General features: G+C 49.7%; 5 protein-coding genes across 6 annotated transcripts; 2 read left to right on the top strand and 3 right to left on the bottom strand.

The window, feature by feature from the left end:
* The first annotated feature begins 961 nt into the window (after positions 1-961).
* LOC141050781 (beta-2-microglobulin-like) lies at positions 962-14,456 on the top strand. Its single transcript, XM_073547430.1, has 4 exons — positions 962-1,120; positions 12,662-12,937; positions 13,287-13,309; positions 13,527-14,456. Exons 1-3 carry the CDS (start codon positions 1,051-1,053, stop codon positions 13,295-13,297), a joined length of 357 nt encoding a protein of 118 aa, XP_073403531.1. The 5' UTR covers positions 962-1,050; the 3' UTR covers positions 13,298-13,309; positions 13,527-14,456.
* Positions 1,196-8,386, top strand: LOC141050631 (uncharacterized). Its single transcript, XM_073547219.1, has 2 exons — positions 1,196-1,283; positions 1,625-8,386. Exons 1-2 carry the CDS (start codon positions 1,196-1,198, stop codon positions 4,162-4,164), a joined length of 2,628 nt encoding a protein of 875 aa, XP_073403320.1. The 3' UTR covers positions 4,165-8,386.
* A 9,723-nt stretch (positions 14,457-24,179) lies between the features above and the next one.
* TNFRSF12A (TNF receptor superfamily member 12A) lies at positions 24,180-70,898 on the bottom strand. The gene is made up of 5 exons (XM_073547429.1): positions 70,425-70,898; positions 38,806-38,907; positions 30,664-30,798; positions 24,727-24,781; positions 24,180-24,580 (listed from the first exon to the last, which is right to left on the bottom strand). Exons 1-4 carry the CDS (start codon positions 70,894-70,896, stop codon positions 24,729-24,731), a joined length of 762 nt encoding a protein of 253 aa, XP_073403530.1. The 5' UTR covers positions 70,897-70,898; the 3' UTR covers positions 24,180-24,580; positions 24,727-24,728.
* Positions 70,899-88,244: 17,346 nt separating this feature from the next.
* LOC141050779 (uncharacterized) lies at positions 88,245-92,142 on the bottom strand. Its single transcript, XM_073547428.1, has 2 exons — positions 90,669-92,142; positions 88,245-89,922 (listed from the first exon to the last, which is right to left on the bottom strand). The coding sequence occupies exon 2, from the start codon at positions 89,876-89,878 to the stop codon at positions 88,946-88,948; it is 933 nt and encodes a 310-aa protein (XP_073403529.1). The 5' UTR covers positions 89,879-89,922; positions 90,669-92,142; the 3' UTR covers positions 88,245-88,945.
* A 150-nt stretch (positions 92,143-92,292) lies between these two features.
* LOC141050778 (serine/threonine-protein kinase NLK2) lies at positions 92,293-142,029 on the bottom strand. 2 transcript variants are annotated; one of them, XM_073547427.1, is made up of 11 exons: positions 141,631-142,029; positions 113,571-113,700; positions 113,115-113,170; positions 110,731-110,837; positions 110,563-110,648; positions 110,006-110,215; positions 104,593-104,694; positions 104,358-104,444; positions 104,050-104,248; positions 103,885-103,978; positions 92,293-93,474 (listed from the first exon to the last, which is right to left on the bottom strand). In XM_073547427.1, the coding sequence occupies exons 1-11, from the start codon at positions 141,852-141,854 to the stop codon at positions 93,069-93,071; spliced, it is 1,701 nt and encodes a 566-aa protein (XP_073403528.1). In that variant the 5' UTR covers positions 141,855-142,029; the 3' UTR covers positions 92,293-93,068. The 2 variants fall into 2 exon arrangements, with proteins under 2 accessions (XP_073403528.1, XP_073403527.1); XM_073547426.1 differs by lacking the exon at positions 92,293-93,474 and adding an exon at positions 100,302-101,660 and having other exon boundaries at positions 141,631-142,022.
* Between the last annotated feature and the right edge of the window lie 2,150 nt (positions 142,030-144,179).

Here is a 144,179-nt window from a genome sequence, read left to right as displayed (position 1 = left end):
TCGCCCCTATATACAGTATCTGCTGCAGGCCCCTATATACAGTATCCACCCGGCACCCCTCGCCCCTATATACAGTATCCACCCGGCACCCCTCGCCCCTATATACAGTATCCACCCGGCACCCCTCGCCCCTATATACAGTATCCACCCGGCACCCCTCGCCCCTATATACAGTATCCACCCGGCACCCCTCGCCCCTATATACAGTATCCACCCGGCACCCTCGCCCCTATATACAGTATCTGCTGCAGGCCCCTATATACAGTATCCACCCGGCACCCCTCGCCCCTATATACAGTATCCACCCGGCACCCCTCGCCCCTATATACAGTATCCACCCGGCACCCCTCGCCCCTATATACAGTATCCACCCGGCACCCTTGCCCTTACTCACTGGGCCGGGGATTTCCATGGCGGCCATCATTACCCAGTGACTCATGAGGCATCAGAGGTGAAAGTGAAAGGAAGATGCTGCCTGCATCCCAATAACAACCAACTCCGCGGCACTGACAGTAGGGCCCAGGCCGGCACTGGTTATGGGGGCCATATAAACGGATCCTGAGACTCCAGAGCGTCAGCCGCGACTTTACGTAAATCGGGGGATTCTCATCGACCGCTAATTTCTGCTGTTACTGATAAATGTGCGGAGATTTAGGGGATTTTTTTGGTTGTTTTTTTTACTAATAGACAAAAAAAAATACATAACTGAGGAGCCGCTTTACATAAAAAATAACTATGAACATGCCTTTGCTATTTTATATAGATACATACATAGGAGAGGCATAATCTCCACTCATTTCCAAGACATTCTTGCACCAGTCGCAGTATAAACGCAGCGACAATCCGCGCAGTGTGTACACAGCAGAGCACGATGTGGTCGGCGCTCAATGGCCCGCGCATGCGCACTGCACCCTTCTGTACGCCTGGAGAGGCTCCTTCTCCTGACAACAGGTGACGCGGCAGGAGTCTAGTAATGTGATTGGCTGATGGCGCGGGCTTTATAATGAGCGTAGCTCTCAGCCCGAGCACAGAAGCGAAATAACCGCAGCGATGAGGAGCGCAGTGAGTGTGAGCGGGGCCCTGCTGGCCCTGTGCCTGACCCTGGCCGCGGCGGAGATCAGTGAGTACTAGGCGCTGCCACTGCTCAGCATGTGGAGGGGTCACTACTGACGGGCGACATTGTGCGGAGTGTGAGATGTCGCTTAGAAGTGTCGCTGACACTGAGCTGCTACATCTCTTATATATCGAGTTATATGGGGGGTTTACTGCATTGTTCCTTTGGGGTAAAGGTGGGGGGGGCAGTCGCGATATAAGAAGTCACTGATCCTCCCTGCGACAGACTGCGACATTCTCACCAGAGAGCAAAGAATAGGGAGATAACAGCACAGGAGGCCGAGCACCCCCCCATCATCCCGGGAGCACCCCCCCATCATCCCGGGAGCCCCCCCCCCCATCATCCCGGGAGCCCCCCCCCCCATCATCCCGGGAGCACCCCCCCATCATCCCGGGAGCACCCCCCCATCATCCCGGGAGCCCCCCCCCCCCATCATCCCGGGAGCCCCCCCCCCCATCATCCCGGGAGCACCCCCCCATCATCCCGGGAGCCCCCCCCCCATCATCCCAGGAGCCCCCCCCCCCACCGTCCCCGGGAGCCCCCCCCCATCATCCCGGGAGCACCCCCACCGTCCCCGGGAGCCCCCCCCCATCATCCCGGGAGCACCCCCACCGTCCCCGGGAGCCCCCCCCCCATCATCCCGGGAGCACCCCCATCATCCCGGGAGCACCCCCCCATCATCCCGGGAGCACCCCCACCGTCCCCGGGAGCACCCCACCTTCCCCACCGTCCCCGGGAGCACCCCGACCATCATCCCGGGAGCACCCCCACCGTCCCCGGGAGCACCCCACCTTCCCCACCGTCCCCGGGAGCACCCCGACCATCATCCCGGGAGCACCCCCACCGTCCCCGGGAGCACCCCACCTTCCCCACCGTCCCCGGGAGCACCCCGACCATCATCCCGGGAGCACCCCCACCGTCCCCGGGAGCACCCCACCTTCCCCACCGTCCCCGGGAGCACCCCGACCATCATCCCGGGAGCCCCCCACCTTCCCCACCGTCCCCGGGAGCACCCCGACCATCATCCCGGGAGCACCCCCACCGTCCCCGGGAGCACCCCACCTTCCCCACCGTCCCCGGGAGCACCCCGACCATCATCCCGGGAGCATCCCCACCGTCCCCGGGAGCTCCCCCCCACCGTCCCCGGGAGCTCCCCCCCATCATCCCCACCGTCCCCGGGAGCTCCCCCCCATCATCCCCACCGTCCCCGGGAGCACCCCCACCATCATCCCCACCGTCCCCGGGAGCTCCCCCCATCATCCCCACCGTCCCCGGGAGCACCCCCCATCATCCCCACCGTACCCGGGAGCACCCCCACACCGTCCCCGGGAGCCCCCCCCGCCGTCCCCGGGAGCTCCCCCCCATCATCCCCACCGTCCCCGGGAGCACCCCCACCATCATCCCCACCGTCCCCGGGAGCACCCCCACCATCATCCCCACCGTCCCCGGGAGCACCCCCCATCATCCCCACCGTCCCCGGGAGCCCCCCCCGCCGTCCCCGGGAGCTCCCCCACACCGACCCCGGGAGCACCCCCACACCGTCCCCGGGAGCCCCCCCCCGCCGTCCCCGGGAGCACCCCCACACCGTCCCCGGGAGCCCCCCCCCACCATCCCCGGGAGCTCCCCTCACCGTCCCCGGAGCACCTCCACCGTCCCCCGGGAGCACCCCCATCATTCTCCATCATCCCCGGGAGCACCCCCATCATTCTCCATCATCCGGGAGCACCCCCATCATCCCCGGGAGCACCCCCATCATTCTCCATCATCCGGGAGCACCCCCACCATCCTCCACCATCCCCGGGAGCACCCCGACCATCATCCCGGGAGCACCCCCACCGTCCCCGGGAGCACCCCACCTTCCCCACCGTCCCCGGGAGCACCCCGACCATCATCCCGGGAGCACCCCCACCGTCCCCGGGAGCACCCCACCTTCCCCACCGTCCCCGGGAGCACCCCGACCATCATCCCGGGAGCACCCCCACCGTCCCCGGGAGCACCCCACCTTCCCCACCGTCCCCGGGAGCACCCCGACCATCATCCCGGGAGCACCCCCACCGTCCCCGGGAGCACCCCACCTTCCCCACCGTCCCCGGGAGCACCCCGACCATCATCCCGGGAGCACCCCCACCGTCCCCGGGAGCACCCCACCTTCCCCACCGTCCCCGGGAGCACCCCGACCATCATCCCGGGAGCCCCCCACCTTCCCCACCGTCCCCGGGAGCACCCCGACCATCATCCCGGGAGCACCCCCACCGTCCCCGGGAGCACCCCACCTTCCCCACCGTCCCCGGGAGCACCCCGACCATCATCCCGGGAGCATCCCCACCGTCCCCGGGAGCACCCCACCTTCCCCACCGTCCCCGGGAGCACCCCGACCATCATCCCGGGAGCATCCCCACCGTCCCCGGGAGCTCCCCCCCACCATCCCCGGGAGCTCCCCCCCATCATCCCCACCGTCCCCGGGAGCTCCCCCCCATCATCCCCACCGTCCCCGGGAGCACCCCCACCATCATCCCCACCGTCCCCGGGAGCTCCCCCCATCATCCCCACCGTCCCCGGGAGCACCCCCCATCATCCCCACCGTACCCGGGAGCACCCCCACACCGTCCCCGGGAGCCCCCCCCGCCGTCCCCGGGAGCTCCCCCCCATCATCCCCACCGTCCCCGGGAGCACCCCCACCATCATCCCCACCGTCCCCGGGAGCACCCCCCACCGTCCCCGGGAGCACCCCCCCACCGTCCCCGGGAGCCCCCCCCGCCGTCCCCGGGAGCTCCCCCACACCGACCCCGGGAGCACCCCCACACCGTCCCCGGGAGCACCCCCACACCGTCCCCGGGAGCACCCCCCCACCATCCCCGGGAGCTCCCCTCACCGTCCCCGGAGCACCTCCACCGTCCCCCGGGAGCACCCCCATCATTCTCCATCATCCCCGGGAGCACCCCCATCATTCTCCATCATCCGGGAGCACCCCCACCATCCTCCACCATCCCCGGGAGATCCCCCACCTTCCTGGGAGTAGTCCCAGCAGCTACTTTCACTTTCATGTATGAGGGAAAATCCAGAGCTGATCCCCAGAGATGGCTGATACCAGGGAGCAACAGAGGCAGCAGCACCGTGGGCTCCTCCTGTGTCCTGTAGATCTATCTGTATCATTGTCTCCAGTCCTGATGTTGCTGTTGTTGTTATCATTATTTTGTTCACATTTTATCCATTTGTTATTCCACAAGTATTTGGTTCTCTGCTGATTTTGCTACTCTTCCCCCCCCCCTACACAGAATGAAGAGATCTGTCATTGTTATCATAGGTCACTTCACCTGGGAGAGACGGAATCTAAGATAAAATCCAGAAAATCACATTGTAGGATTGTTACATAATTTACATTTTATTACATGAAATGCAGCTCTGGTAAAAATGAAGAGCCCAAAAAGAAGGGCTCGCTTCTGGCTTTACTAGCAGAGGGATACAGAGAGCGTTATGTTGCCTCCATCCATAAAATTTCTACGACGGCAGTCCATTACAACGAGGTCAAGCAGCAGACACTGGGGACAACAAAGCTACAGACCGTCAGAGGGTGAAAACTACTCTCCACTGACCGGGATGACCGTCATCATTCGAATATCACTCAGCAACCGCAGGATGACATCAAGTGACCTACAAAAGGAATGGCAAATGGCAGCTGGGGTGAAGTGCACAGCAAGAACAGTTCATAACAGGCTCCTAGAGGCAGGGCTCAAGTCATGTAAAGCTAGAAAAAAGCCTTTCATCAATGAGAAGCAAAGGAGAGCCAGGCTGAAGTTTGCCAAAGACCATAAGGATTGGACCATAGAGGACTGGAGTAAGGTAATCTTCTCTGAGGAGTCTAATTTTCAGCTTTGCCCAACACCTGGTCGTCTAATGGTTAGACGGAGACCTGGAGAGGCGTACAAGCCACAGTGTCCTGCACCCACTGTGACATTTGGTGGAGGATCGGTGATGATTGGGTGAGGCATCTCACTTTCTGAAAATAAATACAAAATTTAGTTCTTGGAGACCAAAATCAGACAAACCGAAAACTTTGCAGTGGTCTCTTAACTTTTGCCAGAGCTGTTTATATGGTGCTGCAATGTAGGAACATGCAAGCTCCACTAGATGGCAATGGAGTGGAAGGTGGGCTGCACCTAGGCAATGCAGACCTGTCGTGCAGCAGCGAGGCCACCACCAGATGGCAGCAGAATAGTCAAACAAGCCGGGTCAGGTAACAATCTGTAGCGCAGTACCAAAAGGAATAAATTAAACTCAGTCAGAGACAACTCAAAAAGATCAGTTACCGTCAGGAGCAGATAAGCCAAAGACAAGAGATGGACCCGGACTTGCTTCTAAGTCAAAACCAGGGAGTCAGCACACTAAAGGGAAACACAGAGTTGGGACGGGGAGAAGGGGACACGGGTCAAGTCAGGAATAACAGCAGGACAAGTCAGTCATCCACTCACGCCATAGGCAGCACTATAACTGACATCACCTGCAGGAAACAGCGGCGATAAATAGCAAACCTGAACCCAGACTGAGGCTGAGACAGGTCTGACATGACCAGACCGGGAAAATGGGAAAACAGGACTCAAAACCCGGGTCTGGATCCTGACACTGTAAGTATTTGATCACCGACCAACCAGCAAGAATTCTGGCTCTCACAGACCTGTTAATTTTTCCGTAAGACGCCTCCTACTCCGCACTAATTACTTGGATTGTCTGATCTCGCTATCTGCATAAAAGACACCTGTCCACAATCAATCACACCCCAACCTCTCCACCATGGCCAACACCAAAGAGCTGACTAATGACACCAGGGACAAAATTGTTCAAGGCTGGGATGCGCTACAGGACAATAGGCAGCAGCTTGTTGAAAAGGTAACAACTAGTGGCACAATTATTAGAAAATGGAAGAAACATAAGATGACTGTCAATCTTTCCTCGGTCTGGGGCTCCATGCAGGATCTCACCTCAAGGGGGTAAGGATGATTCCGAGAGGTCAGAAATCAGCTCAGAACTTCACAGGAGGACCTGGTCAATGGCCTGAAGAGAGTTAATACCACAGTCACAAACATTAACGTTAGTAACACACTACGCTGTCATGGATTACAATCCTGCAGGGTCAGCAAGGTCCCCATGCTCACACCACCACATGTCCAGACCAGTCTGAAGTTCACCAATGACCATATGGATGATCTGGAGGAGGCATGGGAGGTCAGAGGAGACCAAAATAGAACTTTTTGGTATCAACTCCACTCACTGTGTTTGGAGGAAGAAGGAGTACAACCCCAAGAATACCATCCCAACCATGAAGCATGGTGGGGGGAAACATTATACTTTGGAGTTGCTTTTCTGCAAAGGGGCAGGATGACTGCACTATATTGCAGAGAGGGTGGATGGGGGTCATGTATTGTGAGATTTTTTTCCAATAACCTCCTTCCGTAAAAGCACTGAAGATGGGTCGTGGCAGTGCCTTCCTTGACAATGACCCAAAACACACAGCCAGGGCATCTAAGGAGTGGCTTCATAAGAAGCATTGCACGGTCCTGGAGTGGCCTAGCCAGTCTCCAGACATGAACCCACTAGAAAATCTTTGGAGGGAGCTGAAACTCCATGTTGCCCAGCGACCGCCCCAAAAACTGGAAGATCTGTATGGAGGAGGGGGCCAAAATCCCTGCTGCAGTGTGTGCAAACCTGGTCAAGAACCACAGGAAACGCCCGACCTCTGTGACTGCAAACAAAGGTTTCTGCACCAAATGTTAAGTGCTGTTCTATTCTATCAAATACTTAGTTCATGCAATAAAATGCAAATTATGTAACAATCCTACAATGTGATTATCTGGATTTTATTCTTAGATTCCGTCTCTCACAGATAAAGTGACCTACGATAACAATTACAGCCCTCTCCATTCTGTGTAGGGGGAAAATTAACAAAATCGGTAGAGGATCAAATACTTATTTCACCACTGTAGAGGAAGGAGCAGGGTCCTAAGCAGCACAGAGGATGTCAGCAGAGGAGGGGGCTGATCACATAGGGGGGTCACAGATACATAGAGGAAGGTGCAGGGTCCTCAGCAGCACAGAGGATGTCAGCAGAGGAGGGGGCTGATCACATAGGGGGGTCACAGATACATAGAGGAAGGTGCAGGGTCCTCAGCAGCACAGAGGATGTCAGCAGAGGAGGACGCTGATCACATAGGGGGGTCACAGATACATAGAGGAAGGTGCAGAGTCCTCAGCAGCACAGAGGATGTCAGCAGAGGAGGGGGCTGATCACATAGGGGGGTCACAGATACATAGAGGAAGGAGCAGGGTCCTAAGCAGCACAGAGGATGTCAGCAGAGGAGGGGGCTGATCACATAGGGGGGTCACAGATACATAGAGGAAGGTGCAGGATCCTCAGCAGCACAGAGGATGTCAGCAGAGGAGGGCGCTGATCACATAGGGGATCACAGATACATAGAGGAAGGAGCAGGGTCCTCAGCAGCACAGAGGATGTCAGCAGAGGAGGGCGCTGATCACATAGGGGGGTCACAGATACATAGAGGAAGGTGCAGAGTCCTCAGCAGCACAGAGGATGTCAGCAGAGGAGGGGGCTGATCACATAGGGGGGTCACAGATACATAGAGGAAGGAGCAGGGTCCTAAGCAGCACAGAGGATGTCAGCAGAGGAGGGGGCTGATCACATAGGGGGGTCACAGATACATAGAGGAAGGAGCAGGGTCCTCAGCAGCACAGAGGATGTCAGCAGAGGAGGGCGCTGATCACATAGGGGGGTCACAGATACATAGAGGAAGGTGCAGAGTCCTCAGCAGCACAGAGGATGTCAGCAGAGGAGGGGGCTGATCACATAGGGGGGTCACAGATACATAGAGGAAGGAGCAGGGTCCTAAGCAGCACAGAGGATGTCAGCAGAGGAGGGGGCTGATCACATAGGGGGGTCACAGATACATAGAGGAAGGTGCAGGATCCTCAGCAGCACAGAGGATGTCAGCAGAGGAGGGCGCTGATTACATAGGGGATCACAGATACATAGAGGAAGGTGCAGGGTCCTCAGCAGCACAGAGGATGTCAGCAGAGGAGGGGGCTGATCACATAGGGGGGTCACAGATACATAGAGGAAGGTGCAGAGTCCTCAGCAGCACAGAGGATGTCAGCAGAGGAGGGGGCTGATCACATAGGGGGGTCACAGATACATAGAGGAAGGAGCAGGGTCCTAAGCAGCACAGAGGATGTCAGCAGAGGAGGGGGCTGATCACATAGGGGGGTCACAGATACATAGAGGAAGGAGCAGGGTCCTCAGCAGCACAGAGGATGTCAGCAGAGGAGGGCGCTGATCACATAGGGGGGTCACAGATACATAGAGGAAGGTGCAGAGTCCTCAGCAGCACAGAGGATGTCAGCAGAGGAGGGGGCTGATCACATAGGGGGGTCACAGATACATAGAGGAAGGAGCAGGGTCCTAAGCAGCACAGAGGATGTCAGCAGAGGAGGGCGCTGATCACATAGGGGGGTCACAGATACATAGAGGAAGGTGCAGGATCCTCAGCAGCACAGAGGATGTCAGCAGAGGAGGGCGCTGATTACATAGGGGATCACAGATACATAGAGGAAGGTGCAGGGTCCTCAGCAGCACAGAGGATGTCAGCAGAGGAGGGGGCTGATCACATAGGGGGGTCACAGATACATAGAGGAAGGTGCAGGGTCCTCAGCAGCACAGAGGATGTCAGCAGAGGAGGGGGCTGATCACATAGGGGGGGTCACAGATACATAGAGGAAGGAGCAGGGTCCTCAGCAGCACAGAGGATGTCAGCAGAGGAGGGCGCTGATCACATAGGGGGGTCACAGATACATAGAGGAAGGTGCAGGATCCTCAGCAGCACAGAGGATGTCAGCAGAGGAGGGCGCTGATCACATAGGGGGGTCACAGATACATAGAGGAAGGAGCAGGGTCCTCAGCAGCACAGAGGATGTCAGCAGAGGAGGGGGCTGATCACATAGGGGGGTCACAGATACATAGAGGAAGGAGCAGGGTCCTCAGCAGCACAGAGGATGTCAGCAGAGGAGGGCGCTGATCACATAGGGGGGTCACAGATACATAGAGGAAGGTGCAGGATCCTCAGCAGCACAGAGGATGTCAGCAGAGGAGGGCGCTGATCACATAGGGGGGTCACAGATACATAGAGGAAGGAGCAGGGTCCTCAGCAGCACAGAGGATGTCAGCAGAGGAGGGCGCTGATCACATAGGGGGGTCACAGATACATAGAGGAAGGAGCAGGGTCCTCAGCAGCACAGAGGATGTCAGCAGAGGAGGGGGCTGATCACATAGGGGGGTCACAGATACATAGAGGAAGGTGCAGGATCCTCAGCAGCACAGAGGATGTCAGCAGAGGAGGGCGCTGATCACATAGGGGGGTCACAGATGCATAGAGGAAGGTGCAGGGTCCTCAGCAGCACAGAGGATGTCAGCAGAGGAGGGCGCTGATCACATAGGGGGGGTCACAGATACATAGAGGAAGGAGCAGGGTCCTCAGCAGCACAGAGGATGTCAGCATAGGAGGGCGCTGATCACATAGGGGGTCACAGATACATAGAGGAAGGTGCAGGGTCCTCAGCAGCACAGAGGATGTCAGCAGGGGAGGGGGCTGATCACATAGGGGGGTCACAGATACATAGAGGAAGGAGCAGGGTCCTCAGCAGCACAGAGGATGTCAGCTGAGAAGGGGGCTGATCACATAGGGTGGGTCACAGATACATAGAGGAAGGAGCAGGGTCCTCAGCAGCACAGAGGATGTCAGCAGAGGAGGGCGCTGATCACATAGGGAGGTCACAGATACATAGAGGAAGGAGCAGGGTCCTCAGCAGCACAGAGGATGTCAGCTGAGAAGGGGGCTGATCACATAGGGGGGTCACAGATACATAGAGGAAGGAGCAGGGTCCTCAGCAGCACAGAGGATGTCAGCAGAGGAGGGCGCTGATCACATAGGGAGGTCACAGATACATAGAGGAAGGTGCAGGGTCCTCAGCAGCACAGAGGATGTCAGCAGAGGAGGGGGCTGATCACATAGGGGGGTCACAGATACATAGAGGAAGGAGCAGAGTCCTCAGCAGCACAGAGGATGTCAGCAGAGGAGGGGGCTGATCACATAGGGGGGTCACAGATACATAGAGGAAGGTGCAGGGTCCTCAGCAGCACAGAGGATGTCAGCAGAGGAGGACGCTGATCACATAGGGGGGTCACAGATACATAGAGGAAGGAGAAGGGTCCTCAGCAGCACAGAGGATGTCAGCAGAGGAGGGGGCTGATCACATAGGGGGGTCACAGATACATAGAGGAAGGTGCAGGGTCCTCAGCAGCACAGAGGATGTCAGCAGAGGAGGGTGCTGATCACATAGGGGGTTCACAGATACATAGAGGAAGGTGCAGAGTCCTCAGCAGCACAGAGGATGTCAGCAGAGGAGGGGGCTGATCACATAGGGGGGTCACAGATACATAGAGGAAGGAGAAGGGTCCTCAGCAGCACAGAGGATGTCAGCAGAGGAGGACGCTGATCACATAGGGGGGTCACAGATACATAGAGGAAGGAGAAGGGTCCTCAGCAGCACAGAGGATGTCAGCAGAGGAGGGGGCTGATCACATAGGGGGGTCACAGATACATAGAGGAAGGAGAAGGGTCCTCAGCAGCACAGAGGATGTCAGCAGAGGAGGGGGCTGATCACATAGGGGGGTCACAGATACATAGAGGAAGGTGCGGGGTCCTCAGCAGCACAGAGGATGTCAGCAGAGGAGGGGGCTGATCACATAGGGGGGTCACAGATACATAGAGGAAGGAGAAGGGTCCTCAGCAGCACAGAGGATGTCAGCAGAGGAGGGGGCTGATCACATAGGGGGGTCACAGATACATAGAGGAAGGAGAAGGGTCCTCAGCAGCACAGAGGATGTCAGCAGAGGAGGGGGCTGATCACATAGGGGGGTCACAGATACATAGAGGAAGGAGCAGGGTCCTCAGCAGCACAGAGGATGTCAGCAGAGGAGGGGGCTGATCACATAGGGGGGTCACAGATACATAGAGGAAGGTGCGGGGTCCTCAGCAGCACAGAGGATGTCAGCAGAGGAGGGGGCTGATCACATAGGGGGTCACATATACATAGAGGAAGGAGCAGGGTCCTCAGCAGCACAGAGGATGTCAGCAGAGGAGGGGGCTGATCACATAGGGGGGTCACAGATACATAGAGAAAGGAGCAGGGTCCTCAGCAGCACAGAGGATGTCAGCAGAGGAGGGGGCTGATCACATAGGGGGGTCACAGATACATAGAGGAAGGAGCAGGGTCCTCAGCAGCACAGAGGATGTCAGCAGAGGAGGGGGCTGATCACATAGGGGGGTCACAGATACATAGAGAAAGGAGCAGGGTCCTCAGCAGCACAGAGGATGTCAGCAGAGGAGGGGGCTGATCACATAGGGGGGGTCACAGATACATAGAGGAAGGTGCAGAGTCCTCAGCAGCACAGAGGATGTCAGCAGAGGAGGACGCTGATCACATAGGGGGGTCACAGATACATAGAGGAAGGAGAAGGGTCCTCAGCAGCACAGAGGATGTCAGCAGAGGAGGGCGCTGATCACATAGGGGGTCACAGATACATAGAGGAAGGAGCAGGGTCCTCAGCAGCACAGAGGATGTCAGCAGAGGAGGGGGCTGATCACATAGGGAGGTCACAGATACATAGAGGAAGGTGCAGAGTCCTCAGCAGCACAGAGGATGTCAGCAGAGGAGGGGGCTGATCACATAGGGGGGGTCACAGATACATAGAGGAAGGAGCAGGGTCCTCAGCAGCACAGAGGATGTCAGCAGAGGAGGGGGCTGATCACATAGGGAGGTCACAGATACATAGAGGAAGGTGCAGAGTCCTCAGCAGCACAGAGGATGTCAGCAGAGGAGGGGGCTGATCACATAGGGGGGGTCACAGATACATAGAGGAAGGAGCAGGGTCCTCAGCAGCACAGAGGATGTCAGCAGAGGAGGATGCTGATCACATAGGGGGGTCACAGATACATAGAGGAAGGTGCAGGGTCCTCAGCAGCACAGAGGATGTCAGCAGAGGAGGGGGCTGATCACATAGGGGGGTCACAGATACATAGAGGAAGGTGCAGGGTCCTCAGCAGCACAGAGGATGTCAGCAGAGGAGGGGGCTGATCACATAGGGGGTCACAGATACATAGAGGAAGGTGCAGGGTCCTCAGCAGCACAGAGGATGTCAGCAGAGGAGGGGGCTGATCACATAGGGGGGTCACAGATACATAGAGGAAGGTGCAGGGTCCTCAGCAGCACAGAGGATGTCAGCAGAGGAGGGGGCTGATCACATAGGGGGGTCACAGATACATAGAGGAAGGTGCAGGGTCCTCAGCAGCACAGAGGATGTCAGCAGAGGAGGACGCTGATCACATAGGGAGGTCACAGATACATAGAGCAGCGAGTGATATTTTCGGGGGGCTGCGGACCCCTGCACTGTCTCTTTTCTCACGCCCCTGTGTTTCTCCGCAGAGTCCCCCACAGTGAACATCTACAGTCAGACCCCAGTGGAGTTCGGGAATAAGAACACTCTGATCTGTCATGCCAGCGGATTCCACCCCCCGCGTATCGATATGTTGCTGAAGAAGAACGGGGTGCCGATTGAGGGCTGCAAACAGTCTGACCTGACCTTCGGCCGAGACTGGACGTACGTCATCACCACGCACGCCGAGTTCACCCCCGGGAAAGAAGACAACTGGGAGTGCGAGGTCAAGCACGACGAGGGGAAAGCTCAGACCTACCGGCTCGGTACGTCTCCGTACGTCTCCGTCCCCATGATAACACTGCCTGCACTGACTTATTTCCCCACAATGTCCCCATGATAACACTGCCTGCACTGACTTATTTCCCCACAATGTCCCCATGATAACACTGCCTGCACTGACTTATTTCCCCACAATGTCCCCATGATAACACTGCCTGCACTGACTTATTTCCCCACAATGTCCCCATGATAACACTGCCTGCACTGACTTATTTCCCCACAATGTCCCCATGATAACACTGCCTGCTCTCGGGTGAATGTTTTGTTTGTCGTTCTTGTACAGAGATGAGCGCCAGGAGCCGATCACTGACTATTTTGTATTTTCTTTTTCAGAAATTTTCTGATTTGTTTAAAAGGTGAGTGAAGATTTTATCATTTGCACCCAAAATAAAAAATAAAAAAATTTGATTGTTAGAAAAATGTCCGCCAGCATCCAAGGGCAGAGTCCTGAACTGTAGAGACTCCTGTCTGTCACCTGCGGCAGCGGGGATCCCCAGTATTGTGCTCGGGGTTCCCCTTTGTCTCCTGAGCTCACTGATGATCACTTTGTTTCCTCTCTCCTTTTATTTGCAGCTTGGAGGTGAAGTGTTGTCTTCTGTCTTCCTCTGTCCGCGCCTCCCCACCCTCTGCCAATCAGCTGATTACACCTGCTCCATGAGATGCAGCTATCAATGGGTTAATCCTGGCCTCCCTGCGCTTCGGCCTTTCGCCTGAAAGTTTTAAAGAAGTTTTCTTTTTATTGTTATATTTAATCCCCGGCCGCAGTCATGTGACCTCTCCCCCCCGCTGATCCTCGCAGAGCCCGATGTAGCAGAGCCGAGTCTGTCATTTTTGCCTTTGCTCCGGTGTTTGGAGCCTTTTTTTTAGTCCGTTTCCTCTTTTGCTTTGTGGATTTTGTTCTCTAGCCGTCCGCGGCCTTTTGTAAATGGCGACTCTCGCGCTTGTTTTCGCTGCCTGCGATGTCCTGACGGGTCGCGTCGCTGTTTGTTCTAAAATTTTGCTAAAAAAATTAAAGAATTAATTTGATTTTGTGCTTAAAAAGTATTTTTTTAGTCCGTTTTCTTTTTTAATTTGTTGCTATTTGCAACAAATTAAAAAAGAAAACGGACTAAAAAAATACCGCACAAATGATGCAACCGGCCCGTGTGCTTTCTGTGTGGCTTTACATGGGACTGCAGGCCCTGTCCTCTCTCGGTGTCGTGTGATAAGTTTCTGATTTCTTCTCTTTTATACGATCTCTGAATCATAAGATCAGATTTTCCTGTTCTCTCCTCTGTTTGCACCGGGGCAGGAAAGTGTTACTGAGCGGCCCTGCACTGTGTGTGCGGAGGGTCAGCGCCTCCCGGAGGACACTGCTGGGATCACACATGATGGGATCCAACCGAGAGAGAAACCGCGCAAAGAATGGCGCGCAGCGGCCGATCCCTGTGGTGTGGGCGGGGCCAGTGTCTCCGGTGCATGCAGACATTTTATACTAATAAAGTTTTCTCATGACCCCCGTCACTCGTCTGGTTTCTTTGTTACCTTGTGTCATTACCCGCATGTCAGGACTCGGCCGCCCAGGGTGACGCTGTGAACGCCCCGGCCGCTCGTCTCCGGAGATGACCATTTCTGTGTGTTTATAGTCTGATGCCTGTAATTTATACCCTTGTGGGCGGCGGCCGGTCCCTGATGAGCTTCGTTGCTCTCCAGTCACCGCCGGATCTGCGCCGCTCTCCAGTCACCGCCGGATCTGCGCCGCTCTCCAGTCACCGCCAGAGCTGCCCCCCTCTCCAGTCACTTCCGGAGCTGCCCCCCTCTCCAGTCACTTCCGGAGCTGCGCCCCTCTCCAGTCACCTCCAGAGCTGCGCTCACAGTTCTGCTCGTGCTGAGGTGGATGCCTCTTTCTGCTCACATGCCCAGAGGTGGATGATGGGAGGGTATCGGGCCATAGAAATGTCCATAAAAATCCATTGTGATGAAAATCGCCTCATCAGGGACTGGGGGGCACAAAATCTGAGGGGGAGGTTGCAGAATCACACCGGACTGGAGAGGGCGCTGACACCCCGACAAGGCCCGAGGCAGGGATGCCCTCCACTGAGATCCGTGGAGCCTTGTCACATGGCTTGGAATAAGAAGCCAAGCCCGTCTATGTACTGACACAGGTTTCGGGGTGTTTTCCCCTCATCAGTGCAAAGCAGGAGGTCTGATTGGCTGAGTGAGAGGCTTCTGACAGGCGGTCTAAGGGGCGACGTCTCTCCTTCTGGTCTCATAGGTTTTTCATACAGCCAAATCGGACCTCTTGCTTTGCACTGAGGAGGAGTAAAGGGTCGAGATTCATAATTTTAGCATAGGTGGCACTAGAGGTTTTGTCTTTTATGAAGAGACACTTTGCATGGCCTGTTAGTCGCCCTACACCATGTTGTCACCCTCCATGAGGAGAGGTTTTGCCTTCTACCTGCGGAGGATTCTGGGAGCTGCTGTTTCTCATTTCAGGTTTCCATCTCTGGATTCTCAGTGTTGATGACTTTTTTGTATCTTTTGTCATCCTTCCCAGTCAGGGGTGAGTGTTCCTGTGCTGACATCTAGTGGCCAAGGGGAAAAATATAGAATATATTTGCAGAATATAAAATCACTAGCCCCATCTGGTGGAAGAATGGTGGTATGACATTAAGCTTTTAGTTTCTTGTTCTTGGGTTGGCAAAAATGGAAAATAATCAGCAGTAATAATCTCATCTGCTTTGTAGAAATCACAGTCAGAAGCGATAAATTACTGGACACACCAGATGCAGACAGGGGGCGCTACTTTTCGGCCTGGCTGCCATTTCCACTGCGTTTTTTTAAAGGGATTTACTGACTCCAGGAAAGTGAATCCAAAACAGAGTCACATAAAATAAAGTCAGATGAGGCCGGGCCCAGCACCTCCTTCCCGCTTCTGTGTACAGATCACATCACCGCTGCCGCCAATCACTAAGCGGCTTGTGCCATCTATATCAGAGCCACAGAGTTAAGTGATTGACTGCAGCGGTGATGTGAGCCGTCCACAGGACTGGTGGAGCCAGTGCTGGACCTGGGGAGGGTAGGGAAAGCTTTATCTTACTTGACAGCGTTTGGTGGGCACGGGACTATGGGATGGTGGATATGTATGATGGGTATATGGGCACGGGACTATGGGATGGAGGATGTGTATGATGGGTATATGGGCACGGGACTATGGGATGGAGGATATGTGATGGGTATATGGGCCCTCGACTGGGATGGAGGATATGTATGATGGGTATATGGGCACGGGACTATGGGATGGAGGATGTGTGATGGGTATATGGGCCCTCGACTGGGATGGAGGATATGTATGATGGGTATATGGGCACGGGACTATGGGATGGAGGATGTGTGATGGGTATATGGGCCCTCGACTGGGATGGAGGATATGTATGATGGGTATATGGGCATGGGACTATGGGATGGAGGATGTGTGATGGGTATATGGGCATGGGACTATGGGATGGAGGATGTGTGATGGGTATATGGGCACTCGACTATGGGATGGAGGATGTGTGATGGGTATATGGGCACTCGACTATGGGATGGCGGATATGTATGATGGGTATATGGGCACGGGACTATGGGATGGAGGATATGTATGACGGGTATTTGGGCACGGGACTATGGGATGGAGGATGTGTATGATGGGTATATGGGCATGGGACTATGGGATGGAGGATATGTGATGGGTATATGGGCCCTCGACTATGGGATGGCGGATATGTATGATGGGTATATGGGCACGGGACTATGGGATGGAGGATATGTATGACGGGTATATGGGCACGGGACTATGGGATGGAGGATGTGTATGATGGGTATATGGGCACGGGACTATGGGATGGAGGATATGTGATGGGTATATGGGCCCTCGACTGGGATGGAGGATATGTATGATGGGTATATGGGCATGGGACTATGGGATGGAGGATGTGTGATGGGTATATGGGCCCTCGACTGGGATGGAGGATATGTATGATGGGTATATGGGCATGGGACTATGGGATGGAGGATATGTATGATGGGTATATGGGCATGGGACTATGGGATGGAGGATGTGTGATGGGTATATGGGCACGGGACTATGGGATGGAGGATGTGTGATGGGTATATGGGCATGGGACTATGGGATGGAGGATGTGTGATGGGTATATGGGAACTCGACTATGGGATGGAGGATATGTATGATGGGTATATGGGCACGGGACTATGGGATGGAGGATATGTATGATGGGTATATGGGCATGGGACTATGGGATGGAGGATGTGTGATGGGTATATGGGCACGGGACTATGGGATGGAGGATGTGTGATGGGTATATGGGCATGGGACTATGGGATGGAGGATGTGTGATGGGTATATGGGCACTCGACTATGGGATGGCGGATATGTATGATGGGTATATGGGCACGGGACTATGGGATGGAGGATATGTATGACGGGTATATGGGCACGGGACTATGGGATGGAGGATGTGTATGATGGGTATATGGGCATGGGACTATGGGATGGAGGATATGTGATGGGTATATGGGCACGGGACTATGGGATGGAGGATATGTATAATGGGTATGTGGGCACAGGACTATGGGATGGAGGATATGTGTGATGGGTATATGGGCACGGGCCTATGGGATGGAGGATATGTATGATGGGTATATGGGCACGGGACTATGGGATGGAGGATATGTATGATGGGTATATGGGCACGGGACTATGGGATGGAGGATATGTATAATGGGTATATGGGCACGGGACTATGGGATGGAGGATATGTATGACGGGTATATGGGCACGGGACTATGGGATGGAGGATATGTATGACGGGTATATGGGCATGGGACTATGGGATGGAGGATATGTGATGGGTATATGGGCCCTCGACTATGGGATGGCGGATATGTATGATGGGTATATGGGCACGGGACTATGGGATGGAGGATGTGTGATGGGCATATGGGCACTCGACTATGGGATGGCGGATATGTATGATGGGTATATGGGCACGGGACTATGGGATGGAGGATATGTATGACGGGTATATGGGCACGGGACTATGGGATGGAGGATGTGTATGATGGGTATATGGGCACGGGACTATGGGATGGAGGATATGTATGATGGGTATATGGGCACGGGACTATGGGATGGAGGATGTGTATGATGGGTATATGGGCACGGGACTATGGGATGGAGGATATGTGATGGGTATATGGGCCCTCGACTGGGATGGAGGATATGTATGATGGGTATATGGGCATGGGACTATGGGATGGAGGATGTGTGATGGGTATATGGGCCCTTGACTGGGATGGAGGATATGTATGATGGGTATATGGGCATGGGACTATGGGATGGAGGATATGTATAATGGGTATATGGGCATGGGACTATGGGATGGAGGATATGTGTGATGGGTATATGGGCACGGGCCTATGGGATGGAGGATGTACAGTCATGGCCAAAAGTATTGACACCCCTGCAATTCTGTCAGATAATACTCAGTTTCTTCCTGAAAATGATTGCAAACACAAATTCTTTGTTATTATCTTCATTTAATTTGTCTTAAATGGAAAAAACACAAAAAGAATTGTCCTAAAGCCAAATTGGATATAATTCCACACCAAACAAAAAAGAGGGTGGACAAAAGTATTGGCACTGTTAGAAAAATCCTGTGATGCTTCTCTAATTTGTGTAATTAGCAGCACCTGTAACTTACCTGTGGCACCTAACAGGTGTTGGCAATAACTAAATCACACTTGCAGCCAGCTGACATGGATTAAAGTTGACTCCACCTCTGTCCTGTGTCCTTGTGTGTACCACATTGAGCATGGAGAAAAGAAAGAAGACCAAAGAACTGTCTGAGGACTTGAGAAACCAAATTGTGAGGAAGCATGAGCAATCTCAAGGCTACAAGTCCATCTCCAAAGACCTGAATGTTCCTGTGTCTACCGTGCACAGTGTCATCAAGAAGTGTAAAGCCCATGGCACTGTGGCTAACCTCCCTAGATGTGGACGGAAAAGAAAAATTGACAAGAGATTTCAACACAAGATTGTGCGGATGTTGGATAAAGAACCTCGACTAACATCCAAACAAGTTCAAGCTGCCCTGCAGTTCGAGGGTACAACAGTGTCAACCCGTACTATCCGTCGGCATCTGAATGAAAAGGGACTGTATGGTAGGAGACCCAGGAAGACCCCACTTCTTACCCCGAGACATAAAAAAGCCAGGCTGGAGTTTGCCAAAACTTACCTGAGAAAGCCTAAAACGTTTTGGAAGAATGTTCTTTGGTCAGATGAGACAAAAGTAGAGCTTTTAGGGCAAAAGCATCAACATAGAGTTTACAGGAGAAAAAAAGAGGCATTCAAAGAAAAGTACATGGTCCCTACAGTCAAACATGGCGGAGGTTCCCTGATGTTTTGGGGTTGCTTTGCTGCCTCTGGCACTGGACTGCTTGACCGTGTGCATGGCATTATGAAGTCTGAAGAATACGAACAAATTTTGCAGCATAATGTAGGGCCCAGTGTGAGAAAGCTGGATCTTCCTCAGAGGTCATGGGTCTTCCAGCAGGACAATGACCCAAAACACACTTCAAAAAGCACTAGAAAATGGTTTGAGAGAAAGCACTGGAGACTTCTAAGGTGGCCAGCAATGAGTCCAGACCTGAATCCCATAGAACACCTGTGGAGAGATCTAAAAATGGCAGTTTGGAGAAGGCACCCTTCAAATATCAGGGACCTGGAGCAATTTGCCAAAGAAGAATGGTCTAAAATTCCAGCAGAGCATTGTAAGAAACTCATTGATGGTTACCGGAAGCGGCTGGTCGCAGTTATTTTGGCTAAAGGTTGTGCAACCAAGTATTAGGCTGAGGGTGCCAATACTTTTGTCCGGCCCATTTTTGGAGTTTTGTGTGAAATGATCAATGTTTTCCTTTTTGCTTCATTCTCTTTTGTGTTTTTTCATTTAAGACAAATTAAATGAAGATAACAATACCAAAGAATTTGTGTTTGCAATCATCTTCAGGAAGAAACTGAGTATTATCTGACAGAATTGCAGGGGTGTCAATACTTTTGGCCATGACTGTATGATGGGTATATGGGCACTGGACTATGGGATGGAGGATAATTATAATTTGTTATGACTAATCACAGTTAGTTACTATGCCCGGGCAGCGCCGGGCTCTTCAGCTAGTTATATATATTATTATTGTGCCGCCTTATTGGGAAACATAACCAGCGCCCTCTACAGCTCAGGGCACGTAGAGCAGGCGATGCCACTTTACTGCACTGCTGCGACTCATTCCACAGGATGGCAGGCAGAAAATAATGGCGGCCATACAGAATATTCACACTTTGGTCATTTTCACCTAGGGGTGTACTCACTTTTGTTGCCAGCGGTTTAGCCATTAATGGCTGTGTCGAGTTATGTAGAGGCAGCACATTTACCCTGTTACACAGGCCGAGCAATGAGCACTGTACATTGGATCACAGTCAGATCCTCGGTGCGCTCCCAGGAAAAGAGAGGACATTTACAAAAATGGCAGGGGTGTACTCACTTTTGTGACTTATCGGATGTCCATTATCCTGGGTCCATGCAGAAATATACATCTCTTGTCCTGTTATACATATTTATATATACAGTTGTGTGAAAAATTGTTTGCCCCTTCCTGATTTTATTCTTTTGAATGTTTGCGGAATCCTGCGCCCTGCACGCCCTCAAAAATCCTTATCTCCAGTGTGCGCGCTTATAATATGCTCTCCCCACTTCCTCCCGGCACAGTCTTCGCTAGGAACCATGTGTACATGGTGATGACTGTGCAGGGAGGAAGTGGGGAGAGCATATTATAAGCGCGCACACCGGAGGTCACAGTGACTCGCCGGCGCCTGCGCGGAAGATCCCTGGACGCAGCGCCCACAGACGGGAGGAGGAGGTACGTATTTCTGAGGGAGTGCAGGGTGCAGGCGCGGGATTCCGGGTCCATAGCTGATGGGAGGGGGTAGTATTATAATGAGGGCAGGGATTTCTTACAACACTGCACGCCCAGGAGCCTGGAACAAATCGTTACCATAAAAATCCATTAATATGAGACATACAGGTCGGACTGGTGTAACATTTCGATTACCTGTATGCCCATATTAATAGGATATAAACGTCCCCGGGGGGGGACAGATTCCCTTTATATATTACAGAAGAATAACACAAGTAATCAGAAGATTAGGGAATGTGAACGCAGATTCCCACAGATGTAATAAACCAGAGTTAATTCATGTTTTAAGGACGGGAGTGGAACAAACACTTTCTCACGCAGGGCCCTGTAGGTTTGGATTTCTTTTTCCCCTTAATAATATAGACTTTCATTCATAATCTGCATTTTGTGATTACGTGTGTTATATTTGTGTAATATTTACATTTGTTTGGCGATCAGAAAGTGTGACAAACCTGCAAAAGAAGAGGAAATCAGGAAGGCGCTAACACTTTTTCACACAGCTGTATACGTCCCCACCCTGGTATATATGCCCCTATTCTGGTAAATATATGTCCTCATCCTGGCATATACAGCAAGAGACCACCACATCCAATCCCTGCCATGGCCGCCCAATCTCCAGACCTGAACCCCACTGAGAACCTCTGGAATGTAATCAGGAGGAAGATGGAGAGTCACAAGCCATCACACAAAGAAGATCTGCTGACACGTGTGTCCCAGGAGCGGCATAAGGTCACTCAGAAGCCGTGTGAGAGACGGGAGGAAAGCGGCCAAGACGCAGGAAAGCTGGGAATAACAATCATGGGGATTCCACAGAATTCTGATCTCTGAACTCTTCCTGAGGTAAAACATTAGGATTGTTGTTTCTAAATCAATATGACCTTGTTTTCTCAGCATTATTTGAGCTCCGCATTTTTTTTTAAATTTCGACCATTTTTCTTTGTCAGAAAAAAACCCACAAAACTTATTGCTTGGAAATTCGGAGACACGTTGTCAGTAGTTTATAGAATAAAAGAACAATTTACATTTTACTCAGAAATATAACTATAAGGCCGGGGTCAGGCATGCGAGCAACTCGGACGAGTCTTGCACGTCAATACCCGGTACTCGGACCGGGGCGTTCAGCTGCATAGAATATATATAGAATACCTGCAGCTGAACGCTCCGATCCGAGTGCCGGTGGCAGTGCCGGGTGTTGACGTGCAAGACTCGTCCGAGTTGCTCGCAAGCCTGACCCCGGCCCAAAAAATCTGACAAACTGAACGTTTGAAAGTGGTTAATTTTTGCCAGAGCTGTATATCCCCCATCCTGATATGTCTTATCCTGGTATATATGTATGTCCTCTATTATTATTATAACGCCATTTATTCCATGGCGCTTTCCATGTGAGGAGGGGTGTACATAATACATACAAGTACAGTAATATTAAACAATACAAGTCACGACTGGTCCAGGAGGAGAGAGGACCCTGCCCGCGAGGGCTCACAGTCTACAACGGGATGGGTGAGGATACAGTAGGCGAGGGTAGAGCTGGTCGTGCAGCGGTTTGGTCGATCGATGGTTACTGCAAGTTGTAGGCTTGTCGGAAGAGGTCGGCCTTCAAGTTCTTTTTGAAGGTTTTCCTATCCTGGTATATATATATACGTCGTTGTGCCCCTGTGCCTGGTCATGGCCGCAAAGGGTGCGTCGCTGTGCCCCCGTGCCTGGTCGCAGAGGGTGCGTCGCTGTGCCCCCGGGCCTGGTCATGGTTGCAGAGGGTGCGTCGTTGTGCCCCCCGAACCTGGTTGCAGAGGATGCGTCGCTGTGCCCCCGTGCCTGGTCGCAGAGGGTGCGTCGCTGTGCCCCCGGGCCTGGTCATGGTTGCAGAGGGTGCGTCGTTGTGCCCCCGAGCCTGGTTGCAGAGGGTTCGTCGCTGTGCCCCCGTGCCTGGTCACGGAGGGTACGTCGCTGTGCCCCCGGGCCTGGTCATGGTTGCAGAGGGTGCGCTACTGTGCCCCCGGGCCTGGTCATGTTTGCAGAGGGTGTGTCGCTGTGCCTGGTTGCAGAGGGTACGTCTCTGTGCCCCCAGGCCTGGTCATGTTTGCAGAGGGTGTGTCGCTGTGCCTGGTTGTAGAGGGTGTGTCGCTGTGCCCCCGTGCCTGGTCATGGTTGCAGAGGGTGCATCTCTGTGCCCCTGTGCCTGGTTGCAGAGGGTGCGTCTCTGTGCCCCCGTACCTGGTCATGGTTGCAGAGGGTGTGTCGCTGTGCCTGGTTGCAGAGGGTGCGTCGCTGTGCCCCCGTGCCTGGTTGCAGAGGGTGCGTCACTGTGCCCCTGGGCCTGGTTGCAGAGAGTGTGACGCCTTGCCCCTGTGCCTGGTTGCAGAGGGTGCGTCGCTGTGCCCCTGGGCCTGGTTGCAGAGGGTGTGTCGCTGTGCCCCCGTGCCTGGTCATGGTTGCAGAGGGTGTGTCGCTGTGCCCCCGTACCTGGTCATGGTTGCTGAGGGTGCGTCTCTGTGCCCCCGTACCTGGTCATGGTTGCAGAGGGTGTGTCGCTGTGCCTGGTTGCAGAGGGTGCGTCGCTGTGCCCCCGTGTCTGGTTGCAGAGGGTGCGTCGCTGTGCCCCCGTGCCTGGTTGCAGAGGGTGCGTCGCTGTGCCCCCGTGCCTGGTTGCAGAGGGTGCGTCGCTGTGCCCCCGGGCCTGGTTGCAGAGGGTGCGTCGCTGTGCCCCCGGGCCTGGTTGCAGAGGGTGCGTCGCTGTGCCCCTGGGCCTGGTTGCAGAGGGTGCGTCGCTGTGCCCCTGGGCCTGGTTGCAGAGGGTGCGTCGCTGTGCCCCTGGGCCTGGTTGCAGAGGGTGCGTCGCTGTGCCCCTTCCTGTATTTGCTTTTCTTGACTCAAGCAGCTTTACAAACCGATCACATCAACAATAATAACACATAATGCCACCTTCATGGCAGCTGCAGACCGAGCTGTTCCCGGACCACCGGACATACTGACGGGTATTATAGAAGCCCCCTGGAGAGGGGTTAGTCTGACATGCTCTGTGCGTACCTGCTTATCTAGGCCCGGCAGCAGTGTGAACATGCAGGTAATGGCTGAGGCTGGTATAGAGGGGCTGCTGCTTTACCATGGGGGGTTACTGACATCTAGTGACGAGATAATAAACCTGTCCCTGGGGGTTGTTCTAATGGGGAGGGGGACGTTATCCATGAAGCTTTATCACACAGATCACTCAGAGGCTGCAAAACAAAAACTCCACATTTTATTTGGTTCCCCTGCGGCCCTGACCGGGCACACGAGTCCTCCAGGTGGGGGCGTCTCCTGATCCTCGGGGCTCTTAACCACTGCTCCAGGTGGAATGTGTTGTAGGTGGCGGCGGACCATGATCTGGGGCTTGTTTCTGCACATAGAGGGGTGCTGGACGCAGGAGGGGGGAGGACGAAAGACGCTGCTCTGCAATTAGCCCTCCAAATCTCTTCCTGCGAGCGAGGGTTAAAAATAGCGTAACGCTCTGCGTCCAGCGCAGGAAATATATATATATACATATAGATACAGTATATACACCCGCTATACATATATGTATATATACACAGTGCGCAGCAGCATCCTCTGCAGGAGGAGGAACAGACGGCTGCGGGGACCTGGAAAATCAAGAGAAAGGAGAAGTAAGTGACCCCCCCATCATCTGCAGAGTATCCATAAAATACCGCAATGTGGTTCACGGAGTCTGTGCAGAGCGTCACACACTGTACGTCATTACAGTAATGTCATGTGCAGAGCATCTCACCTTCAGTGTATGAGAAGTTCTTCAGCAGAGTGGGCTCCGGTCTCCTCTATGGGGGCTGAGAAGGAAAAAGAGCAAAACATGAGAGCACAGCATCTGATATCATAAAAAAGGATCCTGGATCTTCTCAGCTCCACAATTATCATGTTGTGTCTAATATCAAAATTCAGCACTGAAAAAATACTAAGAACTTCATTCTCCTGACACAAAGCTCCAAACCATCTGCATAGAAAATCTATTACACAATAATCTGTCTACAGTTACCACTAGGGGGAGCTCCCTGTATACAGAGATACATGATAAGATAATGCCTGCATCCACCACTAGGGGGAACTCCCTGTATACAGAGATACATGATAAGATCCTGTCTGCAGCCACCACTAGGGGGAGCTCCCTGTAAACAGAGATACATGATAACATCCTGTCTACAGCCACCACTAGGGGGAGCACCCTATATACAGAGATACATGATAACATCCTGGCTGCAGTCACCACTAGGGGGAGCTCCCTGTATACAGAGATACATGATAAGATCCTGTCTGCATCCACCACTAGGGGGAGCTCCCTGTATACAGAGATACATGATAACATCCTGTCTACAGCCACCACTAGGGGGAGCACCCTGTATACAGAGATACATGATAAGATCCTGGCTGCAGTCACCACTAGGGGGAGCTCCCTGTATACAGAGATACATGATAAGATCCTGTCTGCATCCACCACTAGGGGGAGCTCCCGGTATACAGAGATACATGATAAGATCCTGTCTGCAGCCACCACTAGGGGGAGCTCCCTGTATACAGAGATACATGATAACATCCTGTCTACAGCCACCACTAGGGGGAGCACCCTGTATACAGAGATACATGATAGGATCCTGTCTGCAGTCACCACTAGGGGGAGCTCCCTGTATACAGAGATACATGATAAGATTCTGTCTGCAGCCACCACTAGGGGGAGCACCCTGTATACAGAGATACATGATAGAATCCTTTCTGCAGTCACCACTAGGAGGCGCTCCCTGTATACAGAGATACATGATAAGATCCTGTCTGCAGTCACCACTAGGGGGAGCTCCCTGTATACAGAGATACATAAGATCCTGTCTGCAGCCACCACTAGGGGTAGCTCCCTGTATACAGAGATACATGATAGGATCCTGTCTGCAGTCACCACTAGGGGGAGCTCCCTGTATACAGAGATACAAGATAAGATCCAGTCTGCAGCCACCACTAGGGGAAGCTCCCTGTATACAGAGATACATTATAGGATCCTGTCTGCAGCCACCACTAGGGGGAGCTCCCTGTATACAGAGATACATTACAGGATCCTGTCTGTAGCCAACACTAGGGGGAGCTCCCTGTATACAGAGATACATGATAAGATCCTGTCTGCAGCCACCACTAGAGGGAGCTCCATGTATACAGAGATACATGATAAGATCCTGTCTGCAGCCACCGCTAGGGGGACCTCCCTGTATACAGAGATACATGATAAGATCCTGTCTGCAGCCACCACTAGGGTTAGCTCCCTGCATACAGAGATACATGATAAGATTCTGTCTGCAGCCACCACTAGGGGGAGCACCCTGTATACAGAGATACATTATAGGATCCTGTCTGCAGCCACCACTAGGGGGAGCTCCCTGTATACAGAGATGCATTACAGGATCCTGTCTGCAGCCACCACTAGGGGGAGCTCCCTGTATACAGAGATACATGATAAGATCCTGTCTGCAGCCACCACTAGGGGGAGCTCCCTGTATACAGAGATACATGATAAGATCCTGTCTGCAGCCACCACTAGAGGGAGCTCCATGTATACAGAGATACATGATAAGATCCTGTCTGCAGCCACCACTAGGGGGACCTCCCTGTATACAGAGATACATGATAAGATCCTGTCTGCAGCCACCACTAGGGGAAGCTCCCTGTACACAGAGATACATGATAAGATTCTGTCTGCAGCCACCACTAGGGGGAGCTCCCTGTATACAGAGATACATGATAAGATCCTGTTTGAAGCCACCTCTAGGGGGAGCTCCCTGTACGCAGAGATACATGATAAGATCCTGTCTGCAGCCACCACTAGAGGGAGCTCCATGTACACAGAGCTACATGATAAGATCCTGTCTGCAGCCACCACTAGGGGGACCTCCCTGTAAACAGAGATACATGATAAGATCCTGTCTGCAGCCACCACTAGGGGAAGCTCCCTGTATACAGAGATACATGATAAGATTCTGTCTGCAGCCACCACTAGGGGGAGCACCCTGTATACAGAGATACATTATAGGATCCTGTCAGCAGTCACCACTAGGGGGCGCTCGCTGTATACAGAGAGACATTATAAGATCCTGTCTGCAGTCACCACTAGGGGGAGCTCCCTGTATACAGAGATACATGATAAGATCCTGTCTGCAGTCACCACTAGGGGGAGCTCCCTGTATACAAAGATACATGATAACATCCTGTCTGCAGTCACAAATAAGGGGAGATCCCTGTATACTGAGATACATGATAAGATCCTGTCTACAGCCACCACTAGGGGGAGCTCCCTGTATACATCGATACATGATAAGATCCTGTCTGCAGCCACCACTAGGGGGAGCTCCCTATATACAGAGATACATGATAGGATCCTGTCTGCAGCCACCACTAGGGGGAGCTCCCTATATACAGAGATACATGATAGGATCCTGTATACAGAGATACATAATAAGATCCTGTCTGCAGTCACCACTAGGGGGAGCTCCCTGTATACAGAGATACATGATAAGATCCTGTCTGTAGTCACCACTAGGGGGAGCTCCCGGTATACAGAGATACATGATAAGATCCTGTCTGCAGCCACCACTGGGGGGAGCTCCCTGTATACAGAGATACATGATAAGATCCTGTCTGCAGCCACCACTAGGGGAAGCTCCCTGTATACAGAGATACATGATAAGATCCTGCCTGCAGTCACCACTAGGGGGAGCTCCCTGTATACAGAGATACATGATAAGATCTTGTCTGCAGCCACCACTAGGGGGAGCTCCCTGTATACAGAGATACATGATAAGATCCTGTCTGCAGTCACCACTAGGGGGAGCTCCCTGTATACAGAGATACCTGATAAGATCCTGTCTGCAGCCACCACTAGAGGGAATTCCCTGTACACAGAAATACATGATAGGATCCTTTCTGCAGCCACCACTAGGGGGAGATCCATGTACACAGAGACACAAGATAGGATCCTGTCTGCAGCCACCACTAGGGGGCGCTCCCTGTATACAGAGATACATGATAAGATCCTGTCTGCAGTCACCACTGGGGGGAGCTTCCTTTATACAGAGTTACATGATAAAATCCTGTCGGCAGCCACCACTAGGGGCAGCTCCCTGTATACAGAGATACAAGATAAGATCCTGTCTGCAGTCACCACTAGGGGGAGTTCAATATATACAGAGATACATGATAAGATCCTGCCTGCAGCCACCACTAAGGGGAGCTCAATGTATACAGAGATACATGATAAGATCCTGTCTGCAGCCACCACTAGGGGGAGCTCCCTGTATACAGAGATACATGATAAGATCCTGTCTACAGCCACCACTAGGGGGAGCTCCCTGTATACAGAGATACATGATAAGATCCTGTCAGCAGCCACCACTAGGGGGAGCTCCCTATATACAGAGATGCATGATAAGATCCTGTCTGCAGTCACCACTAGGGGGACCTCCCTGTATACAGAGATACATAATAAGATGCTGTCTGCAGCCAGGGAGCTCCCCCTAGTGGTGGCTGCAGATGGGATCTTATCATGTATCTCTGTTTACAGGGAGCTCCCCCTAGTGGTGGCTGCAGACAGGATCTTATGTATCTCTGTATATAGGGAGCTCCCCCTAGCGGTGGCTACAGACAGGATCTTATCATGTATCTCTGTATACAGGAAGCTCACCCTAGTGGTGACTGCAGACAGGATCTTATCATGTATCTCTGTATACAGGGAGATCCCCCTAGTGGTGGCTGCTGACAGGATCTTATCATGTATCTCTCTATACAGGGAGCTTCCCCTAGTGGTGGCCGCAGACAGGATCTTATCATGTATCTCTCTATACAGAAAGCTCCCCCTAGTGGTGGCTGCAGACAGGATCTTATCATGTATTTCTGTATACAAGGAGCTCCCCCTAGTGGTGACCGCAGACAGGATCTTATCATGTATCTCTGTTTACAGGGAGCTCCCCCTAGTGGTGGCCGCAGACAGAATCTTATCATGTATCTCTGTATACAGGGAGCTCCTCCTGGTGGTGGCTGCAGACAGGATCTTATCATGTAGCTCTGTATACAGGGAGCTCCCCATAGTGGTGACTGCAGACAGGATCTTTTCATGTATCTCTGTAAACAGGGAGCTCCCCCTAGTGGTGACTGCAGACAGGATCTTTTCATGTATCTCTGTATACAGGGAGCTCCCCCTAGTGGTGACTGCATACAGGATCTTATCATGTATCTCTGTATACAGGGAGCTCCACCTAGTGGTATCTGCAGACAGGATCTTATCATGTATCTCTTTATACAGGGAACTCCGCCAAGTGGTGGCTGCAGACAGGATCTTATCATGTATCTCTGTATACAGGGAGCTCCCCCCAGTGGTGGCTGCAGACAGGATCTTATCATGTATCTCTGTATACAGGGAGCTCCATCTAGTGGTATCTGCAGACAGGACCTTATCATGTATCTCTGTATACAGGGAGCTCCCCCTAGTGGTGGCTGCAGACAGGATCTTATCATGTCTCTCTGTATACAGGGAGCTCCACCTAGTGGTGGCTGCAGACAGGATCTTATCATGTATCTCTTTATACAGGGAACTCCCCCTAGTGGTGGCTGCAGAAAGGATCTTATCATGTATCTCTGTATACAGGGAGCTCCCCCTAGTGGTGGCTGCAGACAGGATCTTATCATGTATCTCTGTATACAGGGAGCTCCCCCTAGTGGTGGCTGCAGACAGGATCAGGAGGAGACACAGATTAGATATTAGAAAAAACTTTTTGACAGTTAGAGTGATCAATGAGTGGAACAGGCTGCCACGAGAAGTGGTGAGTTCTCCTTCAATGGAAGTCTTCAAACAGAGGCTGGACAGACATCTAACTGGGATGATTTAGCGAATCCTGCTTTGAGCAGGGGGTTGGACCAGATGGCCCAGGAGGTCCCTTCCAACTCTACGATTCTATGATTCTATGATTCTATGTCTATATACAGGGAGCTCCAGCTAGTGGTATCTGCAGACAAAATCTTATCATGTATCTCTTTATACAGGGAGCTACCCCTAGTGGTGGCTGCAGACAGGATCTTATCATGTAGCTCTGTATACAGGGAGCTCCCCCTAGTGGTGACTGCAGACAGGATCTTATCATGTATCTCTGTATACATGGAGCTCCCCCTAGTGGTGGCTGCAGACAGGATCTTATCATGTATCTGTTTACAGGGAGCTCCCCCTAGTGGTGGCTGCAGACAGGATCTTATCATGTATCTCTGTATACAGGGAGCTCCCCCTAGTGGTGACTGCAGACAGGATCTTATCATGAATGTCTGTATACAGGGAGCTCCCCCTAGTGGTGACTGCAGACAGGATCTTATCATGTATCTCTGTATACAGGGAGCTCCCCCTAGTGGTGGCTGCAGACAGGTTCTTATCATGTATCTCTGTTTACAGCGAGCTCCCCCTAGTTGTGGCAGCAGACAGGATCTTATCATGTATTTCTGTATACAGGGAGCTCCCCCTGGTGGCTGCAGGAGGTTTGGCGCTCTGTGTGATATATCATGAAACAGATCAGTGCAGATTGCTGGATCTTTCCATAGTGAAGCTTCGCAGGGATATTACACCTCTGTTCCATGTATCTAGGATTATTATGTGTGATATTTTCACCTAACTTGAGAATTCTGACTTTCTGATACTCACTGGTGAATTTCTTTTTCGGCCGACATCGCACCAGGTAAATAGCAAGACCGAGAACCAGGGTAACGAAAAAGACCGAGACGGCGGTGACACTAATAACCATCAGCCACGGGAAATCCAACTTATCGGAGTCTTCACCTGATGGAAATGATATAAATATATCAGCTGTATCTCAGGATCACGGTCAGCGCTCTCGCGTATCTCAGCCATCTCAGTATCATGGCAAGCGCTCTCGCAATATCTCAGCCATCTCTCAGTATCACAGTCAGCGCTCTCGCGTATCTCAGCCGTCTTAGTATCACAGTCAGCGCTCTCGCGTATCTCAGACATCTCTCAGTATCACGGTCAGCGCTCTCGTGTATCTCAGTCATCTCCCAGTATCACGGTCAGCGCTCTCGCGTATCTCAGCCATCACCCAGTATCACGGTCAGCGCTCTCGCGTATCTCAGCCATCTCTCAGTAGCACGGTCAGCGCTCTCGCGTATCTCAGCCGTCTTAGTATCACAGTCAGCGCTGTCGCGTATCTCAGCCGTCTTAGTATCACAGTCAGCGCTCTTGCGTATCTCAGTCATCTCTCAGTATCACGGTCAGCGCTCTCGTGTATCTCAGCCGTCTTAGTATCACAGTCAGCGCTCTCGCGTATCTCAGCCGTCTTAGTATCACAGTCAGCGCTCTCGCGTATCTCATTCATCTCTCAGTATCACGGTCAGCGCTCTCGTGTATCTCAGCCGTCTTAGTATCACAGTCAGCGCTCTCGCGTATCTCAGCCATCTCTCAGTATCACGGTCAGCGCTCTCGCGTATCTCAGCCGTCTTAGTATCACAGTCAGCGCTCTCGCGTACCTCAGCCATCTCTCAGTATCACGGTCAGCGCTCTCGTGTATCTCAGTCATCTCCCAGTATCACGGTCAGCGCTCTCGCGTATCTCAGCCATCTCCCAGTATCACGGTCAGCGCTCTCGCGTATCTCAGCCATCTCTCAGTAGCACGGTCAGCGCTCTCGCGTATCTCAGCCATCTTAGTATCACAGTCAGCGCTCTCGCGTATCTCAGCCGTCTTAGTATCACAGTCAGCGCTCTTGCGTATCTCAGTCATCTCTCAGTATCACGGTCAGCGCTCTCGTGTATCTCAGCCGTCTTAGTATCACAGTCAGCGCTCTCGCGTATCTCAGCCGTCTTAGTATCACAGTCAGCGCTCTCGTGTATCTCAGTCATCTCTCAGTATCACGGTCAGCGAACTCTTGTATCTCAGCCGTCTTAGTATCACAGTCAGCGCTCTCGCGTATCTCAGCCATCTCTCAGTATCACGGTCAGCGCTCTCGCGTATCTCAGCCGTCTCAGTATCACGGTCAGCGCTCTCGTGTATCTCAGTCATCTCCCAGTATCACAGTCAGCGCTCTCGCGTATCTCAGTCATCTCTCAGTATCACGGTCAGCGCTCTCGCGTATCTCAGCCATCTCCCAGTGTCACAGTCAGCGCTCTCGCGTATCTCAGCCATCTCTCAGTATCACGGTCAGCGCTCTCGCGTATCTCAGCCGTCTCAGTATCACGGTCAGCGCTCTCGTGTATCTCAGTCATCTCCCAGTATCACAGTCAGCGCTCTCGCGTATCTCAGTCATCTCCCAGTATCACAGTCAGCGCTCTCGCGTATCTCAGCCATCTCTCATTATCACGGTCAGCGCTCTCGCGTATCTCAGCCATCTCTCAGTATCACGGTCAGCGCTCTCGCATATCTCAGCCATCTCTCAGTATCACGGTCAGCGCTCTCGCGTATCTCAGCCGTCTCAGTATCACGGTCAGCGCTCTCGCGTATCTCAGCCATCTCTCAGTATTACAGTCAGCGCTCTCGCGTATCTCAGCCGTCTCTCAGTATCACGGTTAGCGCTCTCGCGTATCTCAGCCATCTCTCAGTATCACGGTCAGCGCTCTCGCGTATCTCAGCCATCTCTCAGTATCACGGTCAGCGCTCTCGCGTATCTCAGCCGTCTCAGTATCACGGTGAGCGCTCTCGCGTATCTCAGCCATCTCTCAGTATCACAGTCAGCGCTCTCGCGTATCTCAGCCTTCTCAGTATCACAGTCAGCGCTCTCGCGTATCTCAGTTATCTCCCAGTATCACGGTCAGCACTCTCGCGTATCTCAGCCGTCTCAGTATCACAGTCAGCGCTCTCGCGTATCTCAGCCATCTCTCAGTAGCACGGTCAGCGCTCTCGCGTATCTCAGCCGTCTTAGTATCACAGTCAGCGCTCTCGCGTATCTCAGCCGTCTTAGTATCACAGTCAGCGCTCTCGCGTATCTCAGTCATCTCTCAGTATCACGGTCAGCGCTCTCGCGTATCTCAGCCGTCTCAGTATCACGGTCAGCGCTCTCGTGTATCTCAGTCATCTCCCAGTATCACAGTCAGCGCTCTCGCGTATCTCAGTTATCTCCCAGTATCACGGTCAGCGCTCTCGCGTATCTCAGCCGTCTCAGTATCACAGTCAGCGCTCTCGCGTATCTCAGCCATCTCTCAGTATCACGGTCAGCGCTCTCGCGTATCTCAGTCATCTCCCAGTATCACAGTCAGCGCTCTCGCGTATCTCAGTCATCTCCCAGTATCACGGTCAGCGCTCTCGCGTATCTCAGCCGTCTCAGTATCACAGTCAGCGCTCTCGCGTATCTCAGCCATCTCTCAGTATCACGGTCAGCGCTCTCGCGTATCTTAGTCATCTCCCAGTATCACAGTCAGCGCTCTCGCGTATCTCAGTCATCTCCCAGTATCACGGTCAGCGCTCTCGCGTATCTCAGCCGTCTCAGTATCACATTCAGCGCTCTCGCGTATCTCAGCCATCTCTCAGTATCACGGTCAGCGCTCTCGCGTATCTCAGCCGTCTCAGCATCACGGTCAGCGCTCTCGTGTATCTCAGCCGTCTCAGTATCACAGTCAGCGCTCTCGCGTATCTCAGCCATCTCTCAGTATCACGGTCAGCGCTCTCGCGTATCTCAGCCATCTCTCAGTATCACGGTCAGCGCTCTCGCGTATCTCAGCCATCTCTCAGTATCACGGTCAGTGCTCTTGCGTATCTCAGCCGTCTCAGTATCACAGTCAGCGCTCTCGCGTATCTCAGCCATCCCTCAGTATCACGGTCAGCGCTCTCGCGTATCTCAGCCGTCTCAGTATCACAGTCAGCGCTCTCGCGTATCTCAGTCATCTCCCAGTATCACGGTCAGCGCTCTCGCGTATCTCAGCCATCTCAGTATCACAGTCAGCGCTCTTGCGTATCTCAGCCATCTCTCAGTATCACGGTCAGCGTTCTTGCGTATCTCAGCCGTCTTAGTATCACAGTCAGCGCTCTCGCGTATCTCAGCCATCTCTCAGTATCACGGTCAGCGCTCTCGCGTATCTCAGTCATCTCCCAGTATCACGGTCAGCGCTCTCGCGTATCTCAGTCATCTCCCAGTATCACGGTCAGCGCTCTCGCGTATCTCAGCCGTCTCAGTATCACAGTCAGTGCTCTTGCGTATCTCAGCCGTCTCAGTATCACAGTCAGCGCTCTCGTGTATCTCAGCCATCTCTCAGTATCACAGTCAGCGCTCTCGCGTATCTCAGCCGTCTCTCAGTATCACGGTCAGCGCTCTCGCGTATCTCAGCCATCTCTCAGTATCACAGTCAGCGCTCTCGCGTATCTCAGTCATCTCCCAGTATCACGGTCAGCGCTCTCGCGTATCTCAGCCATCTCTCAGTATCACGGTCAGCGCTCTTGCGTATCTCAGCTGTCTCAGTATCACAGTCAGCGCTCTCGCGTATCTCAGCCATCTCTCAGTATCACGGTCAGCGCTCTTGCGTATCTCAGCCGTCTCAGTATCACAGTCAGCGCTCTCGTGTATCTCAGTCATCTCCCAGTATCACGGTCAGCGCTCTCGCGTATCTCAGCCATCTCTCAGTATCACGGTCATCGCTCTCGCGTATCTCAGCCGTCTCAGTATCACAGTCAGCGCTCTCGCGTATCTCAGCCGTCTCAGTATCACAGTCAGCTCTCTCAGGTATCTCAGTCATCTCCCAGTATCACGGTCAGCGCTCTCGCGTATCTCAGCCATCTCTCAGTATCACGGTCAGCGCTCTCGCGTATCTCAGCCGTCTCAGTATCACAGTCAGCGCTCTCGCGCATCTCAGTCATCTCCCAGTATCACGGTCAGCGCTCTCGCGTATCTCAGCCATCTCTCAGTATCACGGTCAGCGCTCTCGCGTATCTCAGCCGTCTCAGTATCACAGTCAGCGCTCTCGCGTATCTCAGCCATCTCTCAGTATCACGGTCAGCGCTCTTGCGTATCTCAGCCGTCTTAGTATCACAGTCTGCGCTCTTGCGTATCTCAGCCGTCTCAGTATCACAGTCAGCGCTCTCGCGTATCTCAGCCATCTCTCAGTATCACGGTCAGCGCTCTCGCGTATCTCAGCCGTCTCAGTATCACAGTCAGCGCTCTCGCTTATCTCAGTCATCTCCCAGTATCACGGTCAGCGCTCTCGCGTATCTCAGCCATCTCTCAGTATCACGGTCAGCGCTCTCGCGTATCTCAGCCGTCTCAGTATCACAGTCAGCGCTCTCGCGTATCTCAGCCATCTCTCAGTATCACGGTCAGCGCTCTTGCGTTTCTCAGCCGTCTTAGTATCACAGTCAGCGCTCTCGCATATCTCAGTCATCTCCCAGTATCACGGTCAGCGCTCTCGCGTATCTCAGCCATTTCTCAGTATCACGGTCAGCGCTCTCGCGTATCTCAGCCGTCTCAGTATCACGGTCAGCGCTCTTGCGTATCTCAGCCGTCTCAGTATCACAGTCAGCGCTCTCGCGTATCTCAGTCATCTCCCTGTATCACGGTCAGCGCTCTCGCGTATCTCAGCCGTCTCAGTATCACAGTCAGCGCTCTCGCGTATCTCAGCCATCTCTCAGTATCACGGTCAGCGCTCTCGCGTATCTCAGTCATCTCCCAGTATCACAGTCAGCGCTCTCGCGTATCTCAGTCATCTCCCAGTATCACGGTCAGCGCTCTCGCGTATCTCAGCCGTCTCAGTATCACAGTCAGCGCTCTCGCGTATCTCAGCCATCTCTCAGTATCACGGTCAGCGCTCTCGCGTATCTCAGTCATCTCCCAGTATCACGGTCAGCGCTCTCGCGTATCTCAGCCGTCTCAGTATCACGGTCAGCGCTCTCGTGTATCTCAGCTGTCTCAGTATCACAGTCAGCGCTCTCGCGTATCTCAGCCATCTCTCAGTATCACGGTCAACGCTCTCGCGTATCTCAGCCATCTCAGTATCACGGTCAGCGCTCTCGCGTATCTCAGCCATCTCTCAGTATCACGGTCAGCGCTCTTGCGTATCTCAGCCGTCTCAGTATCACAGTCAGCGCTCTCGCGTATCTCAGCCATCCCTCAGTATCACGGTCAGCGCTCTCGCGTATCTCAGCCATCTCAGTATCACTGTCAGCGCTCTCGCGTATCTCAGTCATCTCCCAGTATCACGGTCAGCGCTCTCGCGTATCTCAGCCATCTCTCAGTATCACGGTCAGCGCTCTCGCGTATCTCAGCCGTCTCAGTATCACAGTCAGCGCTCTCGCGTATCTCAGCCATCTCTCAGTATCACGGTCAGCGCTCTTGCGTATCTCAGCCGTCTTAGTATCACAGTCAGCGCTCTCGCGTATCTCAGCCATCTCTCAGTATCACGGTCAGCGCTCTCGCGTATCTCAGTCATCTCACAGTATCACGGTCAGCGCTCTCGCGTATCTCAGTCCTCTCCCAGTATCATGGTCAGCGCTCTCGCGTATCTCAGCCATCTCTCAGTATCACGGTCAGCGCTCTTGCGTATCTTAGCCGTCTCAGTATCACAGTCAGCGCTCTCGCGTATCTCAGTCATCTCTCAGTATCACAGTCAGCGCTCTCGCGTATCTCAGCCATCTCTCAGTATCACGGTCAGCGCTCTCGCGTATCTCAGCCATCTCTCAGTATCACAGTCAGCGCTCTCGCGTATCTCAGCCATCTCTCAGTATCACGGTCAGCGCTCTTGCGTATCTCAGCCGTCTCAGTATCACAGTCAGCGCTCTCGCGTATCTCAACCATCTCTCAGTATCACGGTCAGCGCTCTCGCGTATCTCAGCCGTCTCAGTATCACAGTCAGCGCTCTCGCGTATCTCAGTCATCTCCCAGTATCACGGTCAGCGCTCTCGCGTATCTCAGCCATCTCTCAGTATCATGGTCAGCGCTCTCGCGTATCTCAGCCGTCTCAGTATCACAGTCAGCGCTCTCGCGTATCTCAGCCATCCCTCAGTATCACGGTCAGCGCTCTCGCGTATCTCAGCCGTCTCAGTATCACAGTCAGCGCTCTCGCGTATCTCAGTCATCTCCCAGTATCACGGTCAGCGCTCTCGCGTATCTCAGCCATCTCTCAGTATCATGGTCAGCGCTCTCGCGTATCTCAGCCGTCTCAGTATCACAGTCAGCGCTCTCGCGTATCTCAGCCATCTCTCAGTATCACAGTCAGCGCTCTTGCGTATCTCAGCCGTCTCAGTATCACGGTCAGCGCTCTCACGTACCTCAGTCATCTCCCAGTATCACGGTCAGCGCTCTCGTGTATCTCAGCCATCTCTCAGTATCACGGTCAGCGCTCTCGTGTATCTCAGCCGTCTCAGTATCACGGTCAGCGCTCTCACGTACCTCAGTCATCTCCCAGTATCACGGTCAGCGCTCTCGTGTATCTCAGCCATCTCTCAGTATCACGGTCAGCGCTCTCGCGTATCTCAGCCATCTCTCAGTATCATGGTCAGCGCTCTCGCGTATCTCAGCCGTCTCAGTATCACAGTCAGCGCTCTCGCGTATCTCAGCCATCTCTCAGTATCACGGTCAGCGCTCTCGTGTATCTCAGCCATCTCTCAGTATCACAGTCAGCGCTCTCGCGTATCTCAGCAGTCTCAGTATCACGGTCAGCGCTCTCACGTACCTCAGTCATCTCCCAGTATCACGGTCAGCGCTCTCGTGTATCTCAGCCATCTCTCAGTATCACGGTCAGCGCTCTCGCGTATCTCAGCCATCTCTCAGTATCACGGTCAGCGCTCTTGCGTATCTCAGCCGTCTCAGTATCACAGTCAGCGCTCTCGCGTATCTCAACCATCTCTCAGTATCACGGTCAGCGCTCTCGCGTATCTCAGCCGTCTCAGTATCACAGTCAGCGCTCTCGCGTATCTCAGTCATCTCCCAGTATCACGGTCAGCGCTCTCGCGTATCTCAGCCATCTCTCAGTATCATGGTCAGCGCTCTCGCGTATCTCAGCCGTCTCAGTATCACAGTCAGCGCTCTCGCGTATCTCAGCCATCCCTCAGTATCACGGTCAGCGCTCTCGCGTATCTCAGCCGTCTCAGTATCACAGTCAGCGCTCTCGCGTATCTCAGTCATCTCCCAGTATCACGGTCAGCGCTCTCGCGTATCTCAGCCATCTCTCAGTATCATGGTCAGCGCTCTCGCGTATCTCAGCCGTCTCAGTATCACAGTCAGCGCTCTCGCGTATCTCAGCCATCTCTCAGTATCACAGTCAGCGCTCTTGCGTATCTCAGCCGTCTCAGTATCACGGTCAGCGCTCTCACGTACCTCAGTCATCTCCCAGTATCACGGTCAGCGCTCTCGTGTATCTCAGCCATCTCTCAGTATCACGGTCAGCGCTCTCGTGTATCTCAGCCGTCTCAGTATCACGGTCAGCGCTCTCACGTACCTCAGTCATCTCCCAGTATCACGGTCAGCGCTCTCGTGTATCTCAGCCATCTCTCAGTATCACGGTCAGCGCTCTCGCGTATCTCAGCCATCTCTCAGTATCATGGTCAGCGCTCTCGCGTATCTCAGCCGTCTCAGTATCACAGTCAGCGCTCTCGCGTATCTCAGCCATCTCTCAGTATCACGGTCAGCGCTCTCGTGTATCTCAGCCATCTCTCAGTATCACAGTCAGCGCTCTCGCGTATCTCAGCAGTCTCAGTATCACGGTCAGCGCTCTCACGTACCTCAGTCATCTCCCAGTATCACGGTCAGCGCTCTCGTGTATCTCAGCCATCTCTCAGTATCACGGTCAGCGCTCTCGTGTATCTCAGCCGTCTCAGTATCACGGTCAGCGCTCTCGTGTATCTCAGCCGGTACTCACATTTCTGGCAGAAGTCGTCCTTGCTGGACGTGTCGCAGATTTTGCAGTCTTTGCATTTTCCGAGGTCGCTGCTCCACTGCATCCCGGGGGCACAGCCGGACCCTGGAGAGAGAGAGCGGAGACATCAGCAGTGCCCGACACCGAACACGGGGGAGAGATGGGGCCCAAAGTTCAGGGGCCACGCAGCCATAGGAGCTGTTGTATCATAAACACTGTGCGATGCTCTGCAGCCTCTGTGTATATGTGATGATGTCCCGGCGGTTGCTGTAATAGTAGCCGGGTGATATATATAGCCGTCCGGAGCCGGTGCTGATCTCATGGTCACGTGGACCCGGTCTCAGTCTGTACACAGATATAATGGAGGAGTCTATACAGGAGCAGCTCACAACATCCGAATATCATCAGAAAGTGAATCTCCTATATTCTATAGAGTCATTACACACAAAGTGACAGGGCCGGCTCCAGGTTCTTGAGGGCCCCGGGCGAAAGAGTCTCAGTGGGCACCCCTTTAACACATACCACGATTCATGCCATGTGGCATCCGTGGTGCCGGCCAAAAACGGACTTGTCTCCATGTGGATCACACAGACATGTGTGTGATCCACACGGACACACTCTCTGTGGCAAAACACGTTCATGTGAAGGAGGCTATTGATTAGTAGAGTACATATGAAAGAAAGATGACAAAGAAAGAACAGAGAGAGAGATAAAGAAAGAAAGAACAGAGAGAGAGAACAGAAAGAAAGAAAGAAAGAAAGAAAAGAGAGAAAGAAAGAACAGAGAAAGAATGAAAGAACAGAGAGAAAGAAAGGAAGAACTTAGAGAGAGAAAAAAGGGGAAAGAAAGGGAAAGAAAGAACAGAGAGAAACAGAAAGAAAGAGGGGAAAGAAAGAAAGAACAGAGAGAGAGTGGACAGAAAAAAAACAGAGAAAAAGAGGGAAAAAGAAAGGGGAAAGAAAGAAAGAAAGAACAGAGAGGTAGAGAGAAAGAAAGAGGGGAAGGAACAGAGAAAGAAAGAACAGAGAGAGAAAGAAAGAAAGAAAGAAGGGAAAGAAAGAAAGAACACACAGAGAGAGAAAGATGGGAAAGAAAGAACAAAGAGAAAGAAAGAACAGAGAGAGAAAGAGAGGAAAGAAAGAATAGAGAGAAAAAGAACAGAGAGGAAAGAAAGAACAGAGCAAAAGAAAGAACAGAGAGAAAGAGAAAAAGGGGAAAGAAAGAACAGAGAGAAAGAAAGAGGGGAAAGAACAGAGAGAGAGAAAGAGAGGAAAGAACTGAGAGAAGGAACAGAAAGAAAGAGAAAAAAAGAACAGAGCGAAAGATAGAGCAGAGAGAAAGAGAAAGAAAGAGGGGAAAGAAGGAAAGAACAGAGAAAGAAAGAGGGTAAAGAAAGAAAGAACAGAGAGAGAAAGAGAAGGGAAAGAAAGAAAGAACAGAGAGAGAAAGAGAAGGGAAAGAAAGAAAGAACAGAGCGAAAGAAAGAGTGGACAGAAAAAAAGAACAGAGAGAGAGAAAAAGAAAGAGGGGGAAAGAAAGAAAGAACAGAGAGAGAAAGAAAGAGCGGACAGAAAAAATGACAGAGACAGAGAAAGAACAGAGAGAAAGAAAGAACAGAACGAAAGAAAGAACAGAGAGAAAGAGAGAGGGGAAATAAAGAACAGAAAGAGAGAAAGAAAGAGGGGAAAGAAAGAACGGAGAGAGAGAAAGACAGGAAAGAACTGAGAGAGAGAGAACAGAGAGAAAGAAAGAGGGGAAAGAAAGAGACAGAAAGAAAAAAAAGAACAGAGCAAAAGAAAGAACAGAGAGAAAGAGAAAGAAAGGGGAAAGAAGGAAAGAACAGAGAGAGAGAGAGAAAGAAAGAAAGAAAGAGGGGAAAGAAAGAAAGAACAGAGAGAGAAAGAGAAGGGAAAGAAAGAAAGAAAGAAAGAAAGAACAGAGAGAAAGAAAGAGTGGACAGAAAAAACGAACAGAGAAAGAAAGAAAAAGAAAGAAAGAGGGGAAAAAAGAACAGAGGGAGAGAGAAAGAAAGAGGGGAAATAAATAAATAAAGAACAGAGAAAGAAAGAACAGAGAGAGAAAGAAAGAGTGGACAGAAAAACAACAGAGAGAAAAAAGAAAGAGGAGAAAGAAGAGAGTGGTAGAGCAAAAGAGGGGAAGGAACAGAGAGAGAAAGAAAGGGTAAAGAAAGAACAGAGAAAGGGAAGAGAAAGAAAGATGGGAAAGAGAGATGGGAAAGAAAGAACAGAGAGAGAGAAAGAACAGAGAGAAAGAAAGAGAACAGAGAGAGACAAAGGCGGAGGTAGCGGTCCTGCTGCTGGGTTGTTGCCCTCCTACGGGCCCTCCACATCTCCTGGTGTCCTGGCTTGTCTCCTTGTAGTGCCTCCAGCCTCTGGACACTACACTGACAGGCACAAGCAAACCTTCTTGCCACAGCTCGCATTGATGTGCCATCCTGGATGAGCTGCACTACCTGAGCCACTTGTGTGGGTTGTAGAGTCCGTCTCATGCTACCACGAGTGTGAAAGCACAACCAACATTCAGAAGTGCCCAAAACATCAGCCAGAAAGCATTGGTACTGAGATGTGGTCTGTGGTCCCCACCTGCAGAACCACTCCTTTATTGAGGGTGTCTTGATAATTGCCAATAATTACCATGTGTTTCTATTCCATTTGCACAACAGCATGTGACATTGATGGTCAATCAGTGTTGCTTCATAAGTGGACAGTTTGATTTCACTGAAGTTTGGTTTACTTGAAGTTATATTCTGTTGTTTGTGTTCCCTTTATTTTTTTGAGCAGTGTATTTTACATGTTTATTTCTGGTAATGTTGATGATTATGGCTTACAGCCAATGAAAACCCAGAAGTCATTATCTCAGGAAATTATAATAATTAACAATAAACCCCTGTAAAGACTCCTAAGTGTTTATAAAGGTCCCTTAGTCTGTTTCAGTAGCTCCACAATCATGGGGAAGACTGCTGACCTGACCGATGTCCAGAAGGCAGTCACTGACACCCTCCACAAGGAGGGGAAGCCACAAAAGGTCATTGGTAAAGAAGCCGGCTGTTCACAGAGCGCTGGATCCAAGAATATTAATGGAAAGTGGAGTGGAAGGAAAAAGTGTGGTAGAAAAAGGTGCACAAGTCACCGGGAAAACCGCAGCCTGGAAAGGATTGTTAGGAAAAGGCCATTCAGTAATGTGGGGGAGATTAACGAGGAGCGGACTGCTGCTGGAGTCATTGCTTCACACCACACACAGACGTCTCCAGGACATGGGCTACAAGTGTCACATTCCTTGTGTCAGCCACTCATGACCAATAGACAACACCAGAAGCGTCTTACCGGGGCCAAGGAGAAGAAGAACCGGACTGTTGTCAGTGGTCCCAGACTCTGGAGGAAGAGTGGAGAGGCCACAATCCAAGCTGCTGGAGGTCTAGTGTGAAGCCTCCCCCATCAGTGATGGTTTGGGGAGCCATGTCATCTGCGGGTGTAGGTCCACTGTGTTCTATCAAGACCAAAGTCAGTGCAGCCGTCTACCAGGACATGTTAGAGCTCTTCATGCTTCCCTCTGCCAACAAGCTTTATGGAGATGGAAATGTCATTCTCCAGCAGGACTTGGCCCCTGTCCACACTGCCAAAAGTACCAATACCTGATGTAAAGACAACAGTATCACTGGGCTTGATTGGCAGCAAACTCGCCTGACCTTAACCCCATAGAGAATCTATGGAGTATTGTCAAGAGGAAGATGAGAGACACCAGACCCAACAATGCAGACGAGCTGAAGGCTGCTATCAAAGCGACCTGGGCTTCCATAACCCCTCAGCAGTGCCACAGGCTGATCGCCTCCATGCCACGCTGCATTGATGCAGTAATTGATGCAGAAGGAGCCCGACCAAGTACTGAGTGCATTTACTGATCATACATTTCAGTAGGACGACATTTCAGATTTTACAATCACTTTTCAGGCTGGTGTTATAAAGTATTCTAATTTCCTGAGATAATGACTTTTGGGTTCTCATTGGCTGTAAGCCATAATCATCAACATTACCAGAAATAAACCCGTGACATAGATCACTCTGGGTGTAATGACTCTATAGAATACAGGAGAGTCACTGTCTGTATTGAAGAACTGAAATAAATTCACTTTTAGCTGATATTCTGTGAGCAGCCCCTGTATGTCTCCTGCATATACCGGGGTCCTGCTCTGCCCCCATCCAGTGTTACAGCCACTGACTCATAGTGAGGAGAACTACAATTGTCAGGACATCCAGGTGAATCTGGCCACAGATTATTGATCAGAACAATGTTCTCTCTGTCCCCAGAGTCAGTACATCAGTGTCACTCGCACCGGTATTATTACTATTCATCACTTACTGCAGGTTATGCTCATTTAGTTTTTTTCTTAGGTTATAAATAAGTGTGCGATCTTGAGGTGACCCCTCCTGTGGCCTCTGCACTCTGGGGGGGTGACCCCTCCTGTGGCCTCTGCACTCTGGGGGGGTGACCCCTCCTGTGACCTCTGCACTCTGGGGGGGTGACCCCTCCTGTGACCTCTGCACTCTGGGGGGGTGACCCCTCCTGTGACCTCTGCACTCTGGGGGGGTGACCCCTCCTGTGACCTCTGCACTCTGGGGGGTGACCCCTCCTGTGACCTCTGCACTCTGGGGGGTGACCCCTCCTGTGATCTCTGCACTCTGGGGGGTGACCCCTCCTGTGACCTCTGCACTCTGGGGGGGTGACCCCTCCTGTGACCTCTGCACTCTGGGGGGTGACCCCTCCTGTGATCTCTGCACTCTGGGGGGTGACCCCTCCTGTGACCTCTGCACTCTGGGGGGGTGACCCCTCCTGTGACCTCTGCACTCTGGGGGGTGACCCCTCCTGTGATCTCTGCACTCTGGGGGGTGACCCCTCCTGTGACCTCTGCACTCTGGGGGGTGACCCCTCCTGTAACCTCTGCACTCTGGGGGGTGACCCCTCCTGTGATCTCTGCACTCTGGGGGGTGACCCCTCCTGTGACCTCTGCACTCTGGGGAGTGACCCCTCCTGTGACCTCTGCACTCTGGGGGGTGACCCCTCCTGTGATCTCTGCACTCTGGGGGGTGACCCCTCCTGTGACCTCTGCACTCTGGGGGGTGACCCCTCCTGTGACCTCTGCACTGGGGGGGTGACCCCTCCTGTGATCTCTGCACTCTGGGGGGTGACCCCTCCTGTGACCTCTGCACTCTGGGGGGTGACCCCCTCCTGTGACCTCCTCACTCTGGGGGGTGACCCCTCCTGTAACCTCCTCACTCTGGGGTGTGACCCCTCCTGTAACCTCTGCACTCTGGGGAGTGACCCCTCCTGTGACCTCTGCACTCTGGGGGGTGACCCCTCCTGTGACCTCTGCACTCTGGGGGGTGACCCCTCCTGTGACCTCTGCACTCTGGGGGGTGACCCCTCCTGTGACCTCTGCTCTCTGGGGGGTGACCCCTCCTGTGACCTCTGCACTCTGGGGGGTGACCCCTCCTGTGACCTCTGCACTCTGGGGGGTGACCCCTCCTGTGACCTCTGCTCTCTGGGGGTGACCCCTCCTGTGACCTCTGCTCTCTGGGGGGTGACCCCTCCTGTGACCTCTGCACTCTGGGGAGTGACCCCTCCTGTGACCTGTGCACTCTGGGGGGTGACCCCTCCTGTGACCTCTGCTCTCTGGGGGGTGACCCCTCCTGTGACCTCTGCTCTCTGGCGGGTGACCCCTCCTGTGACCTCTGCACTCTGGGGGGTGACCCCTCCTGTGACCTCTGCTCTCTGGGGGTGACCCCTCCTGTGACCTCTGCACTCTGGGGGGTGACCCCTCCTGTGACCTCTGCACTCTGGGGGGTGACCCCTCCTGTGACCTCTGCTCTCTGGGGGTGACCCCTCCTGTGACCTCTGCTCTCTGGGGGTGACCCCTCCTGTGACCTCTGCACTCTGGGGGGTGACCCCTCCTGTGACCTCTGCTCTCTGGGGGGTGACCCCTCCTGTGACCTCTGCACTCTGGGGGGGTGACCCCTCCTATGACCTCTGCACTCTGGGGGGTGACCCCTCCTGTGACCTCTGCTCTCTGGGGGGTGAGGGGCGCAGTGTGGCCCCCCAGGGCTCCGGCTCTCACACTCACCGGTGACTCACAGCTGCAGTCAGGACCTGTAGTGGGTGGTGAGTCCAGGAGACCTCACTTGTAGCGGGACCCCAGGACACAATACTGCGGTCACACGCGGAGCTGCACCCCGGAGCCGGCGATTACCGCTGTGTGTGCACGGGGCAGACGAGGAAATAACGGAGCGGATTCCATTACTGCGCTAAACACAACTATAAAAAGCCGGAGATCACGTGACCGGTCAGGAAAGTACAGAGGCGCCTGTGCCTTTAAGAATCTATTAACAGCAACATTCCTTTGGGTATAACATCATACCTTCCCGGCCAATCAGGAAAGACCGGGGGCGGGACTCCCACAGGCATGTGTGTCCATTCATAAAAAAATGCTGCAGATAATCTCTCCCCTGTACTTTCCCCTGCAGCACATCTCACATTCCCTTCACAGGTAAATCAGACAAAGATGATAAAAGAGTTTACATAGGACTGCAGGTGACATCTACTATATTATCTGTACTCAGAGAGTTATCACTGTGTTATCTGTGGTGTTACATAGGACTGCAGGTGACATCTACTCCATTATCTGTACTCAGAGAGTTATCACTGTTATCTGCGGTGTTACATAGGACTGCAGGTGACATCTACTCCATTATCTGTACTCAGAGAGTTATCACTGTGTTATCTGTGGTGTTACATAGGACTGCAGGTGACATCTACTCCATTATCTGTACTCGGAGAGTTATCACTGTTATCTGCGGTGTTACATAGGACTGCAGGTGACATCTACTCCATTATCTGTACTCAGAGAGTTATCACTGTGTTATCTGTGGTGTTACATAGGACTGCAGGTGACATCTACTCCATTATCTGTACTCAGAGAGTTATCACTGTGTTATCTGCGGTGTTACATAGGACTGCAGGTGACATCTACTCCATTATCTGTACTCAGAGACTTATCACTGTTATCTGCGGTGTTACATAGGACTGCAGGTGACATCTACTCCATTATCTGTACTCAGAGACTTATCACTGTTATCTGCGGTGTTACATAGGACTGCAGGTGACATCTACTCCATTATCTGTACTCGGAGAGTTATCACTGTTATCTGCGGTGTTACATAGGACTGCAGGTGACATCTACTCCATTATCTGTACTCGGAGAGTTATCACTGTTATCTGCGGTGTTACATAGGACTGCAGGTGACATCTACTCCATTATCTGTACTCAGAGAGTTATCACTGTGTTATCTGTGGTGTTACATAGGACTGCAGGTGATATCTACTACATTATCAGTACTGAGAGAGTTATCACTGTTATCTGCGGTGTTACATAGGACTGCAGGTGACATCTACTACATTATCTATACTCAGAGAGTTATCACTGTGTTATCTGCGGTGTTACATAGGACTGCTGGTGACATCTACTACATTTTATGTGATGTTACATAGGACTGCATGTGAATTCTCTCTATAATTATGATCAGGTTTCTCCCTTCAGGATATAGAATTACTTTGTACCCCCCTATCTCGACTAGCACCCTGCCCCCAGTTACTATGTGCCCCCCCGCTTGTGTTGCGACATTCTGCCCTTTCCCTCATTATTAGGACACATTACGTCCCTGCGCTTTCCTCGTAGATTGTCAGCCCTGCGGATTCTGACTCTCATCAATAGTCGCAGTCATCATTGTCGCTCCAGACCATGTTGGTGCCATTACCCCCATGGCTCCGCACCTCCTCCTCACCTGTGGATTCTCCATTGCTGATCTTCACCAGAAGCAGAACAAGCAGAGGCTGCAGCGGGAGGAGAGCTCGGCTCATGGCCTCTGTGACTTCTTCTCGGCCTGGGGGTCCTCACTCTGCTGCTGCCACGTGTAGAGATGGGCGACCTCTCACCGCTGCCAGCGATCAGTCCCTCTCCTCATTCCCTCACTTTCTTCTTAGGAATGAATGAGTCACTTTCCTAAGTCCTGGCACAAACCTCTCTGTCTGCCTGTCTCTAGCTGTCTGGAAGAACGAGTGAGTCACTGCGAGACCTCCCCCTGTCTCTTTAGTCCTCTGTCTCTCAGTCCCTCTCTCTTTATCTCCCTGTCTCTTTATCCTTCGGTCTCTCTGGCTTTCTCTCTCCCTCTCACGTTCTCTCTTCTTCTCCTCTGCAGTCTCTTCCCCTGCCCTGGTCTCTGCTCTCACCCTCTCTCTCTTCTTCTTCTCTGCAGTCTCTTCCCCTGCCCTGGTCTCTGCTCTCTCCCTCTCTCTCCTCTTCTCTGCAGTCTCTTCCCCTGCCCTGGTCTCTGCTCTCTCCCTCTCTCTCTTCTTCTTCTCTGCAGTCTCTTCCACTGCCCTGGTCTCTGCTCTCTCCCTCTCTCTCTCTTCTTCTTCTCTGCAGTCTCTGCCCCTGCCCTGGTCTCTGCTCTCTCCCTTTCCTCCCTCTGTACAGGAATGAATGACTCAGTCTTGATATCCTGAGTCCAGAAGCTTCAGGTCTGTCCCATTTCCTTCATCCACCCCCAGAATAGTGACGAGCAGAGAGGGCGGAGGACAGAGGAGGAGGGAAGCAGAATGAAAGAATTGGGAAAGTACAGAGAAAGAGAGAAAAAGTGAGAGGTGAAGAAAGAGAACAGGAAAAGGAGAAGGGAAGGATCCAGCAGTGCGAATGGAAACATTCTAAAAGTAGATCCAGCAACAGCAACTTACTGAGCAGAGTAAGAGCAGGAGAGAGTGTGAGGAAGAGCTGGAGAGAGTATGAGGAAGGGCCAGAGAAAGTGTGAGGAAGAGCCGTAGAGAGGGTGAGGAAGGGCAAGAGAGAGTGTGAGGAAGGGCAGGAGAGAGTGTGAGGAAGGGCAGGAGAGAGTGTGAGGAAGGGCAGGAGAGAGGGTGAGGAAGAGCAGGAGGGAGTGTGAGGAAGGGCAGGAGAGAGTGTGAGGAAGGGCCGGAGAGAATGTGAGGAAGGGCCGGAGAGAGTGTGAGGAAGAGCCGTAGAGAGGGTGAGGAAGGGCCAGAGAGAGTGTGAGGAAAAGCTGGAGAGAGTATGAGGAAGGGCCAGAGAGAGTGTGAGGAAGGGCCAGAGAAAGTGTGAGGAAGAGCCGTAGAGAGGGTGAGGAAGGGCAAGAGAGAGTGTGAGGAAGGGCAGGAGAGAGTGTGAGGAAGGGCAGGAGAGAGTGTGAGGAAGGGCAGGAGAGAGGGTGAGGAAGAGCAGGAGGGAGTGTGAGGAAGGGCAGGAGAGAGTGTGAGGAAGGGCCGGAGAGAATGTGAGGAAGGGCCGGAGAGAGTGTGAGGAAGAGCCGTAGAGAGGGTGAGGAAGGGCCGAAGAGAGTGTGAGGAAGGGCAGGAGAGAGGGTGAGGAAGGGCCGGAGAGAGTGTGAGGAAGGGCAGGAGAGAATGTGAGGAAGGGCCGGAGAGAGTGTGAGGAAGGGCTGGAGAGAGGGTGAGGAAGGGCCGAAGAGAGTGTGAGGAAGGGCAAGAGAAAGTGTGAGGAAGAGCAGGAGAGAGTGTGAGGAAGGGCAGGAGAGAGTGTGAGGAAGGGCAGGAGGGAGTGTGAGGAAGAGCCGGAGAGAGTGTGAGGAAGGGCTGGAGAGAGTGTGAGGAAGAGCCGTAGAGAGGGTGAGGAAGGGCCGGAGAGAGCGTGAGGAAGGGCAGGAGAGAGTGTGAGGAAGGGCAGGAGAGAGCGTGAGGAAGGGTCGGAGAGAGGGTGAGGAAGGGCAAGAGAGAGGGTGAGGAAGGGCAAGAGAGAGGGTGAGGAAGGGCAGGAGAGGGTGAGGAAGGTCAGGAGAGAGGGTGAGGAAGGGCAGGAGAGAGTGTGAGGAAGGGGAGGAGAGAGGGTGAGGAAGGGCCGGAGAGAGGGTGAGGAAGGGCCGGAGAGAGGGAGAGGAAGGGCAGGAGAGAGGGTGAGGAAGGGCAGGAGAGAGGGTGAGGAAGGGCAGGAGAGAGTGTGTAGGAAGGGCAGGAAAGAGGGTGAGGAAGGGCAGGAGAGAGTGTGAGGAAGGGCAGGAGAGAGTGAGGAAGGGCCGGGGAGAGGGTGAGGAAGGACAGGAGAGGGTGAGGAAGGGCCGGGGAGAGGGTGAGGAAGGGCCGGAGAGAGGGTGAGGAAGGGCCGGAGAGAGGGTGAGGAAGGGCCGGGGAGAGGGTGAGGAAGGGCCGGAGAGAGGGTGAGGAAGGGCAAGAGAGAGTGTGAGGAAGGGCAGGAGAGAGTGTGAGGAAGGGCAGGAGAGAGGGTGAGGAAGAGCAGGAGGGAGTGTGAGGAAGGGCAGGAGAGAGTGTGAGGAAGGGCAGGAGAGAGGGTGAGGAAGAGCAGGAGGGAGTGTGAGGAAGGGCAGGAGAGAGTGTGAGGAAGGGCCGGAGAGAATGTGAGGAAGGGCCGGAGAGAGTGTGAGGAAGAGCCGTAGAGAGGGTGAGGAAGGGCCAGAGAGAGTGTGAGGAAGAGCTGGAGAGAGTATGAGGAAGGGCCAGAGAGAGTGTGAGGAAGGGCCAGAGAAAGTGTGAGGAAGAGCCGTAGAGAGGGTGAGGAAGGGCAAGAGAGAGTGTGAGGAAGGGCAGGAGAGAGTGTGAGGAAGGGCAGGAGAGAGTGTGAGGAAGGGCAGGAGAGAGGGTGAGGAAGAGCAGGAGGGAGTGTGAGGAAGGGCAGGAGAGAGTGTGAGGAAGGGCCGGAGAGAATGTGAGGAAGGGCCGGAGAGAGTGTGAGGAAGAGCCGTAGAGAGGGTGAGGAAGGGCCGAAGAGAGTGTGAGGAAGGGCAGGAGAGAGGGTGAGGAAGGGCCGGAGAGAGTGTGAGGAAGGGCAGGAGAGAATGTGAGGAAGGGCCGGAGAGAGTGTGAGGAAGGGCTGGAGAGAGGGTGAGGAAGGGCCGAAGAGAGTGTGAGGAAGGGCAAGAGAAAGTGTGAGGAAGAGCAGGAGAGAGTGTGAGGAAGGGCAGGAGAGAGTGTGAGGAAGGGCAGGAGGGAGTGTGAGGAAGAGCCGGAGAGAGTGTGAGGAAGGGCTGGAGAGAGCGTGAGGAAGGGCAGGAGAGAGCGTGAGGAAGGGCAGGAGAGAGCGTGAGGAAGGGTCGGAGAGAGGGTGAGGAAGGGCAAGAGAGAGGGTGAGGAAGGGCAAGAGAGAGGGTGAGGAAGGGCAAGAGAGAGGGTGAGGAAGGGCAGGAGAGGGTGAGGAAGGGCAGGAGAGAGGGTGAGGAAGGGCAGGAGAGAGTGTGAGGAAGGGGAGGAGAGAGGGTGAGGAAGGGCCGGAGAGAGGGTGAGGAAGGGCCGGAGAGAGGGAGAGGAAGGGCAGGAGAGAGGGTGAGGAAGGGCAGGAGAGAGGGTGAGGAAGGGCAGGAGAGAGTGTGTAGGAAGGGCAGGAAAGAGGGTGAGGAAGGGCAGGAGAGAGTGTGAGGAAGGGCAGGAGAGAGCGTGAGGAAGGGTCGGAGAGAGGGTGAGGAAGGGCAAGAGAGAGGGTGAGGAAGGGCAAGAGAGAGGGTGAGGAAGGGCAGGAGAGGGTGAGGAAGGGCAGGAGAGAGGGTGAGGAAGGGCAGGAGAGAGTGTGAGGAAGGGGAGGAGAGAGGGTGAGGAAGGGCCGGAGAGAGGGTGAGGAAGGGCCGGAGAGAGGGAGAGGAAGGGCAGGAGAGAGGGTGAGGAAGGGCAGGAGAGAGGGTGAGGAAGGGCAGGAGAGAGTGTGTAGGAAGGGCAGGAAAGAGGGTGAGGAAGGGCAGGAGAGAGTGTGAGGAAGGGCAGGAGAGAGTGAGGAAGGGCCGGGGAGAGGGTGAGGAAGGACAGGAGAGGGTGAGGAAGGGCCGGGGAGAGGGTGAGGAAGGGCCGGAGAGAGGGTGAGGAAGGGCCGGAGAGAGGGTGAGGAAGGGCCGGGGAGAGGGTGAGGAAGGGCCGGAGAGAGTGTGAGGAAGGGCAAGAGAGAGTGTGAGGAAGGGCAGGAGAGAGTGTGAGGAAGGGCAGGAGAGAGGGTGAGGAAGAGCAGGAGGGAGTGTGAGGAAGGGCAGGAGAGAGTGTGAGGAAGGGCAGGAGAGAGGGTGAGGAAGGGCAGGAGAGAGGGTGAGGAAAGGCCGGAGAGAGTGTGAGGAAGAGCCGGAGAGAGGGTGAGGAAGGGCCGGAGAGAGGGTGAGGAAGGGCAGGAGAGAGGGTGAGGAAGGGCAGGAGAGAGTGTGAGGAAGGGCAGGAGAGAGTGTGAGGAAGGGCAGGAGAGAGTGTGAGGAAGGGCAGGAGAGAGTGTGAGGAAGGGCTGGAGAGAGTAATGGGGGACAGCGGTAAAAAGTGTCAGGGATGGCAGAGGAGAGGAAGGGCAGACAGAGTGTGAAGAAGAGCAAGAAAATGTGAGGGATGAGGAAAGGTGTAAGGGGAAAGTAAAAGGGAGTATGAAGAGAATGGGAGGAAGAGCAAGGAAAAACATGAATGAGGGCAGGAGGAAGTGTGAGGAAGGGCAGGAGAGAGTGTGAGGAAGAGCCGGAGAGAGTGTGAGGAAGAGCCGGAGAGAGTGTGAGGAAGGGCAAGAGAAAGTGTGAGGAAGAGCCGGAGAGAGTGTGAGGAAGAGGCGGAGAGAGTGTGAGGAAGGGCAAGAGAGAGTGTGAGAGCACACAGGAGAGAGTGCGAGGAAGGGCAGGAGAGGGTTTGAGTACTTTTGACTCTGCAAAAACTCTTACTGTTTCTCTTATTCATTCTCGTCTCGACTATTGTAACTCTCTTCTAATCGGTCTCCCTCTTACCAAACTCTCCCCTCTCCAATCTGTCTTGAATGCTGCAGCCAGGATCATATTCCTCACCAATCGTTACACCGATGCCTCTACCTTGTGCCAGTCATTACACTGGCTACCCATCCACTCCAGGATTCAGTATAAACTTATTACCCTCACCCACAAAGCCCTCCATGGCTCAGCACCACCCTACATCTCCTCCCTTGTTTCAGTATACCACCCTACCCGCGCCCTCCGTTCTGCTGATGACCTGAGGTTAGCATCCTCAATAATCAGAACCTCCCACTCCCGTCTCCAAGACTTTACACGTGCTGCGCCAATTCTTTGGAATGCACTTCCCAGGTCAATACGATTAGTCCCCAATCCCCACAGTTTTAAGCGTGCCCTGAAAACTCATTTATTCAGACTGGCCTATCGCCTCAACACATGAACCTAATCTATCCCTGTGTGGCACAGCCAAAAGTTTTACCATAACCAGGTTCCCCGCATCATGTTCCCACATGCTTTATGCCTCCATTAGCCGTCTGTGTCTGTACTGTTACACACTTAACATTATGGCTGGTCCATACAATCAGGGCAACTGTTACCACCCACCTTTCGTGTCTCCCTCTTTCCTCATAGACTGTAAGCTTGCGAGCAGGGCCCTCATTCCTCTTGGTATCTGTTATGATCTATGTGATTATTGTTATGCTGTAATGTCTACATCTGTACAAATCCCCTCTGAAATGTAAAGTGCTGCGGAATATGTCGGCGCTATAGAAATAAAATTTATTATTTTGTATTATTATTATTATTATTATTATTATTATTATTATTATTATTATGTGATGTAGCCAGAGCAGGTATGAAAAAGAACAGGAGATGGAATACAAAGTGTCAAAGAATAACAGCAGGGGGGCTCGTAGATCACACCTGTCACCAGTTTGTCGAGGAAACACAACTCCACTGCCTTCAATCATCAGGACAATTACACCATTGACTAACGAGTGACGGACGAGGCCGCGGCAGCTTCCACTACTAGGCCGGTTACTGGGGAAGTACAGTGAGCGTATGGTATATACACCTCCGATTCCAACACATGGAATATATCTATACATACCCCGGAACTTCTTGCTGCCACCACCAATCGTTTATATTTTAATTGGACGCCCGTTACAGGTAGCGTATGGCTTCAGAGAGCGGTATACAGAGCAAGAGGAACAAGGCTATTAAATTTTATATATTTCATCAGGAAAGGTAGGCAGTGTTTATAAAAATATACAAAGATGATACAAAATGGGATTCTAACAATATAGTATATACAATTAGATAAACTGAAAGGAAAAATAAAAGAAAATGACTAAACCTGATATCATGGAAATGGCTCAGAGCTTAGTGGAGGGAAGCAATTTGACTGGGAAAATGGACCGCCTCACAGCAAACTATGACTTCCAAAAAGAACAATGACCGAAACCCAAATATTAGTATCATTAGTTATATCATTATATCATTAGTTCCAGATTACGCCCACATACCTCTCCTTGATGACCCCATGTGGGGGTTGATTGTGGAATGTGCCAGGCCTGTTAGAATGTTATGAGATCCCCAATTTACAGGATATCTTCTCCCCTGGATGTCCCAGGCGGTAGATATTGTCATCATATTTCTTAACGCAATTTACCCATTACATAGGGATCAAACATGGCCTGGATAGCATCATCTATCAGACTGTTTTTAAGTTGGAGGGGTAGGGAAGGCAGTTTTCCTTCTCTGCATAAATGAATCTCAGGCTGGTTGTCTCTTACCAAGCAAATCTCCCTGCTGTAATTACCTGGCCACTTCAGGGGGCTGCTACTTTGATGGAGATAGAGGTGTTAGCTCTCTTTCCCTGCTATAATTAGTTTTTCTCACTTCCCCATATGTTCAATGTGAGGGTGATGTGTCCCCCTCTCTGGAGGTGTCTGTAAGGATTTTAACTTTTCTCTGACCCAAAATACAGGAAAGAGATTGACTAAGGGCAAAAGCAAGTATGAAAAAGGCAGAAGAGAGTATAATGAACGTAGGTGGAAACTATAGTGACTGCTGTGGAAGTAAAAAGGTCAGAGAAGTGCTAGTAAGGACAGGAGGGAGTATGTTGTGATCTTCCCCTAGTGGTGACTGTATAAATCTGTGTATAGTGAGCTCCCTCTAGTGGTGGCTGTATAAATCTGTGTATAGTGCGCTCCCTCTAGTGGTGGCTGTATAGATCTGCATGTAGTGAGCTCCCCCTCGTGGTGACTGTATAAATCTGTAGTGAGCCCCCCCTTGTGGTGGCTGCATAAATCTGTATGTAGTGAGCTCCCCCTAGTGGTGACTATTTAAATCTGAATGTAGTGAGCCCCCCTTGTGGTGGCTGCATAAATCCACGCTGAACTTTCCTCCCACCTATCATCTAACCTTCTCTTTGACAATCTACAATCTGGTTTCCGCCCCCATTACTCCACTGAGACAGCCCTGACCAAAATTACTAACGACCTACTTACAGCCAAAGTGAACAGACAATACTCTATACTCTTCCTTCTAGACCTGTCCTCTGCATTCGACACAGTTGAGCACTGCCTCCTACTAGAGATCCTCTCCTCCTTTGGCATCAAAGACCTCGCCCTATCCTGGATCTCCTCATCCCTCTCCAACCGCACATTCAGCGACTCCCACTCCTGCACTACAGTCATGGCCAAAAGTTTTGAGAATGACACAAATATTAATTTTTACAAAGTCTACTGCTTCATTTTTTCTAATGGCAATTTGCATATACTCCAGAATGTTATAAAGAGTGATCAGCTTAACAGCAATTACTTGCAAAGTCAATATTTGCCTAGAAAATGAACTTTATCCCCCAAAACACATTTCAACATCATTGCAGCCCTGCCTTAAAAGGACCAGCTAACATCGTTTCAGTGATTGCTCCATTAACACAGGTGTGGGTGTTGATGAGGACAGGGCTGGAGATCAATCTGTCATGATTAAGTAAGAATGACACCACTGGACACTTTAAAAGGAGGCTGGTGCTTGGCATCATTGTTTCTCTTCAGTTAACCATGGTTATCTCTAAAGAAACACGTGCAGTCATCATTGCACTGCACAAAAATGGCCTAACAGGGAAGAGTATCGCAGCTAGAAAGATTGCACCGCAGTCAACAATCTATCGCATCATCAAGAACTTCAAGGAGAGAGGTTCCCTTGTTGCCCAAAAGGCTCCAGGGCGCCCAAGAAAGACCAGCAAGCGCCAGGACCGTCTCTTAAAAGTGTTTCAGCTGCGGGATCGTGCTACCAGCAGTGCAGAGCTTGCTCAGGAATGGCAGCAGGCAGGTGTGAGTGCATCTGCACGCACTGTGAGGCGGAGACTCTTGGAGCAAGGCCTGGTCTCAAGGAGGGCAGCAAAGAAGCCACTTCTCTCCAGGAAAAACATCATGGACAGACTGATATTCTGCAAGAGGTACAGGGAGTGGACTGCTGAGGACTGGGGTAAAGTCATTTTCTCTGATGAATCCCCTTTTCAATTGTTTGGGACATCTGGAAAACGGCTTATTCGGAGAAGACCAGGTGAGCGCTACCACCAGTCTTGTCTCATGCCAACTGTCAAGCATCCTGAAACCATTCATGTGTGGGGTGGCTTCTCAGCCAAGGGAATGGGCTCTCTCTCAGTCTTGCCTAAAAACACAGCCATGAATAAAGAATGGTACCAGAATGTCCTCCAAGAGCAACTTCTCCCAACCGTCCAAGAGCAGTTTGGCGATCAACAATGCCTTTTTCAACATGATGGAGCACCTTGCCATAAAGCAAAGGTGATAACTAAATGGCTCAGGGAACAAAACATAGAGATTTTGGGACCATGGCCTGGAAACTCCCCAGATCTTAATCCCATTGAGAACTTGTGGTCAATCATCAAGAGACGGGTGGACAAACAAAAACCTTCAAATTCAGACAAAATAAAAGCATTGATTTTGCAAGAATGGACTGCTATCAGTCAGGATTTGATCCAGAAGTTGATTGAGAGCATGCCAGGGAGAATTGCTGAGGTCCTGAAGAAGAAGGGTCAACACTGCAAATATTGACTTGCTGCATTAACTCATTCTAACTGTCAATATAACCTTTTGTTTTGTTACTCATAATATGATTGCAATTATATTTCTGTATGTGATAAAAACATCTGACAAACACACATAAAAACCAGAGGCCAGCAGATCATGTGAAAATATAATATTTGTGTCATTCTCTAAACTTTTGGCCATGACTGTACTTCCTCCTCATCCCACCCTCTCTCTGTTGGAGTCCCCCAAGGCTCTGTTCTTGGACCCCTACTCTTCTCAATCTATACACTTGGTCTGGGGCAACTCAAAGTCCCACGGATTCCAGTATCACCTTTATGCCGATGACACTCAGATCTACCTCTCTGGACCAGACGTCACCTCTCTGCTGTCCAGAATCCCAGAGTGTCTATCAGCCATATCCTCCTTCTTCTCCTCTCGCTTCCTCAAGCTCAATGTAGACAAATCTGAACTGATCATCTTTCCTCCATCTCACAGATCTTCTTTACCTAACCTTTCTATAACAATTGATGACATCATGCTTTCCCCTGTACCGGAGGTCCACTGCCTCGGAGTAACCCTTGACTCTGCCCTGTCCTTCAAACCGCACATCCAAGCTCTTTCAACCTCCTGTCGCCTCCAACTCAAAAATATTTCCAGAATCTGTCCTTTCCTCAACCCTCAATCTACTAAAATGCTTGTGCATGCCCTCATCATCTCCCGCCTGGACTACTGCAACATCCTTTTCTGTGGCCTCCCTGCTAACACCCTCGCACCTCTCCAGTCCACCCTTAACTCTGCTGCCCGACTAATTGATCTCTCTCCTGGCTACTCCTCCGCTTCTCCCCTCTGCAAATCTCTTCACTGGTTCCCATTCCCTCAGCGTATCCAGTTCAAATTACTAATACTGACCTACAAGGCCATCTATAACCTGTCTCCCCCATATGTCTCTGAACTAATTATTATTATTATTATTATGCATTTATATAGCGCCATTTATTCCATGGCGCTTTACATGTGAAAAGGGGAACTATAGACAAGTATAGTAAACATGTGTAAGACAAGGGACACACAAGTACATGAGGAAAAGGGGACCCTGCCCACGAGGGTTCACAGTCTACAGGGATGGGTGAGGATACAGTAGGAGAGGGTAGAGCAGGTCATGCTGTGGTTCACTAATCTCCCGATACCTTCCCTCACGTAATCTCCGGTCCTCCCAAGACCTCCTTCTCTCCTCCACACTTATTCGCTCCTCACCCAACCGCCTCCAAGACTTCTCCCAAATAGCCCCCATTCTCTGGAATTCTTTGCCCCAACAAATCCGACTATCAACCACACTTGGATCCTTCAGACGGAACCTGAAAACCCACCTCTTCAGGAAAGCCTACAGCCTGCAATGATCCCCACTGCCTCCTCACCACTACTGGAGCTACTGCCTCACCATCACTGGAGCTGCTGCAACCCACCAACTTACTGTCTCCTTCCCCACCATCCTGTGGAATGTAAGCCCGAAAGGGCAGGGTCCTCTCTCCCCTCTATATCAGTCTGTGATTGTTTGTTTAATGTAAGTGATATCTGTAATTTGTATGTAACCCCTTCTCATGTACAGCACCATGGAACCAATGGTGCTATATAAATAAATATTAATAATAATAGTGAGCTCCCTCTAGAGGTGGCTGTATAAATCTGTATGTAGTGAGCTCCCTCTAGAGGTGGCTGTATAAATCTGTATGTAGTGAGCTCCCCCTTGTGCCTGTATAAATCTGTATGGAGTGAGCTCCCGCTTGTGGTGGCTGTATAAATCTGTATGTAGTGATCTCCCCCTTGTGGTGGCTGTATAAATCTATATGTAGCGAGCTCCCCCTAGTGGTGATTGTATAAATCTGTATGTAGTGATCTCCCCCTACTGGTGACTGTATAAATCTGTATGTAGTGACCTCCCCCAGTGGTGGCTGTATAAATCTGTATGTAGTGAGCTCCCCTTAGTGGTGACTGTATAAATCTGTATATAGTGAGCTCCCCCTAGTGGTAGCTGTATAAATCTGTATGTAGTGAGCCCCCCCTAGTGGTGGCTGTATAAATCTGTATGTAGTGAGCTCCCCTTAGTGGTGACTGTATAAATCTGTATGCAGTGAGCTCCCCCTAGTTGTGGCTGTATAAATCTGTATGTAGTGAGTTCTCCCTAGTGGCGACTGTATAAATCTGTATGTTGTGAGCTCCCCTTAGTGGTGACTGTATAAATCTGTATGTAGTGAGCTCCCCCTAGTGGTGGCTGTATAAATCTGTATGTAGTGAGTTCTCCCTAGTGGCGGCTGTATAAATCTGTATGTTGTGAGCTCCCCTTAGTGGTGACTGTATAAATCTGTATGTAGTGAGCTCCCCCTAGTGGTGACTGTATAAATCTGTATATAGTGAGCTCCCTCTAGTGGTGGCTGTATAAATCTGTATGTAGTGAGCTCCCTCTAGTGGTGACTGTATAAATCTGTATGTAGTGAGCTCCCTCTAGTGGTGACTGTATAAATCTGTATGTAGTGAGCTCCCCCTAGTGGTGACTGTATAAATCTGCATGTAGTGAGCTCCCCCTAGTGGTGACTGTATAAATCTGCATGTAGTGAGCTCCCTCTAGTGGTGGCTGTATAAATCTGTATGCAGTGAGCTCCCTCTAGTGGTGGCTGTATAAATCTGTATGTAGTGAGCTCCCTCTAGTGGTGACTGTATAAATCTGTATGTAGTGAGCTCCCTCTAGTGGTGACTGGATAAATCTGTATGTAGTGAGCTCCCTCTAGTGGTGACTGTATAAATCTGTATGTAGTGAGCTCCCCCTAGTGGTTGCTGTATAAATCTGTATGTAGTGAGTTCTCCCTAGTGGCGACTGTATAAATCTGTATGTTGTGAGCTCCCCTTAGTGGTGACTGTATAAATCTGTATGTAGTGAGCTCCCCCTAGTGGTGACTGTATAAATCTGTATGTAGTGAGCTCCCTCTAGTGATGGATGTATAAATCTGTATGTAGTGAGCTCCCTCTAGTGGTGGCTGTATAAATCTGTATGTAGTGAGCTCCCTCTAGTGGTGACTGTATAAATCTGTATGTAGTGAGCTCCCTCTAGTGGTGACTGTATAAATCTGTATGTAGTGAGCTCCCCCTAGTGGTGACTGTATAAATCTGTATGTAGTGAGCTCCCTCTAGTGGTGGCTGTATAAATCTGTATGTAGTGAGCTCCCTCTAGTGGTGGCTGTATAAATCTGTATGTAGTGAGCTCTCTCTAGTGGTGGCTGTATAAATCTGTATGTAGTGAGCTCCCCCTAGTGGTAGCTGTATAAATCTGCATGTAGTGAGCCCCCCCTAGTGGTGGCTGTATAAATCTGTATGTAGTGAGCTCCCCTTAGTGGTGACTGTATAAATCTGTATGTTGTGAGCTCCCCTTAGTGGTGACTGTATAAATCTGTATGTAGTGAGCTCCCCCTAGTGGTGACTGTATAAATCTGTATGTAGTGAGCTCCCCTTAGTGGTGACTGTATAAATCTGTATGTAGTGAGCTCCCCCTAGTTGTGGCTGTATAAATCTGCATGTTGTGAGCTCCCCTTAGTGGTGACTGTATAAATCTGTATGTAGTGAGCTCCCCCTAGTGGTGGCTGTATAAATCTGTATGTAGTGAGTTCTCCCTAGTGGTGACTGTATTAATCTGTATGTAGTGAGCTCCCTCTAGTGGTGGATGTATAAATCTGTATGTAGTGAGCTCCCTCTAGTGGTGGCTGTATAAATCTGTATGTAGTGAGCTTCCTCTAGTGGTGACTGTATAAACCTGTATGTAGTGAGCTCCCCCTAGTGGTGACTGTATAAATCTGCATGTAGTGAGCTCCCTTTAGTGGTGGCTGTATAAATCTGTATGCAGTGAGCTCCCTCTAGTGGTGGCTGTATAAATCTGTATGTAGTGAGCTCGCTCTAGTGGTGACTGTATAAATCTGTATGTAGTGAGCTCCCTCTAGTTGTGACTGTATAAATCTGTATGTAGTGAGCTCCCCCTAGTGGTAGCTGTATAAATCTGTATGTAGTGAGCCCCCCCTAGTGGTGGCTGTATAAATCTGTATGTAGTGAGCTCCCCTTAGTGGTGACTGTATAAATCTGTATGTAGTGAGCTCCCCCTATTGGTGAATGTATAAATCTGTATGTAGTGAGCTCCCTCTAGTGGTGGATGTATAAATCTGTATGTAGTGAGCTCCCTCTAGTGGTGACTGTATAAATCTGTATGTAGTGAACTCCCTCTAGTGGTGACTGTATAAATCTGTATGTAGTGAGCTCCCCCTAGTGGTGACTGTATAAATCTGTATGTAGTGAGCTCCCTCTAGTGGTGGCTGTATAAATCTGTATGTAGTGAGCTCCCTCTAGTGGTGGCTGTATAAATCTGTATGTAAGGAGCTCCCCCTAGTGGTGACTGTATAAATCTGTATGTAGGGAGCTCCCCCTAGTGGTGACTGTATAAATCTGTATGTAGTGAGCTCCCTCTAGTGGTGGCTGTATAAATCTGTATGTAGTGAGCTCCCTCTAGTGGTGGCTGTATAAATCTGTATGTAGTGAGCTCCCTCTAGTGGTGGCTGTATAAATCTGTATGTAGGGAGCTCCCCCTAGTGGTGACTGTATAAATCTGTATGTAGGGAGCTCCCCCTAGTGGTGACTGTATAAATCTGTATGTAGTGAGTTCTCCCTAGTGGTGACTGTATAAATCTGTATGTAGTGAGCTCCCCCTAATGGTGGCTGTATAAATCTGTATGTAGTGAGTTCCCTCTAGTGGTGGCTGTATAAACCTGCATGTAGTGGGCTCCCCCTAGTGGCGACTGTATAAATCTGTATGTAGTGAGTTCCCTCTAGTGGTAGCTGTATAAATCTGTATGTAGTGAGCCCCCCCTAGTGGTGGCTGTATAAATCTGTATGTAGTGAGCTCCCCTTAGTGGTGACTGTATAAATCTGTATGTAGTGAGCTCCCCCTATTGGTGAATGTATAAATCTGTATGTAGTGAGCTCCCTCTAGTGGTGACTGTATAAATCTGTATGTAGTGAGCTCCCTCTAGTGGTGACTGTATAAATCTGTATGTAGTGAGCTCCCCCTAGTGGTAGCTGTATAAATCTGTATGTAGTGAGCCCCCCCTAGTGGTGGCTGTATAAATCTGTATGTAGTGAGCTCCCCTTAGTGGTGACTGTATAAATCTGTATGTAGTGAGCTCCCTCTAGTGGTGAATGTATAAATCTGTATGTAGTGAGCTCCCTCTAGTGGTGGATGTATAAATCTGTATGTAGTGAGCTCCCTCTAGTGGTGACTGTATAAATCTGTATGTAGTGAACTCCCTCTAGTGGTGACTGTATAAATCTGTATGTAGTGAGCTCCCCCTAGTGGTGACTGTATAAATCTGTATGTAGTGAGCTCCCTCTAGTGGTGGCTGTATAAATCTGTATGTAGTGAGCTCCCTCTAGTGGTGGCTGTATAAATCTGTATGTAAGGAGCTCCCCCTAGTGGTGACTGTATAAATCTGTATGTAGGGAGCTCCCCCTAGTGGTGACTGTATAAATCTGTATGTAGTGAGCTCCCTCTAGTGGTGGCTGTATAAATCTGTATGTAGTGAGCTCCCTCTAGTGGTGGCTGTATAAATCTGTATGTAGTGAGCTCCCTCTAGTGGTGGCTGTATAAATCTGTATGTAGGGAGCTCCCCCTAGTGGTGACTGTATAAATCTGTATGTAGGGAGCTCCCCCTAGTGGTGACTGTATAAATCTGTATGTAGTGAGTTCTCCCTAGTGGTGACTGTATAAATCTGTATGTAGTGAGTTCCCCCTAATGGTGGCTGTATAAATCTGTATGTAGTGAGTTCCCTCTAGTGGTGGCTGTATAAACCTGCATGTAGTGGGCTCCCCCTAGTGGCGACTGTATAAATCTGTATGTAGTGAGTTCCCTCTAGTGGTAGCTGTATAAATCTGTATGTAGTGAGCTCCCCCTAGTGGTAGCTGTATAAATCTGTATGTAGTGAGCTCCCCCTAGTGGTGGCTGTATAAATCTGTATGTAGTGAGCTCCCCCTATTGGTGAATGTATAAATCTGTATGTAGTGAGCTCCCTCTAGTGGTGGATGTATAAATCTCTATGTAGTGAGCTCCCCTTAGTGGTGACTGTATAAATCTGTATGTAGTGAGTGCCCCCTAGTGGTGGCTGTATAAATCTGTATGTAGTGAGCTCCCCCTAGTGGTGACTGTATAAATCTGTATGTAGTGAGCCCCCTAGTGGTGGCTGTATAAATCTGTATGTAGTGAGCTCCCCGTTGTGGTGGCTGTTTAAATCGGTATGGAGTGAGCTCCCCCTAGTGGTGACTGTATAAATCTGTAAGTAGTGAGATCCCCCTTGTGATGGCTGTATAAATCTGTATGTAGTGAGCTCCCCCTAGTGGTGACTGTATAAACCTGTATGTAGTGAGCTCCCTCTAGTGGTGGCTGTATAAATCTGTATGTAGTGAGCTCCCTCTAGTGGTGGCTGTATAAATCTGTATGTAGTGAGCTCCCTCTAGTGGTGGCTGTATAAATCTGTATGTAGGGAGCTCCCCCTAGTGGTGACTGTATAAATCTGTATGTAGGGAGCTCCCCCTAGTGGTGACTGTATAAATCTGTATGTAGTGAGTTCTCCCTAGTGGTGACTGTATAAATCTGTATGTAGTGAGCTCCCCCTAATGGTGGCTGTATAAATCTGTATGTAGTGAGTTCCCTCTAGTGGTGGCTGTATAAACCTGCATGTAGTGGGCTCCCCCTAGTGGCGACTGTATAAATCTGTATGTAGTGAGTTCCCTCTAGTGGTGGCTGCATAAACCTGCATGTAGTGAGCTCCCCCTAGTGGTGACTGTATAAACCTGTATGTAGTGAGTTCCCCCTAGTGGTGGCTGTATAAATCTGTATGTAGTGAGCTCCTTCTAGTGGTGACTGTATAAATCTGTATGTAGTGAGCTCCCCCTAGTGGTAGCTGTATAAATCTGTATGTAGTGAGCTCCCCCTAGTGGTGGCTGTATAAATCTGTATGTAGTGAGCTCCCCCAAGTGGTGGCTGTATAAATCTGTATGTAGTGAGCTCCCTCTAGTGGTGACTGTATAAATCTCTATGTAGTGAGCTCCCCTTAGTGGTGACTGTATAAATCTGTATGTAGTGAGTGCCCCCTAGTGGTGGCTGTATAAATCTGTATGCAGTGAGCTCCCCCTAGTGGTGGCTGTATAAATTTGTATGTAGTGAGCCCCCTAGTGGTGGCTGTATAAATCTGTATGTAGTGAGCTCCCCGTTGTGGTGGCTGTTTAAATCGGTATGGAGTGAGCTCCCCCTAGTGGTGACTGTATAAATCTGTAAGTAGTGAGATCCCCCTTGTGATGGCTGTATAAATCTGTATGTAGTGAGCTCCCCCTAGTGGTGACTGTATAAACCTGTATGTAGTGAGCTCCCCCTAGTGGTGGCTGTATAAATCTGTATGTAGTGAGCTCCCCCCTAGTGGTGACTGTATAAACCCGTATGTAGTGAGCTCCCCCTAGTGGTGGCTGTATAAATCTGTATGTAGTGAGCTCCCCCTAGTGGTGACTGTATAAACCTGTATGTAGTGAGTTCTCCCTAGTGGTGACTGTATAAAACTGTATGTAGTGAGTTCCCCCTAGTGGTGGCTGTATAAATCTGTATGTAGTGAGTTCCCTCTAGTGGTGGCTGTATAAACCTGCATGTAGTGGGCTCCCCCTAGTGGTGGCTGTATAAACCTGTATGTAGTGAGTTCTCCCTAGTGGTGACTGTATAAATCTGTATGTTGTGAGTTCCCCCTAGTGGTGGCTGTATAAATCTGTATGTAGTGAGCTCCCTCTAGTGGCGTTGGTATAAACCTGCATGTAGTGGGCTCCCCCTAGTGGCGACTGTATAAACCTGTATGTAGTGAGTTCCCTCTAGTGGCGACTGTATAAACCTGTATGTAGTGAGTTCCCTCTAGTGGTGACTTTATAAACCTGCATGTAGTGAGCTCCCCCTAGTGGTGACTGTGTAAACCTGTATGTAGTGAGTTGTCCCTAGTGGTGGCTGTATAAATCTGTATGTAGTGAGTTCCCTCTAGCGGTGGCTGTACAAACCTGCATGTAGTGGGCTCCCCCCTAGTGGCAACTGTTTAAATCTGTATGTAGTGAGTTCCCTCTAGTGGTGGCTGTATAAACCTGCATGTAGTGAGCTCCCCCTAGTGGTGTCTGTATGTCTATACACAGTGAGCTCCCCCTAGTGGGGGCTTCAGGTAGCATCTATGACAAGCAGAGTAAGTAATTTTGTGCGAGGCCCCTTCCATCTTGGGCACTCTAGTGCCCCAGCCTGGCCTCTATGGTAAGCAGACCTTAGAGGGTCTAGAGAAAAAAGATAATGGAGTGACAGCAGTGTAGGAGCAGGCGCAGTGTGTCAGTGTCATGTCAGGTGTGTGCACCTTGCCTGCGGCTCCTCCACATCTTCTCTGCCAACATGATGGGTGTGTCTGGATTTTAAAGAATTTACACTGGGCCACAAAATTCCTCTCTGATTATGCTTTATATATCCCCCAGTGGGGGTCACTATCTATACTCCCTGTCAGTATGTCTTTGGAATGTGGGAGGAAACTGGAGAACGCAGAGGAAACCCACGGGGAGAACATACAAACTGCTTGCAGATGTTGTCCTTGGTGGGATTAGAACCCAGGACCCCAGCGCTGCCAGGCTGCAGTGCCAACCACTGAGCCACCGTACAGTGCCAACCACTGAGCCACCGTGCTGCCCATGCTAGATCTCTTGGCATCACTCCTTTCGGCCTGTCCTGGTCTGGACCCCGGATATCAGAGCTGCACCTGGGGGTCTCCTGGGAGAGCGGCTTATATGGCCGGGATGTCCAGCAGTCACAGGTTCTAAGGTCCAAAATAGCAATGTAGTCACCGAGCGCGGAGTCACCACTTCACCCCTCAGCCTGTCCTCGTCTCACTCCCAGCAGAGACTCAGTGCGCGGAGACCCCTCCTCTGTATCCCACCGCCAACATACAGGACGCGCTGTCACTGCGAGCGAAACCCCATATGGAAGAGGTTCTGAAACCGTCATAGACCACCTATATCCAGTGCCACAGCTCCCCCATAAACAGTGCCACAGCTCCCCCATAAACAGTGCCACAGCTCCCCCATAAACAGTGCCACAGCTCCCCCATAAACAGTGCCACAGCTCCCCCATAAACAGTGCCACAGCTCCCCCATAAACAGTGCCAGGATCTTTCTATAGACCGAGATTGTCATACATAGAGGACCAGAGGACCCCCATAACAAGTGTCTGGGTCTCCATCAATATTGTCATAGTGCTCCAATAAACAAAGCCAGAGTTCTCCCATAGACAGCGTCAGAGCGCAGCCACGATCAGCGTCAGAGCGCAGCCACGATCAGCATCAGAGCGCAGCCACGATCAGCGTCAGAGCGCAGCCACGATCAGCGTCAGAGCGCAGCCACGATCAGCGTCAGAGCGCAGCCACGATCAGCATCAGAGCGCAGCCACGATCAGCGTCAGAGGGCAGCCGCGATCAGCGTCAGAGCGCAGCCACGATCAGGGCCAGAGCGCAGTCACGATCAGCGTCGGAGAGCAGCCACGATCAGCGTCAGAGCGCAGCCACGATCAGGGCCAGAGGGCAGCCACGATCAGCGTCAGAGCGCAGCCACGATCAGGGCCAGAGGGCAGCCACGATCAGCGTCGGAGCGCAGCCACGATCAGCGTCGGAGCGCAGCCACGATCAGCGTCGGAGCGCAGCCACGATCAGCGTCAGAGCGCAGCCACGATCAGCGTCGGAGCGCAGCCACGATCAGCGTCAGAGTGCAGCCGCGATCAGCGTCAGAGGGCAGCCGCGATCAGCGTCAGAGGGCAGCCACGATCAGGGCCAGAGGGCAGCCACGATCAGCGTCGGAGCGCAGCCGCGATCAGCGTCGGAGCGCAGCCACGATCAGCGTCAGAGCGCAGCCGCGATCAGCGTCAGAGGGCAGCCGCGATCAGCGTCAGAGGGCAGCCACGATCAGCGTCAGAGCGCAGCCACGATCAGCGTCAGAGGGCAGCCACGATCAGCGTCGGAGCGCAGCCACGATCAGCGTCAGAGGGCAGCCACGATCAGCGTCAGAGGGCAGCCACGATCAGCTTTCTATGGAAATCCATCAGTAACATCAGACGCCCCGTCCCAGTGATCTGACGGCGACTTTCCTGGGGTCAGTCGTGCGGTTTGGGTGGGACGACGTTCTCCTCGTGTTTGAGGCACAACTCTGACACGGCGTGACATTATTCTGAGACCCTGCTGTCGCTTTCGCTCGGTGACTGCGGAGTCTGAGGTGAGACCCCCACATCTCTGACCCCCTCTATTCTCAGTCACAAGGCTTCTTATAGTTTGCAGATTTTTGGGATTCCCTAACTAAAATCTGCAGTTTATTATATTATGAGAATATTTATCATGGAAACGACATCTGGGGGGAAGAAAGACCCCAAATAGTAACGGGGTCACGTGACGGCGTCTGTGGACCAGTGGTCACAGCTGTGGGGCGGCCGAGACCTCTCCTATTGCTTCCATGTATTGTAGCGACATCTGGTGGAGAAGCAGTGTAAGTGCATCACCCTGCGGCCTGAGAGATGAATAGAAACCGTGTGCGGAGAGCTCCCCCTAGTGAACAACCAAGGTCACTTCATCACTCACAGTGATGGCAGCTCCCCCTAGTGGAGAACAAGGCTCACTACATCATTCACAGTGATGGCAGCTCCCCCTAGTGGAGAATTGGAGCTGTACACCAGAAAAATCAAGTGCAGACTTGTTCTTGGACATTCTAATATATTTGCTTGGACATTCTAATATATTTGTACATGAGATTATATCAGTCCTTTCCTCTGACAAATTCCTACCTGCTCAGTCCTTTAATCACGTGCATTATTTGCACACACCTTCGATCAGGAGATGCAGCTGCATTTTTTATTTGCAATGAGAGATAATTAAAAAAAAAAAAAATCAATCTCCTGTTTCTTAGTCGTCACAAGCAGTTGCTTTGTATCTCCCCCCATGCTTTACACTGCAGCTCTACTTGCTCAGATCGGCTGATGTGTATTTGCACCAACTAAGCAGAAAATCTTTAAATAGAGAGCGGCTTGGCAGCACAGATAACATGGAATAAGTATAAAATTATATCATAAGTAACTAAGCCGATAGTGAAAAAGAATAATTCATTAATTACTACTATACATAGACAGAAGTGAGGAGCTTCAAATAATCTCCCATGGAAGAAAAACAAAGTCCACTTTCAACTTAGAGACACTAGGTGGCAGCACAATGTATTGGCTCAGAGAATAGTTCAGTGTCCTAATGGAGCCACCTAGTGGTCAGAGTCATTCATTACAGCCAGCACAGATCTGTCTATCTAGCTTTTTATTTTATTATTAGATTTTAAACCAAAGCATCATCATACACGGCATAAATAAGGCGGAAAAAAACATGACAAATGTTCATGTGTAACTCCGTTCATGTGTAACTCAGTTGAACACTTTTTGGAGAAAAGATTAAATCTACAGGTAATGTCCAGAAATTGCATATTATACTGATAATGAGTCACATCCAAAGCTGCAGTCACTATCCTGCAGTTACAACATACTCTAGTCACATCAAGAGCTGCGCTCACTAATATCCTGGAGGTTGTTTAGAATGGATTTCTTTGCAGATAGATGAAGCCAGAACATTGCAGAATGAGAAAGGCTTGGACCAACGGTCAGACGCACTGTACAAATACTGAAGGAGAAAGAAATGTCCAGACTAATACTGTATATATGGTAAAATTATGTAGATATATTTACATGTATACAAAAGTATGCAGCTAGCTCCCCCTAGTGGTGGCTGTATAAATCTGTATGTAGTGAGCTCCCTCTAGTGGTGGCTGTATAAATCTGTATGTAGTGAGCTCCCTCTAGTGGTGGCTGTATAAATCTGTATGTAGTGAGCACCCCCTAGTGGTGGCTGTATAAATCTGTATGTAGTGAGCTCCCTCTAGTGGTGACTGTATAATCTGTATGTAGTGAGCTCCCCCTAGTGGTGGCTGAATAAATCTGTATGCAGTGAGCTCCCCCTAGTGGTGACTGTATAACCTGTATGTAGTGAGCTCCCCCTAGTGGTGGCTGAATAAACCTGCATGTAGTGAGCTCCCTCTAGTGGTGACTGTATAACCCTGTATGTAGTGAGCTCCCTCTAGTGGTGGCTGTATAAATCTGTATGTAGTGAGCTCCTCCAAGTGGTGGCTGTATAAATCTGTATGTAGTAAGCACCCGTAGTGGTGGCTGTTTAAATCTGTATGCAGTGAGCTCCCTCTTGTGGTGGCTGTATAAATCTGTATGTAGTGAGCTCCCTCTAGTGGTGGCTGTATAAATCTGCATGCAGTGAGCTCCCTCTTGTGGTGGCTGTATAAATCTGCATGCAGTGAGCTCCCCCTAGTGGTGGCTGCTTAAATCTGTATGTAGTGAGCTCCCCCTAGTGGTGACTGTATAAATCTGTATGTAGTGAGCTCCCCCTAGTGGTGACTGTATAAATCTGTATGTAGTGAGCTCCCCCTAGTGGTGACTGTATAGATCTGTATGTAGTGAGCTCCCCCTAGTGGTGGCTGTATAAATCTCTATGTAGTGAGCTCCCTCTAGTGGTGGCTGTATAAATCAGTACATTGTGAGCTCCCCCTAGTGGTGGCAGCTTAAATCTGTATGTAGTGAGCTCCCCCTAGTGGTGGCTGTATAAATCTGTATGTAGTGAGCTCCTCCTAGTGGTGGCTGTATAAATCTGCATGTAGTGAGCTCCCCCTAGAGGTGGCTGTATAAATCTCTATGTAGTGAGCTCCCTCTAGTGGTGGCTGTATAAATCAGTACATAGTGAGCTCCCCCTAGTGGTGGCAGCTTAAATCTGTATGTAGTGAGCTCCCTCTAGTGGTGGCTGTATAAATCAGTACATAGTGAGCTCCCCCTAGTGGTGGCAGCTTAAATCTGTATGTAGTGAGCTCCCCCTAGTGGTGGCTGTATAAATCAGTATGTAGTGAGCTCCCCTAGTGGTGACTGTATAAATCTGTATGTAGTGAGCTCCCCCTAGTGATAGTTGTATGAATCTGTATTCTGTGAGCTCCCCCTAGTGGTGGCTGTATAAATCTGTATGTAGTGAGCTCCCCCTAGTGATAGTTGTATAAATCTGTATTCTGTGAGCTCCCCTAGTGGTGACTGTATAAATCTGTATGTAGTGAGCTCCCCCTAGTGATAGTTGTATGAATCTGTATTCTGTGAGCTCCCCCTAGTGGTGGCTGTATAAATCTGTATGTAGTGAGCTCCCCCTAGTGATAGTTGTATGAATCTGTATTCTGTGAGCTCCCCTAGTGGTGACTGTATAAATCTGTATGTAGTGAGCTCCCCCTAGTGATAGTTGTATGAATCTGTATTCTGTGAGCTCCCCCTAGTGGTGGCTGTATAAATTTGTATGTAGTGAGCTCCTCCAAGTGGTGGCTGTATAAATCTGTATGTAGTGAGCACCCCCTAGTGGTGGCTGTATAATCTGTATGTAGTGAGCTCCCCCTAGTGGTGGCTGTATAAATCTGTATGTAGTGAGCTCCTCCAAGTGGTGGCTGTATAAATCTGTATGTAGTGAGCACCCCCTAGTGGTGGCTGTATAAATCTGTATGTAGTGAGCTCCCCCTAGTGGTGGCTGTATAAATCTGTATGTAGTGAGCTCCCCCTAGTGGTGGCTGTATAAATCTGTATGTAGTGAGCACCCCCCTAGTGGTGGCTGTATAAATCTGTATGAAGTGAGCTCCCCCTAGTGGTGGCTGTATAACTCTCTATGTAGTGAGCTCCCCCTAGTGGTGACAGTATAGATCTACATGTCGTGATCTCCCCTTGTTGGCGGCTTTTAAGCAGAATTTTATCATTCATCTGTGTAATGCAGTTCGGTCCTGGGCTCCGGTACCATACGGACTAATTGATGTTGTGTGGTTCGTGCATTAGGTTTCGGCCGGGATCACACGAGGGAGGAATATGGCCGAGTCTCTCATGTCAATACACCGGTATTGCTATGCGGCAGCACGCTCCGCTCCCGAGTGCCGGTGGCAGTGCCAGGTATTTACGTGTGAGATTCGGCCATATTCCTCGCCTGCGTGATCCCGGCCTTAGTCTGAGGCTACCTGGCAAATCAGACGGTGATGGTCGTCGTGTGACCGAGGTTCGCTTGGTGACTCTGCTCCATCGTGGCGCTGCAGGAAGAGGTTGGGTCGCATTGTGACACCTACACAACCGTATACACGACAAGCAAGTTGGCAAAACCCCATCCGAGTCCTGTTACTTGCCGGCAGTGGTGCAGTCGGTGTCACATTGTGCCCCCATCCCCTTGTTCAGCGCGGCTCTGGTTACGGGGTCCATGTCACCCTATGGCGTCAGTGTCAGCTGTGCAGTTCTGTCCTCTGTATTGTTCTTTGGGTTTCCCTTTCTCGGCCCCCCATGACCGGAGCGGCACCTCCGACCCATCATGGCTGCTCACACACAATGCTCCTGGTGGGCCCGACACTTGGCCAAGTAATGGCAGACGCTATAGAGTGCGAAAATGACACAGACCAGAGCCAAGACGGCGGACAACGAGCCGAGGAGGTAGAGGGACATGCGCTTGTCTGCGGGGAACCGCACCAAACACGTGAAGGGCCCGGGACACAACAGGGTGGAGCACTCAATGGGGTCACCAGAAACCAGAGGTAGATGCCACCAGAAGAGGACATACAAGAAGTAGACCTCACCCAGCAGGCGCAGGAGGATGCACAGCAGGTACAGGAGCAGCAGCGTCCTCTGCTGGTGGAAGTCCAGAACCAGGTCCTTGTGGGCCAAATCTGAGGACCAGGCCCCCACCAGGGGCCCCTCATGCTGGACCATCTTCTTCCTCATGGTCGCCTTGGTCAGGTTATGGCGGAGCTGGGAGGTGAAGAGTTCCATGAGGAGGACAGAGGCCACGAAGAAGACGTAGGCGCTGTTCCATGTGGAGACCACCGGCACCTGGAAGTGGTCACTGAAGCACGCTTTACGGCAGAACTCCGAGGTCTCGTTACCGCGGCAATCAAAGTCCAGATCCAGCTTACTCCAAGGAAGCTCGGATACATAGAGGGCGAGGAGGCGTACCACCGCGAAGCCGAACCACATTGTCCTCCCCGAGTAATCCGTAGTGGCCTCCAGAGCGGTGCGGAGGATGGGGATGAGACCGGTGACCATTGCCATCTACGGGAGACAAGGGAGAGGAAGGTGACAAGGAAGGCAGGGTATCTAAGCTGACCCGGTGTATCTAATCATACCATGTAAGATACTGTCTGCTGAGATGCAGTACCACCTGTAGTCAGTATCACACAGGAGAGGATTAGATACACGGCTCAGCAGTCAGTATCACACAGGAGAGGATTAGATACACGGCTCAGCAGTCAGTATCACACAGGATAGGATTAGATACACGGCCCAGCAGTCAGTATCACACAGGAGAGGACTAGATACACGGCTCAGCAGACAGTATCACACAGGAGAGGATTAGATACACGGCTCAGCAGTCAGTATCACACAGGATAGGATTAGATACGCGGCTCAGCAGTCAGTATCACACAGGAGAGGATTAGATACGCGGCTCAGCAGTCTGTATCACACAGGAGAGGATTAGATACACGGCTCAGCAGTCAGTATCACACAGGATAGGATTAGATACACGGCTCAGCAGTCAGTATCACACAGGAGAGGATTAGATACACGGCTCAGCAGTCAGTATCACACAGGAGAGGATTAGATACACGGCTCAGCAGTCAGTATCACACAGGAGAGGATTAGATACACGGCTCAGCAGTCAGTATCACACAGGAGAGGATTAGATACGCGGCTCAGCAGTCAGTATCACACAGGAGAGGATTAGATACGCGGCTCAGCAGTCAGTATCACACAGGAGAGGATTAGATACACGGCTCAGCAGTCAGTATCACACAGGATAGGATTAGATACGCGGCTCAGCAGTCAGTATCACACAGGAGAGGATTAGATACGCGGCTCAGCAGTCAGTATCACACAGGAGAGGATTAGATACACGGCTCAGCAGTCAGTATCACACAGGAGAGGATTAGATACACGGCTCAGCAGTCAGTATCACACAGGAGAGGATTAGATACGCGGCTCAGCAGTCAGTATCACACAGGATAGGATTAGATACGCGGCTCAGCAGTCAGTATCACACAGGAGAGGATTAGATACGCGGCTCAGCAGTCAGTATCACACAGGATAGGATTAGATACGCGGCTCAGCAGTCAGTATCACACAGGATAGGATTAGATACACGGCTCAGCAGTCAGTATCACACAGGATAGGATTAGATACACGGCTCAGCAGTCAGTATCACACAGGAGAGGATTAGATACACGGCTCAGCAGTCAGTATCACACAGGAGAGGATTAGATACACGGCTCAGCAGTCAGTATCACACAGGAGAGGATTAGATACGCGGCTCAGCAGTCAGTATCACACAGGATAGGATTAGATACGCGGCTCAGCAGTCAGTATCACACAGGATAGGATTAGATACACGGCTCAGCAGTCAGTATCACACAGGATAGGATTAGATACACGGCTCAGCAGTCAGTATCACACAGGAGAGGATTAGATACACGGCTCAGCAGTCAGTATCACACAGGAGAGGATCAGATACACGGCTCAGCAGTCAGTATCACACAGGAGAGGATTAGATACGCGGCTCAGCAGTCAGTATCACACAGGAGAGGATTAGATACACGGCTCAGCAGTCAGTATCACACAGGATAGGATTAGATACACGGCTCAGCAGTCAGTATCACACAGGAGAGGATTAGATACACGGCTCAGCAGTCAGTATCACACAGGAGAGGATTAGATACACGGCTCAGCAGTCAGTATCACACAGTATAGGATTAGATACACGGCTGAGCAGTATCCTGTGTGATACTGACTGCTGAGCCGTGTATCTAATTTTCTCCTGTGTGATACTGACTGCTCAGCCGTGTATCTAATCCTATACTGTGTGATACTGACTGCTGAGCCGTGTATCTAATCCTATCCTGTGTGATACTGTCTGCTGAGCCGTGTATCTAATCTTCTCCTGTGTGATACTGACTGCTGAGCCGTGTATCTAATCCTCTCCTGTGTGATACTGTCTGCTGAGCCGTGTATCTAATCCTCTCCTGTGTGATACTGACTGCTGAGCCGTGTATCTAATCCTATCCTGTGTGATACTGACTGCTGAGCCGTGTATCTTATCCTATCCTGTGTGATACTGACTGCTGAGCCGTGTATCTAATCCTATCCTGTGTGATACTGACTGCTCAGCCGTGTATCTAATCCTATCCTGTGTGATACTGACTGCTCAGCCGTGTATCTAATCCTATCCTGTGTGATACTGACTGCTCAGCCGTGTATCTAATCCTATCCTGTGTGATACTGACTGCTGAGCCGTGTATCCAATCCTATCCTGTGTGATACTGTCTGCTGAGCCGTGTATCCAATCCTCTCCTGTGTGATACTGACTGCTGAGCCGTGTATCTAATCCTATCCTGTGTGATACTGACTGCTGAGCCGTGTATCTAATCCTCTCCTGTGTGATACTGACTGCTGAGCCGTGTATCTAATCCTGTCCTGTGTGATACTGACTGCTCAGCCGTGTATCTAATCCTATACTGTGATACTGACTGCTGAGCCGTGTATCTAATCCTATCCTGTGTGATACTGTCTGCTGAGCCGTGTATCTAATCTTCTCCTGTGTGATACTGACTGCTGAGCCGTGTATCTAATCTTCTCCTGTGTGATACTGACTGCTGAGCCGTGTATCTAATCTTCTCCTGTGTGATACTGACTGCTCAGCCGTGTATCTAATCCTATACTGTGTGATACTGACTGCTGAGCCGTGTATCTAATCCTATCCTGTGTGATACTGTCTGCTGAGCCGTGTATCTAATCTTCTCCTGTGTGATACTGACTGCTGAGCCGTGTATCTAATCCTCTCCTGTGTGATACTGACTGCTGAGCCGTGTATCTAATCCTATCCTGTGTGATACTGACTGCTGAGCTGTGTATCTAATCCTCTCCTGTGTGATACTGACTGCTCAGCCGTGTATCTAATCCTATCCTGTGTGATACTGACTGCTGAGCCGTGTATCTAATCCTATCCTGTGTGATACTGACTGCTGAGCCGTGTATCTAATCCTCTCCTGTGTGATACTGACTGCTGAGCTGTGTATCCAATCCTGTCCTGTGTGATACTGACTGCTGAGCCGTGTATCCAATCCTCTCCTGTGTGATACTGACTGCTGAGCCGTGTATCTAATCCTATCCTGTGTGATACTGACTGCTGAGCCGTGTATCTAATCCTCTCCTGTGTGATACTGACTGCTGAGCCGTGTATCCAATCCTGTCCTGTGTGATACTGACTGCTGAGCCGTGTATCCAATCCTCTCCTGTGTGATACTGACTGCTGAGCCGTGTATCTAATCCTATCCTGTGTGATACTGACTGCTGAGCCGTGTATCCAATCCTCTCCTGTGTGATACTGACTGCTCAGCCGTGTATCTAATCCTATCCTGTGTGATACTGACTGCTCAGCCGTGTATCTAATCCTATACTGTGTGATACTGACTGCTGAGCCGTGTATCTAATCCTATCCTGTGTGATACTGTCTGCTGAGCCGTGTATCTAATCTTCTCCTGTGTGATACTGACTGCTGAGCCGTGTATCTAATCCTCTCCTGTGTGATACTGACTGCTGAGCCGTGTATCTAATCCTATCCTGTGTGATACTGACTGCTGAGCTGTGTATCTAATCCTCTCCTGTGTGATACTGACTGCTCAGCCGTGTATCTAATCCTATCCTGTGTGATACTGACTGCTGAGCCGTGTATCTAATCCTATCCTGTGTGATACTGACTGCTGAGCCGTGTATCTAATCCTCTCCTGTGTGATACTGACTGCTGAGCCGTGTATCTAATCCTCTCCCGTGTGATACTGACTGCTGAGCCGTGTATCTAATCCTCTCCCGTGTGATACTGACTGCTGAGCTGTGTATCCAATCCTGTCCTGTGTGATACTGACTGCTGAGCCGTGTATCCAATCCTCTCCTGTGTGATACTGACTGCTGAGCCGTGTATCTAATCCTATCCTGTGTGATACTGACTGCTGAGCCGTGTATCTAATCCTCTCCTGTGTGATACTGACTGCTGAGCCGTGTATCCAATCCTGTCCTGTGTGATACTGACTGCTGAGCCGTGTATCCAATCCTCTCCTGTGTGATACTGACTGCTGAGCCGTGTATCTAATCCTATCCTGTGTGATACTGACTGCTGAGCCGTGTATCCAATCCTCTCCTGTGTGATACTGACTGCTCAGCCGTGTATCTAATCCTATCCTGTGTGATACTGACTGCTCAGCCGTGTATCTAATCCTATACTGTGTGATACTGACTGCTGAGCCGTGTATCTAATCCTATCCTGTGTGATACTGTCTGCTGAGCCGTGTATCTAATCTTCTCCTGTGTGATACTGACTGCTGAGCCGTGTATTTAATCCTCTTCTGTGTGATACTGACTGCTGAGCCGTGTATCTAATCCTCTTCTGTGTGATACTGTCTGCTGAGCCGTGTATCTAATCCTCTCCTGTGTGATACTGACTGCTGAGCCGTGTATCTAATCCTCTCCTCTGTGATACTGACTGCTGAGCCGTGTATCTTATCCTATCCTGTGTGATACTGACTGCTGAGCCGTGTATCTAATCCTATCCTGTGTGATACTGACTGCTGAGCCGTGTATCTAATCCTATCCTGTGTGATACTGACTGCTCAGCCGTGTATCTAATCCTATCCTGTGTGATACTCTCTGCTCAGCCGTGTATCTAATCCTATCCTGTGTGATATTGACTGCTGAGCCGTGTATCTAATCCTATCCTGTGTGATACTGTCTGCTGAGCCGTGTATCTAATCCTATCCTGTGTGATACTGACTGCTGAGCCGTGTATCTAATCCTATCCTGTGTGATACTGACTGCTCAGCCGTGTATCTAATCCTATCCTGTGTGATACTGACTGCTGAGCCGTGTATATAATCCTCTCCTGTGTGATACTGACTGCTCAGCCGTGTATCTAATCCTATCCTGTGTGATACTGACTGCTCAGCCGTGTATCTAATCCTATCCTGTGTGATACTGTCTGCTGAACCGTGTATCTAATCCTCTCCTGTGTGATACTGACTGCTTAGCCGTGTATCTAATCCTATCCTGTGATACTGACTGCTGAGCCGTGTATCTAATCCTATCCTGTGTGATACTGACTGCTGAGCCGTGTATCTAATCCTATCCTGTGTGATACTGACTGCTGAGCCGTGTATCCAATCCTGTCCTGTGTGATACTGACTGCTGAGCCGTGTATCCAATCCTCTCCTGTGTGATACTGACTGCTGAGCCGTGTATCTAATCCTATCCTGTGTGATACTGACTGCTGAGCCGTGTATCTAATCCTCTCCTGTGTGATACTGACTGCTGAGCCGTGTATCTAATCCTATCCTGTGTGATACTGACTGCTCAGCCGTGTATCTAATCCTATACTGTGATACTGACTGCTGAGCCGTGTATCTAATCCTATCCTGTGTGATACTGTCTGCTGAGCCGTGTATCTAATCTTCTCCTGTGTGATACTGACTGCTGAGCCGTGTATCTAATCTTCTCCTGTGTGATACTGACTGCTGAGCCGTGTATCTAATCTTCTCCTGTGTGATACTGACTGCTGAGCCGTGTATCTAATCCTATACTGTGTGATACTGACTGCTGAGCCGTGTATCTAATCCTCTCCTGTGTGATACTGACTGCTGAGCCGTGTATCCAATCCTGTCCTGTGTGATACTGACTGGTGAGGCGTGTATCCAATCCTCTCCTGTGTGATACTGACTGCTGAGCCGTGTATCTAATCCTCTCCTGTGTGATACTGACTGCTGAGCCGTGTATCTAATCCTCTCCTGTGTGATACTGACTGCTGAGCCGTGTATCCAATCCTGTCCTGTGTGATACTGACTGGTGAGGCGTGTATCCAATCCTCTCCTGTGTGATACTGACTGCTGAGCCGTGTATCTAATCCTATCCTGTGTGATACTGACTGCTGAGCCGTGTATCTAATCCTCTCCTGTGTGATACTGACTGCTGAGCCGTGTATCTAATCCTATCCTGTGTGATACTGACTGCTCAGCCGTGTATCTAATCCTATACTGTGATACTGACTGCTGAGCCGTGTATCTAATCCTATCCTGTGTGATACTGTCTGCTGAGCCGTGTATCTAATCTTCTCCTGTGTGATACTGACTGCTGAGCCGTGTATCTAATCTTCTCCTGTGTGATACTGACTGCTGAGCCGTGTATCTAATCTTCTCCTGTGTGATACTGACTGCTGAGCCGTGTATCTAATCCTATACTGTGTGATACTGACTGCTGAGCCGTGTATCTAATCCTCTCCTGTGTGATACTGACTGCTCAGCCGTGTATCTAATCCTATACTGTGATACTGACTGCTGAGCCGTGTATCTAATCCTATCCTGTGTGATACTGTCTGCTGAGCCGTGTATCTAATCTTCTCCTGTGTGATACTGACTGCTGAGCCGTGTATCTAATCTTCTCCTGTGTGATACTGACTGCTGAGCCGTGTATCTAATCTTCTCCTGTGTGATACTGACTGCTCAGCCGTGTATCTAATCCTATACTGTGTGATACTGACTGCTGAGCCGTGTATCTAATCCTATCCTGTGTGATACTGTCTGCTGAGCCGTGTATCTAATCTTCTCCTGTGTGATACTGACTGCTGAGCCGTGTATCTAATCCTCTCCTGTGTGATACTGACTGCTGAGCCGTGTATCTAATCCTATCCTGTGTGATACTGACTGCTGAGCTGTGTATCTAATCCTCTCCTGTGTGATACTGACTGCTCAGCCGTGTATCTAATCCTATCCTGTGTGATACTGACTGCTGAGCCGTGTATCTAATCCTATCCTGTGTGATACTGACTGCTGAGCCGTGTATCTAATCCTCTCCTGTGTGATACTGACTGCTGAGCTGTGTATCCAATCCTGTCCTGTGTGATACTGACTGCTGAGCCGTGTATCCAATCCTCTCCTGTGTGATACTGACTGCTGAGCCGTGTATCTAATCCTATCCTGTGTGATACTGACTGCTGAGCCGTGTATCTAATCCTCTCCTGTGTGATACTGACTGCTGAGCCGTGTATCCAATCCTGTCCTGTGTGATACTGACTGCTGAGCCGTGTATCCAATCCTCTCCTGTGTGATACTGACTGCTGAGCCGTGTATCTAATCCTATCCTGTGTGATACTGACTGCTGAGCCGTGTATCCAATCCTCTCCTGTGTGATACTGACTGCTCAGCCGTGTATCTAATCCTATCCTGTGTGATACTGACTGCTCAGCCGTGTATCTAATCCTATACTGTGTGATACTGACTGCTGAGCCGTGTATCTAATCCTATCCTGTGTGATACTGTCTGCTGAGCCGTGTATCTAATCTTCTCCTGTGTGATACTGACTGCTGAGCCGTGTATCTAATCCTCTCCTGTGTGATACTGACTGCTGAGCCGTGTATCTAATCCTATCCTGTGTGATACTGACTGCTGAGCTGTGTATCTAATCCTCTCCTGTGTGATACTGACTGCTCAGCCGTGTATCTAATCCTATCCTGTGTGATACTGACTGCTGAGCCGTGTATCTAATCCTATCCTGTGTGATACTGACTGCTGAGCCGTGTATCTAATCCTCTCCTGTGTGATACTGACTGCTGAGCCGTGTATCTAATCCTCTCCCGTGTGATACTGACTGCTGAGCCGTGTATCTAATCCTCTCCCGTGTGATACTGACTGCTGAGCTGTGTATCCAATCCTGTCCTGTGTGATACTGACTGCTGAGCCGTGTATCCAATCCTCTCCTGTGTGATACTGACTGCTGAGCCGTGTATCTAATCCTATCCTGTGTGATACTGACTGCTGAGCCGTGTATCTAATCCTCTCCTGTGTGATACTGACTGCTGAGCCGTGTATCCAATCCTGTCCTGTGTGATACTGACTGCTGAGCCGTGTATCCAATCCTCTCCTGTGTGATACTGACTGCTGAGCCGTGTATCTAATCCTATCCTGTGTGATACTGACTGCTGAGCCGTGTATCCAATCCTCTCCTGTGTGATACTGACTGCTCAGCCGTGTATCTAATCCTATCCTGTGTGATACTGACTGCTCAGCCGTGTATCTAATCCTATACTGTGTGATACTGACTGCTGAGCCGTGTATCTAATCCTATCCTGTGTGATACTGTCTGCTGAGCCGTGTATCTAATCTTCTCCTGTGTGATACTGACTGCTGAGCCGTGTATTTAATCCTCTTCTGTGTGATACTGACTGCTGAGCCGTGTATCTAATCCTCTTCTGTGTGATACTGTCTGCTGAGCCGTGTATCTAATCCTCTCCTGTGTGATACTGACTGCTGAGCCGTGTATCTAATCCTCTCCTCTGTGATACTGACTGCTGAGCCGTGTATCTTATCCTATCCTGTGTGATACTGACTGCTGAGCCGTGTATCTAATCCTATCCTGTGTGATACTGACTGCTGAGCCGTGTATCTAATCCTATCCTGTGTGATACTGACTGCTCAGCCGTGTATCTAATCCTATCCTGTGTGATACTCTCTGCTCAGCCGTGTATCTAATCCTATCCTGTGTGATATTGACTGCTGAGCCGTGTATCTAATCCTATCCTGTGTGATACTGTCTGCTGAGCCGTGTATCTAATCCTATCCTGTGTGATACTGACTGCTGAGCCGTGTATCTAATCCTATCCTGTGTGATACTGACTGCTCAGCCGTGTATCTAATCCTATCCTGTGTGATACTGACTGCTGAGCCGTGTATATAATCCTCTCCTGTGTGATACTGACTGCTCAGCCGTGTATCTAATCCTATCCTGTGTGATACTGACTGCTCAGCCGTGTATCTAATCCTATCCTGTGTGATACTGTCTGCTGAACCGTGTATCTAATCCTCTCCTGTGTGATACTGACTGCTTAGCCGTGTATCTAATCCTATCCTGTGATACTGACTGCTGAGCCGTGTATCTAATCCTATCCTGTGTGATACTGACTGCTGAGCCGTGTATCTAATCCTATCCTGTGTGATACTGACTGCTGAGCCGTGTATCCAATCCTGTCCTGTGTGATACTGACTGCTGAGCCGTGTATCCAATCCTCTCCTGTGTGATACTGACTGCTGAGCCGTGTATCTAATCCTATCCTGTGTGATACTGACTGCTGAGCCGTGTATCTAATCCTCTCCTGTGTGATACTGACTGCTGAGCCGTGTATCTAATCCTATCCTGTGTGATACTGACTGCTCAGCCGTGTATCTAATCCTATACTGTGATACTGACTGCTGAGCCGTGTATCTAATCCTATCCTGTGTGATACTGTCTGCTGAGCCGTGTATCTAATCTTCTCCTGTGTGATACTGACTGCTGAGCCGTGTATCTAATCTTCTCCTGTGTGATACTGACTGCTGAGCCGTGTATCTAATCTTCTCCTGTGTGATACTGACTGCTGAGCCGTGTATCTAATCCTATACTGTGTGATACTGACTGCTGAGCCGTGTATCTAATCCTCTCCTGTGTGATACTGACTGCTGAGCCGTGTATCCAATCCTGTCCTGTGTGATACTGACTGGTGAGGCGTGTATCCAATCCTCTCCTGTGTGATACTGACTGCTGAGCCGTGTATCTAATCCTCTCCTGTGTGATACTGACTGCTGAGCCGTGTATCTAATCCTCTCCTGTGTGATACTGACTGCTGAGCCGTGTATCCAATCCTCTCCTGTGTGATACTGACTGGTGAGGCGTGTATCCAATCCTCTCCTGTGTGATACTGACTGCTGAGCCGTGTATCTAATCCTATCCTGTGTGATACTGACTGCTGAGCCGTGTATCTAATCCTCTCCTGTGTGATACTGACTGCTGAGCCGTGTATCTAATCCTATCCTGTGTGATACTGACTGCTCAGCCGTGTATCTAATCCTATACTGTGATACTGACTGCTGAGCCGTGTATCTAATCCTATCCTGTGTGATACTGTCTGCTGAGCCGTGTATCTAATCTTCTCCTGTGTGATACTGACTGCTGAGCCGTGTATCTAATCTTCTCCTGTGTGATACTGACTGCTGAGCCGTGTATCTAATCTTCTCCTGTGTGATACTGACTGCTGAGCCGTGTATCTAATCCTATACTGTGTGATACTGACTGCTGAGCCGTGTATCTAATCCTCTCCTGTGTGATACTGACTGCTGAGCCGTGTATCCAATCCTGTCCTGTGTGATACTGACTGGTGAGGCGTGTATCCAATCCTCTCCTGTGTGATACTGACTGCTGAGCCGTGTATCTAATCCTCTCCTGTGTGATACTGACTGCTGAGCCGTGTATCTAATCCTCTCCTGTGTGATACTGACTGCTGAGCCGTGTATCCAATCCTGTCCTGTGTGATACTGACTGGTGAGGCGTGTATCCAATCCTCTCCTGTGTGATACTGACTGCTGAGCCGTGTATCTAATCCTATCCTGTGAGATACTGACTGCTGAGCCGTGTATCTAATCCTCTCCTGTGTGATACTGACTGCTGAGCCGTGTATCTAATCCTATCCTGTGTGATACTGACTGCTCAGCCGTGTATCTAATCCTATACTGTGATACTGACTGCTGAGCCGTGTATCTAATCCTATCCTGTGTGATACTGTCTGCTGAGCCGTGTATCTAATCTTCTCCTGTGTGATACTGACTGCTGAGCCGTGTATCTAATCTTCTCCTGTGTGATACTGACTGCTGAGCCGTGTATCTAATCTTCTCCTGTGTGATACTGACTGCTGAGCCGTGTATCTAATCCTATACTGTGTGATACTGACTGCTGAGCCGTGTATCTAATCCTCTCCTGTGTGATACTGACTGCTGAGCCGTGTATCCAATCCTGTCCTGTGTGATACTGACTGGTGAGGCGTGTATCCAATCCTCTCCTGTGTGATACTGACTGCTGAGCCGTGTATCTAATCCTCTCCTGTGTGATACTGACTGCTGAGCCGTGTATCTAATCCTCTCCTGTGTGATACTGACTGCTGAGCCGTAATATGGAAAAAAATTCCAGCATCCAGATCAGTAATTAGAGTATTCAGAGTTCCAACGGGTATGAATATTAGGAGTGAGATTTTGAGTGTTTTGTAAGTGTGATTGTGACTTACTACCTCCTATTAATCAGCTGGCTATGTTTAGTCTTGATTGTTCCTTGACTTCCTTTGTTTCCCTTTATAAGCATGTGTTCAGATGTATTATGTGTTGTCTTAGAATAAGAACTGTTTTTTGTCCGAAACGCGTCCAACTACACGTCCTGATGCGTCTCTTATCATGATGGAGAATCTTATGATTTTTTTAAATTTTGGAATAAAGGAATAAAATTTTTTTTAATCTAATTACTGATCTGGATGCTGGAATTTTTTTCCATATTACGCTTTGCTGCAGAGGGATCCTGTTTCCACATTCCGTGTACCGATCGGACTTATAGCTGTCTTCTTTGGGGTGAGCTGAAAAAATTTTCTTTTTTTACCTGACTGCTGAGCCGTGTATCCAATCCTCTCCTGTGTGATACTGACTGCTGAGCCGTGTATCTAATCCTCTCCTGTGTGATACTGACTGCTCAGCCGTGTATCTAATCCTATCCTGTGTGATACTGACTGCTGAGCCGTGTATCTAATCCTATCCTGTGTGATACTGACTGCTGAGCCGTGTATCTAATCCTATACTGTGTGATACTGACTGCTGAGCCGTGTATCTAATCCTATCCTGTGTGATACTGACTGCTCAGCCATGTATCTAATCCTATACTGTGTGATACTGACTGCTGAGCCATGTATCTAAACCTATCCTGTGTGATACTGTTTGCTGAGCCGTGTATCTAATCCTCTCCTGTGTGATACTGACTGCTGAGCCGTGTATCTAATCCTCTCCTGTGTGATACTGACTGCTGAGCCGTGTATCTATTACTATCCTGTGTGATACTGTCTGCTGAGCCGTGTATCTAATCCTATCCTGTGTGATGCTGACTGCTGAGCTGTGTATCTAATCCTATCCTGTGTGACGCTGACTGCTGAGCTGTGTATCTAATCCTATCCTGTGTGACACTGACTGCTGAGCCGTGTATCTAATTCTCTCCTGTGTGACACTGACTGCTGAGCCGTGTATCTAATCCTCTCCTGTGTGATACTCAGTACTACCTCCCCATCATGTCTTGTACCTTTTTGCTGGGGTTTCCTCTCCTCGCCCTCTGATTAGTGTTAGCTTTGGGGTTGGGATCTTCGCTGCCCCTCCGTCTGTCTGCTCCTCTGTGTGGTCGCTCCGGGCTCTGTCACTGAGCGTTAGCTCTTGGGTCTCGGTGGTCTGGTGTTGTTTCCTCGATGGTGTGACTTTGCTCCGGGTGGATGGAGCGTGAGCTCTGTGGGTCAGTCCCAGCCCAGCGGCGCTCATGTCGGGGGTGGGATAAACGGCCGCCGGGCGTCCTCCTCATACATTATAAACGCAGAAAATGCAGTTTTTCCAGTTCCTCTGATTAACCCCGTGTGGTCTGGAGAAGGCGCTGTCCCCACACCCACCTGTGTCCGTGTAGCTGTCAGACGCCTGTCTATCGTCTGACTGGTCGTGCCTGTAAGACTGGGATCACGGATGTGTCGATACTACGACGTCTCAATGGACCCTTAGCCTTCATTCACACTGCGTTTTTTGCGCAGTTTTTGGAGCGGAAACTGATCAGAAATTCAAAGTTTTGGAGGAGCTGGAGAGCATCTGATCCAAACATCGCTCTAAAAACTCCGTGTGCCTCAGCCGGAGTTCGGGTCTGTGTCACTCTGGAGACGACAGGCGGCAGCGCCCGGGGCCACGGATCCTAGGAAACCATAGCCTAGGGTTAGGCATTGACTTCCATGGGAGAGAGTTGTGCACTACCGGCCCTGTGCAGGCAGAAAACTGTGAGGACCATGACCGAAACACAAATCCCCAAATAGCAAAAAAAAAACAAAAAAACCCCCCTTTGGCATAAAATCTCGATGGAAACAATGTATCGTCTGTCATTGCTACTGTATCTCAGCCGTATCTCAGCCGCTACAGATACAGCTGCTGTGTCCCGGAAATAACGAGGCTTCTCCATAATGATGACTGAAGGCGACAAAACACAATTATCAGTCACTAAGCAATAAAAGCACCAGAAAAACACCAAGCAAATCCAGAGACAGTGACAAAAGAGCAGTATTATAGTAGTTATATTCTTGTATATAGGGGCAGTATTATAGTAGTTATATTCTTGTACACAGGGGGCAGTATTATAGTAGTTATATTCTTGTACATAGGAGCAGTATTATAGTAGTTATATTCTTGTACATAGGGGGCAGTATTATAGTAGTTATATTCTTGTACATAGGGGAAGTGTTATAGTAGTTATATTCTTGTACATAGGGGGCAGTATTATAGTAGTTATATTCTTGTACATAGGGGCAGTGTTATAGTAGTTATATTCTTGTACATAGGGGGCAGTATTATAGTAGTTATATTCTTGTACATAGGAGCAGTATTATAGTAGATATATTCTTGTATATAGGGGGCAGTATTATAATAGTTATATTCTTGTATATAGGGGCAGTATTATAGTAGTTATATTCTTGTACATAGGGGGCAGAATTATAGTAGTTATATTCTTGTACATAGGGGCAGTATTATAGTAGTTATATTCTTGTACATAGGGGCAGTATTATAGTAGTTATATTCTTGTACATAGGGGCAGTGTTATAGTAGTTATATTCTTGTACATAGGGGGCAGTGTTATAGTAGTTATATTCTTGTACATAGGAGCAGTATTATAGTAGTTATATTCTTGTACATAGGGGCAGTATTATAATAGTTATATTCTTGTATATAGGGGCAGTATTATAGTAGTTATATTCTTGTACATAGGGGCAGTATTATAGTAGTTATATTCTTGTACATAGGGAGCAGTATTATAGTAGTTATATTCTTGTACATAGAGGGCAGTATTATAGTAGTTATATTCTTGTACATAGGAGCAGTATTATAGTAGTTATATTCTTGTATATAGGAGCAGTATTATAGTTATATTCTTGTACATAGGGGGCAGTATTATAGTAGTTATATTCTTGTACATAGGGGCAGTATTATAGTAGTTATATTCTTGTATATAGGAGCAGTATTATAGTTATATTCTTGTACATAGGGGGCAGTATTATAGTAGTTATATTCTTGTATATAGGAGCAGTATTATAGTAGTTATATTCTTGTACATAGAGGCAGTATTATAGTAGTTATATTCTTGTACATAGAGGCAGTATTATAGTAGTTATATTCTTGTACATAGGAGCAGTATTATAGTAGTTATATTCTTGTACATGGGGGGCAGTATTATAGTAGTTATATTGTTGTACATAGAGGCAGTATTATAGTAGTTATTTTCTTGTACATAGGGGCAGTATTATAGTAGTTATATTCTTGTATATAGGGGGCAGTATTATAGTAGTTATATTCTTGTACATAGGGGGCAGTATTATAGTAGTTATATTCTTGTATATAGGAGCAGTATTATAGTAGTTATATTCTTGTACATAGGGGGCAGTATTATAGTAGTTATAATGTTGTACATAGAGGCAGTATTATAGTAGTTATATTCTTGTATATAGGGGGCAGTATTATAGTAGTTATATTCCTATACATAGGGGCAGTATTATAGTAGTTATATTCTTGTACATTGGTGCAGTATTATAGTAGTTATATTCTTGTATATAGGAGCAGTATTATAGTAGTTATATTCTTGTACATAGGGGCAGTATTATAGTAGTTATAATGTTGTACATAGAGGCAGTATTATAGTAGTTATATTCTTGTACATAGGGGCAGTATTATAGTAGTTATATTCCTGTACATAGGGGCAGTATTATAGTAGTTATATTCTTGTATATAGGGGCAGTATTATAGTAGTTATAATGTTGTACATAGAGGCAGTATTATAGTAGTTATATTCTTGTATATAGGAGCAGTATTATAGTAGTTATATTCTTGTACATAGGGGCAGTATTATAGTAGTTATAATGTTGTACATAGGGGCAGTATTATAGTAGTTATATTCTTGTATATAGGAGCAGTATTATAGTAGTTATATTCTTGTACATAGGGGCAGTATTATAGTAGTTATATTCTTGTACATAGGGGCAGTATTATAGTAGTTATAATGTTGTACATAGAGGCAGTATTATAGTAGTTATATTCTTGTATATAGGGGGTAGTATTATAGTAGTTATATTCCTGTACATAGGGGCAGTATTATAGTAGTTATATTCTTGTACATAGGGAGCAGTATTATAGTAGTTATATTCTTGTACATAGGGGCAGTATTATAGTAGTTATATTCTTGTACATAGGGGCAGTATTATAGTAGTTATATTCTTGTACATAGGGGCAGTATTATAGTAGTTATAATGTTGTACATAGAGGCAGTATTATAGTAGTTATATTCTTGTATATAGGGGGCAGTATTATAGTAGTTATATTCCTGTACATTGGTGCAGTATTATAGTAGTTATATTCTTGTATATAGGAGCAGTATTATAGTAGTTATATTCTTGTACATAGAGGCAGTATTATAGTAGTTATATTCTTGTATATAGGAGCAGTATTATAGTAGTTATAATGTTGTACATAGGGGCAGTATTATAGTAGTTACATTCTTGTACATAGGGGGCAGTATTATAGTAGTTATATTCTTGTATATAGGGGGCAGTATTATAGTAGTTATATTCCTGTACATAGGGGCAGTATTATAGTAGTTATATTCTTGTACATTGGTGCAGTATTATAGTAGTTATATTCTTGTACATAGGGGCAGTATTATAGTAGTTATATTCTTGTACATAGGGGGCAGTATTATAGTAGTTATATTCTTGTACATAGGAGCAGTATTATAGTAGTTATATTCTTGTACATAGGAGCAGTATTATAGTAGTTATATTCTTGTATATAGGGGCAGTATTATAGTAGTTATATTCTTGTACATAGGGGGCAGTATTATAGTAGTTATATTCTTGTACATAGGGGCAGTATTATAGTAGTTATATTCTTGTACATAGGGGGCAGTATTATAGTAGTTATATTCTTGTACATAGGGGCAGTATTATAGTAGTTATATTCTTTTACATAGGAGCAGTATTATAGTAGTTATATTCTTGTACATAGGAGCAGTATTATAGTAGTTATATTCTTGTATATAGGGGCAGTATTATAGTAGTTATATTCTTGTACATAGGGGGCAGTATTATAGTAGTTATATTCTTGTATATAGGGAGCAGTATTATAGTAGTTATATTCTTGTACATAGGGAGCAGTATTATAGTAGTTATATTCTTGTACATAGGGAGTAGTATTATAGTAGTTATATTCTTGTACATAGGAGCAGTATTATAGTAGTTATATACATGTGTGTGGTATTATACATTTTTGACGTATGTAGGGATATTTATGGTGTCAGGAGCACGGCGTTCTACTGTTTATGGGATGATGATTTCTATTCTTGGATGTATGCATATGATGTCTGTCCCTTTCTTGTGGTATCAGTTGTCTGTGGTCTCCGGTTGCAGCAGTCGTTTCTGTCTTGTTTGCCAGGTTTAGCTTTGTCCTTTTGGGGTGTGGCCCGTTCTGTTTGACCATTCAGGCGCGGTCTCAGGTATCGCACAATCCTTTGTGTGTGACACTAGATATTGTGATGTCATGGAAATGATGTCATTGGTTTAAAGAGACAGTTGCCCCGATCTTTTCCTATAGTTCCCAGTTTGTCGGGTGATGAGCTTTCTACATCCACAGGCATGGAATATTTTTCCCTTTATCGCAGTACTTAATTTACATAGCAGCTTGCGGCGACACTGTGAGACCCCCATGTACGGCGCCTCGTGTACCCCACTCCCCGTAGACACCTGGATGGGATGAGAGCAAGTGATGATCAGACACAAAGCATCATGGGTAAGAGCAGCCCGTGCTGGCCACTGGGAGTACTGCGGGGGTATTATACATGCTAATACTAGTATCATTATGGCCACTATTGTTACTACAAACATCACCATTAATACTATCAGTACAGCCAACACTATTACTATAAGTATCACTACTATCACCATCATCATCACCGCTATCAGTACTCTCATTCCTACACGTGCCACTAGTATCGTCATTACTACTACCATTATTAGAACTACTACCCCCACCCTCCCGTCACCATTTCTACAACCCCAGCTTGAAGCCGGATGTGGCTGATAACAGAGAGCAGTAGTCGGGGGGCCGGTGTGGTGTGGCCGCCCACAGTTCTCTCACTTCTTACATCTTTTATTATGGTTTCTTTGCTCTTTGTCATTTTTCTACTCCCCTAGTTACAGCAGCACAGAGGATTTCAGCGGCTCAAGAAGTAACAACTCGGAGATCAGGAGATAGAAAAAAAATATTTAATGAGAAAATATATTCATCAACTAATTACAGAAGTAATGGCCGAGCAAAAGCAGCCGCACCGCGAGGACATGAAGGTGACGGCACCATCACCCCAGAAATGTCCCCGGGGCCCCAACATGGCTGCCACCTGTATAATGTGTATATATATATATATCAACTATTCAACTAATGCAGAAAATATAGTAAAAGGCCGGGGTCAGACTTGCGAGAAACTCGCACCTCAATACCCGGCACTGCCGCCGGCACGCGGGATGGAACGTGCGGCTGTATTTCTATGCAGCTGAGCGCTCCGGTCCGAGTGCCGGCGGCAGTGCCGGGTATTGAGACGCGAGACTCGTGCGAGTTTCTCGCAAGTCTGACCCCGGCCTTATAGAAAGTCCTAGAGATGCAGACATGATACATGGATAGAAAGGAGATATTTTCTATGGATAGATGTGCTATAAAGGGTTAAGTTAGTGGATCCCAGTCGCCCCTGTACAGGTTCTCGTCCGGGGTCCATCCTCCGAGCTTTACGCTCTGAGTCCAGTGTGAGAAAATCCCATAATAAGCAATGTCCGCTGTGTGCGCCGCGGACGCGTTGGATTAACCCTTCAGTGATAAAGTCCTGTACGGTTATATGCTGCCGGCTGTACGTAATACACTGTACTTTATACTGCTGGACGCTGACCCACCGTCTGTCCATCTCACACCAGCTCCTGCTCCACATTCAGAGTCGCGGCCGTTTCATCCTTCTCCTCCGGACCGTTCTCCAGCAGTGGCTTCTGCTCCTCCTGGGCGGTTCCATTATTCATCTCGTTCAACTCCTCCACGGAATCGTTCTTCTCGTTACTGATGAACGTGATCATCTCTTGTTCCTTTTCCGGTTTGTTTCCGGCAGCCCCATTTTCTGTCCCTCCTGGACGCTCTGTTATCTTCCCATCTCCGAGGTCCGGGACCTGTCCCGCCCAGACGTTCTCCCGTTTGGAGCTTCTGCTCTGGGTATGGAAGCTCTGAGAGCCACTCCTTCTCTTGTTCCTCACCAACACAACAATGACAGAGATCAGGATTAAGATTAGGATGAAGATGCAGACCGCGATCAGGATGACTGTCATCTCGTCCATTCGTTTCCCTTTGGATGGCGGTGACGTAGGATTTGAGGTTCTTTTTGAGTCTACAGGTTTAGAAGTTCCCATTGTCCAATAATTTGGGTGTGAAGGAGTCGTCTCATGTCCATCTGTCTTATTATGTTCATGGCTTGTGACTGAGACATCTGTAGGATTGCTGACGATGCCAATAACGGGTATAAGTCTGAAGGTTGTAGATGATGGCTCACTGCTGTTGGAGTTGGATGCTTCTTCTACAGTTGTCCCACCAGTTGACCTCATCTCTTGCTCCAGGGTTACTCCTGACCCTTTGGTAATTGCACGTAACATCGGAAGTTCTGCAGTTGACATTTCGATCTCTCCAGAGACCTTATTTCTGGTTGCATCATCTCTGGAGCCATCAGATACTAAACCAGTGGTGGTGAAATATTTTTCATTATTCTTCTCAATCATGTTGTCCGTTGGGTCCTGGCATTGAGAACACCTCCCTGACAGGAGGAGCAACATTATCTTTACAAGTACACCTTCCATCATGGGCTTCCCAATGTGTTCAATTCTCTTCTGCTTCTTTGGGAAACCTAAAAAATAAAATACCAAACAAAAATGTCACCAAAAAACATCTTAACAGGGTTGTCCAACCAGCAATGAATGGTAGTGATGGACATGCCGTTCCCTGCCTAACCCCATCAGTCAGTCTATGCTGGTGAGGACCACCACTGTGGCCACCAGAGGATGTTCTATACTTGTGCTCAGCTAGCATCCTCAGGACCTTGTCTCTCTTTCCTCTTAAGAACCTGAGGTATGATACCGGAAGGGTGCTGGCCGCTCCTGTGCCACAAGATTTAGTAATTTCCTGTGGTTGGAGCAGTAAACGAGAAGAAATAATTTAGAAACACGTTGATGGAGGAGATAAGATGTGAAAAGAGAAGTATCTAAGATGTTACAGATCTAAGAACGTGGATTCTTGGACTTGTTTGGTCTACGATCACTCCATCCGCTGTTGCCAAAAACTCCGGCACTGAACATGTCCACCCTAACCCCTCCAGATATGATACATCGGTCCCGTCGCCCCTATGGACTCTGTAGTATAGAGGGTCTACTTCACAATTATCCCCCTGCCCAAAGTTACTAAAACAATGGAGCCTGGCAAACTTTTTGTTTTTTTCCGTTATGATTGTGCTGGGGTCATTTTAGGTCTCCAGCCGCACCCCACGGAGTCGTGGTCGCACACAAGGGACGGGCACTTACTGCTCCTATAGGGTTTTTGGGATATGAGAAACCACCAAATATTCTAGAGGTAAACGGCTGGACGCGAGCTCCTTACCTAGATCTGGTCCCCGAGGGTGGTCCGGAGCTTGTGTCCCAGCGCCCCGCTCTCACAGTGTGCGCCTCTTCATTTCCTCCAGCCGTGGTGTATGGTGGCGTCATGCGGCTTTGCTCATTCTTCTATCTCTGAGTGTAACTTCCTTCTCATAACGATGGGAGGGTCTACAGTAAATCAAAGCTGAGCGTGGTCGTCCTTGGCCCGCCTCGCCTGCCCACGCTGCTCCACCAACCGTTACTTTGCAACATGCACAAAAATATAACTTTTCTAAAAAATGGAGTCCAGTACGATGGTTATGGCTCGGGGGGACGAAAATGTGTCAATCGTGACCTCTCCTGGACTGAGCAGAGGGACCCTCCAAACCCGTTACTGCTAAAATCTTCAGCTCCGATTCCCCACAAAAATCCACATAGTTATAAATCTGCGAACAACAAACTTCTGCTTGATTAGAACGAGAGACTGCGTCCACGGGGCGCACGGAGCACTTTTTTCCTTGTGTTAAAAAACGGTAAAAATTTTTTGACTCGTTTTCCAAGGCGAAACGGAGGCAAAATTTTTAAATTTTTCACGGTTCTTGAGATGGAAACAAATTCCACATCTGGTGGATACAATCTTCATTATAATAAAAAAAGGGGCAAAATCTGCACCAAATCCACTTTTTGGATCCAGCAGTTTTTTATGTGGATTCTCAGGTCAAAGCCTTGGTGTGAACGTACCCCAATAGAGTCATCCGGAGCAAATAGGTGCTCACAAATGGGGGTACAACTCTTACGAGGAAGGGGGGACAGATGGGGCCCAGGGAGGTAAAAAAAAAAAAAATGGTGATGGGGCTCCAGTGTAAGACAGACTGATCCTGAGATACATTTTGATAATTTTGTGTCAGTCCATACTGCAGCGTTCACATTCTATTCATGAACCAGGAAGCTCAGGATGAATCGTCAGGTGGAGGGACGACACTTCTACGAATGCTCTCCGGGGCATTATCACATCACTCGGTCTTATTTCACCTTCCTTCCCCTTTTATTTGGCTATGGCTGATTGCTCCGTTTCCCAGTATCTCGGTCTGCGTGCAGATTACGCAGCACCCGCCGTCCGTGTAAAGCAGAAGTCGATGAGTCGGCACTTCCCGTATGCGGCCCGGGGTGATAATCGGCCCTTAAAGGGACCAGAAGGGGGCAGTAATGGTGACCTGAGACAGATGGCATCAGGGGTATCAATCAAGAAAGTGGACCCCGTAACGCACTTTGCATGGACCCCCTCATTGCTGCATTGGGGCCTTCTCCTGCCCCAAATGTCACCTCTGGACCACAGCGAGGGGCGCCCAGAGGAACTGGGCATAATGGCTGCTTTCGGGACAGAAGAGCTGTCATGGGGGCAGTGGCTGCTATAAGGTGGCCACTATGGGGGCTCTAAGCCTTCTACAGGGGGGCACAGCTGCAGCTCTGGGGTTACTGGGGCATCCATGGGGGCAGAGTTGGCTTTATAGGGTCACCAGCATGGTGGTTGTTATGGGGTCACCCAGGCATTTTGGGGGCATACTTGATATCATGGAGTCCCAGTAATTGTTGGGGATCATCACCGCCTCCCTTCATGTGACCCCTGGAGTAATGACGCTGCCGCCGAATCCTCCGCTCTTACCTTCATCTTTATTAATGGAAAAAGAAGACGAAATCTACAACATAAAACCCCGGAAGCAGGCAAAAATCAGCGCCGTCTGCTGCGTCATGTGACCGCACCACGTATAAGTCACCGGCGTGGTATGGGCTGTACAGGGGACACTTGGAGGGTGTGGAGACTTTTGCAGCCATTTTCTAATGCCCTTTAAATAACAAAAAAACCCCCGCAACCTTGATTGTGTATATAGTGCCTCTGCGTTGCTAGGTGTCTCCATGGTTACAGACTACAAACAGATCCTGTGTAATCAGATCCTGTAGTCAAATACTAAAACAATAAAGTGCTTGCAGAAGTATCCACACCCTTCTAATGTAAATGTGGAGGGATGAATTGCACGGCGATCAGTCTGCCGGAGCGGCCCCCCTCATATATATTGGTATTTACAGACCTCTCACCACCCGGTTTAGGGGTTCATAATCGCCTCCATATTGGACATCTATGTACGAGACGTAAAAACAGACAACTCTTAAAATATGCCGGGTGTCTGCACCTATAAGATACCCCAATTAGGAGGGTAAACCATTCCCCCCAATCAGCTCAACTGACCAATCCAAAGAAAAGATGAGGATCTTGCTCCGCCCCTTGGACTCGAGGAGCAGCAGTTTATGAGTCTGAGAGTGTTTCTAGGATTCTGATTGGCTGAGGGCTCTTCATTTGCATACAGTTCTTCTATTGGTTCTGCCAGCCGATCGCCCCGTGATCCTGGTTGGCGGGTGTGGGAGGAGGTCACAGGTCTCTGTAGTTCCTCCACCAGAACTCATCGATGTCCTGCACTGTCACCCGCGGCTGCCGAAACAAGGCCTCGGCCCAGTCAGTGTTGGGCGGGGGACGAGGTGTCATCACTGGTTCTGAGGGCCACAGGAGGTTGGTCTGGCTTTGTGAGGTTGGCGGCGTTGCCCATAACTCCAGGGGCACAGAAGCAACCACGTCTCTACTCCGGCGAGACTGCCTGGACCTCAGCGACAGCTTAAATGACAGCGACAGGCAGACGACCATGAAGAGCGCCGTGAGAGCGCCGAGCACCAGTATGGCCACCAGACACTGGCCGCAGGAAGGAGGCAGGAGAGCATTGGCCGTGGGGAGGTCGGCAGAGATCGCTGGAGGTGCCGCCATATCAAGGGAGTCGGACAACCTGTGACAGAAAGGGAGAAGCCAAAATCATGAAGGGGTTAATGTTCTGCTGCCGACACCTACAGTTATATCAGGTCCGGTCAGAACAAGCGCGATGTGTGAACAGTTCCATGTAATAATGTAGGCACCCACCCGATACCTGCTGTCATGGAGGATTTACCGTACATCCAAAATTATTCACCCCGTTACAGATCAGGTTTAGGAGGCTCAGTGACGCCTGCAGTGAAGCGTGGTGGGGGCTCAATGACATCTACAGTGGAGCGTGGCGGGGGCTCGAAGACATCTACAGTGGAGCGTGGCGGGGGCTCGACGACATCTACAGTGGAGCGTGGCGGGGGCTCGACGACATCTACAGTGGAGCGTGGCGGGGGATCGACGACATCTACAGTGGAGCGTGGCGGGGGATCGACGACATCTACAGTGGAGCGTGGCGGGGGATCGACGACATCTAAAGTGGAGCGTGGCGGGGGCTCGACGACATCTACAGTGGAGCGTGGCGGGGGCTCGACGACATCTACAGTGGAGCGTGGCGGGGGCTCGACGACATCTACAGTGGAGCGTGGCGGGGGCTCGACGACATCTACAGTGGAGCGTGGCGGGGGCTCGACGACATCTACAGTGGAGCGTGGCGGGGGCTCGACGACATCTACAGTGGAGCGTGGCGGGGGCTCGACGACATCTACAGTGGAGCGTGGCGGGGGCTCGACGACATCTACAGTGGAGCGTGGCGGGGGCTCGACGACATCTACAGTGGAGCGTGGCGGGGGCTCGACGACATCTACAGTGGAGCGTGGCGGGGGCTCGACGACATCTACAGTGGAGCGTGGCGGGGGCTCGACGACATCTACAGTGGAGCGTGGCGGGGGCTCGACGACATCTACAGTGGAGCGTGGCGGGGGCTCGACGACATCTACAGTGGAGCGTGGCGGGGGCTCGACTACATCTACAGTGGAGCGTAGAGGGGGCTCGACGACATCTACAGTGGAGGGGGCTCGGCGACGTCTACAGTGAAGCGCGGCGGGGGATAGGCGACGTCTACAGTGAAGCGCGGCGGGGGCTCGGCAACGTCTACAGTGAAGCGCGGCGGGGGATAGGCGACGTCTACAGTGAAGCACGGGGGAGCTCAGTGACGTCTACAGTGAGGTGCAGGGGAGCTCAGCGACGTCTACAGTGAAGCGCGGGGGAGCTCAGCGACGTCTACAGTGAGGTGCAGGGGAGCTCAGAGACGTCTACAGTGAAGCACCGGGGAGCTCAGTGACGTCTACAGTGAGGTGCAGGGGAGCTCAGTGACGTCTACAGTGAAGCGCGGCGGGGGCTCAGTGACATCTACAGTGAGGTGCAGGGGACCTCAGCGACGTCTACAGTGAAGCACCGGGGAGCTCAGTGACGTCTACAGTGAGGTGCAGGGGAGCTCAGTGACGTCTACAGTGAAGCGCGGCGGGGGCTCAGTGACATCTACAGTGAGGTGCAGGGGAGCTCAGAGACGTCTACAGTGAAGCACCGGGGAGCTCAGTGACGTCTACAGTGAGGTGCAGGGGAGCTCAGTGATGTCTACAGTGAAGCGCGGCGGGGGCTCAGTGACATCTACAGTGAGGTGCAGGGGACCTCAGCGACGTCTACAGTGAAGCGCGGCGGGGGATAGGCAACATCTACAGTGAAGCGCAGCGGGGGCTAGGCGACGTCTACAGTGAAGCACGGGGGAGCTCAGTGACGTCTACAGTGAAGCGCGGGGGAGCTCAGCGACGTCTACAGTGAGGTGCAGGGGACCTCAGCGACGTCTACAGTGAAGCACGGGGGAGCTCAGTGACGTCTACAGTGAGGTGCAGGGGAGCTCAGCGACGTCTACAGTGAAGCGCGGCGGGGGCTCAGTGACGTCTACAGTGAGGTGCAGGGGACCTCAGCGACGTCTACAGTGAAGCGCGGCGGGGGCTCGGCGACGTCTACAGTGCAGCGCGGCGGGGGCTAGGCGACGTCTACAGTGAAGCACGGAGGAGCTCGGTGACGTCTACAGTGAGGTGCAGGGGAGCTCGGCGACGTCTACAGTGAAGCGCGGCGGGGGCTAGGCGACGTTTACAGTGAAGCGCGGGGGAGCTCAGCGACGTCTACAGTGAGGTGCAGGGGAGATCAGCAACGTCTACAGTGAAGTGCAGCGGGGGCTAGGCGACGTCTACAGTGAAGCACGGAGGAGCTCGGTGACGTCTACAGTGAGGTGCAGGGGAGCTCGGCGACGTCTACAGTGAAGCGCGGCGGGGGCTAGGCGACGTTTACAGTGAAGCGCGGGGGAGCTCAGCGACGTCTACAGTGAGGTGCAGGGGAGATCAGCAACGTCTACAGTGAAGTGCAGCGGGGGCTAGGCGACGTCTACAGTGAAGCGCGGGGGAGTTCAGCGACGTCTACAGTGAGGTGCAGGGGAGCTCAGCGACGTCTACAGTGAAGTGCAGCGGGGGCTAGGCGACGTCTACAGTGAAGCGCGGGGGAGCTCAGCGACGTCTACAGTGAAGCGCGGCGGGGGCTAGGCGACGTTTACAGTAAAGCGCGCGGGAGCTCAGCGACGTCTACAGTGAAGCGCGGCGGGGGCTAGGCGACATCTATAGTGAAGCGCGCGGGAGCTCGGCAACGTCTACAGTAAAGCGCGCGGGAGCTAGCTTGGACAGCATTAGACTATTGGATCTCCCAAGATGACGGGGTTAAGAATCCTCAGGAACACTGCCATAAGCTGGTGTCTGGCGATGCAGCAAGTTATAACAGCCAGAAGGGCTCCATTAAGTACAAAAGCTGCTGATAACGGGGTGAATACCTGATTGCACCCTGTACGTGTAGCGGTATAGCAGTGTATACACCAGATCTGAGGGCCTGATGTAGCAGTGCTCATACAGTGGTGCCGTGTAGCAGCGTCTGACCAGGACCCCTGTAATTTTTCCCACCCTTTTATCATACCTTAGTTTTCGCCCCGTTCAGTCTTGGTTCCAGCCTCGTACAGTCTTGTTTTGGGGGGTAGAAAGGCGGAAATTGCAGCAGTTTATGAAACCACAAAACTCTAACGTATTTCTGCCTTCAGCCCTCTGCAAGTCATCACGTGAGAGGAAGTGTGACGAGCCCTGCGCCCTGTACCACTCAACCTGCGCACCGCGAGATCGCAGAGCCCAATACAGACGCATCCTGTGTCACCGAGTGCAGCTGTCCTACTCCTGTTACCCCAGAGCCGAAATCCATGTTCTGTTGCTATATCCTGTTATACTCTAGTCATCACCAAAGCTGCTTCTACATTTCTATGTGCCGTATACTCCAGTCACCCCCAAGCCCTCACTCACTATTATATTGCTACATCTTGTCTTCTACACCATTTACTCCCAGAGCTGAATTCTCTGTTCTGATTCCTCACACCATCATATACTCTGTAATAAACTCTCCCTTCATCCATGACTTCTTCCTTTCTGATTCTCTTGGCCTTCTGGCACTTACGGCAACCTGGATCCAGCAGTCAAACACCACCGCCGCTGTGCTCTCATACGGGGGACTACACTTATCTCATACCCTGAGGTCAGACAACAGAGCAGGTGGAGGCGTTGGTCTGCTCCTATCACCCACATGTACCTTTCAGGTTATCCCCCAAGAACCGTCACTAGTCTTCCCTTCTTTCGAGGTCCATGCTGTCAGACTCTACGTCCCCTTCTCCATGCGAGTGGCGGTGGTGTATCGGAGTCCCACCTGTCAGTTCCTTGATCATTTTGTCACCTGGCTTCCACACTATCTCTCCTGTGACATCCCCACCCTCATCATGGGAGACTGTAACATCCCCATTGCTCTTTCCCTCTCCCCATCTGCCGCTCACCTTTTATCTCTAACCTCCTCCTTCGGCCTTTCGCAGCTTACTAATTCTCCTACACATGAAGATGGGAATACTCTGGAACTGGTCTTCTCCAGACTTTGCTCAGTGGATGATTTCACAAACTCCCCTCTCCCGCTCTCTGACCACAACCTTCTTTCATTATCAAAAACTGTCATCCCGCCCAGGACACCCTCATTTTCCGCACTTCTAGAAACATACAGGCCATTAACACCCAGAAACTTATGAAGGACTTGCAGTCATCGTTGGCCGCTATCTCCTCCCTCTCATGTCCTGATTCTGCACTGAAACCCTGCAAAGTGCCCTGGATGAAACTGCAACCCTGGCACACGCTGCAAACACGCTTCCTACAGCGGTGCTCCAGGTGGGCCGAACGTCTGTGGAGAAAATCCTGTCTACCCGAAGATTTCATCCATTATAAGTTTATGCTTAGAACATACAACACTGCCCTTCACCTCTCCAAACAAACCTATTTCAACACCCTCATTACCTCACTGTCCAATAACCCGAAACGTCCCTTTGACACTTTTCATTCCCTACTCAAATCAAGAGATCAGGCTCCTTGCATCTTCTTGCCCTACTACTTGCACCAGTGACCTTATTCCCTCACATCTCCTCCAGTCAATTTCCCCGGTCACCACTCACCTAACAAAAATATTCAACCTCTCTCTCTCTTCTGGTATCTTTCCCTCCTCATTTAAGCATGCCATCATACATCCATTACTTAAAAATCCATTGACCAGACCTGTGCTAACTATAGACCTGTCTCTAATCTTTCCTTCATCTCTAAACTCCTGGAACGCCTGGTCCACTCCCGTATTATCCGCTATCTCTGATAACTCTCTTCTCGACCCTCTCCAATCCGGTTTCCGCTCCTTACACTCTACTGAAACTGCCCTCACTAAAGTCTCTAATGATCTGCTAACAGCTAAATCAAATGGTCATTACTCCATGCTAATTCTCTTGGATCTCTCTGCAGCATTCGACACTGTGGATCATCAGCTCCTCCTCACTATGCTCCGTTCCATTGGCCTCAAGGACACCGTTCTCTCCTGGTTCTCCTCCTATCTCTCTGACCGCTCCTTTACTGTATCTTTTGCCGGCTCCTCCTCCTCTCACGTTCCCCTTACTGTTGGGGTCCCCCAAGGATCGGTTCTAGGCCCCCTCCTCTTCTCCACTGCCCCTATTGGTCAATCAGTAGACTTGGTTTCCAGTACCATCTCTATGCTGACGACACCCAATTATACGCTTCTTCTCCTGACATCACGCCAGCCTTTCTAGAAATCACCGGCGATTGTCTAAACGCTGTGTCTAACATCATGTCCTCACTATATCGGAAACTGAACCTGTCAAAGACTGAACTCCTTGTGTTTCCTCCCGCTACTAATGTACCTATACCCGACATTGCCATTTCCGTGTGTGGTTCCACTATTACTCCCCAGCAACATGCCCGCTGTCTTGGGGTCATACTTGATTCCGAGCTTTCATTCGCCCCCTACATCCGATCACTGGCTCGCTCTTGTTATCTGCACCTCGAAAACACTTATAGACGCCTGTGCCAGTCCTTACACTGGTTACCCATCCACTCCAGAATCCAGTACAAACTTATTACCCTCACCCACAAAGCCCTCCATAGCTCAGCACCACCCTACATCTCCTCCCTCGTCTCAGTATACCACTCTACCCGCGCCCTCTGTTCTGCTAATGACCTAAGGTTAGCATCCTCAATAATCAGAACCTCCCACTCCCGTCTCCAAGACTTTACACGTGCTGCGCCAATTCTTTGGAATGCACTTCCCAGGATAATTCGATTAATCCACAATCCCCACAGTTTTAGGTGTGACCTAAACACACATTTCTTCAGACAGGCCTACCGCCTCAACGCATTTATCTAACTATCCCTGTGTTGCCCTTATAAAATTTTGGTCAAAACCAGGACCCCCGTATCATCTGTTCACACACCCTATATGCAGTTACCAGCCCTGTGTCTGTACTCTTACACATTCTGGTTGGTGACCGGTTCATGCAGCATTACATGAACACCCTATTACATTGATGGCCGGACCGTAGAATACAAGCAATTATTACCATCCACCTCTCGTGTCCCCCCCCCCCCCCACTCTATTTCCTCATAGATTGTAACTTGCGAGTAGCAGGACCCTCACTCCTCTTGGCATCTGTTGTCTGTAATCATTATAGTGCTTTGAAGAAAGCACTATTTTGCAATCCGAATGCTGCTAACCTCTTATTATTATTCAGTTGATTTTCCGCAATTAATGCGGCACGAACCGCTACACGGACAGACTATTCTGCTGCTTCATCCTCTTACGATCCAGTTGCCCCAATGGCTGCACTCACTATTCTGCTGCTTCATCCTCTTACGATCCAGTTGCCCCAATGGCTGCAGTCACTATTCTGCTGCTTCATCCTCTTACGATCCAGTTGCCCCAATGGCTGCACTCACTATTCTGCTGCTTCATCCTCTTACGATCCAGTTGCCCCAATGGCTGCACTCACTATTCTGCTGCTTCATCCTCTTACGATCCAGATGCCCCAATAGCTGCACTCACTATTCTGCTGCTTCATCTTCTTACGATCCAGATGCCCCAATAGCTGCACTCACTATTTTGTTGTATTCTGGTATTATACTCCAGTTACTTCCAGAGCTGCACTCACTATTCTGCTACTACTTCTGGTTATACTCCAGTTGCCCCAATAGCTGCACTCATTATTCTGCTGTATCGCTGTTTCACACTCTAGTTGCTCCCAGAGCTGCATTCAGTGTTCTGTTGCTAGTTCTGCCTTTGTACTTATGGGTCACAGGACTCAGCTGCTACTTAAGACGCCATCAGTACCGGAAGTTGTGATGTGTCCGACCACAGATCGACCATGCGGCCCATGCAGAGGACAGTATTGGACAGAAGGAGTTACTGAGGACCCTCAACCACTAGGAAGGTAAAAATCACAATACACGACAGGTGTAAAAGGCAGGACAGAATTTATTTAAGATGTCGGCTCAGACCAACAATCATTAAATAAAACCTGAAGACGCTAAATTCAAGTTTTCAGGGATTCTGGGTCTTTTTTCACATTTAGGAAATTAAAGAATGAACAAAAAAAAAAAAAAACACGGAAAACATCACCAACGGAAAAAAAAAAAATCATAAAAAAATAAACACTTACTGGAAGAGGTAGATTATTGAATGGGTTTCAAACCATAGGTACAGTGACAGCGTCATTCGCCCTAACACAACGTGATACACATCTGTACACAAGTTATAAGTTATAAAACAAAAAAAAACAACGGGAAAACGGGAGAGAAAAACAGTCAAATGCACGACGATCCCTTATAAGGGGCCACCGCGCCCCCTGTAGTGCATTATACTCAGCCGCTGCAGTACCAGACAGTGGCCACAAGATGTCAGCAGAGGGCTGCCTGTGCTCTGTGCAATCTGCAGCCATCAGCGGCGAAATACCAGAGATCAGCGTCGCCCCAAAATTACCAGCCTGGACCGGAGATCTTTTTGCAACGGGCGACTACCGTCTGCCAAAAGCATCTGTCAGGTCAGGAGATCCAAAAGCTACAGCAACATTGAAATGTATCTACCTGCAGCACCCGCTTTGGCCTTAAGATGTCCCTGTTGCTCCCTCTATATAAAAGCAGCAATTTACCCGATATTTCCCAGCAGGCCCTGTTCCAGAGCAGCCCATCCCCCCTCCACATCCAATGGAAGCGGCCGTACTGCAGGCAATACGTAGAGAAGCAGCGCGACTTTGAGGAATGATCCAGTGACGCCTTGCCCGTTGGCCACGCCCACAACATGGCCGCCTACAGTAGAGCGGGGGGATGGGGGGCACTTTGTTTTACTACTCTTTCTCTCCTTGAAATCAGTAGAATAAATAAAACATTTTGCGCAGTTCTGTGGGAGAATCGGGCGGCGGTGACGCTTCACACCAGTGCTGACAATGTCAGAAGCGCAACCCCCCCAGTTCAGGGGTCTCCCCCCCCCCCAAAAGGCAGTGATGGGGGACGGCAGAGGATTCTCCGTATAGAAAATATTTACAGCGTCCTTTATCCGTATAGAGATCCCTCAGCCAATCACTGCCATCTCCCACAGGATTCTGGAAAAATAGGAACAGTTCCTCAGGGGCGGGGTTATAACGAAGCAGGAAATAATAGATAACGGGAGCGAGCGGGAGATCGGAGGCGAGTGTGACGGACAGCCGTGGAAGGACAGTCGGATACTTCATGCTGTGAACGGTGACTACAGGAACTCCGGCGATGAGCAGCTCATCTCTCCTCCTTCTTGGAAACCTTTGAGGAATGCCAGGCTGTGGACCTAAGAAGAGGAAGAGCGGCGCCATTAGGGGGCGGCAGGAAGTGATGGGGAGGACCCGGGGTTCACAGGAGGAAGATTAATAATTTATATAGCAGTGGAGGTAAAAGTTTATGGTGAGGAGGGCGGGAAGTAGGAGACCAGCGAATCAGTAAGTCCGGGGAGGCAGAAGGGTAAGAGAGGCGGGGGGGGGGGGGGGAGGCAGAGCTTTAGAAACAGAGGATCAGAAGCTTACTTGACAATAAGATATCGGAAACATGGGAACATGTCTAATGAAGAAGGGGAGGCAACATTTTAAGGAAAAGTGGGGGGCGGCAGGGTAAGAGAGGCGGGGGAGCGGCAGGGTAAGAGAGGCGGGGGGCGGCAGGGTAAGAGAGGCGGGGGGCGGCAGGGTAAGAGAGGCGGGGGGAGGCAGGGTAAGAGAGGCGGGGGGGAGGCAGGGTAAGAGAGGCGGGGGGGGCGGCAGGGTAAGAGAGGCGGGGGGGGCGGCAGGGTAAGAGAGGCGGGGGGGGGCGGCAGGGTAAGAGGCGAGGGGCGGCAGGGTAAGAGATGCGAGGGGCGGCAGGGTAAGAGATGCGAGGGGCGGCAGGGTAAGAGATGCGAGGGGCGGCAGGGTAAGAGATGCGAGGGGCGGCAGGGTAAGAGAGGCGGGGGGGCGGCAGGGTAAGAGAGGCGGGGGGCGGCAGGGTAAGAGAGGCGGGGGGCGGCAGGGTAAGAGAGGCGGGGGGGCGGCAGGGTAAGAAAGAGAGGCGGGGGCAGCAGGGTAAGAAAGAGAGGCGGGGGCAGCAGGGTAAGAAAGAGAGGCAGGGGGCAGCAGGGTAAGAAAGAGAGGCAGGGGGCAGCAGGGTAAGAGAGGCGGGGGGGGGCAGCAGGGTCCGGGACAGATTTAGAGACAGAGAATGAGAAGATCACGTGGCTAGGAGATATCAGAGAAATGTCAGCAGGGGACGCAACAGTATGAGATAGGACATACAATGCAGGGGTGACAACGCTGCAGAAGAACACCAAGGCAGGGGGAGGCCGAGCTTAAAAGTAAGAGACAGGAGAGAGGGTGGTTCAGGAGACCAGTCCACAGGGAAGAGGCTCAGGGGAGATGGGCCGAGGGTAATGGCGGGGAGTTCAGACCAGTCCACAGGGCAGAGGTGCAGGGGAGATGGGCCAGGCGTAATGGCGGGGGGTTCAGGAGACCAGTCCACAAGGCAGAGGCGCAGGGGAGATGGGCCGAGGGTAATGGCGGGTTCAGGAGACCAGTCCACAGGGCAGAGGCGCAGGGGAGATGGGCCAGGGGTAATGGCGTGGGGTTCAGGAGACCAGTCCACAGGGCAGAGGCGCAGGGGAGATGGGCCAGGGGTAATGGCGTGGGGTTCAGACCAGTCCACAAGGCAGAGGCGCAGGGGAGATGGGCCAGGGGTAATGGCGTGGGGTTCAGGAGACCAGTCCACAAGGCAGAGGCGCAGGGGAGATGGGCCGAGGGTAATTGCGGGTTCAGGAGACCAGTCCACAGGGCAGAGGCGCAGGGGAGATGGGCCAGGGGTAATGGCGTGGGGTTCAGGAGACCAGTCCACAGGGCAGAGGCGCAGGGGAGATGGGCCAGGGGTAATGGCGTGGGGTTCAGACCAGTCCACAGGGCAGAGGCGCAGGGGAGATGGGCCAGGGGTAATGGCGTGGGGTTCAGACCAGTCCACAGGGCAGAGGCGCAGGGGAGATGGGCCAGGGGTAATGGCGTGGGGTTCAGGAGACCAGTCCACAAGGCAGAGGCGCAGGGGAGATGGGCCGAGGGTAATTGCGGGTTCAGGAGACCAGTCCACAGGGCAGAGGCGCAGGGGAGATGGGCCAGGGGTAATGGCGTGGGGTTCAGGAGACCAGTCCACAGGGCAGAGGCTCAGGGGAGATGGGCCAGGGGTAATGGCGTGGGGTTCAGGAGACCAGTCCACAAGGCAGAGGCGCAGGGGAGATGGGCCGAGGGTAATGGCGGGTTCAGGAGACCAGTCCACAGGGCAGAGGCTCAGGGGAGATGGGCCAGGGGTAATGGCGTGGGGTTCAGGAGACCAGTCCACAAGGCAGAGGTGCAGGGAAGATGGGCCGGGGGTAGTGGGACAGTTTCCTGGGCCTCAGGAGAGGACAGGTCCACACGGGGTGACCCTACGCTTCATTACAATAAATTGTGAGGCAGAGACTTTTGACTATGGGGTGCAGGCTACACCTTGTATGTGCGATGGTCGCCCACCTGATGAAGGTCTTGAACGCGGCCGAGTGCGGGTTTATACACAGAGGAGGCCGTTTGCCCTGTTGTTGGTCTGTGATGAAGCGATGAACCAGCTCTGCGCCGAAACAGAAGTATTAGTCACTGACTACGAGAGAAGACCCCCGGACCCACGCTCGGCTCACTGACCTTTAACCTGCCAGACAGATGTGAGGCTTTTCTCATACGAGTCATCAAACCGGTCGCCGGCCGTGGGCTCAAAATCTGCAGTGTAGACGCGTCCAGAGGACACGGAATAGCAGCAGTGACACATACACGTGTGATAGCGGAGGCGCCCCTCCTCCAGGTACGGGTGGGCCAGGGCGTCCTTAGCAGAGATCCTCTTCATCTGTAGACACAGGAGCCATTATTAGACTGGGAGGCCTCGATTCGGATGTGAAGCCGCCGCCCACAGATGGCAACAAGCCCCTCCCCTGAGGAGCAGGTGCATGACTCACCGGATCAAACAGCAGCATCCGGCACAGTAGGTGAACGGCCTCGTGGGTGGCTTCACCAGACAGCATGTACAAGACAGAGAGGGATGGCTGCCGACAGAAAAAGGTTAGGTGAGGACGGGTATTCAACCTCTTTCAGTGACAGCAAGCAGAGGCATTGGGGAGAAATAACACTGATTATTAAGCTTTATATACAGGATGCCGGCCCTTTAATGGTAACACAAGAGCTGATTATTACCGGCTTGTGCGGGCCACGCAGTATGTGGGCTCTCGCTCCCTCGCAGGCGGAGCGCATGGCAGTCAGAGGAGGGGTCCCCAAGAGATCGGTGATCAGGTCCAGCTGCAAAATACACAGGACATTTACTCCATGTACACAGGGCCCGAAGACAAAGCTCGTAGCGAGAGGAAAACTACATCTCTTACAATGCAGCACAACAGACACTGAACAAGCAGGGAGCAGGAAAACACGGCATCATCTCCACCTCATTACATGGTCGTTCCTGGTGGATCAGTGTCTGCACAGAGCGAGGCTCACAGCCCTAAACCTGACCCTGAACAAGAAGGGGCAGCAGGGAAACACGACGTCTGCTCTACCTACAATCACCTGCTGGTTCAGAGTCTGCACAGGGCATGCTTAGTATCGCTACCACAGACATGCTGCTCCATGGTCTGGGACGTCCGCAGACACTCAAAGCAGGTTGTCAGAAGTTATACAGATCAAAGTCCGGGTGTTCTGGATCACTGCCTGCACTGTGAAGCAGGTTATCTGATGGAGAGCAGACACGGAGTGTAAACGGAGAAATTAACAAGCGGGATTTTGGTCTGAGAACATGATGATGTAGGGACAGAGAACCTGATTCCAATGATGTGTCACTGGGCTGCTCGGTGCAGTTTTGATAGAATCCCTGCTTTCTCTGCTGTAGATGCAGCAGTGGACAGAATGCCGAGCCGTGTATAACCCTGCCTACACCGATGATTGGTATCTTGTCTGAATAACTCCACCCACACCACTGATTGGCAGATTCCTGTGTATACGGTGCATTGTCAGCAAGCTGCCAATCAGTGGTGGGGGCGGGGCTGGACCAGGAGGCACGAGACATGTAGTCCAGTAGTGATAATCTCCTGCTGATAAAACACTGATTGTATTGAAACTACGACATGTAGCCTTATAAGTGATACATCCCTGGAATCAGGGTCTCTACTATATTATGCTGCTCTCAGATTTAATAGCAAAAACCTGCTGACGGATGCTCAAACGCAGGGGGCGTCAATGCTTTCACCTTGTGCAGCCGATCGGTCTGTAACTGCGGAGACAGGACAAGTTAAAGCAATATTTTAAGATTTACTAAATTATAATTTTAGTTTTACAGAATCCATGGATGGGAAGTCTGCAGCCAAAATCGCAAAAGTGTTGGTAGCTGATGCCCCCAGGAGCGCGATATCTCCCTGAATTATGGGTCTATCACACTCCTGTGTGGTCTGTATAGAGCGCTGGGGGTCCGGTGGGATGACGGCCATACTGCTTCTCTAGGAGGTTCCAGGGGGAAAATATGACCCACAGCAGAAATGAGGACTAAACCTGGATTAGCATCTGATCTGTCGTCCTCCTCTTCTGACCTCAGTGGAGGAGTGAGGGGTCCGGTGAGACCCTTTATAACATCGCCTCTACCACATATCCGTGTCAGACCCCATGAGACGCCCCGAGTGATGCCGATCTGTCCACATCTCCCGCGGCATTCTCCTCCACCAGCTCTCATGGATCCAGCAGACGTATCTCTGCTTTATCCCTTTGTGTTGCTGTTTTTGTGTCTTTATTATTTCATCCTATTTACGATCTGAATTCCTTTTTCTACATTAAATATAAAATGTAGTAAGTTTATTCCTCGCTGCTCCAAACGTAAGTGATGGGGCGAGAACGGCTGAGTTGTGTTAGGGCTCATTCCAACTTGCGATGAAATCGGACGAATGCAATCGGATAAAAAAAATCTGATTGAATTCGGACCAATATTATTCTATCATTGTGTGTTCATCTGCGGTTTTTTTTTCCACCTCGGATCAGATCACGATCGGACAGGGAAAAACTTGCAGCATGCTGCAATTCTAATCCCGCAATAGAAGACAAATACAATTAGTACAGTGTATGTGCAGCTTACTGTACATGGATTTAAAAGATTTTTTGGAAAAGGATGGCGCGGGCTCCCGTGTAATTTTCAGAACCAGCAGAGGGAAAGCCGACGGCTGGGGACTGATGTTTATGGCCTGGGAAGGGGTTAATACCCATGGAGCTTCCAAGGCTATTAACATCAGCTCACAGCTGTATACTTAACCTTTACTGGCTATTAAAACGGGGGACCTTAAAAGAAAAAAAAAATGACGTTGGGTCCCCCTATAATTAATAACCAGCAAAGGCTATGCAGACAGCTGGGGGCTGATATTAATAGCCTAAGAAAGGGCCATGGATACTGGCTCCCCCCAGGCTAAAAACATCAGCTCTCAGCCGCACCTGAAAAGGCGCATCTCTAAGATGCGCCAATTCTGGCACTTAGCCTCGTTCTTCCAACTTGCCGTGTAGCGGTGGCAAGTAGGGTGATAGTTGGGGGGGGGGGGGTTGATGTTACCTTTGCATTGTCGGATGACATCAAGCCCCGACGTTAGTAATGGAGAGGCACCAACAAGAGGCCCCCATTACTAACCCCATGGTAACATTGTATGAAAACAGACACTCAAAATAAAGTCCTTTAATTGAGCGAATGACACAGACTCCTTTAATAATCTTAATTAAACCATACTTACAACCTCGCCCATTCCCCCGATGCCCTCGTCATCTGGAAGAGTTAAAAAAAAAACAAACAAACAACAATATTCCTCACCTTTCCGCTAAGATGATGATAATCTATTTGTCCCATGACAGGTCTAGCTTTGCTACATCTAGATGGCAGGCTGCATGATGCGACCATACCGCCTGTCATCCAGTAGACACCGAGCAGCGCGTGCTCAGTGTCTCTCTGTGAACTCCTATTCCCTGTCTGAGGGCACCACGAGCGTGAGAAAGTTCTCCTGCTTGCGATGCCATCAGACATGTCCCAGGAGTTCACAGCCAATGAAATCAATTCACCTTTCTGACGTCAGCAGTAGCGGTGGGAAATTTTCCTCCCTTGCTGCCAAGACTTCTTGGCTCTTTCACACTCTGATGTCAGTTTCGAGGAGGTACAGATCAAGGAAAAGGCATTCTGGGATCCATGGAGGCGCTACAGAGAGACGCCCTGTAAACTGGGCTCCCACGCCATCTCTCAAAAATCGCAGGTGTCATAAATGTAGTTATACAGATCACAGACTCAGGGCGATGAATCACAGCCTGCACCCCCCCACTGTGAATGGATGACTGAAGTAGGTTATCTGGTGGAGAGCAGACATAGGAGGGATAGCAAATACTAGAGAAGAGAGAGCGGATTTAAAAATATTTAAATAAACTGGAGCAGTGGGCAGCAACTAACAGAATGGTTTTTAACAGGGAGAAATGCAAAGTACTGCATCTGGGCAATAAAAATGAAAAAAAGCATATACAGAATGGGAGGAGTAGGGCTAAGCAACAGCACATGTGAAAAAGACTTGGGTATACTAATAGATCACAGACTAAATATGAGTCAACAGTGTGATGCAGCAGCAAAAAAAGGCAAATGCAATTCTAGGATGTATTAACAGAAGCATACAGACTAGATCACGTGAAGTCATTATTTGCCTCTACTCCTCTTTGGTCAGACCTCATCTGGAATATTGTGTCCAGTTTTGGGCGCCACATTTTAAAAAAGACATCAACAAACTGGAGCAAGTTCAGAAAAGGGCGACCAGAATGGTGACCGGTCTGCAAACCCTGTCTTATGAGGAAAGGTTGCAAGATTTGGGAATGTTTAGCTGCAGAAGAGAAGACTGAGAGGAGACTTAATAGCTGTCTACAAATATCTAAAGGGCTGTCACATTGTAGAAGGATCAACTTTATTCTCATTAGCACAAGGAAAGACTAGAAGCAATGGGATGGAACTGAATGGGAGGAGACACAGATTAGATATTAGAAACAACTTTTTGACAGTTGGAGTGATCAATGAGTGGAACAGGCTGCCACGAGAGGTGGCGAGTTCTCCTTCAATGGAAGTCTTCACACAGAGGCTGGACAGACATCTGACTGGGATGATTTAGCGAATCCTGCTTTGAGCAGGGGGTTGGACCAGATGGCCCAGGAGGTTCCTTCCAACTCTACCATTCTATGGACGGTGTACACAGAATTAAAAAAAATAGCTCAAGAAGTATTTGGGCCAGCAGATGTCCTTGTCTGACGCCACTGGCACACAGGTGGTAAACACAGGGGTATAAATGGTTTCACTTGTGCAGCCCATCTGTACTCCACCGACAGGACAAGGTAAAGCAATGGATGGGAAGTATGCAGCCAAAATCGTAAAAGTGTTGGTAGCTGATGCCCCCAGGAGCGCGATATCTCCCCGAATTATGGGTCTATCACACTCCTGTGTGGTCTGTATAGAGCGCTGGGGGTCCGGTGGGATGACAGCCATACTGCTTCTCTAGGAAGTTCCTGGGGGAAAAATATGACCCACAGCAGAAACGAGGACTAAACCTGGATTAGGATCTGACCTCTCGTCCTCCTATTCTAACCTCAGTGGAGGAGTGAGGGGTCCGGTGAGACCCTTTATAACATCTCCTCTACCACATATCCGTGTCAGACCCCAGGAGAAGCCCGGAGTGATGCAGATCTGTCCACATTTCCCGCAGCGTTCTCCTCCACCAGAAGCTCTCATGGATCCAGCAGACGTATCTCTGATTTATCCCTTTATGTTGCTCTTTTTTCCTCGTTAATCTAAATGTAAAGTGATGGGGGCGAGAATGGCCGAGTTGTGTTACCCTGTGTACGCCAGGGTGCAAGAAGAGGACCGATCAGGTGCTCGGGAAAGCTTGGTGGCATGTGCTACGGGGTGACCCTGTGAAGGCGTCTCGTTGGACTATCCAAACAGTGAGTTGTAACAGCGAAAAAATGTGGGATGAAAACTGTCTGTAGGGAGCAAGGAGCTAACGGTCAGCTTATTGTGCAAGGTGAGTGGACGAGCGAGTGGGAAGCGGAGCCCACATACAGGAGCATGAGAGGCTTTCGGGACAGATCATGGGACAGGTACAGCCGGTGATATAAGGCACAGCACACTTGACATTTTCTTGCTGCCTCCTGCTTGTTCATGGTCTTTTCTAGGGCTGCAACTCACGCTCTGTGCAGGCCCTGAACAAGGAGGCACAGCCTAATGAGGTGAAGTAGAGGAGAGCTCACGTTTCCCTACTGCCCCCTACTTGTTCAGTGTCTGTTTTAAGGCTGTGAACTGTGCAGACACTAAAAAAGAGCAGATGCAACAAGGAAGTGTGGATTCTGCTCCATCTCACACTGCTTGGTTATACCCGCATGTTCACAGCCATAGAACAGACCCTGAACAAGTAGGAAGCAGCAAGAAAGTGTGAGCTCAGCTCTACCTCCTATCACCTGGTTGTACCTGCTGGTTCGGTGTCTGCAGAGCAGGCCCTCCATAGATCTGTCTAGTGATTTAGTAGAATTGGAGGGTAAAGACTGCGCTTTGCACACCGGGAGGCGCTATACATACCTGCTGGATCGGACTCTGCGCCTGGAACAGGATTCGCCTCCCCAGAAGTTCTGCAAAGATGCAGCCCACAGACCAGATGTCGATGGCGTTTTGGTAGTGGCGGCTGCCCATGAGGATCTCCGGAGCGCGGTAATACTGAGTCACCACCTCCTGGGTCATGTGCTGCGACTCATCCGGCTCCTCCACCCGCGCCAAACCAAAGTCGCAGATCTGAGGAGAGAGACAGCATGACCAAAGCTGCAGCCAATCCTGCTACTTACGCTGGGGCTTCTACTCCAGTTACATCCAGAGCTGCACCAATTTCCCGCTAGCTCTGCAGGATCTCCCACCTGTGGGATATGTGATTGCGGCACGGTCCACTAATCCAACCCGTCTGTCGGCGCAGGGCTAATTCAAGGCGGGAAGGGATCGAGAATACAGCTTTGGATGTGACTGGAGGACAGAACATAATATAATCAGACAGTGAAGTTGTGGAATACACGGGTAATAGAAATAATAGGAGCAAAAAAAAGATATAAGGAAAAGCAGAGACAGCCGCCGAGCGAGCGGGACGCGACCTTCAGCACGCAGTTACTGTTCACCAGCAGGTTCCCCGGTTTGATGTCTCTGTGCAGGATCCCAGCCGAGTGCAGATACTTCAGTCCTGCAAGGAACACAAGGGTTAATACCAGCAGATGCCCCCCCAGATCCTCCGGGGCAGGGGCACCGGCCACCATCTCACCCACCCCGCAATATCTGGTAGAGGAAGACCTTGATGTGGTCTGCGCTGAGCGGCTGCGGAGACACGATGACTTTGTGGAGGTCGGTCTGCATGAGCTCGGTGATGACGTATCTGCCAGAGGTCACAGTCAAGGTCATAGTATATATATGTATACCTCTACGTAAGGCTCAAGATTACTTCATTACATTGTCAAGATCTCTGCTTGCTGTCAGGAATGGAACAATTTGATTTACAATGGCCCCGTCACCTCTGCTGACCTGTCCGGTGGAGTCAATATTTCTCAGAACTCTGCTGTACCGTTCCTGTTTCTCCTGATGGAACTTTATGTGTCAAAGGGGATTGGACAGTATCCGAATGGACGCACCACGACCTGGTAACCCCGCTGTCCAGCTAACCATACACTGAGGACAAATGAAACAAACGCTGCAGATCGGAGACATTATGAGGATTGCAGCTGTAGGGTTTGTTACAATGTATCCAGAGTATCGGGGGCCGGAACGTCTCTGCGCCTGATGGTTACAATGTATCCAGAGTATCGGGGGCCGGAACGTCTCTGCGCCTGATGGTTACGATGTATCCAGAGCATCGGGGGCCGGAACGTCTCTGCGCCTGATGGTTACAATGTATCCAGAACATCGGGGGCCGGAACATCTTCTGTGCCTGATGGTTACAATGTATCGAGAGTATGGGGGCCGGAACGTCTCTGCGCCTGATGGTTACAATGTATCCAGAGCATCGGGGCCGGAACGTCTCTGCGCCTGATGGTTACAATGTATCCAGAACATCGGGGGCCGGAACATCTTCTGTGCCTGATGGTTACAATGTATCCAGAGTATCGGGGACGGAACGTCTCTGCGCCTGATGGTTACGATGTATCCAGAGCATCGAAGGCCGGAACGTCTCTGCGCCTGATGGTTACAATGTATCCAGAACATCGGTGGCCGGAATGTCTCTGCGCCTGATGGTTACAATGTATCCAGAACATCGTGAGCCGGAACGTCTCTGCGCCTGATTGTTACAATGTATCCAGAGCATCGGGGGCCGGAACGTCTCTGCGCCTGATGGTTACAATGTATCCAGAGCATCGGGGGCCGGAACGTCTCTGCGCCTGATGGTTACAATGTATCCAGAACATCGGGGACGGAACGTCTCTGCGCCTGATGGTTACAATGTATCCAGAGTATCGGGGGCCGGAACGTCTCTGCGCCTGATGGTTACGATGTATCCAGAGCATCGGGGGCCGGAACGTCTCTGCGCCTGATGGTTACAATGTATCCAGAACATCGGTGGCCGGAATGTCTCTGCGCCTGATGGTTACAATGTATCCAGAACATCGGGGGCCGGAACATCTTCTGTGCCTGATGGTTACAATGTATCCAGAGTATGGGGGCCGGAACGTCTCTGCGCCTGATGGTTACAATGTATCCAGAGCATCGGGGCCGGAACGTCTCTGCGCCTGGTGGTTACAATGTATCCAGAACATCGGGGGCCGGAACATCTTCTGTGCCTGATGGTTACAATGTATCCAGAGTATCGGGGACGGAACGTCTCTGCGCCTGATGGTTACAATGTATCCAGAGCATCGAAGGCCGGAACGTCTCTGCGCCTGATGGTTACAATGTATCCAGAACATCGGTGGCCGGAATGTCTCTGCGCCTGATGGTTACAATGTATCCAGAACATCGTGAGCCGGAACGTCTCTGCGCCTGATTGTTACAATGTATCCAGAGCATCGGGGGCCGGAACGTCTCTGCGCCTGATGGTTACAATGTATCCAGAGCATCGGGGGCCGGAACGTCTCTGCGCCTGATGGTTACAATGTATCCAGAACATCGGGGACGGAACGTCTCTGCGCCTGATGGTTACAATGTATCCAGAACATCGGGGGCCGGAACATCTTCTGTGCCTGATGGTTACAATGTATCGAGAGTATGGGGGCCGGAACGTCTCTGCGCCTGATGGTTACAATGTATCCAGAGTATGGGGGCCGGAACGTCTCTGCGCCTGATGGTTACAATGTATCCAGAGTATCGGAGGCCGGAACGTCTCTGTGCCTGATGGTTACAATGTATCCAGAGCATCGGGGGCCGGAACGTCTCTGTGCCTGATGGTTACAATGTATCCAGAGCATCGGGGGCCGGAACATCTCTGTGCCTGATGGTTACAATGTATCCAGAGCATCGGGGGCCGGAACGTCTCTGCACTTGATGGTTACAATGTATCAGTCTGGAGCCCTGGATACACTGTGACAGACCCAACAGGCAGAGCGGTACAGTGCCCCCAGATGTCCAGCTACCACAGTGCCACCTAATGGGGAGCTCCATCTACCCCCCAGTCAATGCCAATCACCCTGTACCCAACACACACACCCCGGCTGACTCAGGATACATCTCTTCAAAGCAGTCGATCTGTGGTGGCTGCAGGATATCGAGGGCGGACAGGACCTGTGACAAAACAGCAGATTACAAGAGTGGTCAGACATATACGACTAAATAAGTGCCCATCTTCCCCCTGACAGTGCCACGAGACGGTGCCCACTGCCAAAGCCCAGCACAAAAACCTGCTAAGATCTGTGTGTCTGGCCCCAGCGTTCCTCACACCCACCAGCACGGATGCTGGATCCCTGTGGGCTGTGAGCAGAGCCGGGCACTTATTTCTCACCCCACCAGATTTATAAGGCCAGAACTAGTGCCACCTGCCCAGCGTCTGTGATACAGGCATGCAATGCGTGGGCTCAAATTTGTTCCATCAATCTCGGGCAGAGGGTATAAATCAAAGATGGCGGACTATATACTGCCTTATCCCACGTGTGCCCACCCGCGATGCCCGTCACCCCCGCCTTACGTTGTCATGCTTGAAGAAGCAGAGCATTTTCAGCTCCCTGAACACTCGCTTGCAGGACACCAGGTTCTGGAAGACATTTGGCATCTTCTTAAGTGCGACACGTTTTCCATCTCGGGGGTCAGTCACCGACCTGCAGGACAAGAAAGGTGTTCAGTAGCTGGAACACAGGGGTGCCCAGCGTCTCCCTCGGACAGATACCAGTGGGGTGTGGTGCCCTCATTAAGAAACCTCTGCCCCTGTTCATAACGATGATATAATAGATAAGACTGGCGAGACTGGCACAGAGGGCGCAAAGCAAGGGCACTGCCGGCACCAGAAGTCTGGGGAATCGTCCTTGGAAGTTGTAGATTGTAATGAAGGAAACGATGGAAAATACAAAACTGGGAAAGAGGCGCAGCAGCAGCAGAGCGACACGTAGGACCCGGCATTCTCCCCATCCCCGGGTTTGCACCTTTATACAGTCATGGCTGACAGTGTTGGCATCAGGGCTGTGGAGTCGGTAAGCCAAACCTCTGACTGACTCCACAGCCCTGGATGGCTTCCTTGAAATTGTTCCAGAAAATGAAGTATTTCTCCCGGATTATTACAATTACACAGGTTTATTTCCTTTGTATGTATTGGAACAACACAAAAAAAAACAGGATAAAAAGGCAAACTGGACATACAGATGAAACCAGAAGTTTCCATCCACTATATATAAAGACACATCTGCAGGTTCTTCTTAACGTCCGACATGAAATCAGAATAAACCTTTCCCGTTTTAGGACAATTACGATTACCAGAATTATTAATAATTGCCAAATTCCAGAATAATGAGAGAGAATGTTTTAAGGCATTTTTATTACTGCAAAGTCAGAAGTTTCCATACACTAAGATTACTATGCCTGTAAAAACAATTCTGGACTGCCCATATGATGAGGTCAGGTGTTTGGAAACTTGATAGGTTTTCTGGCAACATCTGAGTTAATCAGAGACACACCTGTGGATGTATTTTAATGCACACCTGAAACACACTGCTTCTTTGTGTAGCATCATGGGAAAGTCTCAAGAAATCAGCCAAGATATCAGGAAGAGAAACGTGGACTTGCACAAGTCTGGCTCATCCTTGGGTACAATTTCAGGATACCTGAAGGCGCCTCGTTCATCTGTACAAACAATTATACGCAAGAACAAACAAGAAGGGAATGTCCAGCCAACATACTGCTCAGGAAGGAGATGGGTTCTGTGTCCCAGAGATGATCGTGCTTTGGTCTGACATGTGCATATCAACACAAGGACAAAAGCAAAAGACCTTGTGAAGATGATGGCGGAAGCTGGTAAGATTGTGTCAGTATCCACAGTGAAACGAATACTGTATCAACATGGGTTGAAAGGCCACTCTGCCAGGAAGAAGACATTACTCCAAAAGAAACATAAAAAGCCAGATTAATGTTTGGAAATGCACACAGGAACAAAAACCTTAATTTTTGGAGACACGTTCTGTGGTCTGATGAAACTAAAAATCGTAGTTACTTACCATTAACGGAATTTCTCTAAGCCCATGACAGCACCCATATATCCCCGTGGTGCTGTCATGGGGGAAAGAGAAAATCGTAGTTACTTACCATTAACGGTATTTCTCTAAGCCCATGACGGCACCACGGGGATATATGGGTGCAGTCATGGGGGAAAGAGAAATAGAACTTTTTTGGTATAATGATCATTTTACGTTTGAAAGAAAAAGGGAGAAGCTTGGAAGCCTTAGAACACCATCCCCACTGTGAAACATGGCGGAGGCGGCATCAAGTTGTGGGGTTGTTTCCTGCAGGAGGGAATGGTGCACGTCACAAAATAGATGGCATCATCAGAAAAGAAGATTATGTGGCAATACTGAACCAACATCTCAAGACATCAGCCAGGAAGTTAAAGCTTGGGAGTAAATGGATCTTCCAAATGGACAATGACCCAAAGCATACTGCCAAAATGGTAACAAAGTGGCTTAAGGATAACAAGGGCAACATTTTTTATCGGCCATCACAAAGCCCTGATCTCATTCCTATGGAAAATGTATGGGCAAAGCTGAAAAAGCCAGTGAGAGCAAGGCGACCTACAAACCTGGATCAGTTACATCAGTTTTGTCAGGAGGAATGGGCCCAAATTCCGACCAACTAGTATTGTGAGAAGCTCGTGGAAGGAGATCCCAAACATTTGACCCAAGTCATTCAGTTTATGGACAATGGTACCAAATACTAATGAAATGTTTGACTTTGCAGTAAGTAATAAAAATGCCTTAAACGTTCTCTCATTCTCTCACAGTGCCAGAGGCAGCAAAACAAACTCAAACCTCCACCACACTTGACTGTAGGTGCTGTGTGTGTAGAATGATGTGCTTTACCAAAAAGTTCTATCTTGGTCTGCTGTCCAGATTTTTTTATGTTTCTGTGTCAGCAGTGGGGTACTCTGGGTTCTCCTGCCATAGCACTTAATTCCATTCACATGTGGACGAATATTTTGCACTGACACTGACGCACCCTGAGCCTGCAGGATAGCTTGAACTTCTTTGGAACTTGATCGGGGCTGATAATCCACAATCCGGACTATCCTGACCTGCAACCTTTCATCACGTCCATGGAGATTACAGTATTTTTCAGACAAGACGACACACTGGACCATAACACGCACCCAAAGTTTAGAAGAGGAAAATAAGAAAAAATAATTTTTAAACTATCATCAGGATCAGGCAGTTCAGGGGCCACAGGTGCGTCTTAGGCTATGTGCACACGCTGCAGATGGGTCTGCGGATTTTTCAGTGCGGATTTGGTAAAATCCGCAGGTAAATAGACCTGCGGATTAGCCCTGCGGTTTCACACCTCTACCATGGAGAAGGTGTGAAACCGCAGCAGATTCCACACAAAGAATTGACATGCTGCGGATTGTAACCCGCGGAAAAAACCGCAACATGTGCACAGCGTTTTTTGTTTTTCATAGAATATAATGGTACTGTACAACACAGCAGAAACTACTGCGGATCCGCAGGGCCAAACACATTGATCTCCCCGCGGTCTTATAAATTTTGTAAATAATTTTTCTTTTTCTTTTGTATTTTTGATTTAGTAATATATATAGATGTCCTTGTTAGCTATAACCAGTGCAGCTGATAGCATGCAAATAGAGCACCAAAAGAAAGCTCCACAGGAAACTAAATTTATGGCCAGATTGCGAGAGCATTAGATCACGACTAAGACTCAAAAAGCCGAAACGTGTTGATCATTAGCGGCATTGAGCCAGTGTGTGTATTGTGCTGGACAACATCTATATGGAATTTAAACCATTTTTTTGCATTAATAGTTAAATTTTACTTATATTATCCTCTGGACATCATTCTTGTTTATTATATTCTGCTGTGGTTGCTTCTCCCTTGTCCGTGCGGAGCACTATGAAGCAAGCTGGACATCTAGATGGACTACTAGTGGTGAGCTGACTTTCCTTATACTTTTACACACATATACTCCTCCTGTATACACTACCCCTATATACACATATATATACATTTGAACCAGTCACAGAAGAAGTAGTAAGCAGGCTCCTTGCATCTTCTCGCCCAAACACTTGCACCAGTGACCCATTTCCGTCACATCTCCTCCAGTCCCTTTCCCATGCTGTCACCCCTCATCTAACTAAAATATTTAACCTCTCTCTCTCTTCTGGTATCTTTTCCCTCCTCATTTAAGCATGCCATCATACATCCACTACTTAAAAAACCATCCCTCGACCAAAACTGTGCCGCTAACTATAGACCTGTCTCTAATCTTCCCTTCATCTCTAAACTCCTGGAACGCCTGGTCCACTCCTGTCTGATCCGCTATCTCTCTGATAACTCTCTCCTCGGCCCGCTCCAATCTGGTTTCCGCTCTTTACACTCTACTGAAACTGCCCTCACTAAAGTCTCTAATGATCTACTAACAGCTAAATCAAATGGTCATTACTCCATGCTAATTCTCTTGGGTCTCTCTGCAGCATTCGACACTGTAGATCATCAGCTCCTCCTCACTATGCTCCGTTCCATCGGCATCAAGGACACCGTTCTCTCCTGGTTCTCCTCCTATCTCTCTGACCGCTCCTTTACTGTTTCTTTTGCCGGTTCCTCCTCCTCTCACCTTCCCCTTACTGTTGGGGTTCCTCAAGGATCGGTTCTAGGCCCCCTCCTCTTCTCCTTGTACACTGCCCCTATTGGTCAAACAATCAGTAGATTTGGTTTCCAGTACCATCTCTATGCTGATGACACCCAATTATACGCTTCTTCTCCTGACATCACGCCAGCCTTTCTAGAAAACACTGGCGATTGTCTAAACACTGTGTCTAACATCATGTCCTCACTATATCTGAAACTGAACCTGTCAAAGACTGAACTCCTTGTGTTTCCTCCCGCTACTAATGTACCTATACCCGACATTGCCATTTCTGTGTGTGGTTCCACTATTACTCCCCAGCAACAGGCCCGCTGTCTTGGGGTCATACTTGACTCCGAGCTTTCCTTTGCCCCCCCACATTCGATCACTGGCTCGCTCTTGTCATCTACACCTCAAAAACATTTCTAGAATTCCACCTTTTCTTACTTTTGACTCTGCAAAAACTCTTACTGTTTCTCTTATTCATTCTCGTCTGGACTATTGTGACTCTCCTCTAATCGGTCTCCCTCTTACCAAACTCTCCCCTCTCCAATCTGTCTTGAATGCCGCAGCCAGGATCATATTCCTCACCAATCGTTACACCGATGCCTCTACCTTGTGCCAGTCCTTACACTGGCTACCCATCCACTCCAGAATTCAGCATAAACTTATTACCCTCACCCACAAAGCCCTCCATGGCTCAGCACCACTCTACATCTCCTCCCTTGTTTCAGTATACCATCCTACCCGCGCCCTCCGTTCTGCTGATGACCTGAGGTTAGCATCCTCAATAATCAGAACCTCCCACTCCCGTCTCCAAGACTTTACACGTGCTGCGCCAATTCTTTGGAATGCACTTCCCAGGTCAATACGATTAGTCCCCAATCCCCACAATTTTAAGCGTGCCCTGAAAACGCATTTATTCAGACTGGCCTACCACCCCAACACATTAACCTAATCTATCCCTGTGTGGCACAGCCAAAAGTTTTACCATAACCAGGTTCCCCGCATCATGTTCCCACATGCTTTATGCATCCATTAGCCCTCTGTGTCTGTACTGTTACACACCTAACATTATGGCTGTTCCATACAATCAGGGCAACTGTTACCACCCACCTCTCGTGTCTCCCTCTTTCCTCATAGACTGTAAGCTTGCGAGCAGGGCCCTCATTCCTCTTGGTATCTGTTATAATCTACTGTATGTGATTATTGTTATGCTGTAATGTCTATTGTCTGTACAAGTCCCCTCCGAAATGTAAAGTGCTGCGGAATATGTTGGCGCTATAGAAATAAAATTTATTATTATATACCCCTCCTGTATACACTGCCCCTATACACATATATATACCCCTCCTGTATACACTGCCCCTATATACACACATATATACCCCTCCTGTATACACTGCCCCTATATACACATATATACCCATCCCGCATACTTTGCCCCTATATACACATATATACCCCTCCTGTATACACTGCCCCTATATACACACATATATACCCCTCCTGTATACACTGCCCCTATATACACATATATACCCCTCCCGCAAACTTTGCCCCTATATACACACATATACCCCTCCTGTATACCCTGCCCCCTATATACACACACATATATATACCCCTCCTGTATACACTGCCCCCTATATACACACATATATATACCCCTCCTGTATACACTGCCCCCTATATACACACATATACCCCTCCTGTATACACTGCCCCCTATATACACACACATATATATATACCCCTCCTGTATACACTGCCCCTATATACAGACATATATATACCCCTCCCGCATACTTTGCCCCTATATACACACATATACCCCTCCTGTATACCCTGCCCCCTATATACACACATATATATACAGTGCCTACAAGTAGTATTCAACCCCCTGCAGATTTAGCAGGTTTACACATTCGGAATTAACTTGGCATTGTGACATTTGGACTGTAGATCAGCCTGGAAGTGTGAAATGCACTGCAGCAAAAAAGAATGTTATTTCTGTGTTTAATTTTTTTTTAAATTGTGAAAAGTTTATTCAGAGGGTCATTTATTATTCAACCCCTCAAACCACCAGAATTCTGTTTGGTTCCCCTAAAGTATTAAGAAGTATTTCAGGCACAAAGAACAATGAGCTTCACATGTTTGGATTAATTATCTCTTTTTCCAGCCTTTTCTGACTATTTAAGACCCTCCCCAAACTTGTGAACAGCACTCATACATGGTCAACATGGGAAAGACAAAGGAGCATTCCAATGCCATCAGTGACAAGATCGTGGAGGGTCACAAGGCTGGCAAGGGGTACAAAACCCTTTCCAAGGAGTTGGGCCTACCTGTCTCCACTGTTGGGAGCATCATCCGGAAGTGGAAGGCTTATGGAACTACTGTTAGCCTTCCACGGCCTGGACAGCCTTTGAAAGTTTCCTCCCGTGCCGAGGCCAGGCTTGTCCGAAGAGTCAAGGCTAACCCAAGGACAACAAGGAAGGAGCTCCGGGAAGATCTCATGGCAGTGGGGACATTGGTTTCAGTCAATACCATAAGTAACGTACTCCACCACAATGGTCTCCGTTCCAGACGAGCCTGTAAGGTACCTTTACTTTCAAAGCGTCATGTCAAGGCTCGTCTACAGTTTGCTCATGATCACTTGGAGGGCTCTGAGACAGACTGGTTCAAGGTTCTCTGGTCTGATGAAACCAAGATCGAGATCTTTGGTGCCAACCACACACGTGACGTTTGGAGACTGGATGGCACTGCATACGACCCCAAGAATACCATCCCTACAGTCAAGCATGGTGGTGGCAGCATCATGCTGTGGGGCTGTTTCTCAGCCAAGGGGCCTGGCCATCTGGTCCGCATCCATGGGAAGATGGATAGCACGGCCTACCTGGAGATTTTGGCCAAGAACCTCCGCTCCTCCATCAAGGATCTTAAGATGGGTCGTCATTTCATCTTTCAACAAGACAACGACCCAAAGCACACAGCCAAGAAAACCAAGACCTGGTTCAAGAGGCAAAAAATCAAGGTGTTGGAGTGGCCTAGTCAGTCTCCTGACCTTAACCCAATTGAAAACTTGTGGAAGGAGCTCAAGATTAAAGTCCACATGAGACACCCAAAGAACCTAGATAACTTGGAGAAGATCTGCATGGAGGAGTGGGCCAAGATAACTCCAGAGCCCTGTGCCGGCCTGATCAGGTCTTATAAAAGACGATTATTAGCTGTAATTGCAAACAAGGGTTATTCCACAAAATATTAAACCTAGGGGTTGAATAATAATTGACCCACACTTGTATGTTTAAAATTTATTAAAATTTAACAGAGCAGCATAACTTTTTGGTTTGTAAGATTTATGCATCTGTTAATAAATCCTGCTCTTGTGTGAAGTTTGAAGGCTCTAACTTATTTGCATCTTATCAAACCTGCTAAATCTGCAGGGGGACTTTAATCTTGAGCTCCTTCCACAAGTTTTCAATTGGGTTAAGGTCAGGAGACTGACTAGGCCACTCCAACACCTTGATTTTTTGCCTCTTGAACCAGGCCTTGGTTTTCTTGGCTGTGTGCTTTGGGTCGTTGTCTTGTTGGAAGATGAAATGACGACCCATCTTAAGATCCTTGATGGAGGAGCGGAGGTTCTTGGCCAAAATCTCCAGGTAGGCCGTGCTTTCCATCTTCCCATGGATGCGGACCAGATGGCCAGGCCCCTTGGCCGAGAAACAGCCCCACAGCATGATGCTGCCACCACCATGCTTGACTGTAGGGATGGTATTCTTGGGGTCGTATGCAGTGCCATCCAGTCTCCAAACGTCACGTGTGTGGTTGGCACCAAAGATCTCGATCTTGGTCTCATCAGACCAGAGAACCTTGAACCAGTCTGTCTCAGAGTCCTCCAAGTGATCATGAGCAAACTGTAGACGAGCCTTGACATGACGCTTTGAAAGTAAAGGTACCTTACGGGCTCGTCTGGAACGGAGACCATTGCGGTGGAGTACGTTACTTATGGTATTGACTGAAACCAATGTCCCCACTGCCATGAGATCTTCCCGGAGCTCCTTCCTTGTTGTCCTTGGGTTAGCCTTGACTCTTCGGACAAGCCTGGCCTCGGCACGGGAGGAAACTTTCAAAGGCTGTCCAGGCCGTGGAAGGCTAACAGTAGTTCCATAAGCCTTCCACTTCCGGATGATGCTCCCAACAGTGGAGACAGGTAGACCCAACTCCTTGGAAAGGGTTTTGTACCCCTTGCCAGCCTTGTGACCCTCCACGATGTTGTCGCTGATGGCCTTGGAATGCTCCTTTGTCTTTCCCATGTTGACCATGTATGAGTGCTGTTCACAAGTTTGGGGAGGGTCTTAAATAGTCAGAAAAGGCTGGAAAAAGAGATAATTAATCCAAACATGTGAAGCTCATTGTTCTTTGTGCCTGAAATACTTCTTAATACTTTAGGGGAACCAAACAGAATTCTGGTGGTTTGAGGGGTTGAATAATAAATGACCCTCTGAATAAACTTTTCACAATTTAAAAAAAAATTAAACACAGAAATAACATTCTTTTTTGCTGCAGTGCATTTCACACTTCCAGGCTGATCTACAGTCCAAATGTCACAATGCCAAGTTAATTCCGAATGTGTAAACCTGCTAAATCTGCAGGGGGTTGAATACTACTTGTAGGCACTGTATATAACCTTCCTGAATACACTGCCCCTATATACACACATATATACCTCTCCTGTTTACACTGCCCCCTATATACACATATATATATACCCCTCCTGTATACACTGCCCCCTATATACACACATATACCCCTCCTGTATACACTGCCCCCTATATACACACATATACCCCTCCTGTATACACTGCCCCCTATATACACACATATATACCCCTCCTGTATACACTGCCCCCTATATACACACACATATACCCCTCCTGTATACACTGCCTCCTATATACAGACATATATACCCCTCCTATATAATCTGCCCCCTATAAACACATATATACCCCTCCTGTATACACTGCCCCTATATACACATATATACCTCTCCTGTATACACTGCCCCCTATATACACACACATATACCCCTCCTGTATACACTGCCTCCTATATACAGACATATATACCCCTCCTATATAATCTGCCCCCGATATACCCCTCCTGTATACACTGCCCCCTATATACACATATATACCCCTCCTGTATACACTGCCCCCTATATACACACATATATACCCTTCCTGTATACACTGCCCCTATATACACATATATACTTCTCCTGTATACACTGCCCCTATATACACACATATATACCCCTCCTGTATACACTGCTCCCTATATACACACACACATATACCCCTCCTGTATACACTGCCCCTATATACACACATATATACCCCTCCTGTATACACTGCCCCTATATACACACATATATACCCCTCCTGTATACACTGCGCCCTATATACACACATATATACCCCTCCTGTATACACTACCCCCTATATACACACATATATACCCCTCCTGTATACACTACCGTCTATATACACATATATACCCCTCCTGTATACACTGCCCCTATATACACACATATATACCCCTCCTGTATACACTGCCCCCTATATACACATATATACCCCTCCTGTATACACTGCCCACTATATACGCACATATAGCCCTCCTGTATACCCTGCCCCCTATATACACATATATACCCCTCCTGTATACACTGCCCCCTATATATACCCCTCCTGTATACACTTCCCCCTATATACATATATACCCCTCCTGATACACTGCCCCCTATATATACACCCCTCCTGTATACACTGCCCCCTATACACACACATATATACCCCTCCTGTATACACTGCCCCCTATATACACACACATATATACCCCTCCTGTATACACTGCCCCCTATATACACACATATATACCCCTCCTGTATACACTGCCCCCTATATATACACCACTCCTGTATACACTGCCCCCTATATACATACATATATACCCCTCCTGTATACTCTACCCCTATATACACACATATATACCCCTCCTGTATACACTGCCCCCTATATACACACACATATATACCCCTCCTGCATACACTGCCCCCTTTATACACATATATATACCTCTCCTGTATACACTGCCCCCTTTATGCACACACATATACCCCTCCTATATAAACTGCCCCATATATACACACCCATATATACCCCTCCTGTATACACTGCCCCCTGTATACACATATATACCCCTCCTGTATACACTGCCCCCTATAGATTCAAGATTCAAAGAAGCTTTATTGGCAGGACTAAATACACATTAGTTTTGCCAAAGCAGGTGTACAGAAGGGAATTGGGATAGGGACTGTAGGGATGTTGGGAAGGGGCTGTAGGAAAGGTGGATGGGGCAGATCCAGGATGGGGCTATAGAAGTCCATGGCATAGGGAAGGTGGATGGGGGATTGGGGCATATCCAGGGTGGGTGCCATAGAAGTCCATGGCATATCATAGTTCTCTTTCTCGCAGTCTATGGCATTCGCTCACATATTGCGCTGCTATCTCCACTGCTTTCTCTTCTTCCCCCAGCAGGATATATGTTTTCTCTTCCTCCTTCATGGTGGATACCCCTCCTGTATACACTGTTCCCTATATACACACACATACGCCCCTCCTGTATACACTGCCCCCTATATACACACACATATACCCCTCCTGTATACTCTGCCCCTATATACACACATATATACCCCTCCTGTATGCACTGCCCCCTATATACACATATATACCTCTCCTGTATACACTGCCCCCTATATACACACATATATACCCCTCCTGTATACACTGCTCCTTATATACACACACATATACCCCTCCTGTATACACTGCCCCTTATATACACACACATATACCCCTCATGTATACACTGCCCCCTATATACACACATATACCCCTCCTGTATACACTGCCCCCTATATACACACATATACCCCTCCTGTATACACTGCCCACTATATACACACATATATACCCCTCCTGTATACACTGCCCCCTATATACACACACATATACCCCTCCTGTATACACTGCCTCCTATATACAGACATATATACCCCTCCTATATAATCTGCCCCTATATACACATATATACCCCTCCTGTATACACTGCCCCTATATACACATATATACCCCTCCTGTATGCACTGCCCCCTATTTACACACATATACCCTTCCTGTATACACTGCCCCCATATACACACATATATACCCCTCCTGTATACACTGCCCCTATATGCACCCCTCCTGTATACACTGCCCCCTATATACAGACATATATACCCCTCCTGATACACTGCCCCCTATATATACACCCCTCCTGTATACACTGCCCCCTATATATACACCACTCCTGTATACACTGCCCCCTATATACACACATATATACCCCTCCTGTATACTCTACCCCCTATATACAAACATATATACCCCTCCTGTATACACTGCCCCCTATATATACACATATATACCCCTCCTGCATACACTGCCCCCTATATACACACATATACCCTTCCTGTATACACTGCCCCCTATATACACATATATACCCCTCCTGTATACTCTGCCCCTATATACACACATATAGATTCAAGATTCAAAGAAGCTTTATTGGCAGGACTAAATACACATTAGTTTTGCCAAAGCAAGTGTACAAAAGGGAATAGGGATAGGGACTGTAGGGATGTTGGGAAGGGGCTGTAGGAAAGGTGGATGGGGCAGATCCAGGATGGGGCTATAGAAGTCCATGGCACAGGGAAGGTGGATGGGGGCATGGGGGCAGATCCAGGATGAGGCTATATAAGTCCATGGCATAGGGAAGGTGGATGGGGGATTGGGGCATATCCAGGGTGGGGGCCATAGAAGTCCATATATACCCCTCCTGTATACACTGCCCCCTATATACACACATATATACCCCTCCTGTATACACTGCCCCTATATACACATATATACCCCTCCTGTATACTCTGCCCCTATATACACACATATATACCCCGCCCCTATATACACAGCCCCTATATACACACATATACCCATCCTGTATACACTGCCCCTATATACACACATATATACCCCTCCTGTATACACTGCCCCCTATATACACACATATACACCCCTCCTGTATACACTGCCCCCTATATACACACATATATACCCCTCCTGTATATACTGCCCCCTATATACACACACATATATACCCCTCCTGTATACACTGCCCCCTATATACACACATATATACCCCTCCTGTATACACTGCCCCTATATACACATATATATACCCCTCCTGTATACACTGCCCCTATATACACACACATATATATACCCCTCCGGTATACACTGCCCCCTATATACACACATATATACCCCCTGTATACTCTACCCCCTATATACACACATATATACCCCTCCTGTATACACTGCCCCCTATATACACACATATACCCCTCCTGTATACACTGCCCCTATATACACACATATATACCCCTCCTGTATACACTGCCCCTATATACACACACATATATATACCCCTCCGGTATACACTGCCCCCTATATACACACATATATACCCCTCCTGTATACACTGCCCCCTATATACACACATATATACCCCTCTTGTATACACTGCCCCCTATATACACACATATATACCCCTCCTGTATACTCTGCCCCTATATACACACACATATATATACCCCTCCTGTATACGCTGACCCCTATATACACACATATATACCCCTCCTGTATACACTGCCCCCTATATACATACATATATACCCCTCCTGTATACACTGCCCCCTATATACACACATATATATACCCCTCCTGTATACGCTGCCCCTATATACACATATATACCCCTCCTGTATACACTGCCCCCTATATACACATATATACACTGCCCCTATATACACATATAGATTCAAGATTCAAAGAAGCTTTTTTGGCAGGACTAAATACACATTTGTTTTGCCAAAGCAAGTGTACAGAAGGGAATAGGGATAGGGACTGTAGGGATGTTGGGAAGGGGCTGTAGGAAAGGTGGATGGGGCAGATCCAGGATGGGGCTATAGAAGTCCATGGTATAGGGAAGGTGGATGGCGGCATGGGGGCAGATATATACCCCTTCTGTATACTCTGCCCCTATATACACACATATACCCCTCCTGTATACACATATATACCCCTCCTGTATACTCTGCCCCTATATACACACATATACCCCTCCTGTATACACATATATACCCCTCCTGTATACTCTGCCCCTATATACACACATATAGATTCAAGATTCAAAAAAGCTTTATTGGCAGGACTAAATACACATTAGTTTTGCCAAAGCAAGTGTACAGAAGGGAATAGGGATAGGGACTGTAGGGATGTTGGGAAGGGGCTGTAGGAAAGGTGGATGGGGCAGATCCAGGATGGGGCTATAGAAGTCCATGGCATAGGGAAGGTGGATGGGGGATTGGGGCATATCCAGGGTGGGGGCCATAGAAGTCCATACATACCCCTCCTGTATACACTGCCCCCTATATACACATATATATACCCCTCCTGTATACACTGCCCCTATATACACATATATACCCCTCCTATATACTCTGCCCCTATATACACACATATATACCCCTCCTGTATACACTGCCCCAATATACACACATATATACCCCTCCTGTATACACTGCCCCTATATACACACATATACCCCTCCTGTATACACTGCCCCTATATACACACATACCCCTCCTGTATACACTGCCCCTATATACACACATACCCCTCCTGTATACACTGCCCCTATATACACATACCCCTCCTGTATACACTGCCCCTATATACACACATACCCCTCCTGTATACACTGCCCCTATATACACATATATACCCCTCCTGTATATTCTGCCCCTATATACACATATATACCCCTCCTGTATATTCTGCCCCTATATACACACATATACCCCTCCTGCATACACTGCCCCTATATACACACATATACCCCTCCTGTATACAATGCCCCTATATACACATATATACCCCTCCTGTATACTCTGCCCCTATATACACACATATATACCCCTCCTGTATACACTGCCCCCTATATACACATATATACCCCTCCTGTATACACTGCCCCTATATACACACATATATACCCCTCCTGTATGCACTGCCCCCTATATACACACATATATACCCCTCCTGTATACACTGCCCCTATATACACATATATACAGTGGGGAAAAAAGTATTTAGTCAGTCAGCAATAGTGCAAGTTCCACCACTTAAAAAGATGAGAGGCGTCTGTAATTTACATCATAGGTAGACCTCAACTATGGGAAACAAACTGAGAAAAAAAAATCCAGAAAATCACATTGTCTGTTTTTTTTTCATTTTATTTGCATATTATGGTGGAAAATAAGTATTTGGTCAGAAACAAGCAATCAAGATTTCTGGCTCTCACAGACCTGTAACTTCTTCTTTAAGAGTCTCCTCTTTCCTCCACTCATTACCTGTAGTAATGGCACCTGTTTAAACTTGTTATCAGTATAAAAAGACACCTGTGCACACCCTCAAACAGTCTGACTCCAAACTCCACTATGGTGAAGACCAAAGAGCTGTCAAAGGACACCAGAAACAAAATTGTAGCCCTGCACCAGGCTGGGAAGACTGAATCTGCAATAGCCAACCAGCTTGGAGTGAAGAAATCAACTGTGGGAGCAATAATTAGAAAATGGAAGACATACAAGACCACTGATAATCTCCCTCGATCTGGTGCTTCACGCAAAATCCAACCCCGTGGGGTCAGAATGATCACAAGAACGGTGAGCAAAAATCCCAGAACCACGCGGGGGGACCTAGTGAATGAACTGCAGAGAGCTGGGACCAATGTAACAAGGCCTACCATAAGTAACACACTACGCCACCATGGACTCAGATCCTGCAGTGCCAGACGTGTCCCACTGCTTAAGCCTGTACATGTCCGGGCCCGTCTGAAGTTTGCTAGAGAGCATTTGGATGATCCAGAGGAGTTTTGGGAGAATGTCCTATGGTCTGATGAAACCAAACTGGAACTGTTTGGTAGAAACACAACTTGTCGTGTTTGGAGGAAAAAGAATACTGAGTTGCATCCATCAAACACCATACCTACTGTAAAGCATGGTGGTGGAAACATCATGCTTTGGGGCTGTTTCTCTGCAAAGGGGCCAGGACGACTGATCCGGGTACATGAAAGAATGAATGGGGCCATGTATCGTGAGATTTTGAGTGCAAACCTCCTTCCATCAGCAAGGGCATTGAAGATGAAACGTGGCTGGGTCTTTCAACATGACAATGATCCAAAGCACACCGCCAGGGCAACGAAGGAGTGGCTTCGTAAGAAGCATTTCAAGGTCCTGGAGTGGCCTAGCCAGTCTCCAGATCTCAACCCTATAGAAAACCTTTGGAGGGAGTTGAAAGTCCGTGTTGCCAAGCGAAAAGCCAAAAACATCACTGCTCTAGAGGAGATCTGCATGGAGGAATGGGCCAACATACCAACAACAGTGTGTGGCAACCTTGTGAAGACTTACAGAAAACGTTTGACCTCTGTCATTGCCAACAAAGGATATATCACAAAGTATTGAGATGAAATTTTGTTTCTGACCAAATACTTATTTTCCACCATAATATGCAAATAAAATGAAAAAAAAAAAACAGACAATGTGATTTTCTTGATTTTTTTTTTCTCAGTTTGTCTCCCATAGTTGAGGTCTACCTATGATGTAAATTACAGACGCCTCTCATCTTTTTAAGTGGTGGAACTTGCACTATTGCTGACTAAATACTTTTTTCCCCCACTGTATATACCCCTCCTGTATACACTGCCCCTATATACACACATATACCCCTCCTGTATACACTGCCCCCTATATACACACATATACCCCTCCTGTATACACTTCCCCCTATATACACACATATATACCCCTCCTGTATACTCTGCCCCTATATACACACATATATACCCCTCCTGTATACACTGCCCCTATACACACACATATATACCCCTCCTGTATACACTGCCCCTATATACACACATATACCCCTCCTGTATACACTGCGCCCTATATACACACATATACACCTCCTGTATACACTGCGCCCTATATACACACATATAAACCCCTCCTGTATACTCTGCCCCTATATACACATATATATCCCTCCTGTATACTCTGCCCCTATATACACACATATATACCCCTCCTGTATACTCTGCCCCCTATATACACACATATATACCCCTCCTGTATACTCCGCCCCTATATACACACATATATACCCCTCCTGTATACTCTGCCCCTATATACACACATATATACCCCTCCTGTATACTCTGCCCCTATATACACACATATATACCCCTCCTGTATACACTGCCCCCTATATACACACATATATACCCCTCCTGTATACTCTGCCCCTATATACACACATATATACCCCTCCTGTATACTCTGCCCCTATATACACACATATATACCCCTCTTGTATACACACATATATACCCCTCCTGTATACACTGCCCCTATATACACACATATATACCCCTCCTGTATACTCTGCCCCTATATACACACATATATACCCCTCCTGTATACACTGCCCCCTATATACACACATATATACCCCTCCTGTATACTCTGCCCCTATATACACACATATATACCCCTCCTGTATACACTGCCCCCTATATACACACATATATACCCCTCCTGTATACTCTGCCCCTATATACACACATATATACCCCTCCTGTATACACACATATATACCCCTCCTGTATACACTGCCCCTATATACACACATATATACCCCTCCTGTATACACTGCCCCCTATATACACACATATATACCCCTCCTGTATACTCTGCCCCCTATATACACACATATATACCCCTCCTGTATACACTGCCCCCTATATACACACACATATATACCCCTCCTGTATACTCTGCCCCTATATATACACATATATACCCCTCCTGTATACTCTGCCCCCTATATACACACATATATACCCCTCCTGTATACACTGCCCCTATATACACACATATATACCCCTCCTGTATACTCCGCCCCTATATACACACATATATACCCCTCCTGTATACACTGCCCCTATATACACACATATATACCCCTCCTGTATATACTGCCCCCTATACACACACATATATACCCCTCCTGTATACTCTGCCCCTATATACACACATATATGCCCCTCCTGTATACACTGCCCCCTATATACACATATATACCCCTCAAGTATACACTGCCCCTATATACACACATATATACCCCTCCTGTATACACTGCCCCTATATATACACATATATACCCCTCCTGTATACACTGCCCCCTATACACACACATATATACCCCTCCTGTATACACTGCCCCTATATACACACATATATACCCCTCCTGTATACACTGCCCCTATATACACACATATATACCCCTCCTGCATACTCTGCCCCTATATACACACATATATACCCCTCCTGTATACACTGCCCCTATATACACACATAGATTCAAGATTCAAAGAAGCTTTATTGGCAGGACTAAATACACATTAGTTTTGCCAAAGCAGGTGTACAGAAGGGAATAGGGATAGGGACTGTAGGGATGTTGGGAAGGGGCTGTAGGAAAGGTGGATGGGGCAGATCCAGGTTGGGGCTATAGAAGTCCATGGCATAGGGAAGGTGGATGGCGGCATGGGGGCAGATCCAGGATGAGGCTATAGAAGTCCATGGCATAGGGAAGGTGGATGGGGGATTGGGGCATATCCAGGGTGGGTGCCATAGAAGTCCATGGCATATCAGAGTTCTCTTTCTCGCAGTCTATGGCATTCGTTCACATATTGCGCTGCTATCTCCACTGCTCTCTCTTCTTCCCCCAGCAGGATGTATGTTTTCTCTTCCTCCTTCATGGTGGTGAAATCCAGGAAGAGATGTGAGAGTCTCCTGAAGTGAGTGTCCCTCGCTGCTGAGTACTTGGAGCAGTGTAGCAGGAAGTGGGTCTCATCCTCCAGGGCCTCCTGGTCACAGTGTTGGCACAGTCTTTCCTCCCTGGACTTGTAGCTCTGCCTGTGTCGGCCGGATTCGATGGCCAGACTGTGGGCACTGAGTCTATACCGGCTCAGGATCTTGCGGTCTTTGGAGTCCTGGAGTTTCTCCAGGTATGGAGCCAGTCTGTAGTCTCTCTGTAGACTCTGGTACATGGTCAGTTTCTGTGAGCTGATGATGTCGTTCTTCCAGTCACTTACGTACCTCTCCTGGCCTTCATCTATCATCTTCCTGATTCCGGCTTTTGTCAGGTTGTTGTGATTGGTTTTCTGGTCAGGTTGGGTTTGGGTGAGCTGTTCCGAGGGTCCTGGTTTTTCTGTTTCCCCTACATGTGTCAGGGCTTTATGGTGATGGGAGCTTGGATTGCTCCTACGTAGGTGAGCCCGGAATGACAGTGCCCTCTTTAGAACCGATAGGTGTAGAGGGAATCTGCCCAGCTCGGCCCGGCAAGCACTGTTGGAGGTGCTCCGATGGACTTGGAGAAGGTGCTTGCAGAATTCCAGGTGGAATATTTCTGTTGGGCTTGAATCCCACCTTGACCAGTCTGGGTAGGTGTGAGGACCCCAGACTTCGCTGCCATACAGGAGGATTGGGGCGATGATAGAATCGAAGATTTTTAACCAGACCCTCACTGGTGGCTTTAGATGGTAGAGTTTCCTTCGGATGGCATAGAAGGTTTTGCATGCCTTGTCTTTCAGGGTCTCTATGGCTTGTTTGAAGCTCCCTGATCGGTGAATCTCTAGGCCCAGATAGGTATATTTGTCCGTTCCTGTAAGGGCGCAGTTGTTGAGGATAAATGAAGGGTGCTGGTCTGATTTTCTCTTTCTCTTCTGGAACACCATGATGTTGGTTTTCTTTAGGTTGACCGGTAGAGCCCAGGTGGAGCTGAATTTCTCTAAGATTTTCAGGTTGTCTTGGAGGCCTTTCTCGGTTGGTGACAGAAGCAGCAAGTCATCTGCGTACAGCAGGAATTTCACCTGCACGTCGTGGAGGGTGAGACCTGGTGCTGTGGAAGATCTCAGAGCGGTAGCCAGCTCATTGATGTAAATGTTGAAGAGCGTTGGGCTTAGGCTGCAGCCTTGTCTGACTCCCCGGCTCTGCTGGAAATAAGCCATTCTTCTACTGTTCACACTCACACTGCAGAGGTTCTCGGTGTAGGAGCTATCATAGGTCTTTCCTCCTATTCCGCTCTCCAGCAGTTTCAGGAATAAGCCTGGGAGCCACACCGAATCAAAGGCCTTTTTAAAGTCCACGAAACAGGCGTATATCTTCCCGTTCTTTGTATTGTGGACGCGGCTCTGAATGAGGCTGTGCAGGGTGTAGATGTGGTCAGTGGTGCGGTGGTTTGGCATGAACCCTGCTTGGCTCTTGCTGAGGACGTTGTGCTCGGTGAGGAAACTGAGGATCCTCTTGTTCAGGATGCTGTTGAACAGTTTTCCCAGGTTGCTGCTGACACATATTCCTCTGTAGTTGGCTGGGTCATACCTGTCCCCATTCTTGTGGATGGGTGTGATGAGGCCTTGATTCCAGGTAGGAGGGAAGTAGCCGGCACTTAGCACAATATTGAAGAGTTTAACCATTGCGGCCTGTATTTCTGGTGGGCTGTACTTCAGCATTTCTGGTAGGATTCCATCCAGGCCACCGGCTTTTCTACATCTTTACCCCTCCTGTATACACTGCCCCTATATACACACATATACCCCTCCTGTATACTCTGCCCCCTATATACACACATATACCCCTCCTGTATACACTGCCCCTATATACACACATATGTACCCCTCCTGTATACACTGCTCCCTATATACACACACACATATAACCCTCCTGTATACACTGCCCCTATATACACACATATATACCCCTCCTGTATACACTGCCCCTATACACACACACACCCCTCCTGTATACTCTGCCCCTAAATACACATATATATACCCCTCCTGTATACACTGCCCCCTATATACACACATATATACCCCTCCTGTATACACTGCCCCTATATACACATATATATATATACCCCTCCTGTATACACTGCCCCTATATACACACATATATACCCCTCCTGTATACACTGCCCCCTATATACACACATATATACCCCTCCTGTATACACTGCCCCTATACACATATATACCCCTCCTGTATACTCTGCCCCTATATACACACATATACCCCTCCTGTATACACTACCCCTTATATACACACATATATACCCCTCCTGTATACTCTGCCCCTATATACACACACATATATATACCCCTCCTGTATACACTGCCCCCTATATACACACATATATACCCCTCCTGTATACTCTGCCCCTATATACACACATATATACCCCTCCTGTATACTCTGCCCCTATATGCACACATATATACCCCTCCTGTATACACTGCCCCTATATACACATATATATACCCCTCCTGTATACACTGCCCCCTATATACACACACATATACCCCTCCTGTATACACTGCCACTATATACACACATATGTACCCCTCCTGTATACACTGCCCCTATATACACATATATACCCCTCCTGTATACACTGCCCCTATATACACACATATACCCCTCCTGTATACACTGCCCCCTATATACACATATATACCCCTCCTGTATACACTGCCCCTATATACACATATATACCCCTCCTGTATACTCTGCCCCTATATACACACACATATACCCCTCCTGTATACTCTGCCCCTATATACACACACATATACCCCTCCTGTATACAATGCCCCTATATACACACATATACCCCTCCTGTATACTCTGCCCCCTATATACACACATATATACCCCTCCTGTATACGCTGCCCCTATATACACATATATACCCCTCCTGTATACACTGCCCCCTATATACACATATATACCCCTCCTGTATACTCTGCCCCTATATACACATATATACCCCTCCTGTATACACTGCCCCTATATACACACATATATACCCCTCCTGTATAATCTGCCCCTATATACACACACGTATATACCCCTCCTGTATACACTGCCCCCTATATACACACACATATATACCCCTCCTGTATACACTGCCCCCTATATACACACACATATATACCCCTCCTGTATACACTGCCCCCTATATACACACACATATACCCCTCCTGTATACACTGCCCCTATATACACACACATATACCCCTCCTGTATACACTGCCTCCTATATACACACATATACACCTCCTGTATACACTGCCCCCTATATACACACATATACCCCTCCTGTATACACTGCCCCCTATATACACATACATACCCCTCCTGTATACACTGCCCTCTATATACACATACATACCCCTCCTGTATACACTGCCCACTATATACACATACATACCCCTCCTGTATACACTGCCCCTATATATACACACATATATACCCCTCCTGTATACACTGCCCCCTATATACACACATATATACCCCTCCTGTATACACTGCCCCCTATATACACACATATACCCCTCCTGTATACACTGCCCCCTATATACACATACATACCCCTCCTGTATACACTGCCCCCTATATACACACACATACATACCCCTCCTGTATACACTGCCCCCTATATACACACACATATACCCCTCCTGTATACACTGCCTCCTATATGCACACATATACCCCTCCTGTATACACTTCCCCTATATACACACATACATACCCCTCCTATATAATCTGCCCCCTATATACACATATATACCCCTCCTGTATACACTGCCCCTATATATACACATATACCCCTCCTGTATACACTGCCCCTATATACACATATATATATATACACCCCTCCTGTATACACTGCCCCCTATATACACACATATATACCCCTCCTGTATACTCTGCCCCCTATATACACACATATACCCCTCCTGTATACAATGCCCCTATATACACACATATATACCCCTCCTGTATACTCTGCCCCTATATACACACATATATACCCCTTCTGTATACACTACCCCTTATATACACACATATATACCCCTCCTGTATACTCTGCCCCTATATACACACACATATATATCCCTCCTGTATACACTGCCCCCTATATACACACATATATACCCCTCCTGTATACTCTGCCCCTATATACACACATATATACCCCTCCTGTATACTCTGCCCCTATATGCACACATATATACCCCTCCTGTATACACTGCCCCTATATACACATATATATATACCCCTCCTGTATACACTGCCCCCTATATACACACACATATACCCCTCCTGTATACACTGCCCCTATATACACACACATATACCCCTCCTGTATACACTGCCCCCTATATACACATATATACCCCTCCTGTATACACTGCCCCTATATACACATATATACCCCTCCTGTATACTCTGCCCCTATATACACACACATATACCCCTCCTGTATACTCTGCCCCTATATACACACACATATACCCCTCCTGTATACAATGCCCCTATATACACACATATACCCCTCCTGTATACTCTGCCCCCTATATACACACATATATACCCCTCCTGTATACGCTGCCCCTATATACACATATATACCCCTCCTGTATACACTGCCCCCTATATACACATATATACCCCTCCTGTATACTCTGCCCCTATATACACATATATACCCCTCCTGTATACACTGCCCCTATATACACACATATATACCCCTCCTGTATAATCTGCCCCTATATACACACACGTATATACCCCTCCTGTATACACTGCCCCCTATATACACACACATATATACCCCTCCTGTATACACTGCCCCCTATATACACACACATATATACCCCTCCTGTATACACTGCCCCCTATATACACACACATATACCCCTCCTGTATACACTGCCCCTATATACACACATATATACCCCTCCTGTATAATCTGCCCCTATATACACACATATATACCCCTCCTGTATACGCTGCCCCCTATATACACACACATATATACCCCTCCTGTATACACTGCCCCCTATATACACATACCCCTCCTGTATACACTGCCCCTATATATCAGGGCTGTGGAGTCGGAGTCGGTGCTCATTTTGGTGGAGTCGGAGTCGGAGTTGGAGTCGGTATAAAATGGACCGACTCCGACTCCTAAAATATATAATAAATTGGGTACAGTAATTCAATGCAGGATGTGCTGAATATTTTTTTATAGGAGTTTGGGAAAGTTATGAAATGTCCTATAAATGGCTGTTCTATTCCTGATCTAAGGCTACATTCACGCACAGCGTTTTTCCTGTGTTTTTTGAGGATACGTTTTTCAGATGCAAAAGCTGATCATCTTTTTAAAAAACTGCATCACCTGAAAGGTTTTTGAGCTCATAGATAATGTTTTCAATAGCAAAAGCAGATTAGAAATCTGCTCTATCTATCTATTTATCCATATCTGTCTATCCATATCGTATCTGTACCAAAAAGAATGAAAACCGGGTAGTACACCAATATATATTCTGTTCTATCTAAATATCTTGATTATTGGATCATAAAAATGAATAAATGTCTGAGGTTCACATTGTACTACAATAAATTTTTCACTTAAATATAAGCAATATGTGTGGGAGTCGGAGTCGGAGTAAGGGAAATTGAGGAGTCGGAGTCGCAGGTTTGGCTTACCGACTCCACAGCCCTGCTATATATACACACATATATACCCCTCCTGTATACACTGCCCCCTATATACACACATATACCCCTCCTGTATACACTGCCCTCTATATACACATACATACCCCTCCTGTATACACTGCCCCCTATATACACATACATACCCCTCCTGTATACACTGCCCCTATATATACACACATATATACCCCTCCTGTATACACTGCCCCCTATATACACACATATATACCCCTCCTGTATACACTGCCCCCTATATACACACATATACCCCTCCTGTATACACTGCCCCCTATATACACATACATACCCCTCCTGTATACACTGCCCCCTATATACACACACATACATACCCCTCCTGTATACACTGCCCCCTATATACACACACATATACCCCTCCTGTATACACTGCCTCCTATATGCACACATATACCCCTCCTGTATACACTGCCCCTATATACACACATATACCCCTCCTGTATACTCTGCCCCCTATATACATACATATATACCCCTCCTGTATACACTGCCCCCTATATACACACATACATACCCCTCCTGTATACACTGCCCCCTATATACACACATACATACCCCTCCTGTATACACTGCCCCCTATATACACACATATATACCCCTCCTGTATACACTGCCCCCTATATACATATACATACCCCTCCTGTATACACTGCCCCTATATACACACATATACTCCTCTTGTATACACTGCCCCTATATACACACATACATACCCCTCCTATATAATCTGCCCCCTATATACACATATATACCCCTCCTGTATACACTGCCCCTATATATACACACATATACCCCTCCTGTATACACTGCCTCCTATATACACACATATACACCTCCTGTATACACTGCGCCCTATATACACACATATATACCCCTCCTGTATACACTGCCCCTATATACACACATATACCCCTCCTGTATACTCTGCCTCCTATATACACACACATATATACCCCTCCTATATAATCTTCCCCCTATATACACATATATACCCCTCCCGTATACACTGCCCCTATATACACTGCCCCTATATACACATATATACCCCCCTGTATACACTGCCCCCTATATACACACACACATATACCCCTCCTGTATACACTGCCCCTATATACACATATATACCCCTCCTGTATACACCGCCCCTATATACACATATATACCCCTCCTGTATACACTGCCCCCTATATACACACATATATACCCCTCCTGTATACACTGCCCCCTATATACACACACATATACCCCTCCTGTATACACTGCCCCTATATACACATATATACCCCTCCTGTATACACTGCCCCCTATATACACACACACACATACCCCTCCTGTATACACTGCCCCCTATATACACACATATATACCCCTCCTGTATACACTGCCCCCTATACACACATATATACCCCTCCTGTATACACTGCCCCCTATATACACACATATACCCCTCCTGTATACACTGCCCCCTATATACACACATATATACCCCTCCTGTATACACTGCCTCCTATATACACACATATACCCCTCCTGTATACACTGCCCCCTATATACACATATATATACCCCTCCTGTATACACTGCCTCCTATATACACATATATACCCCTCCTGTATACACTGCCCCCTATATACACACATATATACCCCTCCTGTATACACTGCCTCCTATATACACATATATATACCCCTCCTGTATACACTGCCCCCTATATACACATATATACCCCTCCTGTATACACTGCCTCCTATATACACACATATATACCCCTCCTGTATACACTGCCTCCTATATACACACACATATATACCCCTCCTGTATACACTGCCCCCTATATACACACATATAACCCTCCTGTATACTCTGCCCCCTATATACACATATATACCCCTCCTGTATACTCTGCCCCCTATATACACATATATACCCCTCCTGTATACACTGCCCCCTATATACACATATATACCCCTCCTGTATACACTGCCCCCTATATACACATATATACCCCTCCTGTATACACTGCCCCCTATATACACACATATATACCCCTCCTGTATACACTGCCTCCTATATACACATATATACCCCTCCTGTATACACTGCCCCCTATATACACACATATATACCCCTCCTGTATACACTGCCTCCTATATACACATATATACCCCTCCTGTATACACTGCCCCTATATACACACATATACCCCTCCTGTATACTCTGCCTCCTATATACACACATATATACCCCTCCTGTATACACTGCCTCCTATATACACATATATACCCCTCCTGTATACACTGCCTCCTATATACACACATATATACCCCTCCTGTATACACTGCCTCCTATATACACACACATATATACCCCTCCTGTATACACTGCCTCCTATATACACATATATACCCCTCCCGTATACACTGCCTCCTATATACACACACATATATACCCCTCCTGTATACACTGCCCCCTATATACACACATATACCCCTCCCGTATACACTGCCCCCTATATACACACATATATACCCCTCCTGTATACACTGCCCCCTATATACACACATATATACCTCTCCTGTATACTCTGCCCCCTATATACACACATATATACCCCTCCTGTATACACTGCCCCTATATACACATATATACCCCTCCTGTATACACTGCCCCTATATACACACATATATACCCCTCCTGTATACACTGCCCCCTATATACACACATATATACCCCTCCTGTATACACTGCCCCCTATATACACACATATATACCCCTCCTGTATACACTGCCCCCTATATACACACATATATACCCCTCCTGTATACACTGCCCCCTATATACACACATATATACCCCTCCTGTATACACTGCCCCTATATACACACATATATACCTCTCCTGTATACTCTGCCCCCTATATACACACATATATACCCCTCCTGTATACACTGCCCCCTATATACACATATATACCCCTCCTGTATACACTGCCCCCTATATACACATATATACCCCTCCTGTATACACTGCCCCCTATATACACACATATATACCTCTCCTGTATACTCTGCCCCCTATATACACACATATATACCCCTCCTGTATACACTGCCCCCTATATACACACATATATACTTCTCCTGTATACTCTGCCCCCTATATACACACATATATACCCCTCCTGTATACACTGCCCCCTATATACACATATATACCCCTCCTGTATACACTGCCCCCTATATACACATATATACCCCTTCTGTATACACTGCCCCCTATATACACACATATATACCTCTCCTGTATACTCTGCCCCCTATATACACACATATATACCCCTCCTGTATACACTGCCCCCTATATACACACATATATACTTCTCCTGTATACACTGCCCCCTATATACACACATATATACCCCTCCTGTATACACTGCCCCTATATACACACATATATACTTCTCCTGTATACACTGCCCCCTATATACACACATATATACCCCTCCTGTATACACTGCCCCCTATACACACATATATACTTCTCCTGTATACTCTGCCCCTATATACACACATATATACTTCTCCTGTATACACTGCCCCCTATATACACACATATATACCTCTCCTGTATACTCTGCCCCCTATATACACACATATATACCCCTCCTGTATACACTGCCCCCTATATACACATATATACCCCTCCTGTATACTCTGCCCCTATATACACATATATACTTCTCCTGTATACACTGCCCCCTATATACACATATATACTTCTCCTGTATACACTGCCCCCTATATACACATATATACCCCTCCTGTATACACTGCCCCCTATATACACATATATACTTCTCCTGTATACTCTGCCCCCTATATACACATATATACCCCTCCTGTATACACTGCCCCCTATATACACATATATACCTCTCCTGTATACTCTGCCCCTATATACACATATATACTTCTCCTGTATACTCTGCCCCCTGTGTTCGTGCACTTTGCCCCTCACTCACCACACGACCCCGAATGCTCCGTATCCGATGGGCCGGTCAGGCTCGGGCTCCCCGGCGCAGTGTGTGGCCCCCGGGTGTTGGGCCCCGGATGTCACTGCTCCTCCCCCGCTGGCGGCGCCGTTGTGACAGTAGAACTTGTGGCCGAGGGGCGGCGGCAGAATCCCCCCGAACACCCCGGAGCACAGCGGAGCGGGCACCGGCCGCCCGGGCCCCGGGAATGACATCTCCGCAGCCGCCTTCACAGCAGCATCTCCCCCCCGGACACACGGCGGCGGCGCCGCTGCTCCCTGCGCCTGCTGCTCCGGAGACCCCGTGCGGCATCAGCTGGAACAATGCGGCCTCCCGGCGTGCACCGCGGCTGAGGGGAACGAGCGACCGCCCCTCAGCTCAGTCAGTGCGGCCGGAGCCGGGGAGGAGGCAGGATGGCGGAGTGTGTGAGGAGAGGACGGGGACCGTGCGCCCCCAGTGTGAGGAGAGGACGGGGACCGTGCGCCCCCAGTGTGAGGAGAGGACGGGGACCGTGCGCCCCCAGTGTGAGGAGAGGACGGGGACCGTGCGCCCCCAGTGTGAGGAGAGGACGGTGACCGTGCGCCCCCCAGTGTGAGGAGAGGACGGGGACCGTGCGCCCCCCAGAGTGAGGAGAGGACGGGGACCGTGCGCCCCCCAGTGTGAGGAGAGGACGGGGACCGTGCGCCCCCAGTGTGAGGAGAGGACGGGGACCGTGCGCCCCCCAGTGTGAGGAGAGGACGGGGACCGTGCGCCCCCAGTGTGAGGAGAGGACGGGGACCGTGCGCCCCCAGTGTGAGGAGAGGACGGGGACCGTGCGCCCCCAGTGTGAGGAGAGGACGGGGACCGTGCGCCCCCCAGTGTGAGGAGAGGACGGGGACCGTGCGCCCCCCAGTGTGAGGAGAGGACGGGGACCGTGCGCCCCCCAGTGTGAGGAGAGGACGGGGACCGTGCGCCCCCAGTGTGAGGAGAGGACGGGGACCGTGCGCCCCCCAGTGTGGGGAGAGGACGGGGACCGTGCGCCCCCAGTGTGAGGAGAGGACGGGGACCGTGCGCCCCCAGTGTGAGGAGAGGACGGGGACCGTGCGCCCCCAGTGTGAGGAGAGGACGGGGACCGTGCGCCCCCCAGTGTGAGGAGAGGACGGGGACCGTGCGCCCCCCAGTGTGAGGAGAGGACGGGGACCGTGCGCCCCCCAGTGTGAGGAGAGGACGGGGACCGTGCGCCCCCAGTGTGAGGAGAGGACGGGGACCGTGCGCCCCCAGTGTGGGGAGAGGATGGGGACCGTGCGCCCCCAGTGTGAGGAGAGGATGGGGACCGTGCGCCCCCAGTGTGAGGAGAGGACGGGGACCGTGCGCCCCCAGTGTGAGGAGAGGACGGGGACTGTGCCCCCAATGTGAGGAGAGGACGGGGACTGTGCCCCCAGTGTGAGGAGAGGACGGGGACTGTGCGTCCCCAATATTAGGAGAGGACAGGGACCGTGCGCCCCCCCAGTGTGAGAAGAGGACGGGGACCGTGCGCCCCCCCAGTGTGAGGAGAGGACGGGGACCGTGCGCCCCCCCAGTGTGAGGAGAGGACGGGGACCGTGCGCCCCCCCAGTGTGGGGAGAGGACGGGGACCGTGCGCCCCCCAGTGTGGGGAGAGGACGGGGACCGTGCGCCCCCCAGTGTGGGGAGAGGACGGGGACCGTGCGCCCCCCAGTGTGGGGAGAGGACGGGGACCGTGCGCCCCCCAGTGTGGGGAGAGGACGGGGACCGTGCGCCCCCCAGTGTGGGGAGAGGACGGGGACCGTGCGCCCCCCAGTGTGGGGAGAGGACGGGGACCGTGCGCCCCCCAGTGTGGGGAGAGGACGGGGACCGTGCGCCCCCCAGTGTGGGGAGAGGACGGGGACCGTGCGCCCCCCAGTGTGGGGAGAGGACGGGGACCGTGCGCCCCCCCAGTGTGGGGAGAGGACGGGGACCGTGCGCCCCCCCAGTGTGGGGAGAGGACGGGGACTGTGCGTCCCCAATATTAGGAGAGGATGGGGACCGTGCGCCCCCAGTGTGAGGAGAGGATGGGGACTGTGCGCCCGCTGTGTGAGGAGAGGACGGGGACTGTGCGTCCCCAATATTAGGAGAGGATGGGGACTGTGTGCCCCCAGTGTGAGGAGAGGATGGGGACTGTGCGCCCGCTGTGTGAGGAGAGGACGGGGACCGTGCGCCCGCTGTGTGAGGAGAGGACGGGGACCGTGCGCCCGCTGTGTGAGGAGAGGACGGGGACCGTGCGCCCCCAGTGTGAGGAGAGGATGTAGGACAGTTGTACTGCTGCTTCACAATAATGCATCAGCTCACAAGATTCGCAAATCAGGGACTGCGACTTCATGGAGCTTAAAGGGAACCTGTCACCCCCCCCCCCCCCCCAGGCGTTTTTAAGTGAAAGCCACCTTGTGCAGCGCTAATGCTGCATTCTGTGAAGGTGGCTCTTCCACCGCATAAATAAGCGTTTTTAAAATTTGTTCGTCATACATATAGTTTGTCCGGGGTGCAGGTCTCCCCCCCCCCCCCCC

Source organism: Dendrobates tinctorius, unplaced genomic scaffold (assembly GCF_039654945.1).
Source record: "Dendrobates tinctorius isolate UK_male_01 unplaced genomic scaffold, ASM3965494v1 ptg000152l, whole genome shotgun sequence".
NCBI classification, from domain to species: Eukaryota; Metazoa; Chordata; class Amphibia; order Anura; family Dendrobatidae; genus Dendrobates; species Dendrobates tinctorius.
The sequence above is the reverse complement of the archived record's forward strand: the minus strand, read 5'-3'. Positions and strand labels throughout refer to the sequence as shown.

Excerpts from the sequence above, each read along its gene's own strand:
- LOC141050781 (XM_073547430.1), top strand. The coding sequence starts at position 1,051 with ATGAGGAGCGCAGTGAGTGTGAGCGGGGCCCTGCTGGCCCTGTGCCTG. Across the intron at positions 1,121-12,661 it reads CCTGGCCGCGGCGGAGATCA|AGTCCCCCACAGTGAACATC; the intron begins GTGAGTACTAGG and ends GTTTCTCCGCAG.
- LOC141050631 (XM_073547219.1), top strand. The coding sequence starts at position 1,196 with ATGTCGCTTAGAAGTGTCGCTGACACTGAGCTGCTACATCTCTTATAT. Across the intron at positions 1,284-1,624 it reads TACTGCATTGTTCCTTTGGG|GAGCCCCCCCCCCCACCGTC; the intron begins GTAAAGGTGGGG and ends CCATCATCCCAG.
- TNFRSF12A (XM_073547429.1), bottom strand. The coding sequence starts at position 70,896 with ATGGCAATGGTCACCGGTCTCATCCCCATCCTCCGCACCGCTCTGGAG. Across the intron at positions 30,799-38,805 it reads GGACGACTTCTGCCAGAAAT|GTGAAGACTCCGATAAGTTG; the intron begins GTGAGTACCGGC and ends CATTTCCATCAG. Across the intron at positions 24,782-30,663 it reads GCCGAAAAAGAAATTCACCA|CCCCCATAGAGGAGACCGGA; the intron begins GTGAGTATCAGA and ends TTTCCTTCTCAG.
- LOC141050779 (XM_073547428.1), bottom strand. The coding sequence starts at position 89,878 with ATGATGGAAGGTGTACTTGTAAAGATAATGTTGCTCCTCCTGTCAGGG.
- LOC141050778 (XM_073547427.1), bottom strand. The coding sequence starts at position 141,854 with ATGTCATTCCCGGGGCCCGGGCGGCCGGTGCCCGCTCCGCTGTGCTCC. Across the intron at positions 113,171-113,570 it reads GCTTCTTCAAGCATGACAAC|GTCCTGTCCGCCCTCGATAT; the intron begins GTAAGGCGGGGG and ends GTTTTGTCACAG. Across the intron at positions 104,695-110,005 it reads CGCAGAGTCCGATCCAGCAG|CTGGACCTGATCACCGATCT; the intron begins GTATGTATAGCG and ends TGTATTTTGCAG.